The following is a 144,179-nucleotide window of genomic DNA, read 5'->3' on the forward strand; positions in this document are numbered from 1 at the left end:
TGATCCTGACCTGCTTGATTTCCTTGGCACCCTGACCTTTTGGCTTTTGGACATTGACTTCTGATTCCGGTTTGTGATTCTGCATTAGTGACTTGGCTTCTGCTTGACTTCCTGGATTTTGACCTTGGACTGGCTTTGGATTCCTGCCTGCCTGCACCCTGAGAACATGACATTGTAGCTGTAGGCCCGAATCTAGCAGTCTGAGTAGGGAGGTCTGCTAGATGATGTCAGCAGTAAGATAAGGACACCTGCCTGCCTCAGCCCAAGGCCTGGCAGAATAGCTCCATTTTGCAGGTCCCATGGAATGGCAGCAAATCTAGTAGGGCCCAAACCTCTATAGAGAGCTGATTTGACCAGGTTGCGGCCAGGGCCAAAAAGGCCCTGACCCTGGTCAAGACAAGCCGGATGTCCTTTGAGCCAGGGATGCTCAGAAGATGTTGATTTGCTGATCATAATGATCTCCAGGGCTCATATGGGGAGAAGTGGTTTCGCAGGTATGTCGGTCCCAGGCCACGCAAGGCTTTAAATGTTAATACTAGTACCTTGAAACGAATCTGGTACTCGATTGATAGCCAGTGAAAATTGTATAGCATTTGTCAACTGCCTGCCTGTACAGGCAATTCAGGCAACAATCGTGCTGCTGCATTCTGCATCAGCTGAAGTTTCCAGATCAGTCCCAGGGGCAAGCCTGCGTAGAGTGAAGTGCAATAGTCCAGCCTGGAAGTGACTGCTGCATGGATCACTGTAGCTAAGTCCTGGGGGGCCAGATAGGGTTCTAGCTGTTTGGCCTGCCGAAGATAGTAAAAGGCAGATTGTGCAACTGCTGTGATCTGGGCCTCCATGGAAAGGATGGGGTCCAGTATCACACCCAGACTCCTCACCTTCTGGGCTGGCATGAGAGGTGCCCCATCCAGGGTGGGGAGTCGGATGCCCAGTCATGCCCCCCCGACTCAGGTGCAGGACCTCCGTCTTAGCTGGATTGAGCTTCATCCAGCTTAGTTGTAACCAACCAGCCACAGCTTCAAGCACCCCGGTCAGATGGTCTGGGGTGGAGTCTGGATGGCCATCCAACAAGACTTTTTCTCTTAAGAACATAAGAGAAGCCATGTTGGATCAGGCCAATGGCCCATCCAGTCCAACACTCTGTGTCACACAGTGGCTATATATATATATATATATATATATACACACACACACACACACACACACACTGTGGCTAATAGCCACTGATGGACGTCTGCTCCATATTTTTATCTAAACCCCTCTTGAAGGTGGCCATGCTTGTGGCTGCCACAACCTCCTGTGGCAGTGAATTCCACATGTTAATCACCCTTTGGGTGAAGAAGTACTTCCTTTTATCCATTTTAACCTGTCTGTTCAGCAATTTCATCGAATGCCCATGAGTTCTTGTATTGTGAGAAAGGGAGAAAAGTACCTCTTTCTCTACTTTCTCCATCCCATGCATTATCTTGTAAACCTCTATCATGTCACCCCTCAGTCAACGTTTCTCCAAGCTAAAGAGTCCCAAGTGTTTCAACCTTTCTTCATAGGGAAAGTGTTCCAGCCCTTTAATCATTCTAGTTGCCCTTTTCTGGACTTTCTCCAATGCTATAATATCCTTTTTGAGGTGCGGCGACCAGAACTGCAGAGTACTCCAAATGAGACCGCACCATCGATTTATACAGGGGCATTATGATACTGGCTGATTTGTTTTCAGTTCCCTTCCTAATAATTCCCAGCATGGCGCTGGCCTTTTTTATTGCAATCGCACACTCTCCTGACATTTTCAGTGAGTTACCTACCACGACCCCAAGATCTTTCTCTTGGTCAGTCTCTGCCAGTTCACACCCCATCAACTTATATTTGTAGCTGGGATTCTTGGCCCCAATGTGCATTACTTTGCACTTGGCCACACTGAACTGCATCTGCCACATTGACGCCCACTCACCCAGCCTCAACAGGTCCCTTTGGAGTTCCTCACAATCCTCTCTGGTTCTCACTACCCTGAACAATTTAGTGTCATCCACAAACTTGGCCACTTCACTGCTCACTCCCAACTCTAAATCATTTATAAACAAGTTAAAGAGCATGGGACCCAGTACCGAGCCCTGCGGCACCCCACTGCTTACCATCCTCCACTGCGAAGACTGCCCATTTATACTCACTCTTTGCTTCCTATTACTCAGCCAGTTTTTGATCCACAAGAGGACCTGTCCTTTTACTCCATGACTCTCAAGCTTTCTAAGGAGCCTTTAATGAGGAACTTTTTCAAAAGCTTTCTGGAAGTCAAGGTAAACAACATCTATCGGGTCTCCTTTGTCCACATGTTTGTTCACCCCCTCAAAGAACTGTAACTGGTTAGTGAGGCAAGATCTTCCCTTACAGAACCCATATTGAGTCTTCCTCCATAACCCGTGGTCATCAATGTGCCTACTCATTCTGTCCTAGGCTTCCCAATCCCCAGGTCCCAGAGGGGGATCCCCCGGTTTTACAGGCTTCCCCCCTCCCCCAGCCAGCTGGCCGGCGGGGGAAGCCCCGCCCCCAGAGCCATCATGCACCTCCATGAACAATTCCCATAGGGAATGATGGGGAATTGAACCGCGGGTATCGGGGGCTCTGGGGGGCCTGTTTTTTGAGATAGAGGCACCAAATTTTCAGTATAGCATCCAGTGCCTCTCCCAAAAATACCTACCAAGTTTCAAAAAGGTTGGACCAGGGGGTCCAATTCTATGAGCCCCAAAAGAAGGTGCCCCTATCCTTCATTATTTCCTAAGGAAGGAATGCTTTTAAAAATTTGTGCAGTCCCTTTAAATGTGATGGGCAGAACTCCTTTGAAGTTCAATTATGCTTGTCACACCCTTGCTCTTGGCTCCGCCCCCAAAGTCTCCTGGCTCCACCCCCAAAGTCCCCAGATATTTCTTAAATTGGACTTGGCAACCCTATTCTGTCCTTGATAATGGTTTCTATCAGCTTTCCCAATATTGAAGTCAGACTGACTGGCCTGTAATTTCCTGGATCTCCTCTGGAACCCTTTTTAAAGATGGGGGTGACATTTGCTACTTTCCAGTCCTCAGGAACAGAGGCAGATTTCAATAAAAGATTACAGATTTTTGTCAAAAGATCCACAAGTTCAACTTTGAGTTCTTTCAGAACTCTCGGATGTATGCCATCCGGACCTGGTGACTTATTAGTTTTTAATTTGTCTATCTGTTGTAGGACCTCCTCTTTTGTCACCTCAATCTGACTCAGGTCTTTCAACACCCCTTCCAAAATTAGTGGTTCTGGGGCGGGCAAAAAGTTCTCATCTTCCACAGTGAAGACAGAGGCAAAAAATGCATTCAGCTTCTCAGCTATTTCCCTATCCTCCTTCAGTAATCCTTTTACCTCATGGTCATTCAAGGGCCCCACTGCCTCCCTGGCTGGTTTCCTACTTCTAATATATTTGAAGAAATTTTTATTGTTGGTCTTTATGTTTTTTTGCAATATGCTCCTCATAGTCCCTTTTTGCCTGCCTGATCACAGTCTTGCATTTGATTTGCCACAGCCTGTGTTCCCTTTTACTAATCTCACTTGGATGGGTTTTCCATCGCTTAAAGGAGTCCTTCTTACCTTTTACAGCTTCCATTACTTTGTTTGTTAACCATGCAGGCCTTTTCTTATGCCTGTTTGTGCCTTTCCTAACTTGTGCATGTGCTCTCTCTTTCCTTCCCCCTCCCTCCCTCCCTCCTACCTAAAGGAAGACAGGCTTGGCCATGCAGCAGCATCCCAGAAGAACAAAGCAGGAGAGAGAGTTGCTTGCAGGCTGGATACCAGACCTGTGCAGGGGCTGGTTACAACCTGTGGGCTGCATGTTTGACAGCCCTGTATTTCTTTATAATAACCATGTTCTTCCTAATATAGCCTTTTTTTCTCTGGGGCAGGAAATATTTGAATAGTTAGATCACCCAACAACACAACTGAGACAATGTGTGCATTTGTATCTCAGTATCTGAATGGTTAAACATTTGGGAATCTTCTCGTCACCATCTTGGAGTTTCATGATGGGGTAAATACAGAAAATAAACGTAATAAGTGCTAGTGATGATACGTAATGGCTGGAGTCATCAGGAACAAATTTAACACCCACTCTCATTTATTTCTGATACCTTTTATTTCCTCCCAAGTACATGCATGGCTGTCTGTTCTCCAAAGGAAATGTAAACATTTGCACTTGGGGGCAGTATTGTAGTAAGGCACAAAACCTGCTCCCCAGCTATCATAGATAGTGATACTGCAGAAGGGAGCTGTGTGTCACTTTTAGGAGTCTCCCCATCTTAGTGGCAGGATGCTTACTAGGTAAATATATTTTGTTGATACTGAACTGAGTGTTGAACAAATCCTTACCATAGTTCCCAAAGCTTATACCATTGTGAAGGGGAAACAAGTGATTTTGCTTTATTATCCACAGATCTTCGTAGCTATTTTTATTTTCCTAAAATGTAAACTTTTTCATGCCACAACAGACGACATTAAAAACTATCAATAATTTTTGCTTTAAGATTTTTGATCATCCACTCACATTCATTAACTTGCACTAATTAGCTGATCTTTATATTGCTTCCATGTCTATAGAAGGTATTTTAGTCAACACCATGTAAGACTTGTTGAAGACATTACTATAATTGCTCCCACCCTCATTTCAGCTTGTTGGACATTCTTTTTATGGCAATACAGATTTTCATTAACATAGTTATCCAGAAAACTGCATTTAAGATGTTATTTGCCCATCTGAAAGCCATTAGCTGCTCAACATAACAGCCATGTGCTTTCATAAGATAAAAGGATACCAGATTCATTAAAGGACAACAATGAGGGCACAAAGGCTTGACAGATGTTACGACATTCAAAATTCAACCCATAGACTGTGATGTGGCTCAATCCTATGTATGTTTATTCAGAAGCAAGTCCCATTATCTGCGGTGAGTCTTATTCTCATATTAGCATGAGCAGGATTTCATTCAGTAATGAACAGGAGTAAAAGAACACTATTTTATTTTGGTTCTACATAAATAAAAAAACCCATTCTTTTCACATTGCTGTGCTGAAGAGTAATTCTCACCAAGACACTTTTTCTAGTGCTTCAGATTTCTTCATCATATTCAGAAGCAGAGGAATAATAAAATACAAATACATCAAACTGGAGGCAAAATTAAACCTTGCACAAAATCAATTTTAAACTTGACGTTGCTGAACTCATATACCTTGACTTTTTGAACTGCAATCATTTCCACTTTTTGCTTTGTTTTTTTCCACACTTTAAATAGTTGGAAACATTACCTTCATGTTGCTTAAAAATACACTAAATGTGATGTCTGTAGAATTTTATTGAATCACAACTGTATATCCTGTTGCTTTGTTCATAATTCTGAAGTAGCTGAAACAGAGAGTAAAAAATATTCTAGATCTCTTTCATGATTAACATATTAGTGAAAATGAAGTTTATCTCCCTTGAGGCAGTTACGTGTGTGGGCTTTCAACATGCAAACTAGCAGAAAGTTGATCCTGTTGCAAACACGTGCTACATATTACCATATTTACATTTTCCTGTTTGGAAAGATGGGAAGCTTGTAGAGGTCCTAGGTTAGGTGAGCCGAGAGTTGAAACCTTAAACCGTTTCATGCTTATTTATTTTATGATCCTATTGAGCCCAGTGTTTATCCAGATTGTTCAACCATCTGGATTAGATAATTTGTTGGAAATTAACAGTGTTTGATGGTTATCAGACTCTGAGTGATTAAAACTGGTTGAAAATTTATGGAGGTAGGCAGACATCCTAGCACTGAGAAGTGGATTTCTATTAGCAAAACCCAGATACATGGATCACTGAATCTGCCTCTTATTATCCATTAGATGGATGCCAAGATCATGATGGAACATAAAATACTACTGAACGCTGCAATATTCTAGGTAATAAAAACTATTCAGAATTAAAAGCTGAAACCTTCGAATAGTCTTGATGGCACTGTGTGGTTTCTTTTTTTTTTTTCTTTTTATATGTGACACAGAAAAGCTTTATTGGTATAAAGTTCAAGGTACAAAGGTGGTAGTACATCAGCAGATGCATAGCATATACCAATATATAGTGAGGAAGTGGATACATACAATGTTAACCATTAAAAAACTAATTACAACAGTAGTTGGCATGACATTAATATAGCATGGTGTGAGTCATTAGGGTTTCTGCTGTCTTTTGAGACTTTATCAATAAAGGGACGCCATTTACACACGGGGGGCGTGGCGTCGATGCGAATGGCGGCAGACGCGTGAGGCTTCGGCTCCCGACCCGATCTCCCCGCCCTTCCTCACTGACACAGGTTACCACATCGTGATTTACCTCAGATTATGGGACAATTGTCCCACAAGAAAAGTAAGCCCGTTTCTGCCAGCGCTCGGCTCCTTGAATCCTTTTTTTGAATCAAGCTCCCGATTAAACTGCTCCCTGTCAGGATCGGTCGACTCACCCAAAATGGCCGACGAAGCAGTCAGCCAACCTCCCTCCTCAGATCTTCTCACTACTAAAGAGTTTCACAGCACCCTGAGCTCTGTGTGGTTTCTCATGAATCTCTGTTCTCCTAGTAAACCAGGCAAGAAATCCAAGTTGTACCCTGAAACAGAATAAAGGTGCAAAACCCATTAATCTGTCACTGAAATTATTTCAAGGAATATAAATGTTCAGTAAACATTTTAGTACTAGGAAACAAAACTGAGAGTGTAGGAATGAAGGCTGTCATTCTACACAGATTTACTGGAAAGTAAGCCCCACATGAGCTTCATGGTGCAGAGTGGTAAGCTGCAATACTGCAGTCCAAGTTCTGCTCATGACTGGAGTTCGATCTTGGTTCAAGCAGCTGGTTCAAGATTGACTCAGCCTACCATCCTTCTGAGGTTGGTAAAATGAGTACCCAGCTTGCTGGGGGTAAAGTGTAGATGACTGGGGAAGGCAATGGCAAACCACTCTGAAAAATCTGCCAAGAAAATGTCTTAATGTGACGTCACCCCATAGGTCGGTAATGACACGGTGCTTTCAGCAGGAACTACTTTTACATTTTCCTTTAAGCTCTACTCAGCTCATTTGGACCTGCTTGCAAATAGACATACACATAAAAATGTTCTTGCTACAAGTGAGATCCTTTTCTTTTTTACAGTTAAATATCCCTCCCAACGTTTTGCTACCCTGCTGCACCCTTATGCTTAGAAGTGATTCCCAGAATACCTGTGCAACATTACCTTTCTCACTTCCTTCGAATTCCTCAACAAAAATCTACTTTTTCAGTGAAGCCTTTGGCACAACTGCTCCATTTATCTACTGAAACACAGTCTAAGTATGCATAACTAGAATAAATGCATACACTTTCCGTGTTTCTCTACATCCTTAGTCTCCCTTTCATTTCTTCCTTGTTTCAATTTTTAAACTTTAAGCTAATTTGAATGGGGAACTTCTTCTTTTAAATATTGATAACACTATAAAATAACTGATAATGAAGCAATGCTCCTAATCACGACTTTTGCCACCAGTAAACTCTTCAAAAAACAGGGGGCTGTAATTTTGATTTATGAAAAGCAAGGATGTTAGTAAACACAAATAAACGTATCTTTTGAAAACCAAAACGAATTAGTTAATTCTGTCAGTAAATGCCAAATGCATAATCAGCACCAGCTCAAGGGGGGGGGGGGTGGCACCCCAGGCAGGTGCCCTCCTGCTGCGCCCTGCCACCCCCCACAGCGCTGCAATGCAACGGCGTGCTCCACTGCACCCCCCAGTGCGGCGAGGCGGCAGCACCCCCTTCTCTTCGCTCCTACCCCCCGTGCATTCACAGCCCACAGTACCTGGGCCCTTCTGGCCCGACGCAGCATGAATCTTCTCTTTAGAAGGACGTGGCTGAAGTGAAGGCTTCTCCCCCCTCCCTTTCCAGAACCGGAAGGGAGGGGAAGTCAAGCCTTCACTTCAGACCCATGATTCTAAAGAGAAGATTCATGCCACATTGAGCCAGTAGGGCCCAGGTGCCGCGGGCTGTGAAAGCACGGGGAAGGGAAGGGGGTGCTGCTGCCCTCACCGCAGTGAGCTGTGATCGCGGTGGCGGGGTAGGGAATGGAAGAGCAAGGAGGGGTGGGAGGCAGCAGCATTGGTGGCGGCCAGCGGAGGCAGGCAAACTAGGCACTTGTCTGGGGCACCAGGAGAGGGGGAGCCCAATTTGGCGCTCCCATCCTCCCAGTGCCCTAAGCAACTGCCCAAAGGCAAAGTTGCTATCTATCTGATATCATTTGAAAAAGAGATTAATAAACAGAATCACACCCTTCTAAGCACATTAACATCAATGGGCCGAGAAGGTTGTCTCTCTGTTTAGGATTGCACTGTATAGCTAAATCTGTTCACCATACAGTCCTGGGGTGCTGAGCTCATATGTTAGGAGGACCAGATCTGACACAAATAGGTCTTTGTGGGGTCAGGCCATGTATGTCATAAAATGTAATGTGAGGTTGCAGAGATATAAACTTTATAAAGGGCTAAGCCTCATTTTGGGCAACAGTGAAGCCCCAGAACCTCTGCATTTTATTGTGCTCTTTCTTTCTCTCCCCCCCACCCCAAATACTTGTTTCTGGGCGCCATTGTTCAACCCCCCTGTGAGAATTTTGCTGAAGTCTAAGATTTGACAACTTTCTAATATTTTCCCTACAAAAAAATGAGAAAATAACCAAAACAGATTAAGCAGACAGATAGAAATCTTCATTACGCCAAAGTGGCTACATGGCAGAAAGTAATTTTAAAAGTATGGTGGGAGAAAAGTTTTATTATGACAATTATAATTCAAGATGCATGTTTAGGTAGATGCTGAGATGATATAATTTTGTATACCTTCCAGTGATGTCAGGGGTATGTGGCATTTTGAACCTTGACTTAGATTTTATCACAGGGTCTACTATATAGTTCTCAATTTTTAGATTCCAGGTTCAAATTTTAAATATGGTTATTGTTATGTATGTGAATCCATGTGTTACCAAATGGTGTTCCTGTCCGGCTCATTGGAGCCTAAAGGTCTGAGCTTGGGGACTTAGGAACAATGAGCAGTAGGATCCAAATCCAAACTGCTCTGTCCAATCACAGGCCCTCTGTTGGTTTGAATGACCCAATAACGGGCTAGCATGAGAACCCAGTGTTGTATATAGTTGGCCCAGTGGGCCCCGTTCTCCAGTCTTGTTAGTGCAGCTATCTACCATGCTGTACTCAATAAAGCGCTTGTTATCACTACCACCTCGCCTCTTCAATGCCTAAGAACCCACTATATTATAGTGACGATGAAGGTGGGATCCTGGTAGGTGATCCAGCAACCAGCATAGACTGCGCCTCGCAGCAGCTGCTTCCCGCTCCGCGCATCACACTGCCATTGCTGAGGAAGGTCACCAAGCCAGGACCTAAAATGAGAGAAGATCAAGCATACAGTGATTCCATGCCTCCAACTGCTGCACCAACACCCAGCCCCAACATGGCTGGAGCACCAGGACTGCAGGGGTACCTCCAAGAGTTCAACCCTGAGCAACCGGAGCGGTGGGAGAGATGGGAGAAGAGGCCGAACTACTTCATCCTCTACCACAAAATCATGGATGAGGAACAGCAGAAGCATCTCTTCCTCAGCACCTGTGGTGAGGACACGTTAGAGCTGGCAGAGAGTTTCCTCTCGCCAACAACACTGAACGAGGCCACCTACAAGGCCATCATAGAGAAGCTGACTGACCACTTCTCCCTCTGGCCAACCCACACGTCCAGGTACATTGAGTTCCACAAGCGGAACCAGAGGGCTGGAGAAACAGTAGTGGACTTCCTTGCGGAGCTCCATCTTCTTGCCCATGAGTGCACCTTCGCCAGCCTCGAAGAGGCCCTGCTCAACCGTTTCATCGCAGGCCTCCAGGACAAATGCATGCAGGCGAAGTTGGTGGTAAAAAAAAAAAGACTCTCACCATGGAAGACGCCTTGAGTGAAGCTGCCACTTTTGAGAAGTCGCACAAGGAGCGGCACTCAACAGGAGCACACCAGGTCACCAGCGGCTCCAATCCAGGTGACTCCGGGGAGAACGATGTCCTCAAAATGCATCAGGCCAAATCGAAGCGTCAGCCACCACATGCAACTGAGATGGCATTGAACCGAGGCTGTGGCAGCTGTGGAGACGCCAATGACAGTTCTGCAAATAACGCGATGCTGTTTGCCACATGGGCAACAAGACCGGCCATCTAATGCAAGTTTACCGTTCGAAGCTGCCATGCCAGGGACAAGGAAGCACTGCATGGCAAAAAAATGGTCATCGCCACGAGGTCGCTTCCATAGAGGGATATTCAGGCTCTCACCACAGCGGGGGATCAGGTATGCCAACTTCCCATGCCTTCCCCTGATAAGTTTAAGGTGACGGTGTACATAGAGGGCAAGTACTGCAAAATGGAGGTAGACAGTCACCTCAGGCCAGACAGTCATCTCAGCACGCACCTTTTGGAAGCTGTGCCCTGAGGGGGAATCCCAGTTACTCCCATTCCTGTTCAAAGTCAGGGACTTCCAGAAACAAGAGGTAGCTGTACTGGGGGTAGGGCAGTCTACGTGAGCTACAGACAGTTTGCGGGCAAGCTTCCCTTAATAGTCGAAGAAGGGGACTTGTGTAGCTTGCTGAGCTGGTCATGGTTTGAGGCCCTGGGGATCCGGGTAACAGGAATCCATCAGATCCCCTCACAGAGAGACTTCCAGGAGGTCTGTGAAGAATTTCCTGCCATCTTCAATGGGATGCTAGGAATTTATACTGGACCACCTGTAGCATTGGAGCTGAGCCCCAGTGGACAGTCCATAAGGTATAAGGCAAGGCGAATACCTCTGACCCTTAAACCCAAAATCGAAGAGGAGCTTGTCTTGGCCATCCAGGAGGTACTAAAGCAGGTAGCAAATGAAAAATGGGAGACCCCTGTAGTCACCCCCGTTAAAACAAATGGCAGCATCCGCATTTGTGCAGACTACAAATGCACAATCAACAAGGCGGTGCAAGGCCACACATATCCAGTCCCAGTGGTTAGACATGTGCTAGCATCCCTCATGGGGGCTAAAAGTTTTGAAAAACTGGACCTGACACAGGCCTATCAGCAGCTCCCAGTAGACTCCACCACCTCAGATGCCCAAACCATTGTAACGCACAGGGGGGCTTTCCAGGTCAAGTGCCTTCAGTTTGACATCAGTGTGGCCCCAGAGATCTTCCAGAACTTAATGGACTCTCTCCTTAAAGGTTTCCCAGGGGTCCAGCCATTCTCTGATAATGTGCTGATAGCTGCAGCCTATGAAAAAGAATTCACTGTCGGTCTTCGGGTCGTGTTGCAGCGTTTTGATGGGACAGGGTTAAAGGTGAAATGTGAGAAATGTGAGCTGAGGGTTTCCACTGGAGAGCCAGTTTGGTGTAGTGGTTAAGTGTGTGGACTCTTATCTGGGAGAACCAAGTTTGATTCCCCTTGCACCTGCTAGTGAAGAAATCATCAGTCGACACGTGTAGGTTCAGGAAGAAGAGAGGTCTGACTTTTTCAGCCAACCCTTACTTTATTTATACATATTGTCTTGAAGCTACATATTTGCTTAGTACATAGTGTTTAAACAAACAACAGGATGCATCTGTTCAAGAGAGACAAACCATATCTGCTGTTTACAGGATTCAATACAGTCATCAATTTATCAATACTGCAAGGGTCAGCATAAAGAGTGAGAATGTGAGTGAACAGGATGTGAGATGCCTGTGCCCTTTTGACTCTTCAGACACAATGTGGAATATGGGAGCTCCCAGGCTGGTATGTCAGACACATGGTCTCACCCACGTTCCTGTTTGTGGTGTTTGTGAGACCTGAGAACCAAGCAGTTTCTCAGGGCATGAGAGTCCCACAGCTAGCATGTCCTTGGGTCAGCCATAGCCCTGGCAGAGGTTGTCCTTGAAAGGGCAGCTGCTGTGAGAGCCCTCTGCAGCCCCACCCACCTCACAGGGTGTCTGTTGTGGGGGAGGAAGGTAAAGGAAATTGTGAGCCACTCTGAGACTCTTGGTAGTGGAAGGCAGGATATAAACCCAATATCTTCTTCTTCTTCATTGACTTTCTGGGGTACACGGTGGATGCAAGTGGAACCCACCCAGCGAAGGACAAAATTAACGCTATCTGTGATGTGCTGCCCTCCACCAACAAGGCAGAGTTACAAGCATTCCTCAGCCTCCTAAATTTCTACCATGCCTTCCTCCCGACAAGGCAGTGGTAGCAGAGCCCTTACATAGACTCTTGGACAAGAGGGCATCATGGGTTTGGGGTAACTGGCAAGCCTCTGCCTTTCAGGCAGTAAAGAACAGATTGACTTCAAATAGCTTGCTAGCGCACTTGGATGAGCAGCTACCAGTTATTTTGGCCTGTGATGCTTCCCCCTACCGGGTGGGCGCTATCTTGGCCCATGTGCTACTGGATGGCCGCAAGGACCTGGTGGCCTACTATTCTAGGATGCTGCAAAAGCCAGAGCGCAATTATACACAAATTGACAAAAAGGCCTTGGTGATCATGGCAGGGTAAAAAAATTTCATGACTTTCTGTATGGCAGGCCCTTCACCATCTTGACGGACCACAAGCACCTTCTGGGTCTGTTTGTCCCTGACCACCAGACACCACAGATGCTGTCCTTGAGGGTTTTGCAGTTGTCTATCTTCTGTGTGGGGTACCAGTATGACCTCCAGTACCACCCGGCAAAGGCAATGGGCCATGCCAATGACCTGAGTCGCCTGCCGTTGCCCTTGATGGACCTTGATCATGCCCCGGCGTACCAGATCATGTCACTGGAGTTGCTTCCGGACCACTTGGTGCATGCAAAGGACATTGCTCATTGTTCCACAAGGGACAAATTCCTCTCCCGTGTTTTGGACTGGGTTGGAGGGGATGGCCAATGGGCCGGGGGGGTTGGAATTCTCAGCTTTTGCGTCCTGCTGGGACGAACTGTCTGTTCACAAAGATTGTCTGTTGTGGGGAAACAGGGTGGTGGTGCCCCCGGTGCTGTGGCAGCGAGTCCTCATAGCGCTGCATGAAACCCATCTGGGAATCATGCACATGAAGGCGCTAGCCTGCAGCTATATGGTGGCCAGGAATTTACAATGCTATTGAGTCCTGGGTTGCCTGATGCCAACTATGCTAGGAGACCCATCCAGATCTGCCCCAAGCCCCAGCCCAACAGTGGGAGTCCACATGCAACCCCTGGTTCCGCCTGCACCTCAACTTTGTAGGGCCCTTCCAGGGGCAAATATTTTTCCTTATTGTGGACTCCTACTTGAAGTGGCTTGAGTTCATACCAGTAACATCCACATCCTCCAGGGTAATGTTAGGGGCCCTCTGCAGGGTTTTTGCCACCTACGGCCTGCCCGACACACTAGTATTCGATAATGGGACGGCCTTCACATCGGCCGAGTACCAGAATTTCTGAGGCCGAAACTTAAATAAACACATGTGGTTGGTCCCTTTCCACCAAGCCACCAACAGCCAAGCAGAACGGATGGTGTGGGCGACTAAGGAAACGCTCCGCCGCTTCATCTATGGGGAACAGGAAGCCTGCCTTGCAGAGTGCCTACTAGCACAGCATTCTATTCCCAGTACAGTCACTGTGTCACGGGCTGAGGCCGGGTCAGGCAAAGTCCAGGGGCAGTCCAAGGTCTGTAGCTGGTGAGCAAAGAGGGTCCAAGGCGCCAAAACCGAATCACAGTCCAGGTATCGCAGGTCAGAGGTTCAGAAGCCGAAGTCAGGGGGTCCAGAAGTCAAAGCCAAAGTCAGGGAGTCCAGAAGCCAAAGTCAAAAGCCGAAGTGGATGCTAGAACGTCAGGTAAGTGACTAGTTGCTTCCACAAAGCCTCCTCCCAAAGCCCACAGCTATATAGCCCTCTGCTGGCTTTTGCCCATTTGGGCTAATTGCTGGCTCAGAGAGGCAGCCAGGATCCTGCTGAGACTCAAGCATCCTCACTCCAGAAGGGCCAGAATCCTTTCAAAACTCAGGGCTCAGGGAGCGTCTTGCTCATGAGCGTGCCGCCCTCCTCCGATCCCTGAGGTCCTGACGAAGGCGGTCACGCACACGAGCCACCCGAGAGGGTGAGGCAGGGGGGCTTGGGTCTTCTCCAGCAGGAGGCAAGGGCACTGGTGCAGGTGGCAGGGGCACAGTTTCTTCTGCAGGCTCAGCTTCTTCTGCGTGGTCCCCAGCACCCATGACACACTGGCTGTAACCTGGCGGTCACATGAGGTGCCAAGGGGCAGAAGCAACCCATCGGCCACACCAGTCCCAAGCGGCCTGGAACCTACTGAAGTCGAGGCCCCATTTCCCACTTCCCCATCAGCACCCGAGACCTCTGGGAAACCAGAGCTGCCATATATGTCCGAGACTTCTGAGGTCCCGGAACTGCCAGCCAAAGTGCCTGCACCACCAGACCCGCAGCCAGCAGCTCCGGAAGCCGTGCCTGACCCACCACCCACTCCAATGCTCTGGAGGTCGACACGAGAGTGTCGCAAGCCTGCCTATCTATAGGACTATGATTGCTAAGGCTTGCAAACTGGGGAGGGGAGGGATGTTATGCATGTGAAGCAATGTATTACCAAATGGTGTTCCTGCCTGGCTCATTGGAGCCTAAAGAACTGAGCTTGAGGACGTGGGAACAATGGGCACTAGGATCCAAATTCAAACTGCCCTGCTCCAATCACAGGCCCCCTGATGGTTTGAATGACCCAATAACAGGCTAGCACGGGAACCCAGTGTTGTATATAGTTGGCCCAGTGGGTCCCGTTCCCCAATCTTCTTAGTGCAGTCATCTACCATGCTGTACTCAATAAAGAGCTTGTTATCACTACCACCTTGCCTCTTCAGTGCCTAAGAACCCACTATATTATAGATAACTAAGATGTTACTTTATATATTATATATGTTATCATCTTTCTACAATGTAATTTTATATAGATTTCTTGCTAAATTGTCTATTTTAATTTTAACCGGAGCTTAACTTGAATATCTGTATATTAACTGGAGCTTAACTTGGATATCTGTATACTTGATAATGTTTTTGTCAACTGGATCTGGCCGCTGACTGTAATAATAAAACAGAACTGAACTGATCTGACTTCAGTTTTTCATTTCCTCCACCCCTGCAGCCGCTACCTAGGAAAGATACAGTCTTTGTCCACAATGTGGACCAAAGCACATTGTTAGCCTGCTTTGGCGGGGAGGGCGGGGTATAAATAAAAACTTATTATTATTATTATTAAAGCAGGAGAGAAGCAATCTTAGCAGGGAATAATGACACAGAGCAGTCATTTTCTCCAGGGAAAGTGATCTCTGCCATCTGGAGAGCAGTTGTAATTCTGAGTGATCTCTGGTACTCACCAGAAGATTGGCAGCAATGGTTCCCCAGAAGGAAATGGCTGGTTTGGAGGGTGGAATCTATGCCATTTTACGTGTCTGAGATACCACCCCTCCTCAAACACCACCCTCTCCAGGCTCCACTCCTCAAATCTCCAGGAATTTCCCTACCTGGAGTTGGCAAGTTTATCTCCTTCCCAGCCATCAACCTACCTTTATCTGCCCCTCTGACTTCAGCTTTCCATCTTCTCCTCCCTCCCTCCTTACAGCCTCTACCTAGGAAAAATACACTCCTTCTCCACAGTGGGGACCAAAGCAGTTTAAATCATTCTCCTCTCCCCTGTTTGATCTGCACAACAACCCTGTGAGGTAGGTTAGGCTGAAAGTCTGTAAATTGTCTGAAACCACCCAGTCAGCTTCTACAGCAAGAACTTGGATATGGCAGACTCTGTCTGAAGCACTAACTGGTAAGTCGCATGAGCTGTCATAGGAGGGCTGCTGCAGAACAGGAGCAAGCAGCCAAGCTTAGTCAAGTCATGCCAGTCAGGTGGCATCAAGTCACCCAGGGGGTGCTGCCAAGTCTAGGGTAGCCAAACTCCAAGTGGAGTGAGGAGAAAAAGCCCAAAGCTCCGTGTATAAACGGCCTGAAAAATAGCTATTTGCAAAAAAAAATTATATATTTCATCAATAATGTTGAGCTGAATATGAATCAAGTCCAATTTTATTTATATAGAGCAGTCAAACCTTCAGTAAAGTGTGCACTACACGGTAAACACATGGAGTTCATCCACTGTAATAAATTCTTTTCCTTGGCTGCATAGAAAATTTCACAGCAGCATACTAATCATAAACCCATAGTACATAGTTTGACAGGATTTACTGGTCTAACTTTCTGTTTCACTCAAAAGCTTTTTCCAGCAGCAGCTTACATCCTATAATAAATTATAAACCACAATATTAGTCATTTAGATTACTACAACCTGAATATACATCACTTAAAGTTAAAATGCCAATTAATTATTACAAATATAGTTTAGCAATTTTTCTTACACGTTTTCAAAAAGAAGAGACATATTATAAATGATATTCCATATTTTAAAATACTTACATCCAAAAACAACACATCAGTCTTACATCGCTTCACTCTCAAACTTCAATACAAATGACGTGTGAGATACGTTCCTGCAGCTCAGTCATATAGCAACTTCCAGGTGTACTCTATTCTACTCTCTAACCCACACTGTTTAAAGCTATAGCAGACTAAATATCCACTACATACGACCAAAATTCACAGCTTACAAAAAACACGATAGGTCCCAATTGTTATTGAGACCTACAGGTTCCAATGTTTTTAAATGAAAAATTCACTGCGTTTCTTTCTGCAAAACTAATTTTGCTGCATCTACCTGCTGGACATCAGTAAATGCTAACCTTTCTAAGACAAAAAAACTTAAAGAATCAGGAGGATGTTTTCAATATATTTTAATGGTCCACAAGAGGAGCTTCAGGAACCAAATTCTTCAATCTCAATTTGTGTTCTAACAAATTGTGTTCTCCTCTTGTGGACCATCTTGTGGGCTTATGATTAGTATGCTGCTGTGAAATTTTCTATGCAGCCAAGGAAAAGGGTTTATTACAGTGAATGAACTGCATGTGTTTACTGTGTAGTCCACACTTTACTGAAGGCTTGATTGCCATATATAAATAAAATTGGATTTGATTCATATTCAGCTCGACTTTATTGATGAAATATTTAAGTTTTTTTTGCAGGACTTTTATACACGGAGCCTTGGGCTTTTTCTCCTCACTCCACTTACTGTGTGACTCTTTTGGTTGTTTAACGTCCAGGTGGAGCCTGAAGATCTCCTGGGATCACAACTGAATGCCAGACAACAGATCACTCTCCTACCAGAGAAAATAACTGCTTTGGAGGGTGGACTCTATGGCATTATATTCAGCTGAGGCCTCTCCCCTCTCCAAATTTTGACTTCCTTAAATTCTACCACAAAATCTCCAGGAATTTCCCAACCTGCAGCTGGCAACCCTAATCAAGTCTGGCCCCAATGAATTCTCCCTTATAGGTCAAAATAGGCCTGGAAAGGGCCTCCCCCCTCTTTTTACTGACAGAACCAAGCTTGGCATACTATGGTAGCAACAGCCATAAAGGGAAAATGTAGAACCTGGTGGTACAGGCCAATAGGCAGCTTCCCCAGTGGTCCAACCATCTATCCTGGGGCTGAAGGGTGGAGTTGATCTCTATGGAGACTGAACAACACACAGCTCAGCCAATGGGATAGCAGGTGAGTTGTCACCAAGATGGCTTGCCTTTTGTATGTATAGGATAAAAGTGTGATATCTAAATTTCTTATGGCTGTCTCCATTCCTGGGAAATACTGTATCAAATTTGTCCATGTATGCACAGGCTTAATGGTTCCAAAAGGCATGGATTGTTCTATGGGTACATAAGAAGGCTATACTTGCATACTGGGAGCAGTTTTTTGCATCAGTTCAGACCATCTCTGCATCATGGATTGCAAAAACACTCTGGCTTCCTGAAGTGCTTGAACTTTGTTTCTGAGGCCATCATGCTTTTTTTAGGTTGGAAAAATCTAACTTTCCCAAGATCATGGTAGCCATAGAACTAACTGCTTGTTTGACCCATACAGTTGACTTCTGGTAAAGATCTCTGGATTTCACAAGCATTAAAAAAAATATTAAAGCAACTGAAATTCTTGATGAATTCAGAGTGATAATACAAAGTTATTCACATTTTGTCTTTCTCTTTTTTCTTTACAGATACCTACATGGTCTTCATTATTCTGATATATTTGGACAGCTCTCTCGGCTTGGCTTCGCGAACGAAGATTTAAGAAGGGTGCAATAGTCCACGTTTGCTGCAGGCTCGCTGGTGGCTGACAAGACCAATGTGGGACAGGCAGGTCCGGCCACAGCGGCTGCAGGGAAAAGTCTGATTTAGGGTTGGTCCTGTAGCAGTGCGATTCTTCCTCAATCTCCTTTTGTCCTCAAGACCAGCTATGCGTGCGTTCTCAAAGGAAGAGACAGCCTGGTGGATGGTGTGCCTCCATGCTTTGCGATCTGAGGCTAGGTCAGACCACTGGTGATGGTTGATGTGACAGGTGCTAAGGGATTTCTTCAAGGAGTCCTTGTACCTCTTCTTCGGTGCCCCTCTATTTCGATGACCGGTGGAGAGTTCGCCATACAGGGCAATCTTGGGAAGGCGGTGGTTTTCCATCCTAGAAATATGCCCAGCCCAGCGCAGCTGCGTCTTCAACAGCAGTGCCTCAATGCTGGTAACCTCCGCCCGCTTGAGGACTTCAGTGTTGGTCACAAAGTCACTCCAGTGGATGTTGAGGATGGTGCGAAGGCAGCGCTGATGAAAGCGCTCAAGGAGTCGCAGGTGATGACGGTATAAAACCCACGATTCGGAGCCGTAGATGAGGGTTGTCATCACAACCGCTTTGTAAACATTGATCTTTGTGCCTTTTTTCAGATGCTTGTTGCTCCACACTCTTTTGTGCAGTCGGCCAAATGCACGGTTTGCCTTTGCCAGCCTGTTGTCAATCTCCTTGTCGATCTTGGCATCTGAGGAGATGATGCACCCCAGGTAGCTGAACTGCTGGACTGTCTTCAGAACTGATTCACCCACAGTGATGCAGGGGGGGTGATAATCTTCCTGGGGTGCAGGCTGGTGGAGAACTTCTGTCTTCTTCAGACTAACTTCTAGGCCGAATAGCTTGGCAGCCTCTGCAAAGCAGGACGTCATATGCTGCAGAGCTGATACCGAGTGGGAGACGAGTGCAGCATCATCAGCAAACAGTAGCTCTCGGATGAGTTTTTCCATTGTCTTGGAGTGTGCCTTTAGTCGCCTCAGGTTGAACAGGCTGCCATCGGTGCGATAGCGGATGTATACACCATCGTCATCATCTAGATCTACTGCGGCTCTTTGAAGCATCATGCTAAAGAAGATCGTAAAGAGAGTTGGAGCAAGAACGCAGCCTTGCTTTACACCTGTGCCTATTGGGAAGGGCTCTGAGAGGTCGTTGCAGTGTCTGACTTGGCCTCGCTGGTCTTCGTGTAGCTGGATGATCATGCTGAGGAACCTTGGGGGACATCCTAAACGTTCCAAGATTTGCCACAGGCCTTTCCTGCTAACGGTATCGAAAGCTTTGGTAAGGTCGACAAAAGTCACATACAGAGCCTTGTTCTGTTCCCTGCATTTCTCTTGGAGCTGCCTGAGAACAAATACCATGTCGGTGGTGCTCCTGTTAGCTCTGAAGCCGCACTGGCTCTCTGGGAGGAGTTCTTCTGCAATGGCGGGCACCAGTCTGTTCAGGAGTATTCTGGCAAGGATTTTGCCTGCGATGGAGAGCAGGGTTATCCCCCGGTAGTTGGAGCAGTCTGACTTTTCCCCTTTGTTCTTGTATAGGGTGATGATGATTGCATCGCGAAAGTCCTGTGGTAATTTGCCTTGTTCCCAGCAGGTGACAAGTACTTTGTGAAGTGAGCTATGTAGTACTGTGCCCCCATGCTTCCAGATCTCTGGTGGAATTCCATCAACTCCCGCTGCCTTGCCACTTTTCAGTTGCTTGATGGCTTTAACAGTCTCTTCTAGGGTGGGGATCTCATCCAACTCTGTTTTCACCGGTTGAAGTGGGGTGAGGTGGATTGCTGAATCTTGAACTACACGGTTGGCACTGAAGAGAACCTGAAAATACTCCGACCACCGGTTCAGTATGGATGCCTTGTCTGTGAGGAGCACTTGGCCGTCTGCACTATGCAAGGGACTCTGAGCCTGATATGATGGACCATATACTGCCTTCAGGGCTTTGTAGAACCCTCTTAAATCACCAGTGTCTGCACACAGCTGGGTTCTCTCTGCAAGCTTGGTCCACCACTCGTTCTGAATGTCTCGAAACTTGCGCTGGAGGTTGCTACATGCAGCACGAAAGGTTGCTTTTTTCCCAGGACAGGAGGGCTGAGCAAGATGTGCTTGGTAGGCAGATCTCTTTTTTGCCAGTAATTCTTGGATCTCTTGATTGTTCTCATCAAACCAGTCCTTGTTCTTCCTTGTGGAGAACCCGAGGACTTCTTCAGAGATCTGCAGGACAGTAGTTTTTAGGTGTTCCCAGAGTGCTTCTGGAGAAGGGTCTGTGGGGCAACTGGGGTCCTCAGTTCTTGACTGGAGTTTTGCCTGGAAGGCAGCTTTAACTTCAGCTGACTGGAGGCTGCCAACCTGAAACTTCCTCCGAGGGATACCTCCTCTCCTGGGTGTGGGTTTAAAGTGAAGACGGAGATTGCAGCGTACAAGACGATGATCCGTATGACATTCTGCACTGGGCATTACTCGGGTGTGTAAGACATCTCGAAGGTCTCTCTGGCGCACCAGAATGTAGTCAATAAGGTGCCAATGCTTGGACCGTGGGTGCATCCAGGTTGTCTTCAGACTGTTCTTCTGCTGGAAGATAGTGTTGGTGATGGTGAGCTGGTGCTCCATGCAGAATTCTAGTAGGAGGCGCCCGTTGTCATTGCAGTTGCCAATGCCGTGTTTGCCAAGTACTCCTTTCCAGGCTTCCGAGTCTTTACCTACTCTGGCATTGAAGTCGCCAAGGATGATCACCTTGTCCTCTGTAGGGGTCTTCCGTACGAGGTTGCGTAGATCAGCATAGAACTTGTTCTTTTCTGCAGGATCTGCTTGAAGGGTTGGGGCATACACACTGAAGAGTGTTGCATGCTGCTTGTTTTGAAGTGGGAGGCGCATGGACATGATGCGATCTGAGTGACCTGTTGGCAGGTTTTCGAGTTTGGAGGCAATGGAGTTCCTGACCATGAAGCCAACGCCAGAAAGGCGGCTCTCAGCCTTTGACTTACCCGACCAGTAGAGGGTATAGCCAGCACCGTGTTCTTGAAGACTACCTTCCTCACGGAAACGGACCTCACTGAGAGCTGCTATGTCGATATTCAACCTGAGAAGTTCGTGGGCAACTAGAGCAGAGCGTTGTTCAGGGCGACCACTGCCTACTGTGTCAAGCATGGTTATGATGTTCCAACACGCAAGCTTTAGTCTTTGCACACTTTGTGAGGCAGGTGCATGCCTTTTCTTTGTTGTTATTTTTCGACCGCAAGTAAGGATGCCCGTTGACCGCAGCTAGCCAACTGGAGTGGGGGAGATGAGCTTTGTTTAGGCCACCTTTTCTAGGCCCCTCTCCGTGTGGAGCAAGCAGTGCTGTCCCTAGATAAGGCTGCTTGGTCGTTCAGGGTGCTGCTGAAAAATGCTTTCGTCTCCGGGTTAGCATTAGGCGACCAATACCCTGAACCGCCTACATGCAGGATCGGGACTGCGGCTTCCAGTGGCACCTTCCATCTGCCGTTTCGCCCCTTGCCCATCGCTGCAGGACTTGATGCGTTGTGTGTTGTGTGTGTGGATATGCCCTTCAGGCCTGCGCAGAGGAATTTTTTAGGTGAAGCGCAGTGTGCGCGGTACTGGCTCCACCCTTTCACCTGGGGGTCATCTGCCATGGCCCAGTAAGCCGGGACGCCGGCAGCGAGTCCTCCAGGTGGTAGGTGTTACATTAACGAGCTCTATCTGCCCGGGTTTGATGTTAGAGTTTTCCTTCTCTTAGGCTGGCGAGCTAATTTGGACAGCTAAATTATATCAATACCTCCTTTTCACTGTTTGTGTGCAAATTTCTCTACTACTGCCTAATTATGCCAAGATCTTTTTAAGACACACTTTTTGCCTTCATTGAAATGAATCCACATGGAAACAACATAACAAGGCATTTAAATAATACAGAAAGCTGGTATGGCACAATGACTAAGAGGAGGGAAAACTATGATCTAGATCAGGGGCATTGGATTTATTTGTTGTCAGGCTGGGCCATGTGTGCCATAAAATGTAATGCCAGGTAGCAAAGATATAAGCTTTATAAAGGGCACAAACAAAATTAAGATGTTTTTCACTTAAAATAAAACATCTTAAAACATTAGACTCTTGCAATATTTTTGTTATTTAACAGTCTTTGATAACTGCCACCTCTTGCTCTGAATTATTGCATCAAAATCTGGAGACAATATCTGTGCTGTAGCAATCTTAAGTATGCTGTTCAGGTGTTGTTCAGATGTTGTTAAGTTGCAAACATATTTTTGATTTATTGACATTCATTACAGAAATCTCATGGTCAATGCTTTGAGCTTGTGGCTGGGTACTGTGAGCTTTTGTACATAAGTTGCTTCATGTGCTAGTCAAGAACATGTAAAGGCACCATGACACAGACTGAGGGCTATATGTTTATCTACAAAACTATAATCTTCCCCAGAGAAATAACTGCAACTCCTATGAGACAATGCAAGAATAGATAGAAACACTAGATTAGGAGGGCATGAATACAGTGCAAAATAGTCCACATTGCTTTCCTACTTATAATATAGTGGGTTCTTAGGCACTGAAGAGGTGAGGTGATAGCTCTTTATTGAGTTCAGCATGGTAGGTGGCTGCACTAACAAGACTGAGGAATGGGGCCCACTGGGCCAACTATATACAACACTGGGTTCCTGCACTAGCCCGTTATTGGGTCATTCAAACCAGCAGAGGGCCTGTGATTGGAGCAAAGCAGTTTGGATTTGGATCCTACTGCTCATTGTTCCTAAGTCCCCAAGCTCAGTCATTCAGGCTCCAATGAGCCACACAGGAACACCATTTGATAACACATGGATTCACATACATAACACTACTGAAAAAGACTGGATCAGGGAGAGGGAACCTAGTTGCACCCTGGCAAAACCAGCTCAACAAAACACACAGGCTGTTTTCGCACTTACCTTTTACTGGTGCGACGATCCTCCTCACACCGGAGGATCTGCTTGGATTTCCCACAGGAAGCGCCGGCGCACCCAAAAGAGCTGGCTACTTCCATCGTGAAACCCGCTCAAACGTTTTCCTGCTTCTTGGCGGTTTCCGTTTGAGCGGGTTTCACGACGGAAGTAGCCGGCTCTTTTGGGTGCGCCGGCGCTTCCTGTGGGAAATCCAAGCAGATCCTCCGGTGTGAGGAGGATCGTCGCGCCAGTAAAAGGTAAGTGCGAAAACAGCCACAGAGAGAGAGCAAAAAGCTCTTATCTTGAGTAAAACTTTATTTAAAGGTGCTTTTTGTATTTCTCCAGTGCTATGCAGCCAAACAAAGGAAACTCCCACTAATTCCCTCGTCCTCTCCCTCTTCTCTAAGGGAGGGGGAGGGAGGAGGAGCCTCAGCCAATGGAAAAGCTTGGCTCTGTAGCTATGCAGTGTGATTGAGAGAGCCTAGCACAGCTCTAGCTTTGATTGACCAAAATGACAACAGAAGTAGGCAGGAGAGGGAGGCAGGCCTGATTGGAGCCCTCTGGGGGATGTATCGCCCACAGGCTGCACATTTGACACCTCTGCTCTAGATGGTACCTAGGTCAAACCTTGCCTTGTCTGCAAACTCAGTAGGTGGCTTTAGACAAGCCATTTTCTGTCTCAGCGTTCTCCCCTCAGTATATGGATAATGATATCATAAAGGGGTGTTGTTAATTTAATGGGTATGGAGTATTTTGAACACTTAATTCACTATATAAATGCTAGATACTTTCATGAAATTCTTGATTACTTTGGCAGCTTCAATGAATTTAAAACAACTGCTGTGATACCACCTCCACTCCACCCCTGGTTATGTTGGCCAGGGACAAGCTGCTACACTGAAATGACTTGCAATGTAGAGCAGCCAGCATGTGGCTTTACTTCAAAGTGCACTGACACCACAATCTGCACGCAACAACTGGCCCTAAGTTTAGCTACATCAGACTTAGGGTTGCCAGCCCCCAGGTGGGGCCTGGAGATCTCCCACTTTTACAACTGATCTCCAGCTAGCAGAGATCAGCTCCCCTGCAGAAAACGGTTGCTTTGAAGGGTGGACGCTATGGTATTGTACCATGCTGAGGCCCCTCCCCTTCCCAAGCCCCACCCTTTCCCAGATTCAAAGTCTCCAGGTATTTTCCAAAACAGACCTGGCAACAGTAAAATAATAGCTGGCTTCTATTGTGTTGAATGCTATCACTTACTAAAAATCATTTGAGGATTTCCTGCTAACTAGAAAGATAAAGAACCTGCAAAGAAATCTATTCCCACTTTTCAAAAAGAGTCTTCTGGCACCTTATATGCTAAATTATTATTCTAGCATAAATTTTCATGGACTTTGTCTCATGCATTTTATATTTTATTTATATCATTTATAGTCTGTCTTTTTCAGTGGAACTCAAGGTGAATTACACAGAGAAAGTCAGTACACTTCAGTAGGTTTGGATTGTAGAAATCTTGAACCCACAAGAAATCTGGAAATTACTGTGGTGTAGCAAAAGGGTGAGAGGTAGTCTTGCAGATGGACTAAGGTCATGATGGGCTGTGTAGTCAATAGTCAAATTAAGCTGGGTAACTAATAGGGGTGTGCATATGGGTCTACCTGAATTGAAAATATACCCCCACCAAAAACAATCTTACTGATATTTTTCAGATATATTTTGGTATCCCAAATGTATCTGAGATTTTTGGGGGGAGAACTGAAAAAAATCCCTCAAAATTCTTGGATATATTTGACAAACCTAGAATAGCGCCTGAGGAGCTGGAGCAGATTATGCTCACTGCTCATATATTTTGGGGCTTTCTTCTGCAGTCCCTTTAAACAGAAGAAGACAGCCTGTAAAACAGTCATAGGGGCACTCTTCCCACCAGTTCAGCTGGAACTCTTTGGGGCTGTTTGACCAAACTGCCAAAGAGAGCCCCAGCTGAGCCTGCAGGGAGAGTTCTCCCCACATGATCTGCTACTTTGTGACCTCTCTTGGAACGCCCAAAGGAGCCCCAACTGAGCTGCCTCTCAGCTGTCTGCGGCTTTGCCACTTTTTTCCTCTGTATCTTTTTTTTTGTTCAAGTCTATTGGAATCTGGTTTTTTGGGGGGAATCCCAACATTTTTGGGGGGTCCAACAGACCCAAACTGGAAAATACTGAGTTAAAAAAAAACTGCACGCCGATAATTGGAGGGCAGCCAATGGAATGATTGCTAATGGGAGAAACATGCATGCTCCATCTAGCTCCTAATAATAGCCAAGCTAGACATTCTGCACCAAATGAGGTCTCCAAGTAGGGTTGCTAGCTCCCTGGTCTGGCCATGGGATCCCCTGGTCTGCCAGGCTCCAATCCACTGGCCCGAAGCTGGCTGGTGGGGAAACCTCACCCCCCAACAGGGATGTCACTGTGCAACAGCCCTGACATGATGATGTCACTTGGAAGTGATATCATCATGCTGGGGACAGCACAAAATTATGCTCTGGTTTTTGGGCAAAATCTATGGTTTTGTGGCTTAAAAACCATAGAGTTTTTCCCCAACATCTAGAACATCAAATGCAACACTGGCAACACAATGATGTCACTTCTGGGAAGCTACCAGATCCCACCAAGAGAAGCTACCAGATCCCACCAAGAGAAAGGTAAGACCTGGCAACCCTATCTCCAAGATTACTTTCAGGGGAGACCTAGGTAGACTTCATTACAGTAGTCAAGTCTCAATGTTCCTGTGGCATTGATCCAGGTGGCTACATTGGCTATATCCAAGTAGAGGGCCATCTTCTGGTCTAGATTGAGTTGGAGGAAATCATTTGTTTGCAGTTGCATTAACTTGCTTTTCCAGCAATAATGTTAGATCTAGTATAACAGCAATGAAGATCCTGGGAATTTAGGGGGAGGTGTTTGTGAGTTTCCTGCATTGTGCAGGGGGTTGGACTAGATGACCCTGGAGGTCCCTTCCAACTCTATGATTCTATAACCTCAAGGGTCTTAACTGAAGATTTTTGAAGTTCCTTGAAGAGGGAAAAGGAACAAAAGAAGAATAATTCAAATCATAGCCATAAAACATAGCATAAGGACAAAATGTCTTTCTCCATCCTAGCATTAAAGTCTCCTGCAATAAGGAACTTCTGCCCAAAGATAATTGGCCTCAAGCTTCACTATATACTCACTCAGGATATTCCACTGAGCCAACAAATCATCACATCAGCTATAAGGAGGTAGAAGAAAAAGAAGACTGCAGATTTATACCCCACCCTTCTCTCTGAATCAGAGACTCAGAGCAGCTTACAATTTCCTATATCTTCTCTCCCCACAACAGACACCCTGTGAGGTGGATGGGGCTAAGAGGGCTCTCACAGCAGCTGCCCTTTCAAGGACAACCTCTGTGATAGCTATGGCTAACCCAAGGCCATTCCAGCAGGTGCATGTAGAGGAGTGGGGAATCAAACCCAGTTCTCCCAGATAAGAGTCCACACACTTAACCACTACACCAAACTGGCTAGATACACATGTATGATTAAAAGGTGAAAATAGTAAATGTAAACAGAATTCCTTGCACAAAAAGAGGACAATAGGGTGAGGGCATGTACTCAGACTATAATAACTCCAAGACTAAACAATATAAACCCGCCCTATGGCAACCAGGGCCAGGGTTGGGGCTTTTGTTGCCCCAGGGAAAACCTTGCCCCCTGCAAGGAAGCCTGATTGGGGTCAGGGGAGCACTACGGCACTTGTGTACCACACTCCCTGCAAGCTGCGTGCTGTGCAAGCATCGGCCCTGGCTCTGCTCAGGCTTTCCAGGTCACAGAAGCCTGAGCAGGGTCGGGAGCATCACAGGGGAGAGATGGGGAACCCAGCTGTGCCCCCCCCAGATGGGGTGGCACCCCAGGAGGATGCCTACCCCACTTACTCCCACGTGCCACCTCTGATGGCAACCATAGTGCCCAGTTATAGTTGTAGGAATAAAAGTAGAAACATAACCAAACAGTTATTTAAAAGAAATCAGTTTCTACCTATGTTCCTTGCACTAAAATAATGTCAAAGCTACACACATGTAAATAAATAAATCCAAACATTAGGGTCAGCTGAAACACTTCAGAAGTCCACTATCAAGATCAGACAAAGTGGGCTCTAGTCCATGAAGTTCATATTAGAATAAAAAACTCTCAGCATTTAAGGTGCCAGAAGGCACTTTCATTTTTATTGCAACCAACTCACATGGCTAATTCTAAACAATACTGCCATTTGAATTGTATAAATCTAATTACCATGTATATTTGCAAATGTTCTACCAGTCTATATATTGCATATGCATTAATTCCCATCACATTCTCTCTAGATATACTTTACTTTGAAATGACTACTAGTAAGCAAACGAACAGAAATTTTTGCTAAAAACGTGATTACATCACTCCTTTCCCTCAGTAAATATATATTCGACAACTACTTTGCAGTCATTGACATTTGACAACATACTTACATTTCTTCCCATTACCATATTTTTTCTTGAAGAGCATTTGACCTAGGCCAAAAATATCCCACAACTTTCATCTTTAGGGTAGTAGCACTAAGAAAAAAATCTGGATCTCACAGACTGTCACAGTTTAATGGAAATAAGATCCATTTCTATCACTTCTATCTTGTTGGCAAAAAAAAAAAAAATACAACATTGGAATTAATTAGGAGATGTAGTGTCGCTATTTATTCAGAGAATTCCATGACGACACAGATTTGAGAGTGCACTTTGTGCTGAAGCTCCTGCCACTTTTCTTCATATTAAGCAGTTGAAACATTTTTATACTCTAGCTTTGGAAAAAGCAAAACCGCATTTTGAAAAGCTGTACCTACCTAACACCTTTCTTTGCATTAAATGGACACAGCTTTGCTTTTCACTCTCCTTTTTCCTACCTCTAGATACCTTTTGTTCTCAATTTCCTCATCCATTGCAGCTTTTTGCCCTCTTTCTGTTTTTTGCCCCCTTTCCTACCTCTTTCACTGCCTTTTTGTCCACTTTTTACTACATTTCTCTTCCTTCTCTTCCCAGTTACTGCTTTCAGTGCTTTCCCAGGTCAACAGCCTTCCATTCTGGTTGGAGTACCAGTAAACTACTACTACAACATCATACTGTTTCTTAACTTACTAGTTTTATGTAGATTACTAAAATACAGAAAAAGTTAGAGCCCATTTGAAAGACTGCAAAAATCTATCACAGATGCATAAAACATCACAGCTGTCTGCTGTTATATTCTAATAAAAGAGGTAATATCTCCACATGATCTATATCAGGGATGGCCAAACTTGCTTAACATAAGAGCTACATAGAATAAACATCCTTCTGTGCTTTTCACTCTCCTTTTTCCTACCTCTAGATACGTTTTGTTCTCAATTTGAGAGCTGCAAGACTTGAATGTCAGATGTTTGAAAGCAGCAAGATGAAGGAAAGGAGGAAGGAAGAAGACTGATTCTCCACAAATGGTATCTGCCCCCTAGCAGGCTACACCAAATAGATCCTAAAATTACTTCTAAATGCTGGAAGAATTGTGGCCAATTCAGTGATTTCATGCAATGCTGGTGGTACTGTTTGCTTATCAGGAATTTTTGGAAACAAATTTTGTCTGATATCCATCTTATAACTGGAGTCCGACTCCCAGACCTAGCTGAATTGGTTCTTTTAGCTTACTTGCCTTCCTTTTCTGGTAACAAACTAATCTTTACTTTCATGTCATATTTATTGTCTACTGCTAGACAAAGAACCTCCTACAATGGCAAAATAAACTCTGGGAATCTTTTGTGTATGGCAAGATCTCAAATAATGCCTTAAGGCCAAACCTAGTAACTTATCAAGCTCTTTGGTACCCTGTAGCGGAGTACCTGACAAATCATAATGTCATTCCAAAAAATCCTTACTATCTTCTTTTAATGTTTTTTTCTAATAATTCTTCTAATGCTTTACTTCTAATGTTTTGACATGCACCTTTATATTTATTTTAGTAAACCAGACCTTTTCATTCATTCTTATGTATTACTGCAATGAAGATTCTTTGATGTATATGGTTGTGTGTTTGTTTTTCTTTTTTCATTGAAAGGACTTCTTTATTTTGCTATCTGCCCTGAGCCCGCTTCGGTGGGGTAGGGCAGGATATAAATCGAAATAAATAAATAAATAAATATCCCTTTTTATAATATAGTGAGTTCAATGCATGGCAGAGGCGAAGTGGTAGTAAATCATCAGCTCTTTATTGATTACGGCATCTTGAGGCATACACAAAAGACTGCTTACTGGGCCCATAGGGCCAACTATATACACACCTGTGTTCCCGCGCAAGCGTTTGATTGGTCCATTCAAACCAGCAGGGGGCCCGTAATTGGAGCTGGGCAGCAGGGTTTTGGATCTTGCTGCCCATTGTTCCCAAGTCCCCAAGCTCTGGCCGTCTGGCTCCAATGAGCCCGGCAGGAACACACTTTCAGTTCTCACTTGAGTCCGCATACATTACACTTTTGTTGTAACCCCTATTTTTTTCAATAAAGTTTGATTTATGTGTTAAAAAAAAAGAAGACTGCAGATTATACGCCGCCCTTCTCTTTGAATCAGAGTGGCTTACAATCTCCTTTATCTCCTTCCCCAACAGACACCCTGTGAGTGGGGCTGAGAGAGCTCTCCCTTTCAAAGACAACTCCTACGAGTTCAACCCAGACTGTTCCCTGGAAGGTCAGATGCTGAAGCTGAAGCTCAAATACTTTGGCCACCAAATGAGAAGGGAATACTCACTGGAGAAGATCCTGATGCTGGGAAAGACAGAAGGCAAAAGAAGAAGGGGATGGCAAAAGATGAGATGGCTGGACAGCGTTACTGATGTAACAAACACGAATTTGAGCAGACTTTGGAGGATGGTGGAAGACAGGAGGGCCTGGCGTGACTTTGTCCATGGGGTCGCAAAGAGTTGGACTCGACTGTACCACTGAGCAACGATCTATATTTTGGAACAAAGAAAGAATTAAAAGATTTATAGGTTCAGAAAAATTATTGCATTGAAAGTTCACAATACAGGGTGTCTACACTACTTGCACCACAGTCACATACTCAGAGTATGGTATCTTAAGATATGTCCTTTGTAAAACTCTAGTTGGTAGGGTATTAAGGCCAACATGAAGGCATGCCTATAGCGAGGAACAGTCAAATATGAGTCGTAATTGGGAACCTCACCAGATGGAATACTAACAAATTGAGTAGAACAAACATTTTCTACAGATTGTGTAGTTATAATCATACTAAAATAGACATTTCTTAATCATTCTTATGGTTTCCTCTCTGAATAAAGGGAATCCAAGGAAAGATTGAGGAACTGTAGTTGTTGCTCAACAAGATGATGATGATAAGCTGACCTTCCCCAAAGGCTCAGGGAATGTACAACATTATCAAAACATACAAAAATTAAGATAAATAGCAATCAATTACAAATAAAACAATAAACGCCAAGCAGATAATTGATTGTGTATACCAGGGGGTGGCCAAACTTGCTTAATGTAAGAGCCACATAGAATAAATGTCAGATATTTGAGAGCCTCAAGACTTGAACGTCAGATATTTGAGAGCCATGAGGGAGAAAGAAAGGCAGGCAAATAGATGGGGGGAGGGACAGGTGGAAAGAAATCAACTTTAAATACATTCTCCAAGCCAGCTGACTAGGTTGTGGGGGCTTCAAGAGCCACACAATGTTTGTGAAAGAGCCACATGTGGCTCCTGAGCCACAGTGTGGGTACCCCTGGTGTATACTATATTTATCTCCTTCCATAGGGCAGACTGTAGGCCAGATATGGTAAAGGCCATTGCTGTTCTCAACTGTAGGCCTGGTGAAACATCTGTCTTACACACCCTGCAGAACTCAGTTCTCATGGGGTGCAGATGTCACCTGGTAGAGAATTCTACCAGGTCAGTGCCAAGGCTGAAAAAGCTCTGGGTCTAGTTGAGGACAGCAGAACATCTTTTTAAACCAGGGATTACCAGTAGATTTTGGTCTTCCAAGCATAAAGTTCTTCAGGGGACAAACTGGAAGAGGTTGTCCCCCAAATACATTGGTTTTGGTTTTTGTTTTAACTGAAATATCTTTATTGAATTGTCCAACAATATACAAATAACACAGCAGTTCAAATACTACACAGGGGTGAGATAACACATTTCTTCCTGATACAACATATTCAATAACAGCTAGGTACTTTTACATTAGCCCTTTCTTTTACTTTGAATAATTGTGAGGTTAACCAGCTAGCTTGATATACAGATTAGTTTAACTATCCACTAGGCCTAAAAAAGAAAACAGTTAAAATACATTAAAAAAATTCCATGTACATAGTAACATAGTCTTTTGCCCCATCATTAATGTTTCTTAGTTAAGACATTAATAAAGAAAGGCAATCCTGAACCGAAAGAGAGGAAGAATTAGAAGTACATTTAAACTTCCATTTGAGGTATGGCTTCCATACAAGAGGGAAGGAAAAAGTACCATCCGGATTTTCATAATGGTGTTTAGATTCAGTAATTTTTTCTACGATGAAATACTCCCACATCTTACTATGCCACTTTTGCAAGGAAGGAGGGTCAAAGGACTTCCACTTACTAGCAATAGCTAATTTAGCTGCAGTAAAAATCAAAGAAATCAGAATACGGTGGCATTTGCTGACACGAATATCCTCCCAATGATTTAATAGGAAAAGCTTAGGAGAGAGTGGTAAATGCTTACCAGTAATATCAAATATTAAAGAAGAAATTGCAAGCCAAATTTTTTTAATTACAGGGCATAGCCACCAGTTTTGAAAATAAGTACCTTGAGCCCCACATCTTTTCATGCATAGGGGGGATACCTGAAGAAGAGATATATGATAAACATACTGAGGGAAGGTACCAACGGGAGAGTACCTTATACTCTTGAATGTGAACATTCAGAGATTTTGAGGTTAAAGGGGGAGATTTCCAGATATCATTCTATTGGTCCGCTGAGAGGTCTTCATTCAAATCTAAATGCCACGCCTTCTGGTACAAGAGTACGTCCGAGGAGCAGCTCTTACAGAGTAATGTGTACAGAACATATATAATGCCTTTAATTTAATCTGTGTTAAGCAACTTTTCAAAATAGGACGTTTTAACATGCAACAGCGGTGAGAGAGAATGCGTAGAAAGGAAGTGTTGAACTTGCAGGTATTCATACCAAGGTAAGTGAAATCCATATTTGCGCTCCAGATCCAGTTTAGGGCGCAGATTGCCATCAGTCAAGATATAAACAAAGTGAGTTGCAGAGGCCTTTCTTCAATTAGGGAAGCAATTAACACTTTATCTCAGAGGAAAGGCGGGATTTCTCATAAATTCTGAGAGGGAAAAGGTTTTAGGAGCTAAGTGATGACTCCATTTGTTCCAGACCTTATACGCAGCACATAAAAAGGGGTTGAAGTGAGACCATAGTTTCTTACGACAATTTCACAAGGACTCTCTAAAATAATATGCTGAAATACCCAGGTTCTCAATGGATTTCCATTCAGCTATATAGGCAGATCTATAATGCTTAATTATGCTAGTTAAAATAGTAGCAGCATGGTACATCTTAATATCAGGTACTGCCAACCCCCCATTCACAATTGGCCTACACATTGTGGTGAATCTCACTCTTGATTTCTTATTGTGCCATATGAAGAGGGTCAGAGTTCTCTGCCATTTATTTAAAAGGGACTGTGGTAGAAAGATTGGTAAAGCCCTGAAATAAAATATGATCTTAGGGAGCAGTAACATTTTTACTAAATGAATTCTGTCGGTAAGTGATAAGATTTTTGTTGACCAGTGAGAAGTGTGATCGCTAATAAGCTTGGTGATTTTTAAATGGTTCAGTTTCATTACATTATCTAAGTTAAGTGGGATTTGGACCCCTAGATATTTCCAGCTTGAAGAGACCCATCTATAAGTATATTTCTTTTTTATAGAAGCTTTGACCGCATGAGAGAGGCCAATGGGATATAGTAAGGACTTAGAATTAATTTTTAGGCCGGCTATCTTACTGAAAGTGTTTACATGCGAGTGAGTAAGTGGGAGGGAGCATAATGGATTAGAAATAAAAATAATAATGTCATCTGCAAATAAATTAATCCTAACTGTTTCTTTTCCAATAGGGATGCCAAGAATGTGAAGATCTTTGCACAAAATGTTGGCCAGGGGCTCCATAGCCAGAGCAAATAGTAGTGGGGATAGAGGACACCCTTGGCGAGTGCCTCTTGATAGTGAAATTGGTGAAGAATGCAATCCATTAACTTGTATAAGAGCCTGTGAGGAAGAATATAAAGCATAAATTATTTGCCTAAATTTTTGGCCAAAACCCAAAAAATTCAATGAAAAATTCAAGTATGTATGCTCAACAGAATCAAATGCTTTTTCGATATCTATTGCCAAGATGCATGCATCATTAATTTTAAAGTGTCTACAGTGGAATAAAGTGCTTACTAGCTTACGTACATTATCTGTCATGTCTCTTTGCGGTATAAACCCTGTTTGTTCTATAGAAATATAGTTTCCAATTATTTTGTTGAGCCTCTGGGTGAGAATATTTGGTCCTATATGGTCTAGGACCTGCCTACCTGAGGGACCGTCTCTCCCCGCATGTTCCCCAGAGAGCACTGAGATCGGGATCTCAAAATCTTTTGGTTGTCCCCGGGCCAAAGGAGGCCCGCTTGAAGATCACAAGAGACCGGGCCTTCTCTGTAATGGCTCCATTTTGGTGGAACCAGCTGCCGGAGGAGGTAAGGGCCCTGCGGGATCTCACCCAATTCCGCAGGGCCTGTAAGACAGTCCTCTTCCGGCTGGCCCACAACTAACGGCCCTGTATACCGACTACCGAATGCTGTATATTGTATACTGAATTTTTACCTGAAGCTGAATGGAGTGTAGCTTTACGACTGCTGGCTGTTTTAATTATGTATAGTTATAACAAATGTTTTATTTTAATTATATATTGTGAATTGTTAATTTAAAGTGTAATTTTATACTTTTATGTTAGTTTTATATATGTTGTAAGCCGCCCTGAGCCACTCGATGGGAAGGGCGGGATATAAATCCCAGATAAATAAAATAAATAAATAAATAAATAAATATTTGTGAATAGTTTGTAATCCTGGTTCATAAGGGATATAGGATGATAGGAACGGGGATCTGATAAATCTCTGTCAGGCTTGGGGATCAGAAGAAGAATTGCAGATTTATACCCCATCTTTCTCTCTGAATCAGAGACTCAGAGCGGCTTCCAATCTCCTAAAAAGTATTATTATTATTATTATTATTATTATTATTATTATTATTATTATTATTATTATTATTATTATTATTATTATCTTCTCCCCCCACAACAGACACCTTGTGAGGTGGATGGGGCTGAGAGGGCTCTCACAGCAGCTGCTCTTTCAAGAACAACTCCTATGAGAGCTATGGCTAATCCAAGGCCATTCCAGCAGGTGCATGTGGAGGAGTGGGGAATCAAACCCGGTTCTCCCAGATAAGAGTCCGCACACTTAACCACTACACCAAACTGGCTCTCAGAACAACTTTAGCGGAGGACCAAGATGATGGAATAGACCCAGATTGTAGTGCATAGTTAAAAACATCTAATAAATAGGGTACAATTAGGGTTTTCAATTTCTTGTAATATTCAGTCATGAATCCATCTAGGCCTGGTGCCTTATTACACTTAGGTCGTTTTCGCACTTAGCGTTTGCTCCCCTTATTCCTCATGCAATTATGTCCGGATCATTTTCCTCGTTTTCGCACATTGCCTCTTTAGTAGAGTCGCTTTCCATGAAGCCCCGGCTCAAATCGTTTTTGCACTAGCATCGACTTGAGTTCGATGCCCTGTCAATCATTTTTTTTTAAGCGCAAGTCTAATTGCGTAACAACGTAACAACGTAAACCGCATCACGTGTGCTGCTTCTGCTTCTGCTGCAGCTGTAGTATCCTCCACAGCCCTTTATGTATTAACAGAAGCATTCACAGTGGAGAATCCCAGCACTAGATTCCCCCCCCAACACAAATTCCAGAGTTGCGTGTGTGTGTGTGTGTGGCAGCTTCTTCCCTTCCCAGCCTCGATCCCTCTCGGGTGGGGAAGCTGGCATTTCCTCCGCGCTCTTCCCCCTCCCCGGCTGGCGCTTGCAGCTGCAACGGGGACCTGACTGACTCCTGCTGCCAGAGCTCCCCCCCCTCCCCATTCTCTCCTTCCCCTTCTGTGGCGCATGTGAAGAGCGAGCTCGCGTCTGTTTTCTAACCGAGCGGAATGTAGCCAGGGAGGAGAATGCAGGACTCCAACTTCCCATTTTATACATGGCGATTTTGTGCAGGTCCAGAAATGCTGGTGGCACAGCTGAGGGAGGCATTGCCTTTTTAAAACACACACACATGAACGCTTTGGCCCACACCGGCACTAGATTTCCCCCCCCCAACAATGTATAATGCAATTTCGAAGTTGCGAAATAACGCAACAGCGGAAAAGCAACCTCACATACCCGCCGCTTCAGGAGGGGTTTTTTTTTTCTATTTGTTAATTTCGAAATATCGCTATTACGCAAGAAAGATGAAGTTTAAAAAAAAATGGCCGTGCGGGCACTTTTGGGAAGCGCCGCGAATGGCTGATGATTGGCCAAGGGGGTGGATGGGGTGGGAGGACGGAAAGGGAGAGGGTGACGCCCACAAAGCAGTCGATCCGGCGTGGATGGATTTCCCACAGCAAACTCCGAGGAGTGGATCCGGTGTGGATCCGGAGGTTTTCAAAAACTCCAGAAGGAGGTGGATCTAGATACTCCGGCGTGAAACCTCTGCAGCACCGGAGCAAGACGCAGCGCTGGAGCAACAGGTGCGAAAACCAGGAAAAGATCCGGAGGTAAATGGGGTGCTACGCCGGAGTAAACGCTAGTGCGAAAACAGCCTTAGACAACTTAATAACCATTTCTAACTCAATTTCATCGATGGGCTGGTCTAACATTAATCTATGAGAATCAGAGAGAGAATGCATTGTAGATGAATGAAGAAAGTTTTTGATAGAATCAATTGATGGGTTGGTAGTTGTATAAAGGTCTGAATAAAAAGAATGGAAAACCTTCAAGATGTCCTTTGAGGAAGAGAATAAAATGCCTGATGCAGTCTGAATTGATTGAACATTGAAATTGGACTGACGTTTGTTGGCTCACCATGCAAGAAGTCTAGAAGAATGAGGGTTCTTATACCAAAAGGACTGTTTAGTGTACAATAAGTTTTTCTTAATTTTAGAAGTCTCAAGAGCTTCTAGTTTGTTTCTCTCAGATAGCAATTTCTTATATGTCTTTTTGGTACATGTACATTTGTGTTCAAGTTTTCAATGTTAGCTATAATTTCCCTGTGTAGTGCATTTAGTTTTTTTTACATGCTGAAGCAAGTGAAATGATCTGCCCCCGCATAAAAGTTTTATAGGAGTCCCAAACAATTGGCAACGGAACTTCTTTGTCCAAATTATGGTTAAAAAAATCATTAGTAAGTTGTGTCAGCTTATTAATGGTATCACTATCCCTGAGAAGGGAATTGTCTAGATGCCAAGAATAAGTCTTGCCTGATGGGTCATTTACCAACAGAGAGCAGGTGACTGCAGCATGCTCTGATAAGTGTGCTGGTTCAGTTTCAGCCTTCTTCATGAAATTTGCCAAACATTAGAGATAATGATATAATCTATTCTAGAAAATGACTGGAATTGATTAGAAAAAAAGTAAAATCTCTTTCATTTGGATGCGTAAACCACCATACATCAATCACATCAGAATCTTTAAATATACCACGAGACCCGCGTAATTATGGACCAAGGTGGAGCTAGGCCTTTGATGAGCACAATTTCTATCGAAACTGAGATCAGCTAGGTAATTAAAATCCACTCCCAGAATGAGAGAACCTTTCTGAAAGATTTTTAAGTTCTGAAAAAGTTCCTTTATGAAGGTTAACTGTACTGAATTAGGCGCGTATGCTGCAGCCAGTGTGACTTTCAAACCATTAAGGGCTCCTTTCAAAAATAAAAATCTGCCTAAGTGATCTTTTTTTCCCTCCTGTAGCACGAATTGTACCGATTTTGAGAGCAGGATTGCAACTCCTTGTGCATATGAGGAGAATCATAACTTAAAGGGAACCACTTAGATTTAAAAATATGATTCTCTCTGTTTTTATGTTGCATCTCTTGGAGAAACACAATGTCAGCCTTCTGTTGTTTTAGGTATGAGCAAGTTCTCTTTGCTTTTATGAGGCTGTTTACTCCATTACAGTTGAGTGACAAAACCTTGAGACCTGCCATATTAATATATTTGAAAAAAGAGCCATATCGTAAAAAAGTTTGGTCTAGTTAGAAGCCAAGTATTACCAGAAACTGCTCCTCTCGTATATGGAAGATAACATAGACAAAACCAGATGATAGCGTTATTGTAGAGCCAAGATAGACTTTGCATTAAAAGATCATAGTGAGCTGGATAGTCAAACCAGACAATAAACAAATTAAAATCAAGTTCAAACAGGAGCTGCAGAGTAATAAAAATTTTCCGCTCTAGCGTGGGATATTCCAAAAAAAGCCATATGACTAGCACTGTACTAATAGTTGCTGTCAACATTATTTTAGCCTGCCATACAGGAAAATAAAATGCATGCAATGCATTATTACCCAAGCTTTTTATATGTCCACACACAATGTGTAGTAGCCTATTGAAACAAGTGTAGCTGTATGAGAAAAAAACAAGCAATGCGAATCATGTAAGGACATCCAGAATAACTAAACTATAGAACCTCTTAACCCAACCCTCCCCTCCTCCCCCTCGTTCTGAAATACAAACTCTATAGGAAGAATACAACTCAGTACTGTTAGATCAATAGCAATCCAAGGCGCCCCAATAACGACTTGCTACCAAAAACCCCCAAAACCGCTAAGATGCCCAGTTACGACCCACCCCACCCTCCTCCCTCCCTCAACAGCATAACATATAGAAAAAGAAAACAAAACCAGATCCATAGGGCTCCAGAGGCACCCTGTTTCAGTTGGCATAAAAAAGAATAACAACAGAACAAAAATGTTGCCACCCTAGGGGCTAAATAGCTCCATCATGTGACCATCTTCCTTTCTTGGGGATCTGAAAACCAGTAACTGTCCCTCATGTCCCTTCCCCCCCCACCACCCTTACCATTCCCAGTTACGTCATGAGGAAACAAGAGAGGTTAAAAAGCAGTAAAATTATCTAAGCATATTACTCTAAGGCTCGAATTCAACTTAGCGGGCAGAGTCCAAAAAATAGGAAAAATCTATAAAAGGATTTATAATTATCTTATGGCATCAGACAGTTCCATCTTCTTGGGCTTGACTTGTTTTGGCATTTTTATGCAGAGGTAGGAGATCTCTTTTGAGCTTCAAAAATGACTTGTTTAACTCCATAGGGATTTCAAGATTTAAGACTTGAAGCAGATGAAGCCCTGCATCCACATTATCAATTGTCAGTTTTTCCTTCATGTTTCACAAACATAGAGCCAGTAAAGGTCCAGCAGTATCTCACATTTGCTTCTGCCAGTTGGCAAGCTACCAATTTCAGTTGGGAACGATTGTAAAGCGTTTCCACTGACAGTTCAGGGAAGATTGAAATAGTTTTGTCCTTTAATGGCAGCCCACCTTTTCCTCTGGCTATTTTCACAGCCTGTCTCTTGAAGCATCTGTCCGCGAATTCAATGATAACATCCCTGATTGCATTGTGGAGTGTGGAGGGACAGAAGCTGGAATGATAAGCACAAACAATGAAGGTATTCTCCTGTATCTCCAATATTAAGCATGGGTGCTAACCAAGCTGAGAGAAATCGAATCAATGGGTCAGGTCCTTCATCACAGTCGCCAAAACAGCAGCATTTAATATCCCTTTGCGCTGCTTGTTATCTAAAGTTAAGATACGGTCTCTTGTCCATTTTTCATGTGCATTAAGTTTTTTTATATCAGAAGCATTGTCTTCACTTGCCTCATACGCTGCATTGGCTGAAGCAGCAACCTCCGTGAGTGTGGACTGGATTGTTTGCAAACTGATCAGCAAGTGGATGTAAAGCTTCCTAAATATGATCAAAGATTTCTTTTTAAAAAAGAGTTGAGGGTAGTATGAAACTCGCTTACTGTGAGTGGGGCTGTATCAGGGTGCACGTTGGAAGATCCGGCAGCCATTTTGAGGTGTATCAGAGAAGTGGAAGGAGAGGACCCCATAAGTTTCTTTGAATAAATTTGTTCAGTGTCAATTTGGCTGGTCAAGGAGCTCTCTGCGATCACGTCTGCTCTACGGATAACTTTTAGGGTAAGTTTTATAATATCGAGCCTTAGTAGCTGGAAAAAGGGGGGGGGGGGTCGGGAGAAGAGCTTGGCAATCACGCATCTGTCACCATTTGAGCCAACACCACGCCCCCCAAGAACATTGGTTCCAGGCCATTAAAGGCTTTAAAGGTTAACAGAAAACCTATATGTGGATATAGTACTCAACTTGGAGGCAGTGCAGATGACAAAGCACTGGTTGAATGTGTGCTGTCATTGGGGTACCTGTAAGTACCATGCTGCTGCATTTTCGATGAGCTGCAATTTCCATATCAGCTTCAAGGGCAGCTGTCAAGGGGGCTGATTTTGAAATTTCAACTGCTGCTGCCAATTATGCAATGGGTGTGACTGATTCAACCAGCATTAAGAGTAATTTCCTCTTAAGAACATGACATTTATCAGACAGCATCAAGGTTCTACACTCTGGCTGTGATCACACACACTAAATAATGCATGTTCAATCCACTTTCAAGCTGGATTTTGCCAGTTCATACAGTAAAATCCAGTTTGAAATACGTTGAAAGTGGATTGAAAGTGCATTATTTAGTGTATGTGATCACAGCCAAAGTACAGTTTTCAGAACTCAATTTTACTGCTCTCAGTTAGTCTTGACAAATGAGTATCAGATGACTATTGAGGGCACCAAAATCATTAGGCAAACTTAGTAATACAAGGACATATGATCGCTAGCAATAGGTTTCCTTCACTTCACGATAGTTTACCAGATGGATCAAATCAGTAGAGATTTAAAAAATAGTCTACAACACTTGCACCAAAATGGTTCAAACAGGTAAACTCCTCTCTTAAGACCACTTAAAATAATTTTCTGCTGTCTATAAATGGGGCCATTTATTTACCAGATAAATTGATCTTGTTATTTTTAGAGGATCTATAAGGGTGGTTAAAACAACTTGTTTCCTTCATTTAATATTCCTAGAGACACAAAATAAAAAACTTCCAGGGCAGTGTCAGTGTTTGCATTAAGATCACCCACAAAAATAAAAGGTGCTCTAGGATATCTGCAAGTCAAATAGTGTCTGGAGTTCTCAAACTGGTCCCATAGAGTAATAGTTGACTTCTCTGCTGTGAAGGCAAATAAATATTTATTAATGCCAACGTTAAGGAGCCTATCTCAACAAGAATGTGTAAAGGAGGGAAATTAGGAAGTGAGAAGTTTTAAAACATATTGACAGTGATATCAAACTAAGGAGACCTCCTGAGGGTCTTTCTTTATCACCAGATTGAAGAGCGTCAAGAGAATAAAGCCTGAAACCCAGAGAGCAAGGTTTGGTCTAGGGTCCAGGTCTCCTGAAGAAACACAAAAAGTCATTCTGTGCCAATAGTTCTTTAATTTCTGGGGAGGAGTTTTTAAGTTTCCATTCAACAATATTCCAGGAGAGCAGTTTCAGACACATTTGACACATTTTCCAGTCATTGGCTGGCATGGATTTGTAAGAAAAAAATAATTACAGGATCTAGTTTGTCCACATTGTTTAACAGTTATTTTAGGTTCAAGTGGAAAAGCAGAATTCAGTTTAGACCTGAAATGGTCACATGATCCTGTTTAGCAACCATTCCAGAACCCCCAGATCCATTTGTAGTAGCCTGGCATCTCTGCATTTTGTCAAGAGGAGCTAGAAACTCCTGCTTTGTCAGCAGCTCAGTAGGGGTCTCCAGCACTATCACTGGCTGAGTACTAGGACATTGGGCTAATTCAGATTAGTTAACTCCAGCTCCAGAAAAAGATATTCTTTCCAAGGTTTTCTGGAGCAGGGTTTCTCAAACTTTTCTTTCCTGTGGCCCGATTATTTTTATACTTCTCCTTCGTGGCCCACTAAAATTTGGGGGTGGAGCCAGGAGACCTTGGAGCTGGGAGATAGGAATTATGTCATTTCCTGTGGTGTTACTTCCAGGTCAAGGTTAAGTGATGTCACTTCCAGGGCACACTGAACCAAAACTCCACCTCTTCCTGTGATGTCAATTCCAGGGCACTCCCCCAAACCTGCCTTTTTTCTGAAGTAACTTTGTTTTCAGAAAAATCTCTCTGAAACTCATGCTGAGCCAAAATGGGGGAGTGGGCAGTCTGCAACTTTTTCATACATTCCCAGGCTTCTCTATTCCACCCCCACACCTGCATGCACCTATCTGTTTCTGTGTTCTTCTCCAGCTTGCAAGCACTCCTAATACCCATGTTCAATTACCTGCATAACCTACACACCCCTTCCTCAACAGCACTGGCCAGTGTATGCAGTTGGGAGTGCTGTTGCCATTGCCATCAGGAATGCCAGCACTGTGTACCACTCACACTGGGCCCTGGCAGCTGCTCTACCTCAAAATATGTTGACACATTTAGTAGGCCCTTCTTTCAGTTGCTACTACTGGAACCCTGCCTCAAGCTGCAACCAAGCTTCCTTGGTTTCAAGAAAATCTTTTGACAGCTATTTTTCATACCTTTCCTTGGCTGAAACATTGGGAAATTGCTGTGAAAATTAGCAGAGAATTGTACTACAATTAATGAATTAATGAATTTCAAGTTCATATAAGCTTTTCTACAGTTATCCCAAAAAGGATATTGATGAGGGGCTTGCAGCTTTTTACTGGCTGTGTTTCCCATGCCTTTAAAAGCAACCTGTTGTGTAGATATTTATCCAGTGAACTTCTTTCATCCCTTTTTTATATCTACAGAAGGAGTTTAATTGTGGTGTCAGACAGCTGTTAAAAGCAGGACAAGTAAAATGGTGCCAAGTTCATAGTACCATCACTTCCAGTGCTGGTGAGATATACAGCAGTAATCTCCAATAATCTCTTTCTGCCCCACACCTCTCACTCTCACTCACACAGAAATCTCATAGAAAGGCCAGCTGGCTACAACTAGGGTGCCAACTTTTCATTGGCAGAGCTCCTATGTCTGCAACAACAGTATGATGAACAGAAAAGTTTCATCAAGTAAAAATGGACAGAAAGAAAGAAAGAAAGAAAGAAAGAAAGAAAGAAAGAAAGAAAGAAAGAAAGAAAGAAAGAAGAAAGAAAGAAAGAAAGAAAGAAAGAAAGAAAGAAAGAAAGAAAGAAAGAAAGAAAGAAAGAAAGAAAGAAAGAAAGAAAGAAAGAAATAGAAAGAAAGGAAAAGAAAAGAAAGACATGGAAAGAAAGAACATAAGAAATAAGAGAAGCCATATTGGATCAGACCAGTGGACCATCCAGTCCAAAATTCTCTCACACAATGCCCCAAAACACCAGAATGTTCACCAGTGGGACCAGGGCACTAGAAGCCCTCCAACTGTTGCTTCTGCCCCCCCCCCCCACAGCATCACTTGCAGGGAAAGAAGGAAGGGAAGACAAAGAAAGAAAAAGCCTTACTCACCATCAGATGACTCCAGCCAGCAACAATTCTGCCGAGGGGTCGTTTGGGAAAAAAAAAAGCTACTGGAATGCCCACTTCCCACCCCTCTTGGCTGAAAAAAACATCCTCCCCCTTCTTTGCCACCCAGGCCTCCCTGGGAAATCTCCTCAAAAGAACATACTGCAAGACACATGAAAGCTCATACCTTGAAGATCACTTAATGGGTCTAAAGTGCCAGTGGACTCCAGCTTTTCTCTCAAACACTGGGGGAGGGGAGAGAAGGAAGGAGAGGCAGCCCAGCTTCTCTCTGCACAACACAGAGACAGGGGAGGAAGGAAGCCAAATCAAGCTCAGGCTTTGCAGCCTGTGTCAATCTTCAAGCCTAGATTTTCTCTGCACAACAGAGAGATGGGGGAAGGAAGGAAACCAAATGGAGCGCAGGCTTTGCAAACTGTGTCAGTCTTCAAGGCTAGCTTTTCTCTGCACAACATAGAGAGGAAGGAAGGAAGGAAGGAAGGAAGGAAGGAAGGAAGGAAGGAAGGAAGGAAGGAAGGAAGGAAGGAAGGAAGGAAGGAAGGAAGGAAGGAAGGAAGGAAGGAAGGCAAATGGAATTCAGGCTTTGCAGCCTGTGTCAGTCTTCGAACCTAGCTTTTCTCTGCACAACACAGACACGGGGGAAGGAGAGAAGCCAAACGGAGCTCAGGCTTTGCAGCCTGTGTCAGTCTTCAAGCCTAGTTCTTCTCTGCACAAAACAGAGACGGGGGAAGGAAGGAAGCAGAGCAGAGTTCATACTTTGCTGGGGGCGGGGCTAGCTTTGGTTTTTCTTGCTACACGGTATTGAGGCTTCTGTGGCCCGGTAGCGGGTTGCGACCCTGCAAATGGGAAACACCACTCTGGAGTGTTTTCAATCAATTATCTGGGTTTGCTCACTATAAGGTAAAACTCCAAATGATTCAACTGGATTTGTTTCCATTGGTTTGAAGTGGAATCCTGTAACTGCCTCAGTTGTCTCATTCTTTGATGCCTTTATCTGATGATTAATAGAGAATGAGGTAAGATCAATGAGCATAGGATCTTCACTAGATTTTTTTCTTCTATTCTTTGCTCAAATACAGGAGACTGACTAGGAGATAAAGGGACTAACCCAGAGGTGTCAAACATTTGACCTGAAGACCAGATCAGGCCTCCAGAGGGGGTCTTATCAGGCCTGCAAGCAAATAAAAAGTTGGTTTGCAACTTACAGATACACATGAACAACATAGCATACTTAAGATTGCTACAGCACAGCATTGTCTCCAGTTTTTGATGCAGTAATTCAGAAGAAGAGGTGTCAGTTATCAGAAACTGTTAAATAAACAAAATATTGAATAGAGATTTTACCAAAAATTGGTGCTGATCATAACCCAATAATGTGGATTACAAAATTGTCTAAGAAGATGAGAAGATGGAAATTGAATGAAGATTTGCTACAGAATAAAGAAACAGTGACATACCTAGAAAATGAAACTAAAGCTTTTTTCCAAGTGAATGACAAAGAGGATATTGACTTTCAGACGGTCTGGGATGCCTATAAAGCAGTAATGAGAGGAATGTTGATTACTTTGAATAATAAAGATAAGAGAGTAAAAGAAAAACAGTTGTTGGACATTCAAAATGAATTAAAGAAAAAGGAAGGGGGGAGACTTCTGGGGATCGGAAATGGCGAGCTGAAGTGCCTTCCTTAACGAGGGCAGAAAGACTTAAACAATATTTGATCAACTTTATAAAAGAAGACCAAACAGGATTTATAAAGGAAAATCAAGCAAGGTTTCTTCCCAAAAGACAAATAAGAGACGTTAGAACTGTTGTAAATATTGTAGAATATTATGAAAGACATCCAGAAAAAGAAGTAGCATTATTCTTTGCAGAGAAAGCATTTGATAATTTAAATTGGGACTTTATGTTTGCAGTAATGGAAAAAAATGGAGCTGGGTGAAAACTTTATAAGAATGATAAAATCAATATATTCTGAACAAAGTGCAAGGTTGGGTATAAATACAGATCTTACAGAAGATATGAAAATTAGCAAAGGTACTAGACAAGGCTGTCTGCTTTCACCATTGTTGTTTATAATGACTCTTGAAATATTATTGATGCAGATCCAAGAAGACAAAGAAATAGAAGGATTAAGAATAAAAGGATTTACTTACAAATATATAGCTTTTGCTGATGATATAATGTTTATAAATGAAAACCCCGTACAATTTACACCTGCTAGCTAAAATACAAGAGTATGGGGAGTTGGCGGGACTTTGTATTCATAGAGAAAAATCAAAAATTCTGTGTAAAAATATGTGGATGAACAAGCAACAAGAATTACAGAGACTAACGGGTTGTGAAGTCACCTCTAAGGTAAAATACCTAGGGGTGGAGATAACAATGAAGAATATTGATCTGTTTAAAAATAATTATGAGAAGTTATGGCGTAAAATGGATGAAGACATGTTAAAATGGAATAAGCTTAATTTGTCATTGTTGGCTAGAATAGCTGCAATCAAAATGAATATCTTACCAAGAATAATGTATTTGTTTCAAACTATTACGATTGTGAAGGATGGCAAACAATTTGATAAATGGTGAAGGAAAATCTCAGAATTTGTGTGGGCTGGGAAGAAACCAAGGATTAAAATGAAAATTTTGACAGATGCAAAAGAAAGAGGTGGGTTTCAACAGCCAAATTTAAAATTATATCAGGAAGCAGTTTGTTTAGTGTGGATGAAAGAATGGATAACATTGTTAAAAAACTTTTAGTGTTGGAAGGTCACGGAAATAAATTTGGCTGGCATGCGTATTTGTATTACGGAAAAAAGAAGATGGATTTTTTTTTTCTCTCACCATTATATAAGAAATAATTTGCTAAATACATGGATTAAATACAAGAAATATGGAGATGAGAGAAGACCGTTATGGATAGTGCCAGCTGAAGTAATAAAAATAACAGCTGAGATAGGTGAAGAAAAGTGGTGGTCATAAAATCAACTATTAAAAATACAAAGTGGCAAAATAGAACAAAACTGCTGAAGAGTTGAATTATAAATATGATTGGTTTCAAATGCAACAAATAAAGAGCTTGGTGGAGAATGATATTAAAACTGAAGGAATAAGGAAAGAGCAAACAAAATTGGAAAAAGTTCTGCTTGGAGACAATGATAAATTAATTTCAAAAGTATATAAATTATTGTTAAAATCGTCTACAGAAGATGAAGTAGTGAAATCGCAAATGATTAAATGGGCAATTAATGTAAATAAAGAAATACAAATGGAAACTTGAGAATATTTGTGGAAGAACTCTATGAAACTTTCAACATGTCAAAGTATTAAAGAAAACTGTTTTAAGATGATGTATAGATGGTATATGACTCCTAAAAAATTGGCAAAGATGAATAACAAGATGCCAGACAGATGTTGGAAATGCAAAAAGCATGAAGGTTCTTTCTACCATATGTGGTGGATTTGTGAAAGAGCTAAAATGTTTTGGCAGATGATTCAGCAAGAGATTTCTAAGATCTTGGGATATGAGTTTAACAAAGCTGCAGAGACTTTTCTGTTGGGACTACAAATGGAAAAATTTCCAAAAGAAGATAGAACTTTAATCTGGTACTTGCTCTCAGCCGCTAGGACATTGTATGCGCAGTTGTGGAAGCAAGAAAAAATACCAGAGAAATGGGATTGGATTATAAAAGTTATGACATGAAGTAAAATGGACAAATTAGCAAGAATATTAAGAGACTATGATTTAGACATTTTTAAGATGGAATGGAAAAAGTTTAGAAGATATGTAGAAAAAGAGTGGAAAATAAAAGGACATTGGACAATCTTTGATAATGATTAAGTTTTAAAAAGAAGAAGAATATAAATTTTTGTTTTAATAGTTAAGGGTACCTTTAAATATTTGCATTTTGAGTAAATAAAACCGGAGGGGGTCAAGTAACAGGGGGAGAGGTGGGTAGAAAGTAATATATGGGGTAGATAAAAGAAGCTTTTTTAAAAAGATGTAAGATATAGATTTATTACCATATGTTACCAATAAAATTATTTTTTAAAAATAAAATATTGTGAGAGTGCTAATCTTTTAAGCACATTTTATTTTTTAAAAAATCTGTGTCTGTGTCTGCTACCTGGAATTACATTTTATGACACGCATGGCCTGGCCCAACAAGATCTCATTTATGTCAGATCCAGTCTAGGGGTGTGCATTCGGTTTGGCTGAACCGAATAAACCTCCAAATCTTCCCTGATTCGGAAGTATACGGCACCATATACTTTCAAATCCAATTGGAAGCCATTATACGGGAACCGTATACGGCTCCACGTATACTTCCGAATCAATATTCGGAAGTATACGGAAGTCCATAGAGAAGGCGGGAAAGGAACTTCTGCAGCCTCAGGGGAGTTGCTTGCCTCCTTTCCTGCCTTTAGAAGGCTTTTCCCGCCTCTCCCATAGTCTCCCTGAGATCAGGGAGGTAGGGGAAGAGGAGCCCCAGCAGCCAATTCAAAGCAAGCATTTGCAAAATGCATTGCAAATGCATGCTTTGCAGGGCTGTTGTGTAGCTGATGGCTGGGCTAATCCCCCAGCCATCAGCAACATCGTTGTTCTTTTGTTTACTTGGGTATCTGAGTGAACAGTGTTCTCTGGCCAATCACAGAGCAGTGGTATTTTTTGAAACTGCTCTGTGTAGGGCCAGAGAACCTTTTTACGGAGTCTGCCTGGCTGGACTCCATTCCATTGCTGCTGTGTTGGTGTTTGTGTGTGAGAGAGATTGTGTTGTGCTGGCCCTTGGCCTCAGGTGCTGCTGCTCTCTCTCAGCCTTGCCTGACGTGTCTGGAGAAGAGAAGACATCTAAGGTAAGACAGTCTTGGTGTTCTTGTTTTTATTTTAGTTAGTAAAAGGACTTTTTAAGGCGCTGAGTCCCTTTACTTATCGAGATTTGGGTGGGTGGGTACTGGGTAGCTTATTTGGGGTTAAGGGGTTCTGCTAGGGGTGGGGGCCTGGGGTGGGGGGTTGCCAATTTGCCTGTATCTTATTTTAATGAGAGGACTTTTAAAAGTGCAGTGTCCTTTTAGTTTTCCCGATTTGGGTGACTTGGATTTCTTGGGGTTAGGGTGAAGGTTTTTTGGAGGGGAGGGGTTGGTAAAGGTCCTGTATTGTTAAAAGTCAAGTTTTTTACTGTTTTAAAAGGATTCTGTGTTTGATTTGTTGCTGCTGTGTTGTGCTGCTGTTCCTTTTCTCTTCTGGTTCTGGTTCTTGTGGGGGGGGGGCTGTTTGGCCTAATTTTCTTTGTTGAAAGGTCACTTTTTTAACAGTTGATATTCTTGGCCTTTTCTCAGTGATTTGTTTGGATCTGTTGTTGTTGGTTTTGCATCCTGTCCTGTTGTGCCTTTGTCACACCCTGGGCGCCCCTCCTGGTCCCGGTGCAGCCGTCGTCCCTCTATTCTGGACGGCCCCCCTCGGGTACTTTGTGGGTGTTCCCCAGAAGTCTCAGAAACAGGGGTGGGAGCCCGGTTACTTCAGCACAGGTCCCCGTTCCACTTCTGGCTGTGCAGCGGGTCCTGTCCCTCTCTCTCTGGAGGCAGCCTCAATAAGCACCGGCAAGCTTCCTCCCTGACCTCCTGCCTCCCTCCCTTTTATCCTCCTGTCCCAGTCCTTCCCTTCTCCTGGGTTCCACCTCTCCCTGGCTCCACCCACCTTCAAAGCCCCAGACGCCCGGGAGAGGCCTGCCGGGGCAGGGCTGCCTGGGCGTGCCTCAGGCGTCCTGGGCCCCTGCAGCGTGCTAGGGTGTGGCGTCTCTCACCCGGCACTGGGCTTGGCTTCTCCCTCCTGCTCCCCGACGTCTCGCTCTGGCCACGCTCCTCGGACCCGGAGACGAGCACGTCGGCTGTGGAGCGTCGCTCGGTCCGCCGTCAAGGCTCCGTCGGCCCAGGTGAGCAGCGGGGCTGCCGCGAGGGCTTAGGGAGGTGTGGGAAGCCCTCGGGGTGGTGACGGGAGGGGGAGAATGGCTGGCGAGCATAGGGGGGTCCCCCTCACCCAGTCCCCATCCCGTGTCCTTTGCTTCTCAGCCTCATCTTCGAAGATCCTGACGAGGTAGTCGGCCACGCGGTGGTCCACCCCAGCTTGATGGTGCATAGCGTCTCAAACACTGTGTCCTGGGCCGGTCCCCACTGGAGGATGTTCGGGCACGTCTTCCGCAGGCTGTCCGTTAATGGGTGGCCACCACCGCGAATTTGGGGATGAATTTACTGTAGTAGCCCGCGAACCCCAAGAAGCGCTGTAACTGCTTCTTGGTACGCGGGTGGGGCTGTTGTTCCAAGGTGACGATCTTCTCCGGCAGGGGTCGGAGCTGGCCCTTCCCCAGTAGGAATCCCAAATATTTTAACTCCTGGAAGCCGAGGCGGCTCTTCCGTGGGTTGGCATGGAGTCCGGCAGCATGCAGGGCTTGGAACACGCGGCGTAGGTGGAGCAGGTGGGTCTCCCAGGTGGGGCTACATACCACGATGTCATCAATGTACGCCTGAGCAAAACCCTCACACTGGGCCAGGGCCTTGTCCACCAGCCACTGGAATGTGGCCGCAGCCCCATTCAAGCTAAAGGGCATGCATTTGAATTGGAATAAACGTTGGGGGGTGGCAAAGGCGGTCTTTTCCCTGTCAGCCAGGTGCATGGGTACCTGCCAATAGCCCTTGGTAAGGTCCAAGGCAGAGAGGTACCGGGCCTCCTCCAGCTGGTCAATCAGGATATCTGCCCGGGGCATAGGGTAGGCATCGAATTTGGCCAGTTTTTTCACCTCCCGATAGTCCACACAGAAGCGCACGCTGCCATCGGGCTTCGGCACCAGGACCAGCGGACTGCGCCACTCGCTCTGCGATGGTTTGATGATGTCGAGGCGCAACATCTCCTTCTCCTCCCGGGCGATGACGTCCCAGCGCTTCTGTGGTACTGGTCTCCAACAGTCTCGTGCCACCTGGCCTGGGAGGGTTACTACCTGATGCTTGAGCAGGGTGGTTAAGCCTGGCTGATCGAAGAACACTGTCGGGCACTCGGCCAGGACCTGCTGCAGGGCCTGCCGTTAGCTGGGTGTGAGTGCGGCGTCCAACACCGGCCCCCCCCGGCGCCTTCCGCAATCGTCCAGGGCAGGGTTCCATCCTGGAGCTCCCTCAGGTCTTCGGCCAAGAGCCCCTGCTCAGTCCCCGCCTCCTGCTGCACCGATGCCTTTAGGTTGTTCACATGGATGTTCTTTTTTTGGCGGGCATGGGGCCTATATTGTACTTCGTACGTCAGGGGACCTAGGACTCGGGTGACTTGGAAGGGTCCCCGCCACAGGTCCCCTTGGTTACGGCCCATCACTCCCCTGTGTACCAGGACGTCGTCTCCCACCTGGAACCCATGGGCCTTAGCGCCCTTGTCGTAATGTCTCTTCTGGGCTTCCTGGGCCTGTGCGAGGTTCCCCCGGGCCTCCCACCTCACGTCTTCCAGGCGCTCCTGCAGCTGCCTGACATACTCCTCCGGGGTCTCCTCTGACCCTCCCCTGCCTTGTACCCACTGTTCTCTGAGGAGGCCTAGGATCCCCCGGGGTTGCCTCCCATACAGCAGCTCGAACAGGGAATACCCCAGGGACGCTTGGGGCGTCTCTCGGATGGCGAAGACCAGTGGGTCCACATAGAGATCCCAGGCTGTGGGGTGGTCATACGCTGTTTTCCTTAGCATGGCTTTCAAGGCCTGGTTCATCCGCTCCACCAGCCCAACATTTGGGGGGTGGTGGACGGAGGTGAAGAGATGCTTAATGTGCAGCGTCCGGCACACCTGTCGCATGAGGCTCGCTGTGAAGGGCGTGCCCCGGTCTGTGAGTATCTCTCGGGGCAGCCCTACATGCGCGAAGTAGTGCATCAGAGCCCTGGCCACACCAGCACTCTTCATGGTGGGCAGGGGGATAGCCTCCGGATAACGGGTGGTGTAGTCCATCAGGACCGGAATGTAGCGGGCCCCCCGGGGGGTGCAGGGTAGGGCCCCCACAAAGTCCATGGCCACCCGCTCGAACGGGACCCTCACTACCGGCAAGGGGGCTTGTGGGGCTTGCAGCTCTGCTCTAGACGTTAGGCGTTGGCAGATGTCGCAGGAACGACAGTAGGCCTGGACCTCCCAAGCCACGGAAGGCCAGAAGAAGTTGGCTAACACCCAGGTCAGAGTACTCTTCACCCCCTGGTGGCCCACCCATTGTTGATCGTGGGCGCCCTTCAGGACTTCTGGCCTGTACCGGTGGGAGACCCAACAGCTGTTTCCTGGGGCCCAACCGCCCTTTTACCTCTCTGAACCAAACGCCTTCTTCTTCTACGACCACCCCGTCCCGGACTGCTTCGTGCCGCCGCAACGCCTCCAACTCCTCATCCTCGGCCCGAGCTTTCACGAACTGCGGGTCCACCGGCCATGTCTCTCGGCCGCCCATCGTGGGACGTTCTGCGGTAGACAGGCCCTCCCCTGGGTCGGCATCCTCCGTCATTACGGCGGGAGCTGCAGCGTCATAGCCAGCCATGGTGGGTTAGCCCGGCTGGCCGAAGCTCGCTGCCTCTATGACATCCCCAAAACACGGGTCATCCTGCCCGAGTAGTACTGGGTAGGGCAGACGGGTCACCTTGGTGACCGGTACACTCCAGTAGCGGCCCAAGTATTTCAGCAGGATGGACACGACTGGGCTCCTTTCTACACGCCCATGGACGCACTTGATGCCGGCGGTGCGGATGATGGGCAGCGGGGCGGTCACCAGGTGGGCCCATACCATGGACAGCGAGCTGCCATTGTTGACCATGGCCTACAGCTGCCGCCCTCCCAAGGACACCAGAATCATCCGGGGGGGGGTGAGTTCCCACCTCGGCTGTTTGCTTGAGATGTCCACACTGGCTGCAGGTAAAGCAGGGCCCTATGTGCCCCACCGGGTGGCAGGCCTCTGGTGGCGGGCATCCCTCCTTCTCCCCTTCGCGGCCTCCAGGGCATAGACTCAGTCCTGGTAACGCCGGGCGTCCTCTGGGTCCCCACCATCCAGGCGTGGCCTCCACGATCCCCCATCCCAGGCGCCTTTCCCGGTGTCACTCCCGGGGTGGCCCGTCCGCCGGGCTGGGGAATGCCCTTCCCTGGCTTACCGCCCTCCGTGCGGGGGGGGGCAGGCCCTGGTGGTCGGCGGCCTAGAGGTTTTCCCACAGCTCCTAGACCTCACTGAGGCGGGTCGGCTTCCAGCAGGCCACCCAATGGCGGGTACAGGGCAGCAACACTGGTAGGAGCTGTTCCACTACCACCAGCTCCACGATGCGCCACCCGTCGTCGGTGGTGGGATTAAGCCAGCGGGTGGCGGCATCCTTGAGGGTCGCTATCGCCAAGCGCGGTCTGACTTCCTCCGTCGGTAGCCAGGAACGAAGCTTCTGGTGATGGGCCTTGGCCGTGATCTCCAGGCAGTCTAAGATGGCTGCCTTGAGTGCTGTATAGTCCACGGCCTGGGCCCGTTCCAGGGCTTTCATGGCAGCTTGGGCCTCTCCAGTCAAGTAGGGTCCCAGAATAAAGGCCCACTGTTCTCTGGGCCAATGAGCAGCCTCGGCCACCCGCTCGAATGCCTCCAGGTAGGCCTCGACATCGTCTTCCGCTCCCAGCTTCGTCAGAGGGGGCCAGGGGCTCCGTCTGGCGCCAAATGGTGTTGGTCCCGCCGGCTCCAGGCGGGCCAGGATTGCTTGGTGGAGGTCCCACGCGAGGGTGGCTTGAGCCGCCGTCTGCTGTTGGGTGACCTCCCGTAGAAGCTGCGCCTGGTGGTCTGCGAGCCACTGCCCAAATTGGGCCAAATCCATGGTGGCGGGGTTGGTGTCCATACTGGACGTCAGCTCTACTTCTATCACGGAGTCCTCACTTGCTTCGTCAGTCGACGAGTCGCTGGACTCTGGCTCGATGGGTGAAGTTGCCGTTCGACCCGAGTGCCACCTGGGCGGGGCTGGAATGTGGGGGCATGGCTGTCCTAGGCTTGTGGTGGTGCCCACATCCTCCACCACATTGTCGCACCCTGGGCGCCCCTCCCGGTCTCTCAGTGCAGCCGTCGTCCCTGTATCCCGGGCGGCCCCCCTCGGGTACTTTGTTGGTGTTCCCCAGAAATCTCAGAAACAGGTGGGAGCCAGGTTACTTCACCACAGGCCCCCATTCCTCTTCTGGCTGTGCAGTGGCTCCTGTCCTTCTCTCTCTGGAGGCAGCCTCAATAAGCACCGGCCAGCTTCCTCCCCGACCTCCTGCCTCCCTCCCTTTTATCCTCCCTTCCCAGTCCTTCCCTCCTCCTGCATTCCATCCCTCCCTGGCTCCACCCCCTTCAAAGCCCTGGATGCCCAGGAGAGGCGTGCCGGGGCTGGGCTGCCTGGGCGTGCCTTGGGGTCCTGGGCCTCTGCAGCATGCTGGGGTGTGGCATCTCTCGCCGCCACGGGTCAGGTGGCTCTCCTCCTCTTTGCTCGGCACTGGGCTTGGCTTCTCCCTCCTGCTCCCTGACGTCTCGTTCTGGCCACGCTCCTCGAACCCGGAGACGAGCGCATCAGCTGTGGGGCATTGCTCGGGCTGCCATCGGGTCTCCGTCAGCCCAGGTGAGCAGCGGGGCCACCGCAGGGGCTTGGGGAGGTGTGGGAAGCTCTCAAGGCGGCTACGGGGGGGAATGGCTGGCGAGCGTAGGGGGGTCCCCCTTGCGCAGTCCTTGCCTGGGCCGTGCTGGAGAGCCTTTTTCATGGTTCTGGGGGGTTTTTTTGGTGGGGGGTGTGTTGTTGACTGATTTGGCTTGAGGTTTTTTATTGTTAAAAAGGTCATTTTTTAACAGTTGAGTTTCTTGGCCTTTTCTCAGTGATCTGTTTGGATCTGTTGTTGTTGGTTTTGCATCCTGTCCTATTGTCCCTTTTCCTGGTTCTGGTTTTGGGGTGTGTGGGTGTGTTTGTTAAAAGTTAAGTTTCTTTCTGTCACATTTTGGTTGGGTCACGTGGGGTTGGTCATTTTCATGTTTTTATAGAGTTATTTTTGGAGTCTGAAGGTGCTTTCAGTTTGGCTAGGGCCACTAAAAAGGCTGCCGGACTAATAAGGGTGCTTTTAGGAATTGTATTTTTTCAAATTTAAAAAAAAAATCCAGTTTAGGACTTTATCTTTTTTCAAAATTCAACTAGGCCAGATAGGGTCGATTTAAAAAGATTTTAGGTTTCTAATAAAAGGCAGCGTGACTACTATGTCACATCAGGCTCCCTTTTAAAGAGACTAGGGTTGCAGTGCATCTTGCTTTCAGCCACTGAAAGTTGATGCATCCTTAGATTTCCATAGGGTAAACCACAGCTTCTCTCTAGTTATGGGGGACACCTGATTTCTCATTTGCAAGGAAATTCGGTTTGTTCCAGGATGTAGTTAGGAGAAGTTTAACTAGGAGGATATAACAAGGATTGCCTTCATCTCAAGGTAGCCTTTTAAAAACTGTAGCCAGGTAGAGGCAGGATCACCTAGTCTCCTAAACTTTACCAGACTACTACTACTACCCCAACCCAAAGAAGGACAGGTTAGGGACCAAAAAAACAAACAAGTTTGGGTGGGAGGGTTTTTAAAAAGAGTCAGGGCACCTGTTGGTTCAACATTTGTGGTAGGGTATGAGCTCTCATGAGGAGCCCCATGGCGCAGAGTGATAAAGTGGTAAAGCTGCAGTACTGCAGTCAAACTCTCTGCTCACAACCTGAGTTTAATCCCAGTGGAAGCTGGGTTCAGGTAGCTGGCTCAAGGTTTATTCAGCCTTCCATTCTCCCAAGGTCAGGAAAATGAGTACCCAGCTTGCTGGGGGGAAAGTGTAGATGACTGGGGAAGGCAATGGCAAACCACTCCATAAAAAGTCTGCCGTGAAACCGTTGTGATGCGATGTCACCCCAGAGCCGGAAACAACTGATGCTTGCAAAGGGGACTCTCCAAAATTTACAGATATTCCACGAAGCTTGGCCTTTCTTTCTCTCAATTTTAACTCCTGAAGTATGATCTTATTTTTGGCCCAGGACTCAAAATCCTTAAAGTCTTTCAAATCCTCTGCTGTCTTTTTTGCCATCTGATATGCAGCTTCAGCTTTCTTGTTTTCAACGCTGCAGTGAGTTCATCCAATTTCTTGTTAATTGGTTCGACTGACTGTTTAAGAAGTCCAAGTTCCCTTTTTAATTGTCCAATCTCTCCACTAAGAGACCTTATATCATTCTTTATCTCCGTTAGGGCATGCAGTATTTCAGTCTGTTCACTTTGGGGAGGGTTACTCCTTCCTCTAACAGAGAAGTATCCAAGTCAGAATCTCCAGATTCTTCTAGGAGGTCTATAGGGAGGGTTATCAATGCCTACTACCCGTATGTAGATCACACCTAATCCAAAGAAGCCCGCTATTGCCATTCAGCATCTGAAATCATTTTTATAAAGTTATATCTCCAGTAACATTTTATGGCACATATGGTCCAGCATGACATAGTGACATCTATTTAAGATCTGGCTGTTGAGTTTGACACCTCTGCTTTAGAGCATATTAAAGTTGGTAATTTTTAAGAATAAAAATAAAGGGCTATATGGTTGCCAGAAATCAAACTTGGGTCCTGTTCCACATATCACAAGCTGATTAAACCTAAAGCCTGCTTCAAAAGAAAAGTTAAATGCTATTTGGTTCCTATTTGTCGTTCCAGGAGATAAGCGTACTACAGTAGAGGAGTACATTTAAAACTATTTTATTATTTTTTTTCAAAAAGAGGCCCTAAATTCACATAAAATTCACATAGGACAAAAGGCCTTTTTTGACTTTGGATTTTGTGGTATCCGAAGTTAATTTTTGCCTGTGTTATATATATTCATGTTGGCAATAAACCTTTTGATTTCTCATTTAACTTTTTAGGGACTGGAAGTTTACTCACGTGTTTCAGAGCATCACCCTCCCTTTAAAACTTAGAATGAAAACAAGGATGAAATTTTATGCCTGGTTAGACAGTCAAGACCAGTGGTGGGATTCAGCCGGTTCGCACCGGTTCTGCAGAACCGATACCTAATGTGCTATCGGTTTGGCAGAACCGGTTGTTGGCCGGGCGCCTGCTGTTCATTTTTATTACTTTGTCCACGAAGGAGCCTGGTACTATAAGCCTGTAGATACACATTCAGAGGCTCATTTCTCATTGAAGGGCTCCATGCGAGGCTTGTAGATTCGTGTTCATAATATGGGCTGAAGCTAAATCCTACGAAGACAGAGGTCCTTTGCTTGGGTCGCCGCGGCCCGGGGGGGGGGGGGATCCCCCTGCCAGCTTTTGACGGTGCGCCGCTGACAGCGGCGGACAGAGTCAGGAGCTTGGGGGTGCTGTTGAAGCCTTCCTTAAAGATGGAGGTTCAGATGCAGCCGCTGCCAAGTCCGCATTTTTTCATCTTAGGCGGGCAAGGCAGCTGGCACCCTTCCTGGAGCGTGACGACCTAGCAACAGTGATCCATGCTACGGTCACCTCGAGGTTGGACTACTGCAATGCCCTCTACATGGGGCTGCCCCTGTCCCGGACTCGGAAATTGCAGCTGGTGCAGAATGCCGCGGGCCGGCTGTTATTAGGTCTCCCAAAGTGGGGACACATTCGGCCGGGTCTTCGGACTCTGCACTGGCTTCCAGTGATGTACCGAGTCCGGTACAAGGTGCTGGTTGTTACCTTTAAAACCCTATATGGCCTGGGACCTGCCTACCTGAAGGACCGTCTCTCCCCACATGTTCCCCAGAGAGCCCTGAGGTCAGGAACACAAAATCTCCTCTCTATCCCCGGGCCAAAAGAAGCCTGCTTGAAAGTCACCAGAGAAAGGGCTTTCTCCGTTATGGCCCCCACATGGTGGAATCAGCTGCCGGAAGAGGTGAGGGCCCTGCGGGACCTGGTTCAGTTCCGCAGGGCCTGTAAGATGACCCTCTTCCGGCTAGCTTACACCTAGCTGGGATGAAAACTTGATGTAACTGGCCAGCCATCTGTTTATATGAAATGTAATGTTACTGGTTTTTAAGGTTTAATTGTTTTTATCAAATTGCAATGTTACTGGTTTTTAAGGTTTTAAATGTTTAAGTATCTAATTGTTTTATACTTAAAATTGTTTAAATTTTATGCTTGATTAATTGTTGGAAGCCGCCCTGAGCCACTTGTGGGAAGGGCGGGATATAAATCCCGAATAAATAAATAAATAAATAAATAAATATATTGGCACTTCCCAGGGTGATATAGAAAATAGTATTTTGGCTTCCCCAGCTCTCTCCTCACCCCCCAATCCTGACAATTTGTTAGCTGTTGTTGGTGCTGTCGAGAAAAGATGATGCCCTCTCAATTCGCAGTCATGGCCCCAAACTGAATTGCAATTTTCTCCTATGGCTCAGAAAGTTTTAAGTTGTCTTTTCTTTCAGTTTGATTAATTTTATGGCAGGTTAGGTTATAATGCAAAACGTAGGGCTGGGTGACCTAGATAGATCATGCCCCCCCCTCAACCCTGAGTCTGTGTGTGTGTGTGTGTGTGTGTGTGTGTGTGTGTGTATCTCTGGAGGATATTCAGAGAGGTGGCTGAATCCAGCTTGTCTTCCCACCTGCTGGTATTCCAAGGGAATCTCCCATCCAGGTACTAATTGCAGTTGATCCTGCTTATCTTTTGATATCTGATGAGATCAGGCTTGCCTGAGCTGCCCATGTCAGGGTGTAATGTATGATATTTCTTGATACAGAGTCAGAACTTTGGCCCATCTAATGCAGTACATCTGTGACTACTGAGAGGGTGCCAGCTAGAAAGACGTCTTTCCCAGCTGTCCTTTGAACTGGAGATAGCGGGGACTGAACCTGGGGCCTTCTGCATGTGAAGCGGATGCTCTAACACTGAGCCAGGATCTCAGGTCAATGTCCTTCTCAGCCCATTTCATTGGAAATGCCAGGGATTGAACCTGGGACCTTTTGCAAGCCAATCTGAGGCTCTACTGCTGAGCCACAGTCCTCCTCTGGCAACAGGTTCCACACTTTTGTCTTTGCCCCATGCCCTGTTTGATTCCACACTCTTCCGTTTGTTCTACAACACTTCTGTTTTGTTTACATCCCCGAGTCATTCTTGAACTCACATATGGGGAAAGAGTGTAAGTATCAAAGATTTCAGGTTTTTATGGCTGGCATCATCATTAGGGTTTGTAGCATCTTTCGGGCTCAAGTGCCATGTTCTACTGGAGAAAGTTTTTCTGGAAGAAATACTTTCTCCAGTAGAACACGGCACTTGAGCCCGAAAGATTCTACAAACCCTAGTGTAATTATCATTGGATTAGCACAGTAAACTCCATAATTTAATGCATGAATTATTAAACTACCTTTCGGTATATCTTTTGGTATAGTTAAAATGGTCATTAGGACATAGAACCTGTCCCACCACTGGTCAAGACTCTTAAGATTCTCTGGTGTGAACTTATTTCTTTTTTTTTTCTCCTGTATTTTATATTACAAAATTGCCTTTACTAGAATTGTCAAAACTAATAGATAATTGTAATAATAGATTTATGCTATAAAATTTTAAAATGTGGATGATGTTTAGTTTAGACATAATAATATGGGACAATTTATGTAAAGAAAGTATTGTAAAACTAAGCTTGTACTTTTTGAAAATATTTTATACAGAACAAGGTATTGTGTTTTCTACTCCCTCTATTCCCTACCCTCAATCTTTCTGAAATCAATAAAACTTTTGAAAACTGATGAAAACAAGGAAGTTTTTTCAGTTGATCTGTCAGGTCATTAAGTTTTGCATGGATTTTTTTTCAAGTCTCGGCTATTTATAAGGTTTGGGTAGCAAGGATATTATGATTTTTTAAAAACTCCTTAATCCTCACAAGGAATACAATCAATAGGTGAATTAGAACCCCTTCTCCTTGTTCTCTGTGGAGAAAAAGGAGATAGTTCTTCCATAATATCACCAGAAGAGGTTGGCACATCATTGCTGTGACATATTTATGTTACAGATAAAGAAGAAGCTACTGTGCAAAAATAATTGTCTATTTCAGGGGTGGCCAACGGTAGCTCTCCAGATGTTTTTTGCCTACAACTCCCATCAGCTCCAGCCAGCATGGCCAATGGCTGGAGCTGATGGGAGTTGTAGGCAAAAAAATTTTTGGAGAGCTACTGTTGGCCACCCCTGGTCTATTTTATTTCACTTGGGAAGTTAAGTCATTAAGAGGTAAGACTTTCTTAGTCCCCACAGTCCCCACTACCAAATACTTAATTGTGAAATACATCCTTAAAATTATAATATTCTTTAACTATCAGCTACCTTGAAACCGAACAAAACACAATCCAAACCAGCAAATCTGAAATAGATAGCAGATAATAAAAGGTAATAAAACTGAAAAAAGACAACTGAGCTCTTCACAAAACACTACTGCCCAGCCAGCCAGAACCAGAAGCACTGCAGGCAACCCTGTCAGGAAGTATTATCAACAGACAGGTGCAGAGCACCTCCCCCCCTGAGTGTATTATTCTACTCAGCAGTGAATTATGTAGACTGGTGGCTTGAAGCTGAGACCACCTGAAACCGCCTGAGAGCCAGTTTGGTGTAGTGGTTAAGTGTGCGGACTCTTATCTGGGAGAACCGGGTTTGATTCCCCACTCCTCCACTTGCACCTACTAGCATGGCCTTGGGTCAGCCATAGCTCTGGCAAAGGTTGTCCTTGAAAGGGCAACTGCTGTGAGAGCCCTTTCCAGCCCCACCCACCTCACAGGGTGTTTGTTGTGGGGGAGGAAGGTAAAGGAGATTGTGAGCCGCTCTGAGACTCTTCAGAGTGGAGGGCAGGATATAAATCCAATATCATCATCATCATCAAACCTAAACATGCGAAACCTCACTCAGCCAGAACACAGAAAGGACTGACAGCTTGATAGCTCTTTTTCTATTCTATAGGTGGGGGTACATAGATGTTCAGCCAACCAAATTGAGCATAACAGGTCTGTGATGGCCACAGATGTCTAGAGCTGCATGCACACTACACTGACTTGCTCAGTGTGTCAAAATGCTCACAGTCCCTTCCCCCCTGACTGAAACACACAGTCAGTATTTGAAGGACAGATGGAAATCCCCAGACTTTTAATAGGAGCTCCCCAAAGTATCCCTATGGCAGCTTGGTGACACTCCAATCAGACAAGGAAGGCAAGAGTGCCCACAATGCTTACAGGCCCTCTCAGGCCTATACACATAGGCCCACTCCTAGGTGAAATTTCTTGTTTTTCACTATTAGCAGAACACATGGTACAGACAAGAGATCACCTGTTGTGATTGTGAATTGTACAAATGCAATAAAAGGGATCATAAAACAGGGTCTTGCTTGGTTCATGGAAATGTTGGCTGAGGTAGATGTTTGCTGAGATGGATCCTGTTCTATAAGGTAGATGTGCTATGAGGTAGATGTTGGTTCATGAGAATCATAGAATCATAAGAGTTGGAAGGGACCTCCAGGGTCATCTAGTCTAACCCCCTGTACAATGCAGGAAATTCATACAATGCAGGAAATTCTCCCCACACACATACCCTGTGACACCTGCTCCATGACCAGAAGTTGGCAAAATATATTTTATTTTATTTTTTAAAAAAAAACCCTCCAGGATCCCTGGCAAAACTGACCTGAAGAAAAATTGCTGCTTGACCCCAAAGTGGTGAATAGCAATTCCCTTGGCATGTAAGAAAGGGCCACGAGAACTAAGCTCTGATGCAATCCTTCCTTCCCTTGTTCTCATGATCTGCCTAAGTTCAAAGAATCAACATTGAAGTCAGATGGCCATCTAGCCTCTGTTTAGAAATATCCAAAGGAGAGGTACATGTTGTCTTATGAGGTAGTTGTTCATTCATGAGGTAGGTATTTTGTTATGAGGTAGATGTTGTCCGGGTTGGGTGTGGGGACAGCCCACCCCCACTCAGCAGCCCTCCTCCCAGAAAGCACTATGGGTGCAACCCAGAGGCTGCATGCTGGACCACACAGAAAGGAGGGGAAATGGTGGGACACATGGGGGGTACAACAGAAGGCCTGGATCTTATTCTTCCAGGTCCAGAGCAGAGTGGCCTAGAAGGGGAAGGCTGACCTTCAGGAAAGACAACTCATCCACCCTGGCTGGGTCCAAGTGGAAGTGGTGGGGGCTGAGAATGCTTCCCCAGTAGGAGAACACCAGTTTGCTCTAGACACTGGTGAGAGGGCAGGAGAGGAGATTTGTGGCCATTCACGAGAGGTCAGCCCAGATGACAGTCTTGCATGACCAGTATTTGAGAGGATCAGTGATGGCATGCTCAGAGGACTCAGTTAGTTACTCCCTCACCATCACCTCTGCTGAATCCTCCACCAGTGCACACCTGGCCTTCTTGCCACTGCTGCTGACCTCCCACTTCACAACTGACAACAAGTAGTGTGGCTTCTGTCTGGTTGGGCTCTTTGAGGCAGAGATGTTGGGCTGCAGCTTCTCCTTCCCCTCCCCCCCCCCTTCCCAAGTTGCTTCTACCTGCTATTTCTTCTGGCCACATCCGCTGGCCTGAAGCCTCCACACTTATATTTGCTCACATTTCCACTCTATGAGCTCTGCATTAAGAGCAATACTGCCTTTAATCTGTCAGTTGCAGATACCAGCCAGCTTGTACTCCTGTTCTTTGCAGAAAGGATGCAAACTGGTAGAGATGCCCATCCACAATCTCTCTGCCAAGTCTGGGCCTGTGGAAGTACAACAATCCCTATGGGGTCTGGCTGCAGTGCAGAGGCCAGTGCATGGTCCAGCCCTTGTATAAGGGGGATGACTGGTCTCAGGCTACTTGAATGGGTGGAGAGCACATTGGTGGTGTCCTGGGAGGGCTTCAGGACATGTACCATTTGGGATAGGATCAGTCAGGCATTAGAACTGATGCTGGGTTCCTCTTCCCCATGCAGGATGGTCACAGAAGAGATGATATCCTGCACCATGCTTTTCTGCTCCATCAAGCTGGTATTCAGGCTTATCCCCCTCCCCCTTTCTCTTGTGCAGCAGGCGCATCAACTTGATGCTGTGTGAGAAGTGGGCAGCCAGATCCTGACAGGTCTTGAGCAGGGACCACAGCTCAAGGGCAGGAGCATCCCAGGTGGCCCTCACAGTGCTCCCCAGTCCCAAAGCATCTTTCACCACTAGGTGAAGCATGTACACCAGGTAGATGAAGTCCTTGAGGCATGCAGCTTTCACTGCTGCCAGCATGTTGGAGTCAGTGTCCATGACCATGAAGCCACAGTTGTACACCCATTCCCTTGGGTTACTCTGTATCATGTTTGCTTCTGTGTGGTCTGTATCCATCCCCTGTGCATGTAGTAGAACCACTTTGTAGCCAGGTAGCAGGACAGTCCCCTCCTAGGGCCTGGGCCCAACACTCCAGACAGAGAGGTCCTCTGGTTGCCATCAGTGGGTGGTGAGGAAGAGGTAGCCATCTTGCCTGCTGCTCCAGAAGTCTGTGGTGAAGTGGGTAGTTTGGCCTTGCACTTTGGAGAGTTCAGCCTTGACCATTGCCACTGCAGATCAATGCATGGCAAGCAAAATTCTCCATCTCATTGTCCATTGTGAGGTAATGGAGTACCATTGTGAGGTAATGGAGCCAGATTTTCCGGCAGCCAGCAAAAGCCTACATCCTCCATGAGAGAGAAGGACTGGCCATCCACAGCAATCATTTCACTGATGACATGAGTGCTTCCTGAGCCCTCCCCCTTGCCCTTTTGTATGGCACTGTTGCTGGCTCTGACCTGCTGGATGGTGGGCATGACCTGCTGGATGGTGGCTTGATTTGGGGTCCAAATCACAGCATTCTGCATGTGAGAAGCCTTTCTTGGAGGGGCCTCCTGCTCTCCCTCTGCTTGTCTCTGTTGAAAAGAAATGGGTTTCTTCCTCTTCCCACTGCCTGGGGTGCACCCATTTCAGGTACCTGTGGAGAATGCAGGAAGACAGTTGTTGCTTGTTTGTGCACATAGGCATGACATACTTGGTACTCCACTGCATGGGGGTCACTGGGCAGGGTGTGGTAATGTTTCCACATAGTAGCCTGGAAATGGAGCCCCATGACTGGAGCAGATGGGAGGAACATCTACTTTCTGGTGCTGGGCTGGAAGGCACCAGAAGAAAGTGTACTTAACACAGTAGGATCAGAAGGGAGTTGGGATGTGGAAGGAGCAGATGCTTTCCCTCCACTTTCTGAACCACTGATATCAGAGTTCTCTCTAAGGACTTTTAGCAACTGCTGGTGTCCAAGCAGTGCTGCTAAAAGTTCTTTTTCCTTTTGGGAGAGCCCCATGGACAGAGGCTCTAAGATCCCTATTGGAGCAGGGCTCTAAGGGGGCAAGGATGGGTTTGGTGCCTGGGGGGGCTCTAATACACAAGGGGGAGGGCTTTTCCCACCATGATGAGCACCCCTTCCACCCACTATCACCCTCACAATCAGGGGTGTTTGCAATCAGGAGGTGTGGGTATAAATGTGGTCCCTCATCTGAGGAACCCACCAGCTAAGCCCCTGTATTCGGCAGGAGTAGAGACTGGGTGGCTCAGTGCTCTGAGATCACCCTGACACCCAAACCTAAGAATGTATATAAATGTGGGCCCTCATCCAAGGAACCCAGAAGCTAAGACCCAGTGCTTGGTGTGAGCAGAGAGACTGGGTAGTTCAGAGCCCAGAGTGTACCTAACACCCAAACTCCAGCAGCAGAGAGCAGATCACAAGCAGAAAGCAATGAATCTGTTCTGCTTTTAACAAGCTACTTGCCCCTCTCTTTTTCTGTCACCAACCAACAGAGGAAAGGATAGAAGGGGAGCTTACTGAACATATAGCTTTCTGAACCCATAGAGATAAATGGGAACTATTTGATTGGCAGCCAGAAGTGCCTGATAAGCGGGGGGGGGGGGGGGGACACTTCTATTGAGGATTCCCAGGTTGGAGAATTCCATCCCCCCATTGGCTTATAAACAGTTTAATAGGTCAGTGCCAGACAGTTTGGAAAATGTACCCATGCTACAAACAATGCTAAAAGTTCATGGCAGCAGAGCTGCTACATATTTCAGTTTGCAAATCATGAACTGGCCAATATTTATTATGAACTTTAGCTTGTGAGCCAGTCCGTGCCCACCCCTTGTTAGGAGAGGTAGCAAAAACTATATTTGCTCATCACACATCTAATGGTTGTTGCAAGAAGGCCTTGGCTCACAGAATAGCTTGTGTGAAATGTGGTTGCTTATAGTACTTTTTTTGAGGGGGGGGTTAACTTTCCTGAATATGTTTACCTTTTTGGATTCTTTTCACCTGAAAGCTAATATTTTGCCAGAGAGGCAATCTTTAAGCAAATCTTTCACTGTAAAAATTGTGGTATCCCTTGGAAAAGAAGTGCCAGAATTAATGGAACATGTTAAAATCTGGAGGTCAGCATATTCAAACACATTTGAAGGTATTCTGACATGGACTCAAGTCCAATTACTGTCATGCAGATAATATTAACATAGACAAATCACTACAAAGGCATGTGGAGATTGATGTGTGTGTTTCTGCAGCCTCATATGTGAGCCTTAGATAAATGCAGCCTAGCATGCTCTAGGCACTCATCTTTCAGTTCATGAATTAGAACCAGCCTTCCCAAAATGAAATCTAAATTTCATTAATGAGTCATTTGGGAATCACTGTTTTAACAATACCCTTGAATGTTAACAAATACTATATTGTTCTTTAAAGCCACCTACCTGAAACTGAGTGATGCTGAGTGATTTGTACTCAAGAAGCTATTCAAGAAACAGAAAAAATAGAGTTCTAGAATTCTGGAAATCCAGTTCATGATTTTGTTGGAGTTGCTTTGATATTTTTGGGTGCAGCATTTCCAGTTTTAGAAATCTAACATTTTGAAATATGTTATTTCACATACAAATCCAACTGATATATCCAATATTTTAAATTTGAAATTACAGATTTCAAAAAGATTAAGTGTGAAAACAGTTAAGTGTTTGCATCTAAAAAAACTGTAAAGTGTTTTCTAATGGAGACTATGGTACATCAGCCACACAAGACATGATCTATCCACTGGCTTAGTGCTCAAATGAAAATGATTCTCATAGGCTCAATTCAGTTTTGAATACTGCCCCCCCCCCCCGATCACCGGTGTCCAGTGCAGCCAGAATAAGGGGAGATTAAAGTGAATGGGAGATCCGTGTGCACCTCCCTCATGTGGATTCATCCCTTCACCTCCTCAATGTGAAACCTATTCATGCTCCAGAATATGAAAACAATTATATTACAGTTAGAAGGACTGTTGGATAGGGATACAGAAGGTGTGTACAGACTTTCCATTCAATCCAAAGTTGCCTTGTGCTGACCAAATAGGTTCCTTTAGATAGAGAAGAGCCACTGGAATCCTGGTCTGGAGGTGTCCATCAAAAGTCTGGAGGTTCCCACCTTTCCATTTGTCTTTCAGATACTGGCCACATGTTTCAGCCATGGGGGAGGGTTGTAAGTGGATGGGTGTGCTCTGGACCCAGGTGCAGAGTTGAAAAAATACTCCCATTGGTGGGTGTGCTCTTCACTTGTCTGTTTTCACCCCAGCTAGTGGGTTCCTCAATTGAGTACTCACATTCATTATATCCTCCCAGCTGTCATGGGGGTACTTTGGGAAACCCCTGTCAAAACTCTGGGGATGCCTGGTCTGCCTTTCTGTCCATCATAACCTGCCTTTTTAAATGTGAGGGGTGTCCCTGCCAGATTCAGATATGTTTCCACTTATTTGTGGAGTAGAAGTATTCGCCATGATAGATAGGTATGCTCTGGACCCAGGTGCAGAGGAGTAAAATACCTCCATTTGTGGGAGTGCTCTGCAGCTGTCTAGTTAGTGGGTGCCTCAGATGAGTACCCACATTCACTACACCATCTCTGCAGCTGTGGGGATACTTTGGGAAGCCCCTTAGGGATGCCCACCTTTTTGTCTCTCTTTTGGGTCTATGATTCTGTTTCTGTTCTGCTGGACTTCTGCCCCCCACCCCCTTTGGCTGTTTTTCTCCCTCCATTGGAAACAATGCAGTATGGAGCACCTTCTTTGTGGGAGATGTAACTCAGATCCCATAAATCCAACCCTCACCAAACTTGGAAGGCAGGTAGAGAAGCCAGAAAGCCACTGTGAGTCTGGTGTATCTGCCATGGCAGGGGGGCATTCTACTGCATAATGAACTTCTTGCACCAGTTTGGTTTGTATAAACAGGTTTTTGTCTCTGACAGTCTGCAGTTTGGTTTGTGAGTGTGCCACAAACTGTGAACCAAACTGAACCACATTTTCCCAGTTCATGCCCATCCCTAGATATCAGTTCACCTGAACAAAAGAGTCACTTTGGAATGTGGACTCTATGGCATTATACCCCATTGAAGCATTATACCACTCCTCAAACATTGCATTCCTTAGATTCCACCCACAAAATTTCCAAGTACTTCTCAACCCAGACCTAGCAACCCTACCATTACCTCCAATCAACAAACACCCCCTCCCATCCCACAATACTTCCAGAGGATACTCAAGCCGGTTACCAGGATCAGGGAATCCCTTCACTGAATGTGCCTTGTGTTATCACATAGCAGCTTTAGAACATTTATGATATTACAAAAAGTCACCATTAACTGATGTGAGAAGTTACAATGGAATAGAATACAGGAGATAATTTTTCAGTCTTAGGGTCGCCAGGTTACCCACTATGGCAAGACCTCCTGATGGCAGCCCTGCAACCACCACTGACACTCAGTAGGCCAGTGGGGGTGGGGGGAATAAGTGAAAATCTCCTTCCTGTTGGGAGTGTTACATCATTTCTAAGATAAACCATGGAGTTTCCACAAAATCCTAGAGTGGTGTGACATCACTTCCAGTTTCCTTCTGAAAATGACTTCATACTGAATGTCAGATGCTGGCTGCCATCTCTACTGAGTATGCTAGATAGAAGCCCTTTATTGGTTCAAATTAGTACCTTCAGTTGTTCCTCAAAGGCCACAGGAGACCACTGTAAAAGTGGTCTGGAGATTCTTGAATACTGGTGTGTCACATGATTTCCTTGATAGATCACAGGAGGAGGCAAGCCATCATGCTCTGATCAACTCTCTTCTAAAGTAACAGGAAAAATTACGTCACTATCTCTTCAGATACAAACTTTAACTTTATTAGATTTAATCAGGTTGTTACTTGAGAAGTAAAAAGAAGAGTAGTAGGACCCTCATATTTAGCATTCTCTTTCTTAGTCAGAACGTACAGAATGTACTGGAGAGCCAGTCTGGTGTAGTGGGTTACGTGTGCAGACTCTTATCTGGGAGAACTGGGTTTGATTCCCCACTCCTCCACTTGCACCTGCTAGCATGGCCTTGGGTCAGCCATAGCTCTGGCAGAGGTTGTCCTTGAAAGGGCAGCTGCTGTGAGAGCCCTCTCCAGCCCCACCCACCTCACAGGGTATCTGTTGTGGGGGAGGAAGATAAAGGAGATTGTGAGCTGCTCTGAGACTCTTTGGAGTGGAGGGCAGGATATAAAGCCAATATCTTCTTCTTCTACTTTTTCTTACTACTTCTTTTTCTTACTTCTTTTATTACTGTCTTCTTTTTCTTACTTCCACATATACACTGAGATGTTTATCTGACCCCACAGAAATGCATCTTTTGATGTGGCTGTGAATCCAGTGCCACTCTTTGTTGCATCCACCTTGTTGAGCATGACTACAATTGGACCAGAAGGTATTTTCTGGTAGGTTTTCTCATACTGTATAGTTGTATAAACCTTCCTAGGCTCAGATACATAATCCAATATTCTTCTATCATGGCTTAAGAGTCATGCTTGCTCCTTCTGCTTCCTCCATGTTTACTGCATGACCTTTAATGTCTTGAGCAGTCTGGGACTGACGTATCTACGGGACCACCTCCTCCACTATGTCCCTGGAAGAGCACTACGCTCTACTAGTCAAAAATCTACTGGTGATCTCCAGCCCTAAAGAGATCCATCTGGCCCCAACCTCATGGAACTCTCTGCTGGAAGAGACCAGGGCCCTGTGGGATCTTTTACAATTTCGCATGGCCTGTAAAGCAGAGATGTTCCACCAGGCTTTTGTTTGATGACAGCAATGGTTGCCGGGCTGGCACCCCCTCCCCTCTCACTTAAGGGGGGGACTGATCCCAATGCCTAGAAAGCAGAATTACAGCACATTATAAAGTATGTTAATTGGGTTGCAACTCTTTTAAATCACTGTTTTTATTGATTTTATGTGTATTTCTTGTTGTACATTGCCTAGAGGCTGGCACTGGCCGGGATGAGGCAATTCACAAATTTAATTTCTTCTTCTTCCTCATCATCTTTCTCTTCCTTCATCCTCTTTATTGTGTATCCATTTTTTGGCTGATACACAAAAAATCTGGGATGCTGCCCACTTATGTGTGGTCTCAAGGGGTGCTGGAGCAATAGCAAATTGATTTTTGACTGTGGAGATTGCAGTTCTGGAACAGCAAACAAGTTCAGTTAGCAGTTCAGAGCTGAGACCCCACACACTGGGCCTGGGGGAGGAAGGGGAAACTGCCATTCTTCCATCCCCACTTCCCCAGGGTGAATGCACTGACCCCTGGCACAAGGGTCATGCCATACCACAGACAGAGTTGTAGCTCAGGAAAATCCGCATATAAAAGATGCAATCTGTAGCCCCATTCAATCCCCCTCCCTTGTACAACTCAGGGGGGTGAAGCTGGATCATTTGGAAAGCATTTGCCAACATATGGATTGCCTTTAAACGGCGACATTTTAATTCACTGCATTTCCCAGCTTCATTTCTTAATTGTGGGTTGAGTTTTTCTTACTCTTGCTTCCTGTACTGCAGAAAACATCACTGCAAATAGAAGGTGAGTTCTACATCCTAATCCAAATAGACCATGACAAACTCTTCTCCTCTCATGTCATTTCACAAAAGCAGACCGTAAGGAGGCAGATATCTTGAACCTCCCATGGAGAAACCTCCTCACCAACAGCCAATTATAGCAAAAGAGTCAGTATTTATTACACTAAACATACTGTCAAATAAAATCTTTAATTGAAAAAACAATGTCTTTTTGTCTCTCCAAAGAGCAGTTATAAAGCAGCTTCTTTCACACCCTTTGATAATTCAGTAAAAAGAGGACACAAATGTACACAGAGATGCATACAAATAAAAAGCCACACTCAGGCAGGTTGTGGCTCTGCCTTTATAGTCCTCTGTCATGAGAAGATGGTAAAGGATTGCCTGGATTTACGTTTGGGCTTATGCTGCTTTTTCATATTGGAAATGCAAAAATGTGCATCTTATTTCCCCTCCCCTCTGTGCAAGTACATGCTTACTGTATGAAATGCATTATGAATGTGGAAGTTAGGGACTGGAGGGTGGGGTGGATAAATTTGTGCTTATTTGAGGAAGGAAATGAATAGCCACACTAAAATAAGTTATTTCATGAGGAAAAAACTGCAAAGGACTTCATAAAAATCTACTCAGGATGACAAATTATTATGATCTTATTATGATCACAAAAATACCCCCACTGATCCAGCACTCAGTGAAATAATTTCCTGTCTAAAATATTTACATATACATCTCTTCTTGGCCTTTTGGCTAAGATCAAATGTAGTATCAAAACATTTACATATACAGAAAGTACCTGGATGAATTATCTATACTAGTTGCATGTGTCCTACAAACTATAGTGTCTATTCTGTCAACATGGGGAAAATGTCCCTTTCCTCATTAGGTTCACTCCTAATGTTTTGATTGAAACTTGATCACATCCCTTGTGAATATACAGTGGAGGTGAAGAACAGATTTAAGGAACTAGAGTTGATAGACAGAGTGCCTGAAGAACTATGGATGGAGGTTCGTGACATTGTATAGAAGGCAGCAATCAGCACCATCCCAAAGAAAAAGAAATGCAAGAAAGCAAAGTGGCTATGTGATGAGACTTTACAAATAGCTGAGGAAGGAAAGCGAAATGCAAAGGTGAAAAGAAAAGATTCACCCAACTGAATGCAGATTTCCAGCAAGGAGAGATAAGGAGGCCTTCCTGAAGGAACAATGCAAAGCAATAGAGGAATAATAGAATGGGAAAGACAAGAGATCTCTTCAAGAAAATTGGAGAAACCAAGGAACGTTTTGTGCAAAGATGGCCATGATAAAGGACAAAAATGGTAGGGACCTAACAGAAGCAGAAGAGATCAGGAAGAGGTGGCAAGAATACACAGAATTATACAAAAAGGATCTCAATGTCCCGGACAACCATGACAGTGAAATCGATGACCTTGAGCCAGACATCCTGGAGTGGGAAGTCAAATGGGCCCTAGAAAGCATTACTAACAATGAAGCGAGCGGAGATGACGGTATCCCAGTTGAGCTATTCAAAGTCCTAAATGATTATGCTGTTAAAGTGAACACATTATGTGAACAAATTTGGAAAACACAACAGTGGCCACAGGATTGGAAAAGATCAGTTTATATTCCAATCCCAAAGAAGGGTAATGCCAAGGAATGTTCTAACTATCGCACCATTGCACTCATTTCACATGCCAGCAAGGTCATGTTAAAGATCCTACAAGCCAGGCTTCAGCAGTACGTAGATCGGGAACTACCAGAAGTTCAAGCTGGGTTTCGGAGAGGTAGAGGAACTAGAGATCAAATTGCCAACATTCAATGGATTATAGAGAAAGCACGGGAGTATCACAAAAATGTCTATTTCTGTTTCATTGACTACGCTATAGCCTTTAATTGTGTGGATCACAACAAACTGTGGCAAGTCCTTAAAGAGATGGGAGTACCAGACCATCTCACATGTCTCCTGAGAAACCTGTATAAGGGTCAAGAAGCAACTGTCAGAACAGGATATGGAACAACTGATTGGTTTAGAATAGGAAAAGGAGTTCGACAAGGATGTATATTGTCACCCTGCTTATTTAATTTATATGCAGAGTACATCATGCGGAATGATGGCCTGGATGAAGCACAAGCTGGAATTAAGATTGCCGGGAAAAACATCAACAACCTCAGATATGCAGATGACACTACTCTAATGGCAGAAAGTGAGGAGGACCTAAAGAACCTCTTGTTGAGGTTGAAAGAGGAGAACACAAAAGTAGGCTTGAAACTCAACATCAAAAAAACTAAGATCATGGCATCTGGCCCCATCACACCATGGCAAATAGAAGCGAAAGATGTGGAAGTAGTGACACACTTCACATTTCTGGGATCCAAGATCATTGCAGATGGTGACTGTAGCCATGAAATTAAAATACGTTTGCTCCTTGGGAGGACAGCTATGGCGAACCTGGGCAATATAATAAAAAGTAGAGACATCACCCTGCCAACAAAACTCCATATAGTCAAAGCGATGGTATTCCCAGTAGTAATGTATGGCTGTGAGAGCTGGACCATAAGGAAGGCTGAGCACAGAAGAATAGATGCTTTTGAGATGTGGTGCTAGAGAAGACTCTTGAGAGTCCCTTGGACTGCAAGAAGATCAAATCAGTCAGTCCTAAGGGAAATCAACCCAGACTGTTCACTGAAAGGTCAGATGCTGAAGCTGAAGCTCAAATACGTTGGCCACCAAATGAGAAGGGAGCATTCCCTGGAGAAGATCCTGATACTAGGAAAGACAGAAGGCAAAAGAAGAAGGGGACGGCAAAAGATGAGATGGCTGGACAGTTTTACTGATGTAACAAACACTAATTTGAGCAGACTTCAGAGGATGGTGGAAGACAGGAGGGCCTGGTGTGGCTTTGTCCATGGGGTCATAAAGAGTCGGACTCGACTGTGCGACTGAACAACAAAAAGAACTGGACTCGCTGGTCCAATCTTTTTTAAATTTGGGGGGTGTTTTGAAAAGAGGCACAGATGATATGCAGAAAATTTGGTGCCTCTACCTGAAAAAAATCACCCCAGAGCCCCATATACCCACAGATAAATTCTCCATTATATTCTATGGGAATAATTCTCCACAGAGTATAATGGAGAGCCCAGCAGACATTTCACTCCCTCCTCCTGCTTTCTGATGATCCTGAAGTGGGGGGAAGGCCTCCAAACTGGGAGATCCCCTGCCCCCAACTGGAGATTGGCAACCCTAGCTTGAGTCTAGTGGCACCTTTAAGACCAGCAAAGTTTTATTGAATGAGCTTTCATATGCACACACATAGGCTCAGATTGTGTTCTACTGCCTCAAACCAACATGACTACCCACCTGAATCCAGGCCTGTAGCTATGAGGAGGCCTGTGGGGGCACAGCCCCCTGACGACTAGGCAGGGTCCCCTGACTTGGGGCCCCTAAACAGCCTCCAGTGCCTCGGCTGCATCCTTCTCCATTCTGCCATCATCATACACCGTTGCTTCTGCTTCCTTAGGGGATGTGATCATGCACAGTTGCTTCTGCTTGCTTAGGGGCCGGAAGAATTCTCTGATCCCTCAGCAAGCAGAAACAACAGGGCACTTTCGGAGCCCAGGACTGAAACTTAAGCTCCCTGTGGCTTCTGCTTGCTTAGGGGCTGGAAGAAATCTCTGACCCCTCAGCAAGCCGAAACAACAGAGCACTTTCAGTGCCCAGGACTGAAAGTTAAGCTCCCTGTTGCTTCTGCTTGCTTAGGGGCTGGAAGAAATCTCTGACACGCCCCCCCCCCCCCCAGCAAGCAGAAACAACTGAGCAGTTTCAGCACCCAGGACTGAAAGTTAAGCTTCACGTTGGGCTGACGTTGGGCTAGAGGGCGCTTGCAAGAAGAGGTCGTTCTGGCCCTCAAGTGGGACAGTGGGGGTAGGGGGTGGATGGCTTCATTGCAGACAGGGCAGGGTAGGTTAGGCTGGTGCACACAAATGGAGGTCCTGGCTGGAGTTATATATTGTTATAGCCAGTGGGATTGAAATCAATTTAAATGCAGGCACAGATTTGCAGATTGGACTCTGTGAAGTAATGTGTAAGTAATGTCAGCAAGTATGTTTATATACACACATTTGTGCATACATTCATTTTTGTATAAGTCAACACTTCTGCATTAATGCACATGTATCAGTGCTGTTAGTGAGTGATCTCCAGAAGAAAAAAACCTTACCACAAATATAACCTATATGTGGTTGTTGAGCTTCAATCTATTATATAAAATAACTTGTATGTGTGTGTGCATGTGTGTATTCAGTTCCTTGGACACTTTAACTATGACTTTCCCTACTTCCATTAAGTGCATTTAAATGTGTGATTTATGAGTGGTAGAAAAAAATCAATTTCAAACTTTCCCCCCTGCTTCTCCATTTTCTTCTGAGCCAAAAACCATTTCACCTCCCCTTAGAGACATTCAGCAGCTATGTTCTCTCCCATCTGCACCTTATTTGTAGAAATGTTCCTGTGTCTTTAGAAATAATTTTCAAATAATAATTTAAAAAATCCAGCCCGAACCAGCCCAACCCATATTGTGCCTCAGACATTTGTGAAGATTATGTCTTCCTCAATATGGAAAGAGCAAGGGAGAGAAACATTAGAAAAGAAGGGGATGGAGGGAGAGAGTTGCCTACAGAAGTACATTATTCACTCTCCTGAGCCCTCTCTTTAAAGCTTCTTTCAGGACTCTTTAATGTTGGGCAAACTGAAAAGAAAAACAATAATTAGAGATAATTGCTTGTGTCCAAACACAGGCATCAAAGCCTTTAGGACTCATTTGTTGTGGGCCTTGGTGTGTGATCCAGAAAAGTGACCCTTATTTTATTTAGAGTGGGGGGACACATAGAAAGTGGCAGATGGAGGGACCCCTTTGCACTCTCCATTGGCTCAGCTGTGTCTGCCAAGGAGAATAGGCACAGAGGCCAGGATAAAAGGGAAAGAAAGAAGGGTCACAAGAGGTTGAATAATTACCAGGGTAAAAGGTAAGGGAGTAGGATCAGTGAAGGGTACTTCACCACCACCTTAGAGTTAGCTCTATGCATGTGGCGGGCTGTCTGGGGGCTGATGGGATGGGTATTCACTCTCATTAACTCCATGTTTGGCAGAATCATACACATTTAAAGAAAGAGGAACCTCATTAAAAACTCAACCAAAGCTCCCAGTTCTGACTTCAATAGAGGTGGTGAATCACCACCCCAGCTGAATGCAGGGCAACCTGAGAGCAAATGAATACATTTGATTTTAAGAGATTTTTTAGTTAAATTGCCCCATGTTTAAAGAAGAAAGGATGCCTGCAAATATTATCTCTCCACTTCCACACCCCTACTGCTAAAATCCAAGGGCCTGAAAATGACTCACAACAAGATTCAGCAAATTCTAATTAATTTTTAAAGCTGCAAGAATCATGTTTGTTCTTGGACAACTGAGGGATAAGAATTAAATGGCATATGAGAAGAAAGAATGAACTACTTTCAGTCTTGATTTTAACCTAAGGAAAAAGATAAAAGACAGATAGTGGAGAAGAGAACACAAGAGAACTGCCGAATCACTCAGTTGCTTAAAAGGTCTGCTGATGGTGCAAAAGCTGTAAGTACATTTCCCCTAAAGCTCAGTATTTAGGGAAGAGATTCCCCAGTTCGTTATCAGCCTACTTCCCACTATGACTGTTTTTTTAAACAGTCAAAGGAAACTTTCTAAGAGACACTGAGGTTTTTTTTAAAGCTGCTTCTAAGTGGAAAATTAATGCAAAGGAAATGAAAAGATAAGCATTTCCTCCAGATTTTGTGGGGTTAATGTAAAGAGAGAAAGAACTGTCTGGCAAACCAGACAATTCTGTTCAGCAAATGAATAGAGCAAGTTAGAGAATGGCCCAGCTTCAAAGAACCCTATAGGCTGCCTTTGCAATACTTTGGTTCATATGATCAACCTGAGCAAAGGTTCCTTGCTGCCCAGCCAGCCTCTCTGTAATGAGATTGTAATGACCTAAATGATCTGTTGATTAGAGACAATAAATCTGTCTTTTGCATCCTGTCATTTCATAGAATCATGAGGAAGGTTATTGCCTTAAAATAAACTCAAATCAATTTAGCTTTGAGTTCACCACGTTAACCAGGAGATGAGTGGGTGTGAATCCAAGTTCCTGAGTGACAACAATGCTTCAGTCAGAGGAAAGTGTGGAAAAACAATAATGACTAGAATGTGTTCTTCCTGTAATTCACATGATGTATCTTCTAACTATGTATCAGTCTGATTCTACTGACTTTTTGGTGAAAAGGTGAACTCAATAGCAATTCCAGCATACAACAGAAATCTCATATTCCAGCATACTATGGCAGCAGTCTATAAACCAAAAGAGCCCAGTGTTGAGATCACTGTTCACTAAGATTACTTCCTAGGTTGAAGATCAAAGTACATGTAGTATACATTAAGCTTAAAACTGGGAAGACTGATTGATATTATTTTATTTGTACTAAAAACTCACAACTATATCACTGCAGAAAAAGCCATGCTAATATTTGGAAGCCAGAAGAAAGAATATTTAAAACATCATAGCCTTTAAGTACAAATAAGCATTTGTAAGGTAACATTAAAATCCAGTGTCCATTAAAAAAAAATACTAGGAAGAACTGTACATATTCCTGTGCATGTAATACATGGGGTTTACTTCAGGGTTGTGAGGGACAAAAATAAATTGAACTAATTGCCTCCTCAGTGCCAGAGGTTTGTGTGTGTGTGTGTGCAATATAATTAAATATCGATATCTAAATAAAAATATGGACCACTTAATTGTACGAAACAATTAAGCCTACAGTCCTGAACAATGGCATAAATGAAATCCTGAGAACTGCTCCAAACTAGTTGAGTATATTCAAGCCATTGCAAATCAGTTCAAATGCTGACTTGCATGTATGAAACCAACATTATAGATAATAAACAATGTTTTCATATTATGTTGCCTTAGCCCAAGAGAACAATCAGACACAAAGTGATGAAGCCCTGAAAGGAGCAATTAATGAACTCCTTAATTAACTGCAATTTTAAAATGTGGTTTTTGGTCAGGTTTTAATCACAGGTCTGTTCCCTGTGAAAAGATTTTTAGATTGAATTTCAAAATGACTCATAGTAAGTGATCTATGTATATTTTACGATTAAGGGAGAGAAGGAAAATAGATTGTTCTTTTATTAATTAATTAATTAGGGAATTTATATGCCACCTCTCCAGAGACTAGATCAAGGTGTCTCTGAAATAACAATACAATAAAACTAACAACAGCATATACTATTAATATTAAAAACAAGGCGTTTTTAAAAAGCCATTTTTATTTAAAACAGACAGCCCATTGAGTCATTAAAATTATCCCATTATCAGCATTATTGCAATATTTGTTTCAATCAGTCATTGTTTATTTTAGATGTTAATTTAATATACTAAACATGAAACATTCACAGAAATAATCATTTACAACTTAAGCTTATTAGGAGACATATGGAAAAGGCACATGCAATGTACTAGTCTCCTAATTCTACACCTATCAGCAATATAATGAAGTCATCTGAAAAGTTAGTCTTCCCAAACAGCACAGCAGTTTTCTTCACCCAATACGTGTTGCAATTTATACAATATTAATTTGCCAGGAAGCGTATTAATACATTTCTAAGATAGCAAGTTGAATTTTTACCGAAGCATATAAACTTTAACCTAGGTTAAAGCCTGAGTGTGTGAATGTATGGCCTGCGGATGTGTGTTGGTATGAAGCAAACGTACATGGTGTGGTTGCAATAAGAGGTTTTTTTTATCCCTAAGGTTTTTCATTAGGCTGTTTGGCCGAACATCAGATCAACGCGTAAATAAAACTGAAGGGACTTTCCGGCAATACCATTCAATAGAAAATCCGACCGGCGATCACTAAACCAAACCGAGAGGGAACTCGGGCTCTACCAGCAAAGCTACTGAGAATGGGGAAGAAACACGGTACTTTTACCTCTTTCCAAAGGAGGGTTGCTCCATGAAATCTCATTGCTCGCCACCAATCATTTGACCTCTCCATATGTTCCTTTTTTAATCCCCCTACTTCGAAATCTCCACGCTTTCCTCCGAAATCTCAAAACATTTACAAAAAGGCGAAACTCTCTGCTTTAGGCAGTTGCCATAATCCCACTGCGCCCCCTAGGCGAGAAAGTGGGGAAGTGACTGCTAATGTTGTTCCTAACAATGAGCAAAACTACGTACGTTTCCGATGCAAGCCGGGGCGTTTTTTGTGATCGGAGGAATATTATTTCCTGCCCCTCTTCGAACAATAATGTTGGTTTCTCAGGATGCACTGATTTTACGGGCAATAAATGATGCGTGCGCGCTCCTCTAATACTGGGCAAAAGGAATTGCGTTTACTGAAAGAGATGAATGAAACGTGCTTCCAGAACAAGTCAGTGTGTTTTGTTTTTTTCTTCCGACAGGAGACTAAGTACAATGACAGACACGCTCGTCTTGATTTATATAGTTGATCCGTGCAAACTGCCAGTGCTTTGCAGTACATTTCTCAAACTGGGGAAGGGGCATGAACACTCAGGCACATTCTAACTGCAGAAAAAAAAATATTCAGTCGTTTACTGTATTTTGCCACACTTTTAAATAAAAAATGCTGACTGTCAACCCAACTTGTAGAAATTTTAAAATGCTACATATAACGTTGAAGGGTTGTTGGATAGGAGGTGTTGAACCCCTGGGGAGTTAAGGAGTCCCTCTGGCTACCTCTTCTTCTTGAGTAGGCATTGGTGGTTGGTAGGTGAAAGGAAGGGGCTCTCAACTAAAATGGGATCCAGGTGTGATGCAGAGATGTGGATGAGTACAACATATGACTAGGAAGCACAGAATAAGAATGAATTATCCACTCAGTTTTACTTAAGGGTATCTATTATAGCATTTTATTCCACACAATGTTTTCTTTTGAAAAGTTTTTGTAGAAGCTGCCTCAAAACAGCATCCATGTTGCAACTGTTGCTGTTATGCTCTGCAGGGATTCCCTGCACTATGGAGAGAATTTCCATGCTGTCATTGGCCAATTCTGATAGTGACATGGACACTTTTCACATGTTTCAGGAATCTTGAAACTTTATACAATACATAAAATGGGAATGTTTAACTTGTAGAAGCTCTTTCAGCCAGTCTTCATGTGACAGGGCTTGGGCAAGCTGAAATTTACAGAGTTCTAGATGACAGAAGTTAGTCCAGGGAGAAAATCTATTTTTTTACACTGGATTCTGGAATAGGTGAGGCCTATAATGTACTCTAATTATGCATATCCTGGAATCAGATATAATGATGTGACCAGAGATGCAAGGACCCCCTAAACTTGGGGAGGACTCAGCAGCAGTGTACTAATTTGAATGCAGTGTGGGACACAGTTGGGAAGTCCCATGTTCTGTCCTTAGCATCTCCAGTTAAAAGGTTCAGATAACAAGTGATGTGAAACATAAGAACATAAGAGAAGCCATGTTGAATCAACCAATGGCTCATCCAGTCCAACACCCTGTGTCATGCAGTGGTCAAAAAACCAGGCGCCATCAGGAGGTCCAATAGTGACCATCAGGAGATCCATCAGGAGGTCCACCACCACCACCACCTCTATCCATGACCCTGGAGAGCTGCTTTCAGTCAGAGGAGACAGTAATAACTCTGATAAACCAATGGTCTGACCAAGCATAAGGCAGTTCATATATGTGTATTCAAAGGTATATGAAACCTTGCATTAACTAATGATGCCAATCTACATAACATGCTTCACATTTGTACAGTGAGGAGTAACATAATTCAAGGACATTTGGAACCTGTTTAATATTTTGTTTTTAATATTTTATGTTGTTTTTATTTGTTCTTAGCCACCCTGAGCCCAGGGCGGGATATAAATCTGATTAAATAAAATAAATAAATGAATGAAATGCCATTCCAGGAAATGCCATTACAAAATCCTGTTTCCACTGTTGAAATTTGGTTGAAATGCTGATTTTTTTTTTCACGAACAGCAGCTCACTGTATAAATTGCACAATTTTCACCAAGCCATTGTAAACCATCCAAAAGTTTGCAAGTTGAAAATCATATGGGGTGGGTGGGGGGACTAAAAGCAAATCTCCCTTCTTCTCTTCCTTTTTTAAAAAACCATTTGAGATAGATACCCTTTTGTCCAATTATTTTTAAATGCATTTGCATGATTTAAAAGCTATCTTTTGCTACTGGAAGCAGGCATTTGTGCTTCTGTTGTCAGTACCTCAATAGCCAGATGAAGACTGCAGTTTTATGACATTACACAAAAAACACAGCTGACACTTGTACCCTTTAACCATTTGTTCTCTCTTTAGAAAGTGTAGGCAAAGTTGTCCCCTCTCTCTGTCCTTCATTATCTGGGCAACACAGGAAAGCAGCTTTGTCAAGCAGTTCTGACAAAAAAAAAAGATTATTTTTAAGAGCAGAGAGTTGTTTGCAAACATATGAACTTCCTATGGCAGGAACCAATGGCACAATTACTAGTGTCAATATGGGTTTATGATCCCAGCATCATTTCCTTGACTGGTGTTTTTAATGATGGGGGTTGACCTTGAAGTTACTTATTAGATACACTTGAACCAGGCAATAAACAGAAACTGACTTGCTTCATTCGTTTGTGCTCTCTGCCCTAACAGGCGACTGCCATCCCTGCTGTAAAACCTTCAAGGGATATGAGGGAGTAGGAGACACTGAAGTGTTGATGTTTCTGTCAGACCTGTGTTTTTCTCTCATCAAGGTCTCTGATCTGGGTGCAACTTGTTATTCTAAACTACAGGGAACAGAGTAACAGAGAACTCTGTGCTTCAAGTAACAGACAAATTGCCACCATTTTGGCAGGAGTAAGTGAAAATGATGAGACATTTGCTCCAGTTAACATCTTGTTCATACAGACTCATTAACCTACTTTGTTTTCTGAAGGCCAGCAGATTTTTTTTAAGGTTTCATACACCTTAAGGATAAAATGTAACAACAGCAAAAAAATGGATCAAAATGGGTTTTGCAAAACCCAGATTAAGGTTTCATGAATGATGGGCGAACAGTGTTCCATCTTTAGATGTATGAAACATTTTTAAAATCTATTTGCCTCCAGATGCCAAAGCCGATTAAAAAGCCCATATGAAATGGAGTTAAAAACTAAATTTGCTTCTTTTAGGCTGGGTCCAGATGGCCAATTTGAGGTGACACAGAGATGGCCCCCAGATGGATTAAAAAAGAGGGTTCAGACATGCACATCTGGCAGCCATCCTGCTCCATCATATCCCGGCCTCCGGCATTGTTGAAGCAGCTTAAAAAGCTACCACTTCCTAAGTGGTAGCGAATCTCCACAACATTTCCCTGCCACCTTCCCCGACCGCCTGAACGGCCAGGAAGTGCTTGGGAAGCATTGCTCAAGTGCTTGCGTGGTCTGACTGCTCCTCCAGTGCACATGCAGCGCATCCCTGCCCCGGTAGCAGGCCATGCGCCATCTGACCGCCCCAGGGGTGCTTTCTCCTCTGCCAGATTTCTTCCAGGACAGGAGGCTGCCGCCACAAGCCACCAGTCTGTACTCAGCCTTAGTATAAATATTTAATTTGATTATATGGTTCATCTTTTCCCCTCACCTCCATTGAAAGCTTGTACAGATAACTGTGCCCCCTGGGCAACAGAACAAAACTCCTCAGACCACCCCATTATTTTGGTCTTTGGTTTCCTAACTCTGGAATAGCACAGTCTGATTATTGTACAACTGTAATAGATTTGGGAGAGAGGGCCTTGATGCAGGGACAATAGATTTGCAGCATATGTGCTAGTTTTAGGGTTGCCAACTAGTGGTATTTGGAGATCTCCTGGGATTACAATTGATCTCCAGGTGATACAGATCAGTTCACCTGGAGAAAATGGCTGCTTTGGAAAGTGGATTCTATGGCATTAGATTCCATTGAAGTCCCTCCCCTCCACCAACCCCACCTTCCTCATGTCCCCCCCCCCCCATATCTTCAGGTATTTCCAAGCCCAAAGCTTGCAACCCTGGCTAGGTTGCTGTGAATGTATGAGAATGCATGCTCTAGTGCTTGGTAGGGAGAAAAATGCATCATATCCACCTCTTATATTTTCAGGTAACATTAAATTACAATAATACCCCAAGATAAAACAACAGAATTAACATTATATCATTATAACCTATTGCACTGCAATATTTCTACAATTTATAAAAATGTATTCAGTATATATTTATAAATTATTTAGTATGATTTAGGAGATAGGTGATAATTAATAGGATATAGGCATACATTGTGATACTGGGAAGCATTCTAGTTATGTTCAATGTTGGCAACTGTCCCTATGTACTTCCTTCAAAGTAAATAATAATAGTAAGAAAAATACTGAGGCGTAGGACATCACATCTAAAGACAAGTATTTATTTATTTATTTATTTATTTATTTATTTATTTATTTATTTATTTAATGGACTTATATCCCGCCCTTCTCACCGAAGTGTCTCAGGGTGGCTCACAACATAATAATTCACACAATTCAATTTAAAACATTTACAAGTACAATTAAAACCATAATTAATAAAACAAGATAAAATAAAACCAGCGGTCTATAAGAGCATTTTGTTCCATCCAGAGATGTTCTCATTATCAGTTAGGTGTTATAGGCCTGCCGGAAGAGGGCTGTCTTACAGGCCCTGCAGAACTGCCCTAGGTCCCACAGGGCCCGCACCTCCTCTGGCAGCTGGTTCCACCAATAAGGTGCCGCTATTGAGAAGGCCCGATCCCTGGTGGATTTTAGACGGGCCTCCTTTGGCCCGGGGACTACCAGCAGGTTTTGTGAACCCGAGTGTAGTACTCTCTGGGGAACGTGTGGGGAGAGACGGTCCCTAAGGTAGGCAGGTCCTAGGCCATATAGGGCTTTAAAGGTAATGACCAACACCTTGTACTGGACTCGGAATATTACTGGCAGCCAGTGCAGATCCCGGAGCCCCAGCCGAATGTGCTCCCATCTTGGGAGCCCTAGTAGCAGCCGGGCAGCAGCGTTCTGCACTAACTGCAGTTTCCGGGTCCGGCACAAGGGTAGCCCCATGTAGAGGGCATTACAGTAGTCCAACCTCGAGGTGACCGTAGCATGAATCACTGTTGCTAGGTCGTCGCGTTCCAGGAAGGGGGCCAACTGCCTCGCCCGCCTAAGGTGAAAAAAAGCGGACTTGGCAGTGGCTGCTATCTGAGCCTCCATCATCAGAGAAGGCTCCAATAGCACCCCCAGGCTCTTGACCCTGCCCGACGCTGTCAGCGGCGCGCCGTCAAAAACTGGCAGGGGGATTTCCCTTCCCGGGTCGCAGCGACCCAAGCAAAGGACCTCTGTCTTCGCCGGATTCAGCTTCAGCCCGCTCAGCCTAAGCCACCTAGCCACTGCCTGTAACGCCCGGTCCAGATTTTCTGGGGCGCAGGCGGGCCGGCCATCCATAAGCAGATAGAGCTGGGTGTCGTCAGCATATTGATGACAACCCAGCCCATACCTTCGGGCAATCTGGGCAAGGGGGCGCATATAGATGTTGAATAACATCGGGGAAAGTACCGCCCCTTGAGGCACCCCGCAATCAAGCGTGTGTCTCTGGGACAGTTCCTCCCCAATCGCCACCCTTTGTCCCCGACCGTCAAGGAAAGAGGAAAGCCATTGCAAGGCCAGCCCCTGGATCCCTGCGTCGGCAAGGCGGCACGCCAGAAGCCGATGGTCGACCGTATCGAACGCTGCCGATAGGTCCAACAACATCAGCACCGTCGAGCCGCCTTGATCCAGATGCCGCTGAAGGTCATCCACCAGGGCGACCAGCACCGTCTCCGTCCCATGGCCCGGGCGGAAACCAGACTGGTAGGGGTCAAGGACAGAAGCATCCTCCAGGAAACTCTGTAGCTGCAACGCCACTGCCCTCTCAATAAGTTTGCCCCAAAAGGGCAAATTCGAGACGGGCCGATAGTGTGCCAATTCGGCCGGATCTAACGTTGTTTTCTTCAAGAGGGGACGGACCACCGCCTCCTTGAGCGCTGATGGAAAATGCCCCTCCAGTAATATTGTAGTATGTTTGTTTCTACATTAAAGGCTTCCCAATTTTTGGATATATATATGGAGAGTGTGTTAGGTCCAATGACATTGTAAAGGCTATCCAGTTGAGGTCATTGTCAGTCCTAGAGAGATTTTCACACATTGAGGACAGGAGTGCTGGCTGAATTTCAGGGGAAATGATTTTGCATTTTAGCAAGTGGCTCCCAAAGTGCTGCTAATCTCTGGGGGAAAAGTTTACCAGTGATTGAAGAGCAAAAGCAAAAATAAATTTGTACATTCTGCGCACTGAGAAAAGTTGGTGAAAATGTTTGGAAATAATTGTAAATCTATCATCTGAGCAAAACAAGAGATTTTCACTGGGAACAATGGTTGTTAAAATACCCTGTAATCAATTGATTAATTTTTTTATTGTTAAAAAGGCCATATTATTATTATTATTATTATTAAAAGGTTGATCCTAAAAAAGGCTTTAAAAGGATATTCTCTTCACCCATTTAATTTTTTTAAATTATTATTATCCGATTAAAATTCAGCCAGAAATTACACATTCCTGGGTGGCAAAAGTTTTTGAAAAACAGGCAGCCTTGAATTGTTGGAAAGAAAAAAATGAAACGTCTCTAAACTCCCTTTGACTTTGAAGTTGTCAGCAAAACCCCAGGAAGCTCAGGGTAAACCCATGTTAGTTATTTAATAGAGCTGTTAGATGCAAACAGTGCAGAAATGTGTTGATATGGACTTCCGGGTTTCGGTGACGCAGCGTTGAGAGCGGATCAAACCGTCGCGTCCTGAGCCGCCCTTAAATCGGCACTTCGGAGGGGTCGCCCACAAAGAACAGCCCGATTCTGGGGTCAGGAAGACTTCCAGAAGGTGTGAGAATCGAGCGGTAGATCAGGGAGACCAGCGGAGGCGGCTACTCCCATGATCCCGCTTTCCTCAGCCTCTCTGTGCCGATCGCTGTTTTTAAATGGTACAAGAGTCAGCCACCTGTTTCTTCTTCTACTTTCTCCCACTCTGCATTCCAGATTTTCAAGGACAGAAATTTCTTATTGATGTAAGTGTGTGTTTTTTTAACCTCACTTTAATACTACTTAGGACTGGTATTGGCAGGGAAAAAGAAAACCATAAGCAGATTTTAAGTAAAGCAAGAGACTGAGGGGGGGGGAACCCTCCCTCTTTCTCTTGCAAGGCTTGAAAAAGTTTGCACAACCTGATATTTGGAGAGTACCTGCATGTAAGAGATCTCATCAATTTATAATAGATGTTTGAACTTGAATGGTTTCCTTTAAACACTTGTGGGTGAGGAAAGTTCTTGGCTTCTGGGGAAAAGATCTAAGCTGACAGATCTGACAGCTGGTTGATTTAGATGTGCTTTGAAGAATTAGTGCAAGTGTTCTGATGCAACTTAGAAGCATGTAAAGAAATATCAAAAAACTGTTGGGGATCTGATACTGACTATAAGATAAAACAAGATCTCTGGTGACAACAAGAGTACTTGGAATTTTTTTTAAAAAAACCCCCCAATAATTGGTTATTTGATCTTTTCTGTGGATACAAACCATCTTATTTGGTATTTTATCCTTTTTTCTTTTTTGGTACTTTGTATACTTGTGGCTGGATTATTTTTTTGGATATAGTTGCAAAGATTCTTGGTTTGAGTTTTTATTTTTTGAGCACCTGTGTGCTTTTATTGTTGGATTTGTGGGCTTTTCTTTTTTATCTTTGTATTACCTTTTGGGCATTTGTTTGGATTACAAATAGGGCACTCAGCCCTGGATTACAGTTTTAGGATTTTTTAATCCAGTTTATAGAATTTTTATTGGATATATCCATTTTGCTTTTGTCTTTTTTTCCTGGGTCTTGGTGTATCTCTGATGTGGTTTGGCTTATTATAATTCAATTTGGGTCCCACCCTTGGATTACAAATAGGGTATTCAGCCCTTGGATTACAGATTTATGTTTTGCATCTTCTTATACATGAATCCTAGTTGAAAGATTGGTCGGTGTCTTGGATTACAATTGAACAAATCTAGTTTCTTAAAGTAGGCAAAGCCTACATATGCAGAGAGCTGAGTGGAATTGTTTTTCTTACTGACTATCTGTTGTGCTGAACTGAAAAGAGGCTTTTTAAAGTATTGTTTTGACTGGCACAAACTGTGGTATTGTTTTTTTTTTCTGTTGGTGTGTGTTTCCATTTTCAACAAAAATGGACTCTGTAAGAAAAAAAGATAACAAAGAAGGAAAACAAATATTTCCTTCACCTAATCCACCAGCTGGGCCAGGTAAATTTACACCTACACAAGGAGACATGAAAGAAGTGCCAGCTGCTTTAATGACTGCTATAGCACAGCTAACTAGCAAAGTAGACAACACAGGAGAGCAGATGATAGAGATTAAAAAAGAGCTTGTAGAAATTACCAGACAGACAACTGAGACTAATAAGGCCTTAAAAACATTGGAGGGCCAAGTAACAGAGAATACCCAGAAGGCAGAGTACATGGAAAAAGTACAGAGTATAAAAGACTCTAGACTTTTACAACTGGAAGTAGACAGAGCTGCTTATATGTTGAGGTTCCAAAACATACCAGAGGAAAAAAATGAAGATCTACAGAAAATTTTTAAGTGAGGCTTTGGCTGAAATTTTACAGGTGACTCCTGAGAGGATGGAAGAAGAATTTGATCAAGTTACACGGATATCCTCGAGCTACACAAGGCGAAATAAATTGCCCAGCGAAGTACATTTGAAATTCACAAGGAAGAGGATTAAATATGAAATTCTAAAACAAGTAAGAGATAGACCAATGATGATAGCCAGAAATATGGTAAAAATTTTGAGAGAGGTTCCATGGCCTGTGAGGCAAAAGAGGAGAGGGTATCAAGAGTTAACAGATTTTTTGAGAAGAAGAGAAATACCCTATATGTGGTTAATGCCAGAGAGCCTACTTTTTACATATCAGGAGACCAGATACAGGATTAACTCTATTTTTAAAGTGCAATATTTTTTGGAAAGAATGAATGGAAAAGAAGGCAAGGAAAAGAAAGATGAAGAAGAGGAAGAGGGTGAATTTTCTGGGGAAGAAATCCAAATGAACCACGGAGATACCATACAAGGCAACACCCCAAAAAGGATAAAAAAGATAAGGATAATGTAAATCCATAATGGCCTCAATAGTCTCAATTAACGTAAATGTACTTAATTCTCCTGCAAAAAGAAGGAAGACATTTAGATATTTGGCAAAATTGGAAATGGATATAATTTGTTTGCAAGAAACACATATTTTAACAAAAGATCAACATTTCTTGAAAAACAAAAAATTAGGTAACGTATTTGCAGCAACAGACAACAACAAGGAGAAAAGGGGAGTGGCAACATATATCTAAGACAAATTTAATCCACAATTGAAATTTGCTTCTGAAGATGGAAGAATCTTGTTAGTAGAAATTACTGTGGATAATAAAAGAATTTTATTGGCAAATGTCTATGCTCCAAATGATAACCAAGAGAATTTTTTCCAAAATTTGCGTTCCAAACTAGTAAACGTGGATTATACAGAATATTGTTTAATAGCAGTTCCAGATAGACAGTTGGATAAAAAAATGTCCAAACAGATGAAATGTAAAGGTTCTCAGTTGTCAGTAAGTTTTTGGAAATTAGCAGTAGAAATGGATCTGGTAGACGTATGGAGAACAAGGTACCCTAACTCTAAAGACTATACCTATTATTCAGCCAAACACCAAACCTGGTCAAGAATTGACATGTGTTGGTTTTCAGCAAGCCTGATTAAAGATTTAGTTGACACAGAAATTCAAACAAGTTATTTCAGATCATAGTCCTGTAATGATAAAGTTAAAAGGCCCATGGAAGAGAAAAGTATGGAATTTAAACATTTCTATTTTGAAAGATGAAAAATTTCTTAAAGAATCCAAGGTTGAAATGGAGTACTTTATTTTTCAGATCATAAGACGCACTTCCCCCCCAAAAAAAAGTGTGTGGGGGGGAGTGCGTGTGTCTTATGGAGCGAATACTTTAAAAAAGGAGACGAGGCAGGGGAGAGGGGGCCTGCAGCCCCTGGGAGACAAGCGCCAAGATCGCTCCCTCCGCCCCCACCGCAAACCCAGCACTTCACAGGCACTGGCGGGACACGTGGCCCTTGAGCAGCGGAGGGGGCGGTGTGCTTCCCCTGCGCCTGCATGCCTAGCTCCGGCTATGCGGCCCCCGGCTGAGGTGGCCCGAAGGCTGCAATGGCGCCCGCATCCCCACGGCTGTGCTGGGAGGCGCGGGCAGCGGAAGATGGCTGTTTTCGCACATAGACGAAGGTGCATCTTATGGTCCGGTGCGTTTAATGGTCCGAAAAATACGGCGCTTTAAACAAAATATAACACTGCTAAGGCTTCTTATAGGGGTCTTGCAATTAGATATAGTAGGAAGAAAAGAAGAGAGAGATCTGAAAATTTTAAAAACTTAATATCACAGGCTGGAGAAGCGGAAAGGAATCTTAAAAAACCAACTAAAGGTGAATTTCAAAAGAAAGTGAAAGAAATGCAACATAAATTGAATCTAGTCTTTATGGAAGAGATGGAGATTAAACTGAGATACGCTAGACAAAATTTTTTCGAATATGCTAACAAACTGGGAAAGTGGTTCGCTTATAAGAGTAGAAAAGAGAAGGTCAAAAGAATAATTACGTCATTGAAAGATGAGAATGATGAAAAGTCAAAAACAAAAAATATCTCAAATTGTGGATCAGTTTTATAAATTATATGAAGAGAAGCAAGTTCAGAAAATAAATTTAGAAGAATACATCAAACAAAATAATCTTAAATTTACAGAGGAACAACAAACAATTTTAAATGAGCCAATAACAATAAGAGAAATTGGAGAGGCAATGACATCTCAAAAGAAAGGCAAAGCTCCGGGTCCAGATAGTCCACCTGCAGAATTTTATAAAGTTTATGAAGACTCTCTATTTTTACCATTTAAACATCTCATAGAAAAGATTCAAGAAGAAGGTCAAATACCAGTATCATGGCAAGAAGCTACAATATGCTTGATTCCAAAAGAAAACAATGATCTGAAAGATATTAAGAATTATCATCCAATCTCGCTTTTAAATGTGGATTATAAAATTTTTGCTGCAATATTGGCACAATGTTTGAAGAAAGTCTTACAATCTATAATACACTATGATCAAGCAGGATTTCTCCCTAAAAGATATTTAAAAGACAATGTAAGAACAGTTTGTAACATTTTGGAATATTATGAGACATCCAGAGAAACAATTGGCACTAATTTGCTTGTATGCTGAGAAAGCTTTGACAATGTTTCCTGGCATTTTATGTTACAACAATTGAAAGGTATGGAGTGTGGTGAAAATTTTTTGAGAGCAGTAAAAGCAATATATTCTTCACAAAATGCAAGGGTGACAGTGAATGGCGAACTAACAGATGTTATCAAAATTCAAAAAGGTACAAGACAAGGCTGAACAATATGAACAATATAAATTTAGACCTTTTGCAGATGATTTAGTCTTTATATTAGAACCAATGGATTCAATTGACTATCTTATCTGCACTGTTATGGTTAAGAGACTGGATGACAGGAGACAATTGTTATTAGAAGGACATATTTTCACTATGGAATGGCATGCATATTTGTGGTACCAAAGACTTGAAGGACATTCCTATTTTAAAAATCATTGGTTTAGAAAATCTTTGTATCATACTTGGTCATGGTTGAAGACAAGAATTTATCAAAAAATTCCAAGATGGGTCTCACCAGTAGAAGCATTTACTCACCCAAACCTTTTAAAAATAAACCAGAATTAGAAGTATGATGATTTGTTGGGAAAAGACAATCAATTGAAAACTTAAGAAGAACTGGAAAATATGGATATTAAAATGAACTGGTGGTTGAGAATGCAAGTCAAATCGAGATATGCCAAAGACAAGATGATAGGTTTTAATACAGAACAATATGTATTCGATAAAATTTTGTTGGGCCCACAAGAAAAGCTAATTTCCAAACTATATCCATTTCTACTTCAAATGAAGAAACAAGATGAAGTTATAAAGGATTGTATGATCCAATGGGCAAAAATCTTTGGATATAATATTGCATTAGAAGATTGGGAGAAACTTTGGAAACTGAATGTGAAGTTAACTAGGTCAATGACTTTTAAAGAAAATTTATACAAGATGTTTTAGGGTGGCCATAATGGATATAATGAGTGTTTTGAGCCCGTCCCTGTGGCATCGGTCCCATCGTTGTGGGACCCAGGGGGCCGGCGCAGCAGCACGCCGAAGCAGCCTGTCACTAATAACACAGGTCGAGATGCAGGACAGGAACCCGGAAGTGACCGACAGGCTGCTTCAGCGTGCCACTGTGCTGGCCCCCTGGGCCCCACAATGATGGGACCGATGCCACAGGGACGGGCTCGAAACACTCTATAACCCCTCAAAAGAACAGCAGTCTAGCTCGCTTCCCCCGAGCCCTGCCGCCATAAGCCTCAAGGGGGCTCATTTTGCGGCATCTCCCGGCGGGAGGGTGGCACCCACACGGGACACATATCAAATGAAAGAGGGGGCGCAGGGCTATCAGAAACAGCCGGCGGAGGGAGTCGGGAGACCACCCCACTGGGGGATCCACACCCCGAAAGTGATGAAGGTGGCGCAGATAGAGCCAACAGAGCAAACAGGACAAGATAAATAGGCTGCATTGTGCAGAGGCCATCAATACGCAGATGACACCCAGCTCTATCTGCTAATGGACAGCCGGCCCGACTCCGCCCTAGGGAACCTGGATCGGGCTCTACAGGCGGTTGCGACGTGGCTCAAGTTGAGTGGGCTGAAGCTGAACCCAGCGAAGACAGAGGTCCTTTGTGTGGGCCGCGGCGCTCTAGGAGGGGAAATAGCTCTCCCAGCTCTCGATGGTGCGCCATTGAAACCAGTGCGCCAGGTAAAGAGCCTGGGTGTTTTGCTGGAGCCTTCATTATCAATGGAGGCCCAGATAGCAGCCACTGCCAAGTCAGCCTTCTTCCATCTGAGGCGGGGAAGGCAGTTGGCCCCCTACTTGGAGCGTGGCGACCTCGCAACAGTGATCCACGCAACAGTCACCTCAAGATTGGACTACTGTAATGCCCTCTACTTGGGGCTACCTTTGTGCCGGACCCGGAAACTGCAGCTGGTGCAGAACGCGGCAGCCAGGCTACTGTTAGGGCTCCCGAAATGGGAGCACATACGGCCAGGGTGCGCGAACTGCACTGGTTACCAATTGCATACCGAGTCCAGTACAAAGTGTTGGTTATTACCTTTAAAGCCTTATATGGCCGAGGACCAGCCTACCTGAGGGACCGTCTCTCCCCATATGAACGCCAGAGGGCACTGAGATCAGTTGGGAAAAACAAAATGATTATCCCTGGACCGAGAGAAGTCAAGCTGCAAAACACCAGAGTGCGGGCCTTTTCAGCTGCGGCCCCGGTCCTATGGAATCAGCTCCCAGAGGAGGTGCGGGCCCTGCGGAATCTCGACCAATTCCGCAGGACCTGCAAAACGGTCCTCTTTAAACAAGCATATGCCGGCTACTGAATTAGGACCTAGAGTAGCCGTGTCTCAAGACTCTCGTCAGTATAGATACTTAAACTGGCAGGCACCAGCGTCAGAATATTATTATGCTGCCAGATTAATTTAACTCAAACTGTGAATTTTAAATTTTTTTAATTATTAACGGGTTTTTATAATGTTTAGATGTTTTTATTGTTAACTAAGTTTTATCTATTACCTATTGTTGTACATGTATAGATGCTGTTAGCCGCCCTGAGCTGCCTTGGCGGGGAGGGCGGGATACAAATAAAATTTATTATTATTATATTATTATTATAAAACAGCCAAAGAAAAATGGCTATCATACAACCAGTTACTAAAAATACAAAGTGGAAAAATAGAACTGAAAACTGCAGAAGAACTGAGTTACAAATATGATTGGTTTCAAATGCAACAAATAAAAAGTTTGGTGGAGAATGATATTAAAACCAAAGGAATAAGGAAGGAGCAAACAGAAATGGAAAGAGTTCTGCTTGGAGATAGTGAGAAATTAATTTCAAAAGTATACAAATTACTTTTACAATGGTCTACAGAAGATGAAGTAGTGAAATCTCAAATGATAAAATGGGCAATTAATGTAAACAAAGAAATAAAGATGGAATCTTAGGAATATCTGTGGAAGAATTCTATGAAACTCGCAACATGTCATAGTATTAAAGAAAACTGTTTTAAGATGATGTATAGATGGTATATGACTCCAAAAAAATTTGCAAAGATGAACAATAAGATGCCAGATAGGTGTTGGAAATGTAAAAAGCACGAAGGTTCTTTCTACGATATGTGGTGGACTTGTGAAAGGGCTAAAATGTTATGGCAGATGATTCAGCAAGAGATTTCTAAGATTTTGGGATATGAATTCAATAAAGTGGCAGAGACTTTTCTGCTGGGATTACAAATGGAAAAATTTCCAAAAGAAGATAGAACTTTAATATGGTACTTGCTCTCAGCTGCTAGGACATTGTATGCGCAGCTGTGGAAGCAAGAAAAAATACCAGAGAAATGGGATTGGATTACAAAAGTTATGCCATGGAGTGAAATGGACAAATTAACAAGAAAACTAAGAGACTATGATTTGGAACTTTTTAAGTTGGAGTGGAAGAAATTCAGAAGATACGTAGAAAAAGAGTGGAAAATAAAAGGACATTGGACAATCTTGTTGGTGTAATGAATCTATGTAAACCCAGTCTGACAGCTATGTTTTGACAGCTGGTGATCTAGCAGGCATGCTAGGTCACAATGACCTTATCAGCAGGCCGGTTTGAGCCGGCAGAAGCCAAGAGAAGAAACCTGCTGAGTCAGCATGACAGTGCACAGCCAGGATTGGCTAGTAGAACTACAAGAAGACTGTGTGTGGACCACACAGGTCTCTCTCTGAGAGTTGGTGTGTAGGTGGAGCATTTTGTCTGTTAGAGTAAGATATTGGACTGCACTAGTGAGCACTTATTGTATATATCTGTAAATACACTATTTTGGCACTAGTTGCAGGTGTCTGGCTGATTTCTTTCCTGGAGCCCTGTGTCGGGCAGGTCACCAAGCTCACTCTGCTAACTCCCGCACCGACAGGGTTATGGGCCCAGCACGCTTCCGCTGCGTGGAGGAGCACCGTGAGAGTTGAGCTGACCGAGAGTTTGGAAAGAGCCGGAGGTGAGGAACGCCGGTTGAAAGACAAAGCAGCACCAGCTATCTTGTTTTGAGAGCCAGAGGGACGACGGCAGCCAGCTGTGTGGAGGAGTCGGCATCATGGCTCAGCAGCAGCTTGCAGTGGCCGTTGAGAAGCTTAATTCAGCCAACTACGCGGTGTGGAGCCTGAGAATGGAACACTACCTCAAGCGTGAAGGGCAATGGCTGGTTGTGAGTAATCCCCCTGCTGCCTTATCTCCTGCCCAGACTGTGTTAGCCGATAAGGCACTGGCAAACATCGTGCTGGCTATAGGAGATGACCAGCTAGTATATGTGCGTGGGAAGGACACTCCCAAGGCTGCCTGGGACGCGCTCAGTGGGGTTCATGTTAGTACCACTGCTGGCTCCCTCATGGCCTTGACTAGGAAAATGTTTTGCACCGTTATGCCAGCTGGAGGGTGTGTGAAAGACCACATCAAGAAGCTAACGGACTGTTTCGTTGAGCTTGAGGCCAGAGGCAAGACTGTAGCTCCCGATGACAGAGTTTACATTTTACTGTCATCGTTGCCACCTGAGTTTACTCCCTTGATAACTTCCCTGGAGACAGTGGACGTAGCGACCCTGACAATGGAGTACGTCTGTGCCCACCTGCTTGATTTCCAAGAGAGGATTGCGGCAGTGAGCTGTCCGGGGGTGTCGGCCCAGGAGCGTGCGGCTATCGGCTCGTCCGGGAAGACAGCCAAGAGTGAGCCAGCTTTTGCTGCTGGCAGACGGCCAAAGGCTGAGAAAGAGGAGCCGACTGCAATGGCAGTCCGACGCTGCTATGGGTGTGGGTCGCCACAGCACCTGCTTCGAGCTTGCCCAGAGAGGGGGAAGAAGTGGCGTGGATGGAGGCAGCGAGAGCGGAGGACCACCAGCCCGTGTGAGGAAGGAGCCTGGCTGGTCACGTCTGCAGTAGAGAGCACAGGGTCTGCCTGGATTTTAGACTCTGGGGCAACGAGCCATCTCTGCTGCAAGAAGGAACTGTTGAACAATATTGACATTCCTGAACACAGGCATGTTAGATTAGCTAACGGGACCACTGCCAATGCTACTTGCTCAGGCAATGTGAGATTTCCTGTGTTAAATTGCACTTTGCAAAATGTGTTATGTGTACCCTCACTGCAGTCAAACCTGCTAAGTGTTAGCACGCTAATTGACCAGGGATACCAGGTGAGGTTTGAAAGGACCTGTTGTAAAATCCTGGGAGGTGGGGGAAAGGTGCTTGTAACTGGAAAAAGAGAAGGTAAAATATATGTGGTCCAGAATGAATGTGCCCAGGTGGCACAGGTGTCAAATGAGCCTGTGCACAATAAGTGTATACATTTACTTCACCGGAGGCTGGGGCACTGCGGGTTTAGAGCGTTGAAAAAAACCCTGGAGTTGGTGCCAAGTCTAAAAGTGAAACCTTGCAAATGTTACTTGGATTGTCAGGTCTGCAAGAAGACCAAAAGCAGGGCATGTGCTGTTTCTAAGAAAAGCACGAGAGAAAGTAAGCGTGCCCTAGAACTAGTTCACTTAGACGTGATTGGCCCATTGCCAAAAAGTCTGTTGGGGAGGAGGTACTGCTTAGTGGCCACAGACGACCATACGAGGTACTCATGGGTCTTTGCTATGGTGCATAAATCTGAAGTGTACAAGACATTCATAAAATGGGTCAAAGCAGTTGAGAGACAATTAGGTGTAAACCTCCAGGCTATTCAGACCGACAGAGGGGGGGAATTCTTATCAAATGAATTGAAATGTTGGCTGGAGAACAAGGGCATTGCCCACCATTTAGTGAACCCAGCCACGCCCCAGGAAAATGGGAAAGAAAATGGGCTAGCAGAGCGCACAGGAGCTGTGTTGCAAACAATAATGTACAGAATGCTTGAGGATGCAAGGTTGCCAATTTGCTATTGGGCGGAAGCTATGTACTGTGCTGTGTTTATACATAATAGAATTTGGTGTAAGCCTGTAAATAATTTGCCCTATAGGTTGCTGTATAACAGGTATCCAGATTTGAAATTCTTGAGAGTCTTTGGGACACAGGCTCGGGTTGGCATCCCCTCCGAGAGCAGCAGGGAGGGGATGTCCGGGCAGAGAGCCTGACTTTTCTGGGCTACAAGCCAGAGGCCAGGTGTTATCGCTTCTGCGATAAGAGAAAGAAAATAATCCTCAGTGAAACTGCCCAGTTTAATGAGGAGTCCAGCTGGGCAAGATTACACTCCCCGCAGAAACAATTTGTACTGCTGCCAACAGCTGATAACGGTGCTGGAGTCCTGCCAGAGGTAATTAAGCAGGAACATTCTCCCGACCGGGTACTGGCAAGCAGAGGCTCAGAGAAACGTGAGCTCCAAGGTGGTTCAGAGCCTGAGACGGAGGGTCAGGAGGTGGAGTGCGAAAGTCAGGAGGTGCAACCTCTAACCACAGGGGCAGAGCAACCAGCCCAGGAGGTGGGAACAGATCAGCCTGAAGAAGACAAGGCCGGTCCTAGCACAGAGCCACGGGTGTCTGCTAGAACCACAAAAGGCAAGCCTCCTGCCAGGTATAAGGTGCCCTATGTCACTCTGACAGTTAAACCAGACCCACCTGGGTTTGAAGAAATGCTAAAGGAAAAGGCCAAGAAGTGGAGGGCCTGGGTGGCAGAGTGCGAGGCAAAGAATAGGGAGGCTGAAGCCAAACGCCAGAAGGAGCTGGCTGACCAGGACAGTGATGATATTTTTTATCACCAGGATAACGAGTTCCTGGACTGGTAATTACAAATATGTAAATATGAAATGTATGTTACTGTCTGTATGTGAACATAAAAACTGTGTACAGTGGTTGGGTGTACTGGGTTCAATAGATTAGGAGGTGTGTTGGTGTAATGAATCTATGTAAACCCAGTCTGACAGCTATGTTTTGACAGCTGGTGATCTAGGTCACAATGACCTTATCAGCAGGCCGGTTTGAGCCGGCAAAAGCCAAGAGAAGAAACCTGCTGAGTCAGCATGACAGTGCACAGCCAGGATTGGCTAGTAGAACTACAAGAAGACTGTGTGTGGACCACACAGGTCTCTCTCTGAGAGTTGGTGTGTAGGCGGAGCATTTTGTCTGTTAGAGTAAGATATTGGACTGCACTAGTGAGCACTTATTGTATATATCTGTAAATACACTATTTTGGCACTAGTTGCAGGTGTCTGGCTGATTTCTTTCCTGGAGCCCTGTGTCGGGCAGGTCACCAAGCTCACTCTGCTAACTCCCGCACCGACAAATCTTTGATAATGATTAAGGTTTTTAAAATAAGAATATAACTTTTGGGGGGGGGTTTTGTTTTTTTTAATAGTTAAGGGTACCTTTAATATTTGCTTTCTTTAAGTAAATAACACTAGCGGGGGTCAAGTAACGGGGGGAGGGGTGGGGGAAAAGTAAGATATGGGGTAGAAAGGTTTCTTTTTTATTTTAAGCTTTTATAAGTTGTAGATATAGTTCTGCTACCATATGTTACTAATAAAAATTGTTTATACTGAATGAAACTTGGAGGGTATTTTGGGGAGAGACACTGGATGCTATGCTGCAAATTCGGTGTCTCTACCTCAAAACATAGCCCCCACAAGAGCCCCAGTTACCCACGGATCAATTCTCCATTATACGCTATGAGAATTGGTCTCCATATGGAATAATGGAATGCCCAGCAGACCAGGGCCAGCTCACCCACTAGGCAAACTAGGCAGTTCCCTAGGGCACTGGGAGGAGGGGGCACCGAATTGGGCTCCCCCCTCCTGGTGCCCACAACAACCACCTAGTTTGCCTGCCTCCCCTGCTGCTGCCACCACCGCCCCCCACCACCGCCGTCCTCCTTCCACAGCACTGCAATGCAGCACCATGCTCTGTTGCCCCCCCATCAGAGTGAGTTGTGCCACACCACAGCTGGGCCCTATCGGCTTCAATGTGGGCAGCGCGCCATCTAATCTTTGAAGCACACGCAGAAGAAAGCTTCACTCCCCCTCACTTCTGGTTCCAGGCCTTCTCCCACACGTGCTTCAAAGGATTACATGGCGTGCCACCCACATTGAAGCCGGTAGGGCCCAGCTGCAGCTTGGCACACTCTGATGGGGGGGGCAACGGAGTGCAGTGCTGCGGAGGGAGGGCGGTGGCAGCGGGGGACAGCGGGGTGGGGGGGGCGGCAGGCAGAGAGCCTGCCTGGGGTGCCATGTGCCCTAGAGCCAGCTCTGCAGCAGTTATTTCCCTCCTCCCCATTTTATGACGACCCTGTAGCGGGGGGAGGGCCTCCAAACCAGGGGATCACCTGCACCCAACTGGAGACTGGAAACCCTACCATACAAATTATGGTTATACCCAGCAATGTATTTTTGGGTAAAACTTTGTTGGGGGAAAGGATCTTACATTCAAGGTGGTCTTTTTTCCAGTAAGTATTTCTTATTCACAAGCATTCATATCCTTTGCATTTGCTTTTTAAAAATACCCATAGGAAAGCATTTAAAAAATTAAAGTATTGAAATGCATCTCGCACTGCTAAATTTCAAATTTGAACAGTGAATTTATATTTCTCTTTCTGGTTTTGTTGGTTACAATTTCAATTGACTGATTACTTAACTCTTGAAAAAAAAATTGCCAGACCCACTTCAAGCATTACAAATTCCTGAATTTAAAAGTACTGCTCTGTAGGACAATTGCTGAGAGACAAATCTGTTTTGCAGGATGCTTACATAATATACATTCATGAGGTTATATATAATTGTCTAAACTTTATTGAGATGCTTTTTAAAAAAGATTTGGGATTATGTACTTCTCTTCAGTTGTCTAACTTAAAAGACTTTTTGGACATTAAAAGTTTTTGCACAGCATTTAGTATGTTTTGCTAGTCCCAAGCCACCTTGGAAACACTGTTATATCACATTATTATTGTTGATGGAAACTTAATGTTTATCTTATGTTCATGGTTGCTTATTCATGTTTTGTTTGTATCCACATTCTAGTGCTTGAGGGTCCTATCAAAGACTCAGTTTTTATTCATGAGTTTCTCTATATATATTTAAAACAATGCAGTGTAATAGTGTGCAAATAAAAAGATTTATTTATTTATTTTTGTGTGTGTGTGTGTGTATTATATAGTGCATGTAGAGACTATCTTAAGTCTGCTTTACTCTGTGTTCATCCATTTGTTCTAGAACCTTTATCCATGGCATCTTGTTTTCTGTGTGTAGGGATATTCCTTTTTTTTTCTTGGAGAAGCATCCAACTGCACACAAGCCTACTTGTAGTTTCCATCTCATTTAGTCTAAAGACTCAAATAGAATCAGTACGGGTTTGCACTGCTGGATTCTTATCACAATGAACGTGGGTTTAAGGATCAGAACACCTGCCCTTTCTGGGATATTCTTCTGCATTCCCAGATGTGCAATACATAGCCCTGCCAAGAACATGGAAAGCTTCCCTCTGAATTATCCAACTTCACCCTTTCACCGGAGCCCCTAACCTATTAAAGAACTATCACTGATTTATAACAGATGAGGATATTTCCCCCTGTGTCACAGTAGTGCTACTGTACTGAGTATGTTTGTGTATGAGATAGTACATAAACATAATACAAAGATAAAAGGAATATGAGGGGAAAATGCTTATATTTCAGGGAAATTCTATAATCCCTGCAGCTCAGAGATATGCCCCAGTCAAATAAACATACAGAACCAGCCTGCCACTGATGCATGGATAACCAAGGAGGAGTGAAATTTTAGCTTTCACCTTCTCTTGATGGTGAGTTAGTGATTGCTCTTTCTATTTGTTGCTGTTGTTGTTCAGAGGGAAATTATATTTGAAATGGAAGGTTAAAGAGCAAGACCAGCTCAGGCCTGCACCACGGGAAATGTGATCAACCTATTCTAGAGATGCTAATGATTGCAAAAAGCACTATTTCCTTTTGATAAGATTTTAGGAGTCTAATTTAGAGACTGGATCCTTCAGGTTTCAGCCGTTGCTGATAAAAAGTCAGATCAAAGGTTGACCTATTTTCCCAAGCATAATAGTTACCTTGTGCAATTTACAGTCTGGTGTTAATCTCAATGCTATCATCTGCCTCTTCTGGCTGTTAAAGCACACTCAGATTCTCCTCATACTAATCTTGGAATTGGACAAACACAAATAAATACCCTTGCTTAGCAAGAGTGGTAGCAAACCTAAAAGGCAACCTGTGTTTAAACAATGTTTTAATTCACACTGCATACAGACCTTTATCTGAACCATGGGTAAATCTTATTAGCAATTATTTACACAGCAGTCCTAATTATCTCATTCCTATAATATACCAACAACATCCTTTTATACCAGTGATAATATACAGCTTCAGGTTCTGAACCAAAACCTCATTAATTGTTGAAACTGTCAAAGAAATACAGCAAGGAGCTAAATTGCATATTTCTGTTATATTAGTACAACTCTATCCATATTGTCCATCCAAAATCATGCAAAACAATTAAACAATCCTTTCAAATCCATAGTCAGACATTAAAGTAAATAATGTGATACTATGATGCCATGGTTGAAAAGAAGCACACTAACAATATATGTCCAAGAAATGTGAAATTCTTGTATTCCATTGCACATTCCTCAATGGATGTCTTTTTTCCTAGTTACTGCAATACAAAATGTGTACACAAAGTTCTTCAATACATTTTTCAAATGAAAGTTATCAATATTCCCTGAAATATAAAAATGAACCAAAAGCAAATTTCAGCATTTTAAAAAATGGCGAATAATCAATTATAGTTAGATGTGACACTGGGATAGGCAGTAACCATTCTAATTACAAGATGGATGGGAAAACATATCTAACCTATTCCATGCTGAGCCAACGGGGATGGTAGCAGCTATGTATCTGCATCTAATCTGCATGTTTGTTCTAGGAAGCGTGGAAACCAGCTTCAGCATGTGCATATAATGGAACTCCCCTTTTGTTTAGATAATTCCTTAAAACAATAGTTACAACACTTATTGCTCATTTTTAGTTAAATTTTCTTTCTTTCTTTCAAAAAACAGGGAGAGAAACGGGGGGGGGGGGAGAGATTTAAATCCAGCAACCAATAAAATTTTTAAAAGAATATATATTATCTTTTTAACTTTATTGGTTGCTATAAGGTAGTCGGCTCAGGTTGACTCAGTCTTCCATTCTTCCGAGGTCAGTAAAATGAGTACCCAGCTTGCTGGGGGGGAAAGTGTAGATGACTGGGGAAGGCAATGGCAAACCACCCTGTAAAAAGTCTGCTGTGAAAACAACATCACCCCAGAGTCAAAAGTGACTGGTGCTTGCACAGGGGACTACCTTTACCTTTTTATATATATATATATATATATATATATATAGGAATAAAGCCCGTTGTGGGGGGGAAATACAACAGGCTCTAGAAAGAGGCTCTGGCCGAGTGCCTCCCCTTGCTGTCTTCCCACCCACCCTAGGCAGCTGTTTTCTGTAGGGGAATCAGTCTGACTTCATATTTTCACCTCCTCCTCCCTCCCTGCAGCCTCTGTCTAGGAAAGTACAATCTTTGTCTGCAGTGAGGAAAAAAGCAGTTTACATCATTCTCCTCTCTTCCTTTGATCTGCACAATAGCTCTATGAGGTAGCTTAGGCTGAAAGTCTGTGAGTAGTCTGAAATCACAGTGTAGACCAAAGCAGGAGGGACGTGAACTCAGTAGGGTAATGACACAGAGTCCACTCTGCAAAGCAGCCATTATCTCCAGGGGAAGTGATCTCTGCCATTTGGAGAGCAGTTGTAATTCTGAGTGATCTTCAGCCCTCAACTGGAGATTGGCAACAATGGTTCCCCAGGAGGAAGTGGCTGGTTTGCAGGATGGATTGTATGACATTGTACCTGTCTGAAGTCCTACCCTTCCTCAAACCCCACCCTCTCCAGGCTCTACCCTCAAATCTCCAGGAATGAAGCTCCACATTTGTTCTACCACCATAAAGGACACGCCTTGCACTGTATTCTTGCATATTTTACACTTGTGGCATTTAAAGTGACCTCTTGGCAAAGTACTTTGTGGCAATGGCTCCCTAATGTCTGATCTGATGACAATGTCCTTAATAGAATGTGTTTTCCTAAGGCCAACGTAAGGAACAGATTCACAGCCAGGAATATCATTTATCAAAAGCCAATATTTGGCAATTATTTTTTTAATAGCAAAAGTAAGAGGTGTACAATATATTCCATGGCCCAGGAAAAAAATATTCTGTAATCTAGGTTCTTTCTTGGTCAATATGCAAGATGTCTCCTTTATGGTGGGTAAAACAAGTGTGGAGCTTCATTCTTTCAGTACCTGTGATTCTATTAATATCATTTATTATATTCAATGTGAGTGTCTCCTGGTCTATGTGGGAAGCACAACTCATCCCTTGAAAGTAAGAATTATGGAACATTCCTCTAGAGTTAAAAATAAAATGATAGAGGCTCCTCTCACAAACCATTTTCTTCTCAAATCACATAAGGAGGATGAATTTAAATGTGGAGTACTGTTTGCAGCCAATAGGTCCATTACTCAGAAAGAGCTGTTATGTTTGGAAAAGAAATGGATTTTTAATTTAAATACTTTACATCCCCATGGCTTAAATACTGAATTTGACTTAAACTGTTTTGCCCCCCCAGTCGGAATGAAGAGACTGACACAGTGTGTTGGATAAAAACCCGGGCCGCTTTATTGAAACATAACTTGAATGATAAGGATGGCAAGAGGTATAGGCCTATGAGAACAAGCCCTGGGGTCAAAACACAGGACCCCGCCTTGTCCTAGAAGGGCGAGCCACCCTGCCCCCAGCACACGGCAACTACCATCTGACTGGTGCTGAGCGGCCAGGCCCAAACTCCACCTCCACCTCTGTCGGCATCAATCACTCAGGAAAGATCCACCCAGGTGAGGCTTTGTCATGATCTGCACTCCCAGCATTGAGCCGTGAAGCCCATCTACCATTCATACAGACCACCTGCACCCACTGGTGCAGAGCCATAGGTGCTCCCCTGAAAAGGCTGTAGCCAATACCTCATCCTGCCACCGCCACCGCCACCGCCAATGCCAAGCCTCTGCTTAGGCATTAGCGCCCCAACGGACGGCCCAGAGCCGACCGCAACCCCAGCCATAGCTCGTTCAACAAAGGCCCGGGTACCCAGTTCAGATGACCAAAAAGAAATCCCCGCCGAACAATCAGGTCAGCGTTCTCGACCCGTGGGAAGAAATATGTCCAACACCCTTTTCCACTTTATTGAAAGAAAGTATCAAACCTATAACTGTCATGAATGAGGCCTAGAAGGACAAGCCCTGGGGTCACCCCCTGACCCCGCCTTGTCCTGAGGGCGAGCAACCCTGCCCCCAGCACAAGCCTGCCGTATTCGGGTTGTTGCTGAGCGGCCAGGCCCCAAGCCATTCTCCACCTGGGCTAGCATCAATCCCCCATGGAAAGATCCGCCAAGGTGAGGCTCTTCCGTGATCTGCATTCCCCGCTCTGAGCCGTGTAGCCCATCTTCAGTTCATACAGAGCACCCGCACCCCTGGTGCTAGGCCATAGGTGCTCCCCTGAAAACCCTGTGGCTACCCAGGTCATTACCCCACAACGGAGGACCCGGACGTGCTGAGGAGGCACCCTCCTCCCATGAAACAACTGAGTCTTGATCCCCGGCCTGTATATGCCATGGCGATCCAGCCACTCAACCGTCGTCTACTCGCTGGGACCCGGCTGAATGCCAACTGGTATCTCCTGGCCCGGTGGGCTGCACAAAACCATGCTGAGCCCCAGCACCTGAAAAACAGAAAAAAGTCAAAACCAGACAAAATCATGCCCGTGGGCCCCCACGCACTCAATGAAAGACCAATGTGCAAACAACCTATAGGCTGCTGACCTCCACCGTCTAGTTCGACGTTTGGCGGGGAGGTGGGGTGTCCCCAGTGGTGCCACCAGAGATGCGGCTCTAATTCAAAATGAATTTGTTAGAATTTAACACACTCCCACTCCCCGCTCCGCCAGTGCCTTACCTGACACTGCCCAAAATTGATATTTCATAAGGAGGGGGGGCATTGCCGTAATGACACAACGGGCCAACATCTTCCCCCCTGAGAAGTAAATACTGCTCCAAGCCTTGCTTGGGTGCCACTCCACCACTCCACCTTAACCGGTCTTAGTGCCGAGCCCCTCTGCTGCAGCACTGGTTTTAACCCCTGCACAGTCGGCCGCACCTACCAGTTCTTCTGATAGATGCAAAATTGGACAATGCATACCGCTGAGGCCAACCAGGTGTCCTGGAGCCTTGCAGCCCTCTTAACCCGGAACTGCAACTCCGCCCCATACTTTGCTTTTCACTACTTGGTGCCAATACTAGTCAGATTCCGCCTCCTGAACTGCCAAAAGTTCCGGAGGCATTCGCGCTGGCAGCGGTGGCATTCGCGCTGGGTGCAGTCAGCAACCAGAGCAAGCAGGCCAGATGCTAAATCTTTTGAAGAGATAGAGTGTCCGCCGCCCCACTGCATGCCCCCGGAACGTGCCTTACAAGCAACAAAAGGAGGCGTCACAAAATAAATGACTACACCAAGTCCGTCACCCCTGTTGACCTGGATTACCAGTAGTTGATAATACCAGTAGTTGATAACATGCACCATGGGCATGCTATAACACCAAAAGTGGATTGAATGGACGGTCGGCTGCTCACCCAAAAGCCAAACCGCTACTACCATAGGGGGGAAAAAAAACTCAAAAAAAGTAAAATCACGGCACACCCAGGCACAAACCAAGCTGAGCTATTGCTCCGCGCATAATGCCCCTAAATATACTCCGCCTCTTCCAAAGATATCTGGGGCTCAGCTTCCAACTTCAGTCATTCCTCCAAGAGGAGGTCCATTGAAGGATTCAACAAATTCCCCCAATAACTCTAGATCCATCCGCATGCCTGCAGTCCTTCGTACTCTAGCTGAGGGAACCTCAGTGGCCCCATGGCGTCACATAGGTGCTGCAAGAAGGCCCCCCCCCAGGAGCCACAGCTTTGCCCGCACTCTGTCTTTTCGTAGACCCATGTAACCCGAAGCCCCTGCACCGGTCCTCCATGTAATACTTCCTTCAAAGGCAAGACCCGGAAGATCGAACTCTTCCGGGTGCGCGGGCAAAAGGCGAAACACTGACTTAATTGTCCCCCTTTGTCATTGCAGCCCGCCACGAAACCCAGAACCACTATGACTGATTGGCCAACAAAGTGTACCTGACCGAACAGGGACCTCCAAAATGGTATCATCCTCTGCTCCACCCCTGGGGTGAGCCAAATGGTGTATCAGGCACCGTTCCCCTGACACTTCATTATATCTGCCCCACGGGGATGCCCCTAATGTGGGTACTGGCGGAGGACCCTGCCCTCAGCATGCTCAGTTATTTTAGCCCTAACCGCGGGCTCAATCCCCCCTTACAGAACAAGGGTTAGGAGGCATACAAGGGACCCAAAGTCCCAGATACGGGATCCTAGACCCAAGGGTAAAACCGTCATCAAATAGCCCCTATCCAGAATCGGGGGGGGGGTAATTGCACTACTACCGCCTAATTACCCTCCGCCTCATTAGGCTGGTTCCCCTTTTCCAATCGGCTACAGGTTGCTTACACCCCTGAGGTGTCCGGACCCGGCCATTGTTTGGATTTTTCCACATTGTGCAGTTTCAATAAAGAAGGGGGAAAGCTTAGCCCTCCTTCCCCCAAGCTGTTATAAGCATTCCAAATGCATAGTTTGTCATTGAACTTGACTTTTTGGCTGCCCATATGATGACTTGCAAACCACACTTTGGTTTAATTTTTAAAGTCAGCTTTGCCTAGATCCTATTTAGCTAGTACAAACAGTTTGTGGTTAGAGGTTGCAGCCTTATTTTAGTACTTAATAATTCCTCATCAAGATTTACACATCTTTGGGGGCTGTTGGGCTCCTCCCTTTTCATTTCCTCTGTGAAACGCTGCAGAAAGCACCCATCTTTCTCTTTTTTTCCTGTTTAGCAACGTCCTAATACTACTAGTCAGTTCAGCACTACTACATATTTATTTGGCACTCACAGCTTTCTGGGTGCTGTACACAACTCAGAGCCAAGTTTAATGGGGCACTGGCAGGACAAAAAGTCTCCCCTCGTAACTTTGCATAGGCTCAGCCCTCTGTATCGTGCTGCAAACCATTATTTAACACCTCATCACAATACCTGCAAGGGCTACAGATCTCCGGCATACAAGTGGATTTTGTGTGGCTTCAGGGACAGACCAAGGTTTTTTGGTGCCCTAAACAAACTGGCACCCTAGACAAACTACAGGCTTGGTGCCCATCTAATTCTGCATTCTATGACTTAACCAGCATGTGCAGCCCCTCTCTTCCTTCTCCCTCTTCTCCTCCCCCCACCCCTCAGCAAGTCCTTGGCCTCACACAGGCAGGCAGGCAATAACAGGGGACCCAATCTGGTGTGTGTTGCACCACCAAAGGCCAGGGAGGGAGACGGTTCTTTCCAGCATCAACTGTGGGGGCTCTGTCCAGACCCAGTGCTGCTTGGGCCACTGTGTGCATGTGCCCACTTAATAATATGTCTCTGTGTTGCTTTAAAATACAAAACTATCATTGTGCAGTAACATATGACCCAATGAAGCTATTTGGGAGGTGAAGCCAGCAGATGTGCACTGGCCCACCGACTTAGCTTTGCCTTCCTTCTGGTTGAAGACAACCACCGATTTATACCCCACCCTTGTCTCTGAATCAGAGGCTCCGAATGGCTCACAAACCCCTCCATCCTCTCCCCCCACAACAGACACCCTGCGACGTGGGTGGGCTGAGAGAGCTCACTGAAGCTACCCTTTCAAAAGGATGAAGAAGATATTGGATTTATATCCGTCCTCCATTCTGAAAAGTCTCAGAGCGGCTCACAATCTCCTTTACCTTCCTCCCCCACAACAGGCACCCTGTGAGGTGGGTGGGGCTGGAGAGGGCTCTCACGGCAGCTGCCCTATCAAGGCCAACTCCCACCAGAGCTATGGCTGACCCAAGGCCATGCCAGCAGGTGCAAGTGGAGGAGTAGGGAATCAAACCCGGCTCTCCCAGATAAGAGTCCGCACCTTAACCACTACACCAAACTGGCTCCAAAGGAGACTTTGAACATATAAACATATGAAGCTGCCTTATACTGAATCAGGCCCCCGGGTCCACCAAGGTCATCACTATCCACCCTGACTGGCGGCAGCACCCATGGACTCAAGCTGAGGTCGGGAGCTGAACCTAGGGCCTTCCACTTACCAAGCAGATGCCCTGTAGCCGGGCCACCGCCTCTTTCCGAGGCTGCGAGCGGAGGGGGGGGCCTACCTCTGCCAGAGCTATGGCTGACCCAAGGCCATGCTAGCAGGTGCAAGTGGAGGAGTGGGGAATCAAACCCGGTTCTCCCAGATAAGAGTCCGCACGCTTAACCACTACACCAAACTGGCTCTCCACACCAAACTGGAAGGGGGCGGGGGGGGCACCTGGCCTCACCGTGTGCACCCCCGCTCAGGTTCCCCTCAGCCCCGAGCAAAATTACTTCGCTACTCATGTGCTAATGAAAAGCTGATTCAGTGCCATCCCGAGCCACCCCCGAACTGCTCCTCGCAGCCCCGACCATGCTACATTGAGAAGGGGCCTGCGCTGCGCCGGCTTGCAGCTTGCGCACACAAGCCTCGGCCCAGGCGACGCCAGAAGACGTGGCTAATTAATAGCCGTTCAGCGCCGTCCCGAGCCGCTCCTCGCAGCCCTGACCAGGTAATGTTGGGAAGGGGCCTGCGCTGCACCGGCTTGCAGCTCGCGCACACAAGCCTCGGCTCAGACAACACCAGAAGACGTGGCTCTCCCTACCGAGAGCCACAAGAGGACTGCGCTACACAGGCGGGAGCCCGGGCTTTATAGCCCCGACTCCACGCCCACTCCTTGAACTCCTGGATGGCCGGGAAGCCGACGTCAGCCTCCCTCCTTCCGGGAGGGCAAAGCACAGCCCCCAGCCTATGACTGGCATTGCCAGTGCGGCTGGGAAGGGACCGATTTCTTGGATGAATTTGTAAATATATGCCTCTAGTCTGTCATTCTGATGTATTCAAGTGTTAAGTTTGGTCTGGAACTTCCTGTAAAAGTGGTTGTTATTGCTGAAAGTTCTAAGTTGTTTCAGGATTTTTGTATAATAGAAGTCTTATTCCAGTATACTCCTAATGGAATTGGAAACATCGGGTAAGCTTCTTATATTTTGGCTCCTGTGGATTTCTTGTCCGACCCTTTCAAGGGAAGTTAAGGACAAATAGAAGTGTGGAGCCGTGCTTGATCCTTGGAGATAAGCAGAGCAGTGCTAAAATTGAAACTGTAGTGAGTATATATGGGAGTACCTTGAATAAGACTCTAGAAAAAAATGCAATTTAATATATTAACTGGAAAAATTATTTTGTGACATGTCAGTCCCTTGGTGAGCTGCCTGAAGAAGGATTCTCTGAAAGTGGACAGACGCAGCAGTCCAGTTGCAGCCACATCAGTCTGGGAACTGCAATCATACCTGCATTGGACTTCAGGAAGTCCTACTAACAAAGAAAAACATTGTATATTGTAAAATGGACTGTAAAATAATTCCAAATTAATATGTGAAAAATACTGTGGTTTAAAGTTTTGTTTTCAATATTTGTATTAAAGTTCTCACAGAGTGTTCTAAGTTACTTTTACCTGTGAGATCTCTGGTTTCTCAACTGGAGATTGGCAACAATGGTTCCCCAGGAGGAAATGGCTCATTTCAGGCCTGCAGTGTATGGCATTGTGCCTGTTTGAGGTACCACCTCTCCTCAAACCCCACTCTCTCCAGGCTCCATCCCTTAAATATCCAGGATTTCTTAACCTGGAGTTGGCAACCTAATCTCCTTCCCTTTATCTGCCCCTCTGACTCCAGCTTTCCATCGCCTCCCCCCCCCCCCACTCCCTGCAGCCTCTATGTAGGGAAAGGACAGTCTTTCTCCACAGTGGGGGGGAGCAAAAGCAGCTTATATTATGCTCCTCTCCACCACTACCCTTTGATCTGAACAACAACCCTGTGAGTCAGGTTAGGCTGAAAGTCTGTGAGGGGTCCAAAATCACCCAGTCAGCTTTCACAGCAAGAACCTGGGTCTGGCAGACCCCACTCTGAAGCCCTAACTCCTATGCCCTTCTCAAACTCTACCATGGTATCTGCAGGAATTTCTCACCAACCTGGAACTGGCATCCCTCATCAGGACTGGCCCCAATGAGCTCTCCTTCAGAGGCCTTTTGTGATAACCTTTCAAACCAACACTCCCTCTCTGATAATGTTGTTGGTCTTAAGCACAGGACTTCAATCTGTCTCTGTCTCTTGCTTTCCCTCCCTATCTGTTTCTCTGTATCTGGCCTGGTACTACAGGACACCATTTCCAAAGGAGGATAGGGAGAAGTCCTTGTGGCAACGGGCCAAAACAGTAAAATCCATATCTATATCCATTAATATATACATGGCTTAAGCATAAGAGAAACGTAGGATCAATAAGGCAAACAGAAATGCTTTTGGAATGCTTTGTGTGTGGTTCTGCCTGAGCAAGAAGAGGAACCAGCTAGCAGCTAGGCAAGCAGCTAGGTAAACAGTAAAATTTGTAATATCTTAAGCAAACCGCAAGCTATATGCCTGTTTAAAAGGAACTTCCTCTTTTGCAAAGAAGAAAGACTAATATGTGCCTATGCTAGCATAATATATAGAGTAAAGGAGAAAATGTTATAATAGGTGAATAGTATGGCTAGGAAAGTATTAAGGGAGTTTAAAGTCTCTAGGTATGAAGAATTTATAGGAAATAAGGATTGTATTTTATCAATGCAAGTAACTGTAGTACTGTGCAGAAAAGCAGAAGTTACAGCAGGCGCCGACAGGAAGCCCACACGAGTTAGAAGTAGCCAGGCTGATAGACAAGCAGGCCGGAGTCTAACCGCAAACAGGTCAGGTGCAGAAATGTGCACGGGTATGTTTGTGGTCTTGTGTAGTTTCGTGTTTGCGGATTTGTGTCAGTGAACCGGGAACTTAGGAAACCAACAGAAATGTAATAAGGTGGGCATATGTGTTGAGAAATGGTATAAAAGGCAGCGGGCAACTGTAGTCAGGGCTCAGACTTTCTCTGACGCCCGTGTACAGGGCCCATGTGCACGTTAAATAAAGAAAAGCTCTTTTTCCTGATTTCGTCTCCGCTGCCTCTGTGATTGATCCAACTGAAATTGGTAATGTATAAATGGGGTTTTCCCACTACATCCTCAGCCAATCAAAGGAGTCCTCAGCCTTCCCTTTTCCTCCCTCCCTCAGCCAATCTTGAGAAGGCTTTCTCTATGGCTCTTTTCCTCCTCCCCTGTCCCTCAGCCAGTTGAGGGAAGGCTTTTTTTCTCTCCTCTGCAAAGCAGACAGACAGGCAGCTAAGTCAATGGGAGAGTAGGAAGAGTCAGAAAATGCCAGAACCAAAGTTGGTTGCCTTTGACTGAGAGAAGCAGCTTGACTGGTTAGCAACAGCCACCCAGGCAGGAGAGAGGAGCAGAGTCAACCAATGAGTTCTCCATCAAAGGTCAAAATAGGACTTGAAAGGTTCCCCCCCCCCACCCGCTTTTACTGAGAGAACCAAACTTGGTTACTTTTACTGAGATAAGCAAGTATCTCAGTAAGCAAGATTAGTTGCCTAGCAGTTTCCCCAGAGGGCAATCCTCATTTGTCCTGGGGCCAGCAGTGTGTGTGGGGAGAGCAGAGTCAGCCAATGCAGTACAAGAGCAGTTGATTGATGGTTTGATGGGCCAAAGGTTGGTGCACCACAGTCCCACCCAGTCCCAACCTACCAGGCTGCTCAGTTTTGCCAAGTCAAAATGGCTTTTATTATATTACTAGGAATAAGGCCCGTTGTGGAGAAAAAATACAACAGAAAGAGGCTCTGGATGAGTGCCCCTCACCCTTGTTGTCTTCCCACCCTCCCGACTGAAGACATTCACTCCCTCCCCACCTCAAGGGGAGTTGATTTCTGCCATCTGTAGAATACTGAGTGATTTCCAGCCCTCACCTGGAGATTGGCAACAGTAGTTCCCCAGGAGGAGATGGCATTGTACTTGTCTGAGGTCCCACCCCCTCAAACCTCATCCTCTCCAGGTCCCACCCCTTAAATCTCCAGGGAATTTTCTAACCTGGAGTTGGCAACTCTATCTCCTTCCCTTTATCTGCCTCTGACTTCAGGTTCCCATTGCCTTCCTCCTCTTTTCAGCCTCTACATAGGAAAATGACAGTCTTTCTTCACAGTGTGGGGGGGAAACAATGCAGTTTACATCATTCTCCTTTCCCTCCATATGATCTGAACAACAACCTTGTGAGGCAGGCTAGGCTGGGAGTCTGTGTCTGGTCCAAAATCATCCCGTCAGCTTCCATAGCAAGAAGCTGGGTCTGGCAGATCCTGCTCTGAAGCCTTAACTTCCATGCCACAGTGGCTGTCATGGAGGGGGGGGGGGCTGCTGCTGAACAATATCAAGCAGCTAGGTGTAAGATAGTCAACCCCAGGTGGAGCCATCCCTTTACTTGCCCCTCTGACTTCAGGTTTCCATTGCCTTCCCCCTCCCTGCGGCCTCTACATAGGAAAAGAACAGTCGTTCTTCACAGTGTGTGTGTGTGGGGCCAAAGTAGCTTACATCATTGTCCTCTCCCCCTTTGATCTGAACAACAACCCTATGAGGCAGGTTAGGCTGGAAGTCCGTGACTGATCCAAAGTCATATGGACATATGAAGCTGCCTTATACTGAATCAGACCCTTGGTCCATCAACGTCAGTATTGCCTATTCTGACTGGCAGCAGCTCTCCAGGGTCTCAAGCTGAGGTTTTTCACACCTATTTGCCTGGATCCTTTTTTGGAGATGCCAGGGATTGAACCTGGGACCTTTTGCTTACCAAGCAGATGCTCTACCACTGAGCCACCGTCCCTCCCCAGTCAGCTTCCACAGCAAGAACCTGTATCTGGCAGATCCCACTCTGAAGCCCTAAATCGTATGCCTTCCTCACACTCCACCACAGAATCTCTAGGAATTTCCCACCAACCTGGAAAGTATCATTAAAGGTCTCTGAGTTAGTGCCTCCTCACCCTTGCTGTCTTCCCACCCACCCAAGTGAAGGCATTCATTCCCCGCCACCTCCACCTCAAGGGGAGCTAATCTTTTCCATCTGGAGAACAGTTGTAATTCTGAGTGATCTCCAGCCCTTACCTGGAGATTGGCAGCAGTTGTTCCTGGGGAGGAAATTGCTGACAGCATCATGGCACTCTGAGGTGCCTTGAACTACAGACAACACATCTCTCTCCCCATCCTGGAGAAAATCACTGCTTTGGGATGGTGGACTGTATGCCATTCTATTTGTTTGAGGCCTTTGCTGAGAAAAGTAGCCTGGGTTGCCTAGCAACAAATTCTGGCTAACACTTCACAGGGGGCAGGAAACACTCCCAGCAGGGCCAGGCCTTGGGTAAGCTTGGGGCAGAGGGCCGTTGCTGATAGCCAAGTCAAGTTAGGTTGCAGGAGCTGAAGGCCTCAAACTTGGACTTCAGAGAGGCTTTGCACCTTTTTTGCTGTGAAGTAGAAGGGGCCAAATTTTTGCCACAGATGATCGCAGGAAATGTTGGAGAAGCAGTTGAGATGTGTCTCTGTCTGAGGCAAGTTCATTTTGGCGACTGAGGGAGCATTTGGCATTCTATAGTGGGCAGGTGACACTGAGTAGAGCCAATAGGAATGCCAAAAGTTGCAGAAGATACTGGAGAAGCAGCAGAGATGTGTTTCTGTCTGAGGCAAGTTCATTTTGGCAGTTGGGGGAGCATCTCACAGTCTGCAGTGGGTGGGTGACACTGAGTAGAGCCAATAGGAAAGCCAAACTGGTGACGGAGACTTCATTATCCAATTGCTGATGCAGTGCAGTCTCACCCTGTCCCAATGAATGAGGGAGCTGGGATTTCCCAACATAAAACCAGTTTTATGTCTATAGATAGATATATAAATCCCCCTATCTCAACTGAGACAATGGGCGTTTTCGCACTTACCTTTTACTGGCGCGACCATCCTCCTCACGCCGGCGGATCTGCAGGGATTTCGCACCAGAAGCGCCGGCGCAGCCAAAAGAGCCGGCAACTTCCGTCGCGGAGCCAGCTCAAACGTTTTCCTGCTTCTTGGCGGTTTCCGTTTGAGCTGGCTCCGCGACGGAAGTTGCCGGCTCTTTTGGCTGCGCCGGCGCTTCTGGTGCGAAATCCCTGCAGATCCGCCGGCGTGAGGAGGATGGTCGCGCCAGTAAAAGGTAAGTGCGAAAACGCCCAATGAGAAATACTTCTCCTGATTGGCCCATAATGTTAATCTAGCACGTGAAAATATACCATATACTATTGTTCTCTATCTGCAGAAACTGCAGGAGAAATGGGATCCACTCTTACATAAGTAGACCTTAATGTATTCCATTTAGAGAACGGCACTAGACAAGAAGCCTCCAACTTAGCCCAAGATGAATAATCCAACTGCAAGGAGAGATCTCAAGTACCAAGTACCAGAGTACTGTGTTCGGGTTTAGGCACCATAATTTAAGAATATAGACAAGCTGGAATGTGTCCAGGGCAACGAAGATGATGAGGGGTCTGGAAGCCAAGTCCTATGAGGAAAGGTTGAAGGAGCTGGGTACATTTAGCCTGGAGAGAAGATGTCTGAGAGGTAATATGATAGCCATCTTCAAGTACTTGAAAGGCTTTCATATTATAGAGAATGGCGTGGAGTTGTCCCAGAAGGTTGGACCAGAACCAGTGGGTTGAAATCAAGAGTTTTGGGTGAAAAATTAGGAAGAACTTCCTGACAGAGTGGTTCCTCAGTGGAACAGGCTTCCTCAGGAGATGGTGGGCTCCCCTTCTTTGGAGGCTGTCAGACAGAGGCTAGATGGCCATCTGACAGCAATGCTGATTCAATGAACTTAGGTAGATCATGAGAGGGAGGGCAGGAAGTGTTGCATCTGTGCTTAGTTCATGTGCCCCGTTCTTACACACACCACTTTGGGGCCAGGCAGCAATTTTCTCCTGGCCAGTTGACCAGGAATCCTGGAGGTTTGGGTTTTTTTTGCCATCTTCTAGGCATGGAGCAGGGGTAACTGGGGGTGTGGGGAAAGGTATTTGTGGATTTCCTGCATTGTGCAGGGGACTGGACTAGACTGGAGATCCCTTCCAACTCTATGATTCTATTAGTCTAAGTATGTGTAATGATATACACTTAAAAATCAGGGAAACCAAATTCTCCTTCATTGAATGGGAGTTGCATTATCTTTAAAGAAATTCAAGGTGGTGAGGAACTCCACATAAATTTACAAAACAAAATATTCATTTTATTAATATACCTGCAAGATATATAGAAAGGAATTGCATGTATAATATAAATAATTGTAGGTCTAGTATTCATTTTGGGTATATTTATCCCATAAAGAAAAGTTTAAAGTTGCCCACCCAGAGTTGGAAACAACTGGTGCTTGCACAGGGGACTACCTTTTTTTTTTTTTAACCTGTCTAAATCCAAAGATAAATTCAGGAATTAGCTTGTTAACGTTTAGCATAATCGTATGTGTAATATCTCTAGGAATCAGTATTCCAAGATAAATAGTAACATATGAGCACTACAAAAATGTCTATAGGCAAATGTATTCTGTAACATATCGTTTCACAGTGACATCAACTTAGATTTTGTCCAATTAATTGAATAGCCAGGCAAGACTTTAAAGGTATTAATCATATTCATTGATTTAGGAATGGAAGATTGAGAAATAAATAATAAAAGCACATCTGCATAAAGAATAATGTTAAATTTCAAGTAGCTACATACTAAGCCATGAATATTATTTTGTTCCAATGGCACAAGCCAGTAGTTCCAGACACAAATCAAACATAAGAGCAGAAAGAGGGCAACCCTGTTTAGTATCCTTCTGAAGAGGGTAAGGAGTGGGAAATATGCCACTAGTCAGCACCCTGGATTTCAGAGATGAATAATGAATTATAATCCACTTCAAAAATTTGTGAGGTGTCGGAGAACCAGCTCTGACACCGCAGATGCAGAAAGAAAGATTTATAAGGCAATAAAAACTCAGGGAGATGTCTGGATAAAGAAAAAGTGTGCATGAAGGTTGAGCGAGGAATCAATAGTAGATCACCTCTTAGAAGACTCCTCCTGCCATTGTCCGCACAGCTTTTATTAACAACATGACATCACAACATTCCACCTGCATTAGCCAATTAATCACCATACTTATTCTACCTAGCAACATGCCTGCGTAGATTAATCAACTAGCATGCTTCCTTATCATAACACTAACAAGCTTGCATGCAGAATACTTTGTTCATGGTCTCAGCTCTCAGCTCTTAACTTACACTCCTACATCTCCTCTCTTTTTATTTATTTTTTCTTCAGTGGCAATGCTTGATATTTTTATTGGAATAATTGTCATCTTGCAACTATCAGGGCTGAAGGAGAACGTTGACTACATAATCTAAATACATTGATTAATAAAAGAATACATTGAATAAAACAATAACATGTTATTAGTAATATGAGTATCATAATCACTACCATTACAAAATCTAGCAACCACCACCAATTTGGAAGCCAGGACCATAACCAATTCCATCCCCCTATAATAGCGTAAAAAAGTTACAGCATCTTGCATTTTATCCATGGCTTCCTCTATAACCCCTGATTCATTTATATAAAAACAACAGGATTGATTTAAAAAAGATACAAACCCCCATTCTTTAAAATTAGAAAATCTAAACCAAGACTATTCTGAAAAACAGTATTCATTAAAAAAATTCATTTCAATATGCAAAGCAGCAATAGCTATTTTTGAAGCATTAGTGAATAATCCTATAACTTTAGAAATGGCTAACAATTTCAAATCATCACTAACAGATGTCATAGCAGGAATAAAAAACTTGCAATATCCAATAACACTATCTGCAGCTTACTCAATGTTTGCTTATATATATGTGTGAGGATTATATAATACCATAACATCAGAATGCTTAACAATATACATATTATAAGGACCAAGAATGGTTAGGGTACATTGGCCCCTCCAGGAAGAAGGCAAAACCTTATAAGCACTATGTTCACAGACAAAAAACACACCATCTTTTAAACCATAACTATAATTTTCAGCAATTTCCACGTTTGTCTTTTGTTTCAGAGCTATTTCTCCCACCCCAACTGTCACTCCCAACACTAAGATTACAAAGACAATCCAGATTCTCCACGCCATGGTCTGACACATCGAGCAGGGATCCACAGAGGTCCTTTCTCTAATGCTACTGCAGCGTATCCTCTTCCCCAGGTGATCAGGGGGACAGGTCCTTTCCACTCGGGATCAGGAAGCTTTTGATAGGTGACAAGCGGTCAAGGCAGTTGTTCCTCTGACCTAAAATGAAGCTCAAAAGGGGTGTGAGACCTGTTATGGGGAGTAAACAAAAAATTTAAAGTATAAAGCACTTTAGCCACGATGGTAGGGATATCTGCTGTTGGAACCCCTTTCCCCTCCGTCTGGCGATGCAATAGCGATTTGAAGGTCAAATGAGCTCTTTCCACAATAGCTTGACCTGTTGAATTGAAAGGAATACCATGAGTTAGTTTTATTCCCCACAATTGGCAAAATTCTGCAAATGCTACAGAAACATAGACTGGTCCATTGTCCGTTTTCAAACATTCTGGCTTTCCCATAACTGCGAAGGCTCGAATACAATGTTGAATAACATGACATGATGTTTCCCCTTTCATGGGTGTAGCCCAGATAAAACCTGAAGATGTGTCTATTGTAAGATGTAACTTGTTGAGAGGGGCTAGTGCTGGCACATGAGTCACATCCATTTGCCAAACCTGGTTGGCCTGAGTTCCTCGAGGATTCACTGCATCATAAGGAAAGTTAATGGGAGTCTTACAACAAGAAGGACACGCAGACACAATGTCCCTTGCTTGTGACATCGGGATAGAGAACATTCTATTCAAGGTCTTTGCAGATTGATGGAATGCAGCATGTGACTGAATGGGATCGTCAAACAAGGAAAAAACATTATTCCAAAGAGCTGCATCTGCACGTGCATATTTCCTTCCACCAACATCCCTGGTAGGCCAGAATGCAAACGAATGTGTGTAACAAAACAGAAAGATCTTCTTTCCTGCAATAAAGACTGCAGCTGACAAAACATGTCATACAATTCTTTGTCAATAGATGGAGACACATAAGACAAAGGTAAATGCATCATCAGTCTAAACACATACTGAGTGTCCACTACAAGATTAAAATCATCATTTTCAAACAACTGAAATGCTAAAATCACAGCAGCTAATTCTGACCGCTGGGCCGATGACTGTGAGTTGGTAAATCTCACTTCCCACACCCCATCCGGCTTCTGCCAGGTGACCACTCCTCGGGTTGGAGATCCATCTGTGAAAAGAGTTAAAGCATCCTGCAAAGGGTGTGGAGAGAAACAAGTTGTTAGTTCGTAAGGCATTTGGGAAAGCAACAACAAGCGTTTATCTTTGGGGGGTTTACAAAGGATTGTTCCCAAAAAAACCCGCAAAAGCTATCTGGAACTCTGGCGTCGTCTGCAACAAACGATATATCTCATCCTGTGAAAAGGGAAAATAAACAGCGTTAATATATTTTCGTGTCAGCTGGATTGTACGACTTCTGGCCTTAGAAAATAGGTCAGAGACTGCTGTGACCCATGGGTACAAATTTTTTGAAGGAGTATGTGGCAGATGAATCTATTCCACAATAGCAATTTTTTCTTTTGTTTCAGGGGCATACAGAACTGCTGTAGGCAATTGAAAAGTAGACAAAATAACACAAGATAATTGTAAATCCCTGCCTGGCAGTCGATCTACTGCCAGCAAGCGAAATCTTTGTGAGACCAACTCAAAGGTAGTCTTCATTTCTTGGGTCACCTCAATCTTTTCTGTGGGAGATGAATGTCCAGCAAGTGCCAAAAACAAAGGTGACAGTTCCATGGTTGTTAAAGCTAGGAATGGCCTAGCCCAATTAATGTTTCCCAATATACTTTGTAATTGCACCAATGTCAAAGTCTTTGGGAGCTGTAATTGTGGAAGCACTGGAATTGATGAAGTTGTGGAAAGCTTGTGCCCTAAATACATATAAGGACTTTGACGTTGAATCTTTTCTGGGGCAATTATCAGGCCATATTCTTGTAACACTTTTACTAAAAAATCCACATGGTGACTTGCAATTTCACTTCCCGCCAGTAGGACATCATCCATATAATGACAAATAATCAGGTCTGGGAATGCAGCTCGAAATGACTGAAGAGCTGCAACCACAAACATTTGACACAGTGTTGGTGAGTTAGCTATGCCTTGAGGCAGCACACACCACTCATATCGTTGAGTGGGTCTATCATTATTTAAGACTGGTACAGTAAAAGCAAATTTTTCACCGTCTGAAGGCGCTAGGGGAATGTTAAAGAAGGAATCCTTCAAATCAATGACCATAATGTCATGGTCCTTTGGGATCATATTCGGGTTTGGCATCCCACATTGTAACGGTCCCATAATTTGCATACACTCATTGATTTTTCTTAAGTCCTGTAACAATCTCCATTTTCCTTATTTCTTTTTGACAACAAAAATAGGGGTGTTCCAAGGGCTGGTACTAGGGCGGATGTGCCCAAGTTGAATCTGCTCCTGTATGAGGGCCTCCGCCACACGGAGCTTTTCTAATGGAAGTGGCCACTGATCTACCCATACTGGGGTTACTGACTTCCACTGTATAGGCAGGGCGTGTAATGGCACTGCTGGGGAGGCCCTTAGGATAAATTTGTCGTGATTTTTGCTCCTAGTTCTGCCATTAAATCCCTCCCCCACAATGTCACTGGTGTTTTCATGATTAGCGGTCTCAGAACAACAGTCTTTCCTTCAGATTGAAATATTATGGGGTGGATACTCCTTTCAGCAGCCGTGAAGCCACCTATTCCATACACGCTTGCAGTAGGGCCCTTTGGCAGGTTCTTAGGCCAATCTTTTCCCGCAATAACAGTAACATCTGCCCCTGAATCTAACATGCCTTTTATAGTCTTCCCTGCCATGTTGACTGAGAGGTAGGGATGGTCAGCATACATCTGAATTGTTGCCATGGCTGAAGTAAATGGCAGCACTGCTAACTCAGTCGCGTCTAAAGTTGGCATTAATAGGACAGATGCCACCCTCAGGCCCTCTGGTATTACTGCATCTGCAGAAGCCCATACATGTAAGGTGACATATGGTGAACACGAAGAGGCAAACACTCCTGGGATCACTCTCCAATTAGGAGAAAGCAAAATTGGCAGCACAAGTCCCAGAAATCCTGATGGGATGGCAGTAGGTAGAACTGCTTGGACCGGGATGGTGGCCCCTGCTTGCAGAGTAACTGCTTCATTAATAACAACAGGTATGGCAGAGACCTCCCCTGATATTGGTGGGGAGGGTTCATTGACCTGAGGGACGACACCCTTTTGGCCACTCCCATAGTTTTCATCCCCATTTATTTGCCCCGGGCCTGGGGATGGCCCGTCATCTCGTTTCCCTGCTGCTGTTCCATAACAGGGCCATCCTGAACAGGGCAGGATCTGCATTGATTGGCCCAATGAAAACCTTTGTGGCAGTGGGGACACTTTTTTGAGGGCCTATTCTGCCCCCTAGGGGTGGACCGGCACTGAGCTCGAAAATGGCCTTCCTTGCCACACCCATAACAGAGCTTTCCGCTTGCTAGATTTGATGATCCTTGGGCAGTTTGAACTGCAGCCGCCAGGAGGCGTGCTGCATGTGATTGAGATCCCACATTTTGGCACACTCTGAGCATAGACTGAATATCAGTGTTTGGATTGTTATAGACAGGTGTCAGGGCTGCCTTGCAATCCTCATTAGCATTTTCAAAAGCCAGCTGCTTAAGCAAGAATTTTCTGGCCCTGGCACTGTCAATTTGGCGCTCAACTGCTCTCATTAGTCGATTGACAAATTCAGTATATTGTTCCGTGGCTCCCTGGAGGATATTGGCAAAACTGGACAAGGTATTGTCTCCAGCTTCTGGGATCTTTTTCCACGCTTTGATGACCAGCATGGCTATTTGGGAGAGTGCTCTGTCTGTTAACATCACCTGTTTTACAGCTGTGGTATAATTTCCTTCTCCAATCAACATATCTTGGGTAATGTTAACTACAGGATTTGCAGCAGCATTTAAGGCTGCCTGTTCATTGGCCAATTGCCTCCATTCTTCCAAACATAGCAAACCTTGTGCTGGGGGCAATAGAGAGCGCAAAAGCATTTTCCAATCAGTTGGAGGGAGATGTTGGAGTGACAGGCTTTCCAATATAGCCCTAGTGTAAGGCGCCTGAATCCCATTGTCCTGGACTGACCGCTGTAACTCATTCAGGGTCTGGAGTGGTAGTGGATCATATCTATCAGGAGCAGCTGAGGCTCCTCCCCCACCTGGAGCTCCTCGAATAATCGGGAAAACAGCCTGAGTTTGGCCCATGTCCTCGTCCTCCAGCACCGCAGTTTGGAGGGCTGCAGCTAGCTGTGCGGACCTCTGCATCATTGGGGCAAGAACTATGTTGTTAGGTTTTTCATTATCTGTATCTGGGCCATCTGGTGGTTTAGGAGGTGGATGGCGAGTTTGATCATACCCAGGAGCTGACACAGGTGGGCCTGGGGGCACTGGTGGGAGGTTTTGTGGTAAGGGGGCGGAAGGCATTACTCCAGCCTCTGTCTGCTGATTGAATAGAATGTTGGTGGGTTTAACCCCTTTTAAACAAGCCCTCACTTTACACCAGGTGAACAGAACTTTGGCAGTGACTCTAGGATGATCTTGGAAAGCATTGCCTATTTTAAACCATTCTTGTAATTTGAAGGTTCCACTTTCAGGGACCCATGGGCAGATGTCCGCTATAGCTTTGCAAGGTCAAAAACTTCTGGCTTCTTAACAGCAAATCCTTCTTTAGAAAGCAAATAAAAGTCTTGACAAAAGTCTGTTTGTGCTGCTGATAAGCCAGAACCCATTTTCTCTACAGTGTCTGTGTTCTTATTCTGACAATTCAACTCACCCTGGGATCCCGGAGATGATTTAAGGCACCTTTCTGCCCTTGCCAGGCGAGGATGAGATGATGACCAAGCAGTAAATCAGCTTATCTTATCTTTTTTTGCCTCACACGCGGAACCAAATGTCGGAGAACCAGCTCTGACACCGTAGATGCAGAAAGAAAGATTTATAAGGCAATAAAAACTCAGAGAGACATCTGGATAAAGAAAAAGTGCGCACGAAGGTTGAGCGAGGAATCAATAGTAGATCACCTCTTAGAAGACTCCTCCTGCCTTTGTCCGCACAGCTTTTATTAACAACATGACATCACAACATTCTACCTGCATTAGCCAATTAATCACCATACTTATTCTACCTAGCAATGCGCCTGCGTAGATTAATCAACTAGCATGCTTCCTTATCATTTATTTATTTATTTATTTATTTTATATTTAGACTTATATCCCGCCCTTCTCACCGAAGTGTCTCAGGGCGGCTTACAACATAATAATTTACACAGATTCAATTTAAAAGCATTTACAGATACAATTTAAACCATAATTAATAAAACAATTAAAATAAAACCAGCGGTCTGTATGTGCATTTTATTCCATTCAGAAGGTATCCTCATTGTCAGTTAGATGTTATAGGCCTGCCGGAAGAGGGCTGTCTTACAGGCCCTGCGGAACTGCCCTAGGTCCCGCAGGGCCCGCACCTCCTCCGGCAGCTGGTTCCACCAGTAAGGTGCCGTTATTGAGAAGGCCCGGTCCCTGGTGGATTTTAGACGGGCCTCCTTTGGCCCGGGGATTACCAGCAGGTTTTGTGAACCCGAGCGTAGTACTCTCTGGGAAACGTGTGGGGAGAGACAGTCCCTAAGGTAGGCAGGTCCTAGGCCATATAGGGCTTTAAAGGTAATGACCAACACCTTGTACTGGACTCGGAATGTTACTGGCAGCCAGTGCAGGTCCCGGAGCCCCGACCGTATGTGCTCCCATCTTGGGAGCCCTAATAGCAGCCGGGCAGCGGCGTTCTGCACTAGCTGCAGTTTCCAGGTCCGGCACAAGGGTAGCCCCATGTAAAGGGCATTACAGTAGTCCAGCCTCAAGGTGACCGTAGCATGAATCACTGTTGCTAGGTCGTCGCGCTCCAGGAAGGGGGCCAACTGCCTCGCCCGCCTAAGATGAAAGAAAGCGGACTTGGCAGTGGCTGCTATCTGAGCCTCCATCGTCAGTGAAGGCTCCAATAGTACCCCCAAGCTCTTGACCCTGCTCGACGCTATCAACGGCGCGCCGTCAAAAGCTGGCAGGGGGATTTCCCTTCCCGGGCCGCAGCGACCCTTCGCCGGATTCAGCTTCAGCCCGCTCAGCCTAAGCCACCTAGCCACTGCCTGTAACGCCCGGTCCAGATTATCTGGGGCGCAGGCGGGCCGACCGTCCATAAGCAGATAGAGCTGGGTGTCGTCAGCATATTGATGGCAACCCAGCCCATACCTTCGGGCAATCTGGGCAAGGGGGCGCATATAGATGTTGAATAACATTGGGGAAAGTACCGCCCCTTGAGGCACTCCGCAATCAAGCGTGTGTCTCCGGGACAGTTCCTCCCCAATCGCCACCCTTTGTCCCCGACCATCAAGGAAAGAGGAAAGCCATTGCAAGGCCAGCCCCTGAATCCCTGCGTCGGCAAGGCGGCATGCTAGAAGCCGATGGTCGACCGTATCGAACGCTGCCAATAGGTCTAACAACATCAGCACCGCCGAGCCACCAGATGCCGCTGAAGGTCATCCACCAGGGCGACCAGCACCGTCTCCGTCCCGTGGCCCGGGCGAAAGCCAGACTGGTAGGGGTCAAGGATAGAAGCATCCTCCAGGAAACTCTGTAGCTGCAACGCCACTGCCCTCTCAATAAGTTTGCCCAAGAAGGGCAAATTCGAGACCGGCCGGTAGTGTGCCAATTCGGCCGGGTCTAACGTTGTTTTCTTCAAGAGGGGATATTTATGATATCCCGTATAGGATATCTTAGCTCCCTCTGGCAGGTCTTAATAAGCCAGGAGGGGCATGGGTCCAATTTACAGGTTGTTGGGCGTGCAGATAGGAGGATCCTGTCAACTTCTTCCAGGCTGAGCGCACCGAAGCCATCCAGGACACAATCCGAAGACAGGCACGGAGCCTCAGGTTCGCTAACTGTATCTAATATGGCAGGGAAGTCAGAACGGAGCGATGCGATTTTATCCGCAAAGAAATTCGCAAAAGCCTCACAGCCAATTTCCAATTCATTAGAATTTGGTCTGCCCTGTGGCAGTGTTGTAAGGGTCCGAATTGTATTGAACAGTTGTGCCGGGCGCGAAGTTGCGGACGCAATCTCCGCCGCAAAGTATGTTTTCTTTGCAGCCTTGACTGCCATCTCATAGGACTTCATAAACTCTCTATAAGATGTTTAAGTCGCTTCGTCTCGAGTACGCCGCCATTGCCTCTCTAGTCGTCTGAGTCCCCTTTTCAAATGCCGCAGCTCCTGGTTATATCAGGGTGTCAGCCTTGAACGAGGGCGCAGAGGACGCCTAGGTGCGATCTCATCGATGGCCCCGGCGAGCCTATCATTCCAAGCCTCCACCAGGTCATCGAGGGAGTCGCCAGGGGGCCAGGGATCCCGCAGAGCCATCAGGAACCATTCCGGGTCCATCTGGCTCCGCGGGCGAGCTAAAATAAGCTCGCCGCCCAAACGGGCTTGGGGTGGGACGTCCACACGAGCCTTGAGGGCATAGTGATCCGACCATGGCACTGCTATAGAAGCAAGATCGTTCACTGAAACTCCCGACGTGAAGATCAAGTCTAACATGTGACCCGCCTGGTGAGTGGGTGTCGTAACTACTTGGGAGAGTCCTAGTGTCGCCATGGAAGACACTAGGTCCATCGCCTGACTGGAGGTCACGTCATCGGCATGAACATTGAAGTCACCCAGGATCAGAAGCCTCGGGTGCTCCAATGCCCATCCTGCTGCGGCCTCCGTCAGGGATAGTAAGGCGCTGGCCAGTGCGTTAGGCGGTCGGTACACCAGCCAGATCGCCAACCCCTCCCCAACATCCCATGCCAGGCCGGCACATTCAATACCCTTGATCTCCGGAGCCGGGAGGGCCCGGAAGGAGTAAGCCTCTCGAATGAACAGGGCCACCCCTCCCCCCGCCCGCTAGTCCGCTAGTCCGTGACTGGTGAAAGACCGAGTATCCCGGGGGCGCCATCTGGGAGAGAGGTCTCCCCATCGCGCACCCAGGTCTCGGTCACACATGCCAGGTCCATATCCTGCTCAAGCAGGAATTCCCGAAGGGTAGAGGTCTTATTATTGATGGAGCTGGCATTACATAACATCAGTGACGGAGGCGAGTAATTTTGCCTTGCCCCACTACCTGTCACCATCGGGATGGGACACAGGCTGGAAGGTGGTCAAGCACTATCTTGTCTCGATCCCCTTCCCTTCCATTTCCGCCTGTTCCCACCGTCATACCTCCCCCTCCTTAGGAGTACCGGAATCCCCAGACCAATCATCTCTCACTGGTACCACCAGCCCTTCCACTGACATAAGTTTATCTCTTCTCAACCCTCCCACCTCCAATTGGCCTATCAATAAATTACCCACTAATATTCTAATAGTTATTTAATATACACTCATCCCAACCCATCCAATTCACTAGCTAACAATAATAAGTTATAAATCCAATTGGCTCCTTAATTAAAAATCTTCAATCAATTATCCCCCTTTTCCATTAATTTGCCATAAATAATTCCATTAAATTAGCTAGTCAGTAAAAACAGTTTAAATAACCAGTAATTAATCCAATCTTAGTAATCCAATCTTAATAATTTGGGAGATAGGGTCCAGTGGTAGGAGGGTACAGTTTAAACCAACTAAAATGCCGAAGACAATAAGGTGCAAATGATCTTAGTAGTCTTAATTGGCTAAAGTGCTGCTGTTTTGAGTAACAGTTATTTTAAAGTGCTGATGGCAGTAAAGTGCAAATGGTCTTTGTTTAAAGTGCGGCAGTGTCCATAAGGTGTGGGTGTCTTGGTCTGAGTCTTGGGCGCTGATCTTACATGAGGGTGGCGCGTGCCAACACGCTATCCAAGAGGCCCGGAGACCTTCGGTTCTAACGATGGAAGGAGGGGAGGGAGGGGAAAAAGACAGGGCCGTCGTCTCGCCGGCAGACCAGCTGCCTCGGTGCCTCGCCCCGTCCCGCAGCTCTTTAGCGCCGTCGTCGCTCCCTCCAACCTCTCGTCGGCGTCCTCTCATTCCACTCCCCAACCTTCCAGTCCACAGGCCTCCAATCCCCGTAATGGAAGGGGGGGGGGGAGATAGGGCCGTCGTCCCACCGGCAACTAAGCCACGTTGGTACCTCGCCCCGTCCTGTAACTCACAGACGCCGCTGTCTCCAGCCTCCAGCCTCTCACCGGCGTCCTCCAGCTCCCCAGTTTCACCCGGCAGACGCTTCACCCCTCCAGTTCCACCCTCCGTCGTCTACTTTCAGACCTCAGCACTTCACGCTCCACACTCCACAGAGCTCCGATTACACTTAGCACTTCCCCGCCGCGGCCCTCCGCTCACGCCCGGCGTTTCCTGGCCGCGGCCCTCGCCGTCTTTAATGTTGTCCCGGCTGGTGTGCTGGTGAGCACTTTTGCTTTATTTTCGCTGTTTTTTTTCCAGAGGAGGCTGTTCTAAAATTCACCTTTGCCTTCCCCAGCAGCTGTTTAGTTGGCACAATGTCCTTGGTAGTATCTGAAGAGGTTGTTTAGATGGAATAGGCAACTAAAAATGCTGATGTGCCGGGAGCCTCAGCGTCTCGCTCCTCACCTCGCCGCCGCCATCACATAACACTAAGAAGCTTGCATGCAGAATATTTTGTTCATGGTCTCATCTCTCAGCTCTTAACTTACACTCCTACAGTGAGGAAAACCTAATTTAGTCAAAGACTAATTTCCAAAATATTTTATTCATTTTTTTGTTTAAAAAAAACCCTTTACCAACTTCTTTTTTAAAGTTCGATTAAACCCATTTGCTGGTAGGAAATCTTTGAAGTTGAAAATTTTGCTATGGCCTACAATGGTTTTTGATTTAATTTCTTTTACCTGTTTTCAAGTACAAGATTCTTACTGAACTGAATTGCCCATTCTTCTGTTCACCAGTTATGCTCAAATACCCACTAAGGCTGTATAACAGGATCTACCAGAACCAAATATATACTTAAAAATACCTTATCAGTATTTTGGGGGATATATTTTGGCTTCCTACATGTATCTGGGTTTTTTTCAGAAAAAACAAGGAAATCCTGAAAAAATCCCGGATATATTTGGAAATTACTGGGTAGATCTTAAAACAGTTGAGAGGCTATCTCTCAGCTGTTTGTCAGGCTTCTACTGCAATCCCTTTAAATTTTAAAGGGACTGCAGAAGACAGCATTCCGGCTGTCTAAGCCAGCTTTCCAGCTCAGTCCAGGCAGCTTCCTAGCTGGCTGGCAGAGCTCAGGAGGCTGCGCTGCATTTGTCTGGTGGGCTCCCAATGTCCCTCTGGCTGGCGGGGCTCAGGAGGCCCAGTCACGCTTGCACGGAGCCTTCCAACGTCCCGCTGGCCAGCGAAGGCCAGGGAGCCCTGGGCCTCCCAATGTCCTGCTGGCTGGCAGAGGTCAAGGAGCCCAGCTGTGCTTGTATGGGGGCCTCCCAATGTCCCTCTGGAGGTTCAATTTGACTGTCTCTCAAAATTCGCTACAACCTGGAGTTGGGGTCCTTGCCACCCCAGGCAAGGACCCCTGCCCCCTGTGCTGCAGTGTGCACATTGCTGCCACACAACACCTCTTTCTCCTTGCAAAGGAAGCTGAGCTCAGAGGAGAAGAAGGCACCCCACTCGGCTGCTCTCACATCAGGGCAGGTCAGGCACACTCCTCCTCCGAGCTTGGAGGAGAAGAAGGTGAGAGCAGCTAGGCAGAGTGTGTTCTCCTCTGAGCCCAGCTTCCCTTGCAAGAAACAATTGCTCATATTTTGCTTCAATGTGAATTGTATGTCCAAATATGGGATATTCTAATTAGCCCTATTCTGGATATACTTAGCCCTATTCTGCATAACAAGCATAGCTTCCCAGAAGTATTTTCCTTCTTTTATCCACTCAGTGATCCCATATCATCCACTCAGTTGTGAGGTTTCTTTTGATTGCTATGAGAATCAGGGAATATAAAATTAAAGTTTTGGAGAGATAGCTGTTTTTTTATTGTATTCTGTAAATTTAAATATTGGCTTAGTTTGATTTTAATTTATGCCAACAAAGGTATTGACTGACTGGCTGGCTGGCTCGTGTGGCAACAACTTCCATCACCCTTCTGATACTCTTGTATCTCTTAAGGCTGCAAGTGGATGACCACCATTTTAATGTAAGAATGTGAATTGCATTTTCTTTGAGAACATAAGAACATAAGATAAGCCATGTTGGATCAGGCCAATGGCCCATCCAGTCCAACACTCTGTCACACAGTGGCCAAAAAACCCAGGTGCCATCAGGAGGTCCACCAGTGGGGCCAGGACACTAGAAGTCCTCACACTGGTCCCCTCCCAAGCACCAAGGATACAGAGCGTCACTTGCCCCAGACAGAGTTCCAGCAATATGCTGTGGCTAATAGCCACTGATGGATCTTTGCTTCATATGTTTATTCAATCCCCTCTTGAAGCTGACTATGCCTGTAGCTGACACCACCTCCTGTGGCAGTGAATTCCACATGTTAATCACCATTTGGGTGAAGTATTTCCCTTTATCCATTCTAATCTGACTGCTCAGCAATTTCATTGAGTGCCCACAAGTTCTTGCATTGTGAGAAAGGGAGAAAAGTACTTCTTTCTGAGCAGCTCTGTTGTATTGTGTTGCAGCTTTAGTGCCTGCTAATTTGGACTCTAGAGCAATGCCAGATTTATGTATAGGCTAAGTAGGCTGAAGCCTAGGGCCTCTAAATCTAGGGGGCCTCCACAGCCCTGCTCCCCCCCACCACAGCGGGCAGTTTCCCCTCTCCCAAAATTGCAAACTCAAGACTTCATGCTAGGGCAGGGCAACTTGGGCCCAGCAACTATGACACTCAGGGCCAGCCAGTGGGACCCATTTTGAAACTCTAGGGCCCAACTGGAAACATTTTTGTGGGGCCCCAGTTCACAGCCAAAGTCTGCAGAATCTTAGAGATAAAAATCTATCTAGATTGCCCTAGTGCAGGGGACGCCTTAGGAGCTGCCTGTGGGGCCCAATTTGGCCAAATTGCTCCAACTGCCTTAAGGCCAGCCCTGATGAGACTGTGCAGAGGTTGGACTGACAAGCCCTGCCCCTTCTAGGTCCCTGGTGCCACTATTCAGAGTACAGACTCCAGGACCCCAGAGTCAGCAGCCCAGAGTCAACAACCAGCTGCACAGCCTTCCCCAGCTCAAGGGTCAGGTCAATACTTTAATCAGTGGGAGAGTGCAAGTGGGGGGGGGGGGTTCAGCTGGGGCAGATAGACCAGGCAAGCAAGCTCTCCCAAGTCCCTTCCATTCCTTCCCTCCTCCTTGGCATGAACAGAGTAAGCACATGTGACTGGCACTGGCCTCACCCCTCCCAGGCAGGGAAGTCTATCTTTCACACTTCACAGAGCTCTTTCGGTGCCTGCAGCATGCACTTGCAACCCCTTTCTCAGAACTTCTTGGATATGAAAAGAAGTATTGATGGTGTCAATTGTCATGCTAATAAATCCAAACAATACTGCTTCATACATTAATAGCAGATTAATTGTTCTAAAGCCATTGCAGAACCAAATCAAAGTTTTACGTATGTATTTTATATAACATTTCTTGGCAGTTGGCTCTTTTAAATGGCTACTATTGATTGCTGAGTGGGAGCCTGGTGTTTGCTGCTGCTGGAATTATTAGATGAGAAATTATAGTTATTTATTAACCTATATTTTTGCATCATTTTCAAGCCTCCTAATTGCATGTGTCTTGGAGGAAATTATTTTGAATCCTTTTGGGAGTTTATAAACTTTTAAAAATGTTTAGATTGGAAAATAACATTGTGCTATAGGGTTGGCTTGTTGGATGTGCCAGAATAGACCCCATCTTGTGTTTGCTTTAGTTTAGGTTGTTTAGTTTAGTTAAAAATGGCTACCCACACAGGGAAGTAGCGCAAAACTCCAGGGTAGGTCTACAAATTCTAGATGCCTCTATGGCCAAAAAGTGTGGGAAAGTCAGGGGGCGAAGTCAGAAGATATAAATGCTCCAGCCAGCTTGGGAGGGGGAAGTCATCCTGCAACCCTCAGAGAAGCCAGGAGGCTCTTGCTGCAGATTGCCCACAGGCAGAGAGAAGCCTTGGGGATCAGGGAAGAGAACAGTGGGAAGGGATCCTCAAAGGGATCCAGAATTACGTGTATAAGGCAGGAGGTGAGGCTGCAGGTTGATAACTGAACCTCATCCCGAGGGGAAAAAAGTATAGGGATCAGTTCAGGGACAGAGGAACTGAGTTTTGTCTCATTTTATTTGTACCCAGTGGTGTTTTCCTTTCTGTGTTTGATTTAAAGTGCCTTTTTGTGTTTAAAATCCTGTTACTTGTAAATAGCCAATAAAATCTTTGTTCTTTGTTTAAAACCCCAGTCTGGTACTCTGGCCATGGTGTCTCCCCTGCTCTGTCTACTACCAGTGCCTTAAGAAGTGTCCTGGGAAGGAAAAAGCCCAAAAATGAGCAGGTGCCAACCCTCCAGGAGAAACCCAAAGTTAGGGATTTTTATCTCCAAACCTGAGGCATCAGCCAGAGGGATCTCACTGCCCCTAAAGAAAGGCATAGGGAAGTCAGTGAGTGGTGGCAGCTGCTGAAGCATGACAGAAGCCCACCAAGGAGATGGGAAGGCAAAGTGCGGCTCACAAGCCACAAACTGGCTACTCAATCCCCCGGGGCTGAGGGTGGGAGCCCATTTCGCTGCAGTGGAAAACTGAATTCTGTAACCCTTCAGCAGCAACTATCTATACCTTGTGCCAATAGCCACTGATGGACCTCTGATCCATGTGTTTATCCAGTTGAAGATTAATTTTACTTTTTCAGTGTTAATTTTAACATTTATGCATTTTTTTCCAATCACTATGGTATTTAACAATAACATCTTATGTCCTTTAGAAGAGAAACTGTGAATTGCAGAATTTCAAATACCCGTCATCATCCTTGGCTTCACTCAGTTTTGTTTATAACACTCTTCCATTTTCTTCTAGTCATGAGGGTGGGGGATTGAGATGGTCCTCACAAGTGGAGTAGCCTAGGGCCTCTCTTCATCTAAATCCAACCCTGCTCTAGAGCTGGCATCATTTAACCTTGGAGTCTTTAAATTAACAACCTGCATCTGAGTCCACTTGCGGAGAGGGTGGGATAGAAATTTAAAGTAATAAATAAATAAATAAATAAATAAATAAATAAATACCTTCTCTATCCCGTGCATAATCTTGTAAACCTCTATCATGTCATCCCTCAGTTGACATTTCTCCATGCTAAAACACCCAAACATTTTAACCTTTCTTCATAGGGTGTCTGTTCTTCCAACTCCCTGCAAGGCCTTTTGTAAACAACTTCTTCTGCAGTCATATAATGTGAGTGTGAATTGTGTGGAGTTTAACTTGTGCTTTCCTCAGGGAACTACAGCTGTTTGACTAATACATTCAGGGCCATGTGGGACAGGATTAGGAGTCCAAATTCTAAGAGACCTGGTTACCCTAGAGGTCCATAGAACTAGACAGCTTGTATGTGATACTTAGGTTGGGTCTAGTGAAGGGAGACCCCTGAATAATTAATGAATACCCCTATAATAATAAATGAAAATATGCTTTTGCCTTCAAAAGCAAAAAGGGTGTCTGATGCAATGTGTTAGAAGCAGACAGCCTTCAGTGGGTGTGGATTCACAGATGTGTATTGGATAACAAAGAGGCCTCTCTGAGAAGCTTCTTGTTAAAGCTGATAATGCAGGGGGACAAGAGGAATGGAAAAATACTAGAAGGAAAGCAAGGGGATGGGGGAATGTTGAATCAGATAATTTGTAGGGCCTGCCTGCTAAGCTTGCTTTGTGCTTAAAAAGACGGTCTGAGGATCGGGGAGGAGGTTCAGTATTTTTGGAGCAATGATGCTCAACTGGACCCTGCTAATGGTACCAGTAGTAAAATACCTCGTTTCATACCAGTAAGTGTGCGGCTCCGTTATTTTCCTGCTACACAGGATTAGGAGTCCAAATTCTAAGAGACCTGGTTACCCTAGAGGTCCATAGAACTAGACAACTTGTATGTGATACTTAGGTTGGGTCTAGGTGGTGCACGATGGTCCAACAAGAATCTTGGAAACTCATGGAGACCCTCATCAGCCTTGAATGTTGTGGCTCTTTGCCTCCTATAAGAACTTTGACAAACTGCTTATTTTGACTTTCCTCTCATTTAAAATCAAACAGGAGCAAAACCCCCCATCATCGCAGACTAGGATATTCAGGAAAAGATTTAATGAAGCTCTAAAATTATATTTTCCATCTGCAGCTGAAATGTGATAGTCCAGAATTGTACAATCACATCTCATTTTATGTAATGCATAGAATGACTGAGTCTCCTTTATGAGAAAAAGGTATTACAGAATCCAACGGTAACCGGAAAAAAGCCCATGGAGGAAAAAAACCCACATGGAAAAATATGTAGATTTTTATAATTGTGGGTAACCATTAATAATATTCTGTTATTTTAGGATTCACATGCAACAAAAAGTGACCATTTTATTTTCATATTGTTATTTCAGAATTAAAATAGGATTTTTTTCCTGTGGCCTTTTTTCCTAGAACTGAATCCCAGACTAACATTTGGGCTTTTGCAAACACTGCTATCTTAACTCCAAACTTGTGTCAATCTGCTGTATTTTCTGAGCAGCTCTGTTATATTGTGTTGCAGCTTCAGTGCCTGCTAACAGGGAAACTAACTTGGACTCTAGAGCTGGCATCATTTAACCTTGGAGTCTTTAAGTCAACAACCTGTATCTAGAGAGGCACTCAAAAGCATACACATTTTATGCTTTAACATGACTGGTAAATCCTGGGTGGTTAAGTCAACTTAACCTTCATTTATGAAACTTGTGAACCAAATGCTGCTTGTGCAAGTAATTATGAAAGAATCTTTGCGAAAGGAGTTATCACTTACAGAGACAGAACACAGCTAATGAGTTGACTGAGAATTGATCCTTTGTAATTTTGCTATTTATATGCAGCTCCTCTTTTCTGTGCTCAGCCATAGGTCAAGCCTACTTTGAACTGCTCAGAGACCCCCAAGTTTGTCAAGCAAGGTCCCAAAGCCATGGCAAAATGATATTTTAGAAAAGCAAATATTGTCCTGAGGGGGCTTTAAAAGGGAAGGAAAGCTGTTTATTTTAGAGCTTGTACTTTAAACTGGACAACTGTTTTCTGTTACTAAGGAGTCTCTCAACAACTGAGCTTTGCTCCAGTTAAATCAGAAAGATCTCCAAGAAAAAAAATTCATCAGGCATTTTGCAGTGTACTAGGAGAGATAGCAAAAATTACTAAGGCCAAGGTTTCCTATACAAAAAGGTTATCTTGACCCTGCAGGAACTTTCTAAAACAAGAAATGGTTACTAATGGTAACCAGTGATTCAGTAACACATCGTTTCACAGTCTTTAATGTTATAAGGGAGAGGAAGCTGATGCTGTGCATTCATGGAAGTCCTACATAATGTAGAGTTTGAATGTGGTTTCCTAAGGCTGTAACAGAACTTGAATGCATTAGTATGTTAGCTGAGCATCAGGGTTGCAGGTCTATGATTAATTTCTTATTCTTAAATTCCATTGGTATGTGTAACTTTGAAAGGTCTTCTGGACTTTAAAAAAGCACAGAAGGGAATATTCTGCCAAGTACAATGATTCCAGGCACTGCAGTGTTGTGATGAAAAAAAGTCACACTTAGTGATGGGGAGGTACACTTAACTATTGCCTACCAGATTACAAGAAGAGCAAAGTTGCAGTATATTCTCCTCCAAGTACTATACATATCTTAGTGCCACAGATTCCAATGACTATATATGACAAATGACACAAACCCATGATAAAAATCTGTCAAAAGGGTCTACTATTACTAGCTATTGGACACTATTGCCTAGTGAAGAAAAAAACTGAACTGATTTTCTATAACTCAAAGCGAACTAAAATATATAGCTAGTGTAGTTCTAACTGGATTTACACCCTTCTAAGCAGACTGATTTCAGTGCACTCAGAAGAGTGTAACTGAGAGTGACTTAGGAAGTTAACCTTTCAGCCAAGCAATGCACTTCTGAACTTAGCTGAGGTGTAATCGTAAGCACAATTAGGACTTTTTTTGAGCAGGAACGCACAGGAACACAGTTCTGGCTGGCTTGGCATCAGAGGGTGTGGCCTAATATGCAAATGAGTTCTTGCTGGGCTTTTTCTACACAAAAGCCCTGTGTGAAACAATGGTGATGTCAGGGTGTGTGGTCTAATATGCAGATGAGTTCCTGCTGGGCTTTTTCTACCAAAAAAGTCCCAAGCACAATGAAACACTTCTGAAAAGATGGCTCATTAAAGGTCATAGCAACTAAAACTAGGAGAAACTGACCCCTTAAGAATAAAACACCACCACCACCACAACAACAGAAAGCAGTCATCTGAAGAAAACTGAAAGAGCAAATCCACCTGTATCCCCCACTAAAACTGAAATAGTAATTTGTCTCCTATTTTGGCCTTCAGTAAACAGGGCAGCACTAGGAGATCTGCTGCTAGGGCAGACCCCCGCACCGTGCCCCTCCTCCAGCCCTCTTTTGGGTTTTTTTCCACACATGCATAAAAGTGACTAAAAGTGGCATCATCGTAAGGGGGACTAGAGAGTGGTGGATGGTGCACAAGAGTGCTGCCGCGCTGCTTTCTCCCTGCACTTCTTTGGAAGCCTCCAAAGAGTGTAGTTTTTAAAAGGCAACAGGCCACTTTCGGGTTGAAAGTGGCCGAGTGGCGCCTTCATGGAAATAATAATAATAATAGATTTTATTTATATCCTGCCCTCCCCGCCTAGGCGGCTCAGGGCGGCTAACAACATTTCACACAATTAACATAAATAGATAAAACTTTAAATTTAACAATTAAAAAGAAATTAAACATAAAAACCAGTTAATTAAGTTAAAATACATAATTCAAATTACATTAAATATATCTGGCAGCAATAAAATTGTTTGGCGCTGGTTCTGCCAGTTTAGATAGTTCCGTGATCGTATTATAGATGGCGGTTCTTTATTCTTAGCAACTCAGCAGTCGATATCAGCATAGGCTTGTCTGAAAAGGGCGGTCTTGCAGGCCCTGCGGAACTGGTCAAGGTTCCGCAGGGCCCGCACTTCCTCCGGAAGTTGGTTCCACAGTGCCGGAGCCGCGGCTGAAAAGGCCCGTGTTCTGGTGTTTTGAAGTTTGACCTCTCTCGGCCCAGGGATGGTCACTTTATTTTTACCCATTGACCTCAGTGCCCTCTGGGGTTCATATGGGGAGAGACGGTCCCTTAGGTAGGCTGGTCCTCGGCCATATAGGGCTTTAAAGGTAATAACCAACACTTTGTACTGGACTCGGTAGGTAATTGGCAGCCAGTGCAGTTCGCGCAGCCCCGGCCGTATGTGCTCCCATTTCGAGAGCCCCAATAGTAGCCTGGCCGACGCGTTCTGCACCAGCTGCAACTTCCGGGTCCGGCACAGAGGTAGCCCCAAGTAGAGGGCATTACAGTAGTCCAATCTTGAGGTGACCGTTGCATGGATCACTGTTGCGAGGTCGCGGCGTTCCAGAAAGGGGGCCAACTGCCTCGCCCGCTTCAGGTGGAAGAATGCTGACTTGGCAGTGGCTGCTATCTGGGCCTCCATGGATAATGAAGGCTCCAGTAAAACGCCCAAACTCTTTACCTGGCGCACTGGTTTCAATGGTGCGCCATCGAAGGTTGGAAGAGCTATTTCCCCTCCTAGCGCGCCGCGACCCACACAAAGGACCTCTGTCTTTGCTGGGTTCAATTTCAGCCCACTCAATCTGAGCCACGTCGCTACAGCCTGCAGCGCCCGATCTAGATTCCCTGGGGCGAAGTCGGGCCGGCCGTCCATTAGCAGATAGAGCTGGGTGTCATCTGCATATTGATGGCAACCCAGCCCAAACCTCCGGACAATCTGGGCAAGGGGGCGCATATAAATGTTAAATAACATTGGGGAGAGAACTGCCCCCTGAGGCACCCCACAATCAAGTGTGTGCCTCTGGGATCGCTCACCCCCAATAGCCACCCTTTGTCCCCGACCAGAGAGGAAGGAGGAAAGCCATTGCAAGGCCAGCCCCCCAACCCCTATGTCGGCGAGGCGGCGCTTTAGCAACTGATGGTCGACTGTGTCAAATGCCGCCAACAGGTCTAATAACATCAGTACCACAGCGCCGCCCCGATCCAGATGTCGCTGAAGGTCATCTACCAAGGCGACCAGCACCATCTCCGTCCCATGGCCCGGTCGGAACCCAGACTGCAACGCCACTGCCCTCTCAATGATTTTACCTAAAAATGGTAAATTAGACACCGGACGGTAATTCGCCAATTCGGCCGGGTCTACTGTGCATTTTTTTTAAGAGAGGGCGAACCAACGCCTCTTTCAAGGGCGTTGGAAAATGCCCCTCAGTGAGGGATCTATTTATGATGTCCTGTAAAGGACATCTAAGCTCCCTCTGGCAAGATTTAATCAGCCAAGAGGGGCAAGGATCCAAATTGCATGTTGTTGGGCGAGCAGCGGAGAGGATCCCATCGACTTCCTCCAGGTTGAGTGGGTCGAAGTGATCCAGTACCAGATCCGAAGACAGGCACAGAGCCTCAATTTCGCTCACTGCATCCAAGGTGGTAGGCAGGTCTTGGCGGAGCAATGAGATTTTATCTGCAAAGTGTTTCGCAAATGCCTCGCAGCCAATCTCCAATTCTCTAATGTTTGGTTTGCCTTGTGGCAATGTTATCAGGTCCCCGATTATTCTAAACAATTGTGCTGGGCGCGGGTTTGCAGATGCAATCTTGGTTGCAAAGTAGTCTTTCTTTGCAGCCTTGACTGCCATCTCATAAGACTTCATAAACGTTCTGTAGGGTGTTCTCATTGCTTCGTCCCGAGTATGTCTCCACTGCCTCTCTAGTCGTCTGAGCCCTTGTTTCAGCTGGCGCAATTCTAAGGTGTACCATGGAGCCAGCCTCATACGAGGGCGCAGAGGGCGCTGGGGTGCTATTTCGTCGATGGCCCTGGTTAGCCGGTCTTGCCAGGTCTCCACAAGGCCATCGAGGGAATTGCTAGTGGGCCAAGGATCCCTCAGGGCCGTTTGGAACCGTTCCGGGTCCATCAGGCTCTGAGGGCGAGCCAAAATAGGCTCTCCGCCCATACAGGGTTGGGGAAGCGTCCCCACACGGGCCTTAAGGGCTAGGTGATCCGACCATGGTACCGCTTCTACCGCGATATCATTCACCAAAATCCCGGACGCAAAGATCAGGTCTAGTGTGTGCCCGGCCTGATGCGTGGAAGTCGTAACAAATTGAGAGAGTCCCAGTGTCGCCATGGAAGACACTAGGTCCATCGCCTGAGTGGAGGCCGTGTCGTCAGCATGGACGTTGAAGTCACCCAGGACCATAAGCCCCGGGAACCTCAATGCCCAGCCCGCCACTGCCTCCAATAGTGATGGTAAGGCGCTGGTTGGTGCATTAGGCGGACGGTACACCAACCAGACTGCCAACCCCTCTCCGACATCCCACGCCAGACCAGCACATTCAATGCCATCAATCTTTGGGTCCGGGAGGGCCCGAAAGGAGTAACCCTCCCGTATGAGTAGCGCCACTCCTCCCCCCTGCCCGCTAATCCGTGATTGGTGAAAGACCGAGTATCCCGGGGGGGGGCATTTGGGAGACAGCTACTGGCTCCCCGTCCCTCACCCAGGTCTCGGTCATACAAGCCAGGTCCACGTCCTGCTGGAGCAAAAACTTCCTCAGGGTCGCGGTCTTGTTGTTTATGGACCTGGCATTGCATAACACCAATGACAGAGGCGAGCAATTCCTCTTGGTCCCACTACCTGCCACCGTTGGGATGGGAAGTAGACTGGAAGGTGACCGAGCCCTTTTTTGTCTCTGTCTCCTTCCTTTATATAACTGTCTACTCCCACCGTCATACCTTCCCCTCCCCAGGAGCACTGGAAAGGCGCCACTTGGCCGCTTTCAACCCGGCCACCTTTAAAACACTGTGCTCTAGGGTGGCCATAATATCTGCAGGCCAGCCAGGGACACCTTGAGGGGGGGATGAATGAGTGTGTGCACGCGCCACCGCAAACAGGAAGTGACGTCACTTCCGGTGACGGCACTTCCGGTGGCGTCACTTCCGGTGACGTCATGCCACCGCCGGAAACAGGAAGTGATATCACTTCCTGTGACATCGTTTCCCCGCGCCACATATCAAAAAGCCACACTGTCCAGTCACTGCAAACACCCTTCGAGGAACAGTGAATGGTGTAGCACACTAAGCTCATTCATTTACACCCACAACCCATCTTTCTTGCCAATCAGGTCAAAGTAGCATACATCATTCTGCTCTCCTCCATTTTATCTTCACAACAACTATGCGAGGTAGGTTATGCCAGGAGCATATGACCAGCCCAACGTCAACTAGGGAGCTTTTATGGCAATGTGGGGATTTGAACCTGTGTCTCCCAACACATGCTACTCTAACACAGTAACAAGTAAATACGCTGGCTCTCACTGCACTGTAGCACATGATCACATTTAAGTCTCCAGGTAAAAGTTCCCAAAAATAACAAAAACTGCAATTGTATTTGTAATGTGAGAAAATATATCAAGAATGTAATTCTATTCCACTGTCTGCATGGTAAAATTTTCTGAATCATCATCATCATCTAGCTTGCAGGCTGCAGAGGACACCATTTCTGGCTCCCGAAACGGTGGTAATTTTTTTATATACCCCACCCAGAAAATTCTAAAACTTGGGATTATTTTTTAAAAACAGGATTGCTAAACCCCTGTGGATAGGCCCTCGGTAGTGACACAGCCAAAGCCTAGGGTGGTGGCCGTCTTTGCCGCCTGCTGGCTGCCCTTCTACCTCCTCAAGAGCCTCTATGTCCTGCACTGGGTGGGCCTCCTGCCCCTGCCCTGCGCCCTGCAGGAGCTCATCCCCCGCCTGCACCCCTACGCCACCTGCCTGGCCTACGTCAACAGCTGCCTCAACCCCTTCCTCTACGCCTTCTTCGACAGCCGCTTCCGCGCCCAGTGCCTCCTCCTGCTCGGCCTGCGCAAGGCCCGGCACGCCCAGGCCGGCTCCGTCTCCTCCACCCGTGGTTCCTCCGTGGAACAGGCTTCCTCAGGAGGTGGTGGGCTCTCCTTCTTTGGAGGTTTTCAGGCCAAGACTAGATGGCCATCTGATAGCAATGCTGATTCTGTGAACTTAGGCAAATCATGAGAAGGAGGGCAAGGGGGAGGTACTTGTGATTTTCCAGCACTGTTCAGGGTGATGGACTAGATGACCTTGTAAGTCCCTTCCAATTCTGTGATTCTATGACTCTAAGTCTATTTATTTATTTTGCTTAATATGCAAGGCAATTCCAGACAGAGTTATGCCCTTCTAAATTCACTAATGGACTTAAAAGGGTGTAACTCACTTTAGAATTGCACTGTGTATGTTATGGGAAAAGGAAGGATTTGGCTTAGTACTTGATCTTGATAAGTGGAAATCCCTCTGATCTCCCCTCTCCTCAGGTTTAAGAGCTATCCTACAGGTCATGGTGTCAACATTTTCACCACTAAGAATACCGAGATTTCAACTTACACTGTTAACCTTTTCTCAGCCATCTGTTTTTAAATAAAAGCCTAAAATGCTGAATGCTGTGCATTATTGTGAATTACACTATAGGTGGAGTTACACTGAAAAGCCTCAATGGCACATGCTACTGTGTAGATGTGTCCTTAGGGGAAAAAATGACAAACATCAGCATCACCATAAAGTCCTAAATTCTGAATCCCTCCCTGATAGATTTTATTTCTCTTTTCTGCCTTTCACCAAAGCATCCTGCCTTTCACTGGAACAGAAGATATACGCAGCGGTGGCTGGCCAGGTAGTCCAGATGGGGCAATGACCACGTTGGGCAAAATGTTTCTCTCTCTTCATGGGGGCTACAGTGACAATCACAGGTCTAGCCTGTCCCGGGAAGGCAGCTGAGACGAGAAAGACAGTGGCAGCAAGGAGCCTGAGAGCATCCTTGTCTCCCCAGCTCCAAATGGGGAGGTGAAACCTGGGCATTTGAACCCCACCCCAGCTAGAGAGCATGGATGCAGATGGCTCCACTCTCCCCAAATCGCCTAGTGGCAGCAGACTGAGAGCATCACTCCCCCACCCCGCCCCATTCCCAAATAAGAGATGAAAGCCAGGGCATTTAACCCCCCCACCCTCTCTTTCCTAGAGAGCATGGATGAAGATGGCTCCTCCACTCTCCCCCAAGAAAGCTGGCAGCAGCCTGAGAGCATTCTTTCCCCCTTCCCCAGCTCCAAACAGCAGGGAGGTGACGCTGAAGCCAGGGCTTTTAAACCCCCCCTCCCCTGCCTGATGGGGGAAGGGTAGATGACTGGGAAGGCAATGTCAAGCCACCCGGAAAAAGTCTGTCGTTGAAAACATCATGATGCGACGTCACCCCAGAGTCAGAAACAACTGGTGCTTGCACAGGGGACCTTTCCTTTTCCTTTTCCCCCTGCCTGAAGAGCATGAATGTAAAATGGCTCCACTTCTCCCCAAAGTAAACTGACCACCAGCAGCAGCCTGAAGAGCATCCTTCCTCCCCCAACCTCAAACGGAGCTGAAGCCAGACAGTTAATCCCTCACCCCTCCCCAGAGCACGAATGCAGACGGCTCCACTCTCCCCCAAGTAAGGTGGGTAGCTGCAGCAGCCTGAGAGCATCCCTTTACCTCCCCCCCCACACCATGATCGGGAGGCAAAGCCAGTTTTAAAAGTAAAACACACAAAAAACGGGGGGAGGAAGGAAGGAGGGAGGGAGGAAGAAAGGAGGGGAGGGAGGGAGGAAGGAGGGAAGGGAAGGGAGGAAAGAAGGAAGGCCGGCCGCCCCCCTCCGCCAGCCACCCCCCCCACTTTCGGCCCCCCTCCCTCCCTGCCTGCCTGCCTCAGGGGGGGCTTACCGGTCTCGCAGGACACTTGGACCCCCTCCCCCCTCGGCGGGGCAGCCGCAGCCAGGCCGCCGGGCCTGCAGGGAGGGCGGGGCGGGGCGCATTGGCCTCCGAGCTTGAGCCAGCGGCCTGGCTGCGGCTGCCCCGCTGAGGGGGGAGGGGGTCCGAGGAAAGAGGGAGGAAGGAAGAAGGAAGGAGGGAGAGAGAGAGGGAGGGAAGGGGAGGGAGGGAGGGAGGGAGGGAAGGAGGAGGAGGGAGGGAGGGAGGAAGGAAGAGGAAGGAAGGAAGGAAGGAAGGAAGGAAGGAAGGAAGGAAGGAAGGAAGGAAGGAAGGAAGGAAGAAAGGAAGGAAGGAAGGCCGCCCCCTCCCGCCATCCACCCCCCCGCTTTCGGCCCCCTCCCTCCCTGCCTGCCTGCCTCGGGGGGGGGCTTACCATCTCGCAGGCCGCTCGGACCCCTCCCCCCTCGGCAGGGCAGCCGCAGCCAGGCCGCCAAGCCTGCAGGGAGGGCAGGGTGGGGCGCCTTGGCCTCCAAGCTTGAGCCGGCGGCCTGCCTGCGGCTGCCCCGCCAAGGGGGGAGGGGGTCCGAGGAAGGAGGGAGAAAGGAAGAAAGGAGGGAGGGAGGGAGGGAGGGAGGGAAGGAAGGGAGGGAGGGAGGAGGGAGGAAGGAAGAGAAGGAAGGAAGGAAGGAAGGAAGGAAGGAAGGAGGGGAGGGAGGGAGGGGAGGGGAGGGAGGGAAGGAAGGAAGGAAGAGGCCACCTCCTCCCGCCAGCCGCCCCCCCCCCGCTTTCGGCCCCCTCCCTCCCTGCCTGCCTGACTCGGGGGGGGCTTACCGTCTTGCAGGCCGCTCAGACCCCCTCCCCCCTCGGCGGGGCAGCCGCAGCCCAGGGCCGCCAGGCCTGCAGGGAGGGCGGGGCGGGGCACCCTCAGCCTCTGAGCTTGAGCCAGCGGCCTGGCTGCGGCTGCCCCACCGAGGGGGGAGGGGGTCTGAGGAAGGAGGGAGGAAGGAAGAAAGGAAGGAGGGAGGGAGGGAGGGAAGGAAGGAAGGAAGGAAGGAAGGAAGGAAGGAAGGAAGGAAGGAAGGAAGGAAGGAAGGAAGGAAGGAGGGAGGGAGGGAGGGAAGGAAGGAAGGCTGGCCGCCCCCTCCCGCCAGCCGCCCCCCCGCTTTTGGCCCCCTCCCTCCCTGCTTGCCTGCCTGCCTGCCTCGGGGGGAGCTTACCATCTCGCAGGGCGTGGGTGGCGGCCTCCCCTCCGGGCGGGCTGGCCAGGAGGCGCAGCAGCAGCATGAGGAGGAGCAGGAGGCGGCGGCAGGTGGCCCCTTCCCGGGCGGCGATGCGGCGGCTGGTGGCGGCGCTGCTGGCCGGAGCGCCCTGGCGGCCAGGTAAGAGGGAGCCACTCAGACCCCCTCCCCCCTTAGCGGGGCAGCCGCAGCCAGGCCGCCAGGCCTGCAGGGAGTGGGGCACCTCGGCCTCCGAGCTTGAGCCGTCCGGGCAGGGCTGGCTGCAAGGCTGAGCGCGTGCGGCGTCTCCCCGACTGCTGCTGGGAGCGGCTGGGCATCCAGCCGGGTCCCAGGGCACCCAGTGGGCGAGCAGGGAGGGGCGCCCGGGCTTGGCCTCCCTCTCCAGGCCCCTCCGCGCAGGCTGCCAGCCTCCAGGCGCACGAGCGCCACCACCGGCTCCAGCGGGAAGCCCTGCAGCCAAAGAGCCCCACCAGAGCTTCCTCCTCCTCCAACTCCTCCTCAGGATTTTGGCGAGCCCGGGATTTCAGTGGTCCCGGGTGAGCCAACCCGAGAGGCGGGAATTTGGGGGCAGGGGCGGGATTTTCCCGGGTGGCCGGGACGATCTGGCCACCCTAGCTCTCGAGCACCTGGCACATTGTTTTTGCTTGCTGAGGGGCTGGAAGATTTCTCCAACCCTTCAGCAAGCAGAAATGAGGCAGTACTTTCAGTCCTGGGCGCCCGGGACTGAAAGTTAAGCCCCGTGTTGTTTCTGCTTGCTGAGGGGCTGGAAGATTTCTCCAACCCCCCAGGAAGCAGAAACAATGCGCCCCCCAAACAACCGGTGCCCTAGGCAGCTGCTGAATGTTGCCTAATGGACGTGCTGGCTTTGATCATTGGATCCCAGATCTAGTCATATCCAAAGAGAAACTGTCACTATGGGATAATTCTTTACCTGAGAACAACAGTTAATGATCATATGGTTGCGTCTCAGCTTCAACAGGTATCCAATAAGCACAAACAGGAGTATTAACAAATTCTCTATAGGAGACACTGCCTTAAATTAACATTTGACTTTCATCCTTCCTCGAACATGAAGTCTATAGGAACTTTAGGAAACATTATTTTTCTTTCTCCATCATCATTATATCTGTCTAGATCCAAAGAATCTTGATCAGTATGACCCATCAGACCACTTGCCTTTTTCTGTCTGATGTGCTTAGTTTATAATTCTGCAGGTTATAATGAGCACCTTCTGAATTTATTTAGATTGCTTGGTAATGAATAGCATATGCTATATAGCTGAAAACCCAAATACTTAAACACTGAAATAATAAATAATGTCTTGCAAAGGAAGTCACAAATTGGGAATTAAGTGGGAAAAAATAGCAATCACTTCACAAGTACTGGAAAAGGACTTGATTTTGTAGTTACTATTCTGATAATGATAAAATTTGCTGAACATAAAAGGGCTATCCTTAAAAGTGATACAGTCCAAATGTCCTCAGACTTTATTATAGTGAGCTTCTTAATTAAGAAAAAAATACATGATGAGTGTCCATAATGGGCTTAGAGTCAAACTAGAAGTGATATCAAGCAAATCAATCATTGCTTTTTTCATTTACAATCTCCCTTGTTCAGATATGAACTGTATCTTTGTAGGTAGGTGTGGATTGGCCATTTAGGCCATCAGAAAAAGTCCCAGTGGGCCAATGATCTTTCCTCCTTCAGAGACATCTCAGCTCAAAGTGGGAGGTGGCTGCATTTCACCACTGTCACAAGCCTGCAGTCCTTGCCCTGCAAGGCATGGGGAAGGAAATGTCTGTAATGGTTCTAACTGTCAAGAAATTGGACTTTAAGTTCAGTTTCTTCTTCTTTCATTAAAAGCAGGCCACAAGTGGATTGACCAAATCGAAAATAACTGGCTGTTAGTATTGAAGTGTTGGCGAGTCGATCTTATGACCTTTGGATATTAATTCAGGTACAGCAACAAACCATTTGTTTACCAGGTTAGGACTTGGCATCCTAGCCCACTCAGACCTTAACAAGTTTAGTTTTTCTGTTCTTTGTTCATAGCTAGCCCAACTATCATGAGTAGGGCTGTCAATTCGGTAAAGGGTTTACCGAATATTTACCAAATACCAGCCTTTTTGGTAATATTCGGAAATACAGAATTCCTGATAAGCATCTGAGTCTATTTTGGAATTCCAAATAGCTTATTTCTGAGTAATTACGCTACTATTAGAAATATTTGGTAAAACTATTGTTTCAATAGAAGGCAATGGTGAAAAGCAAAAGGCAATCTGTGATTGCCTTTCCCTTGGCTTTTCCTGCCTCTGGCTAGGGTGAGGGGGGATGAGGCCCCTGACTGGAGATGTGAAGGCCTGGAAAAAAACCAGAAAAAATCGGGGAAAAACCAGTTTCTTTCTGTTTTTTTTCTGAAGCCTTTTTAATTTTTTTCCCAAAAAATTGGAAAAATTGAAAAAAGGAAAGGAAAGGAAAAAAATTGATTATGGAATGTTTTATTTTAACATGATGAATAAAATATTTTAAGACAAGGTGTTCAAATATTTTCCAAATCATTTCTAAAAAATATGTATGATATCAGATTATTCTGATTTCTGTGCACTGAGGACAAGCAAGTCCTAGGTCATGCCCATTCACTGAAACTTAGTCCTACACTCCCTTCTATACACTTCCCCCCTCTTCAATTCTTTTTATGAGGATGAGTTTTTTATTTTTATTCAATATTGTGGAGAGGAAATATGAATAATTGTTACTTCTGGATTTTTAAAAAAATGTTTTGTGGAGGTTTTTTAGTCTGTTCCACACAAACTAGTAAACAGATCAGGAGATTGTTGCTCCATTTGTTACAATTACAAATAAATATTATTTAGAAAGTAAATTCTGTTTGTAATAATGGTTTGGATACACTATATTTTTAATAAGCTAGTTGTGATAATTTCATGCCAAGTACAATTGTCCATAGTCATATTTTATGTAACAGAATGACTTTCAGTCTGAAAAAGAAAAAAGAAATGCTAATGTATTTTTTTTTAATTTTTCCAAAAATTTCCGTTTTTTTCCAGGAAAAAAAACTGGGTTTTTTTCCAAGCTTCAAAATTTCCAGAAATTTTACATCTCTACCCCTGACCAATCAGAGGTGTGCATTCCCCTGGGGAGGGGAAGATATGACGGTGGGAATAGACAGAAATATAAGGGAAGGAGACAGAGACAAAATGGCGCTCGGCCACCTTCCAGTCTACTTCCCATCCCAATGGTAGCAGGTAGTGGGACCAAGAGGAAATGCTCGCCTCTGTCATTGGTGTTATGTAATGCCAGGTCCATAAATAATAAGACCGCAACCCTTAGGGAGTTCCTGCTACGGCAGAACATGGACCTGGCTTGCGTGACCGAGACCTGGGTGAGGGACGGGGAGACAGTAGCTCTCTCCCAGATGTCCCCCCCAGGATACTCGGTCTTTCACCAATCACGGATGAGCGGGCGGGGGGGAGGGGTAGCATTACTCATACGGGAGGATTACTCCTTTCGGGCTCTCCCGGACCCAAAGATTGACGGGATTGAATGCACCGGTCTGGCATGGGATGTCGGAGAGGGGTTGGCAGTTTGGCTGGTGTACCGTCCGCCCAACGCGCCAGCTAACGCCTTACCATCACTATTGGAGGCAGTGGCGGGCTGGGCGTTGGAGTACCCGAGGCTTATGGTCCTGGGTGACTTCAACGTCCATGCCGACGACACGGCCTCCATTCAGGCGATGGACCTAGTGTCGTCCATGGCGACACTGGGACTCTCTCAATTTGTTACGACTCCCACGCATCAGGCCGGGCACACATTAGACCTGATCTTTGCAGCCGGGATTTTGGTGAACGATATCGCCGTAGAAGCGGTACCATGGTCGGATCACCTAGCCCTTAAGGCCCGTGTGGGGATGCCGCCCCAACCCTATATGGGCGGAGAGCCTATTTTGGCTCGCCCTCGGGGCCTGATGGACCCGGAACGGTTCCAAACGGCCCTGAGGGATCCCTGGCCCACTGGCAATTCCCTCGATGACCTGGTGGAAATATGGCAGGGCCAGCTGTCCAGGGCTATCGACGAAATTGCACCCCGGCGCCCTCTGCGCCCTCGTATGAAGCTGGCTCCATGGTACACCTTGGAGTTGCGCCAGCTGAAACAAGGGCTCAGACGACTAGAGAGGCAATGGAGGCATACTCGGGACGAAGCAACGAGAACATCCTATAGAACGTTTATGAAGTCTTATGAGATGGCAGTCAAGGCTGCAAAGAAAGATTACTTTGCAACCAAGATTGCATCTGCAAATTCGCGCCCAGCACAATTATTTAGAATAATTGGGGATCTTACAACGTTGCCACA

The 144,179-nt window shown here is 45.5% G+C and overlaps 1 long non-coding RNA gene across 1 annotated transcript; it reads right to left on the reverse strand.

Moving 5' to 3' along the window:
- Window positions 1-5,346: 5,346 nt before the first annotated feature.
- On the reverse strand, window positions 5,347-77,064 carry LOC132567631 (uncharacterized). The gene is made up of 2 exons (XR_009555102.1): window positions 76,908-77,064; window positions 5,347-5,413 (listed from the first exon to the last, which is right to left on the reverse strand). It is a non-coding gene; the product is annotated as an uncharacterized LOC132567631 (long non-coding RNA).
- Window positions 77,065-144,179: the final 67,115 nt, after the last annotated feature.

Source organism: Heteronotia binoei, chromosome 2 (assembly GCF_032191835.1).
Source record: "Heteronotia binoei isolate CCM8104 ecotype False Entrance Well chromosome 2, APGP_CSIRO_Hbin_v1, whole genome shotgun sequence".
Classification (NCBI taxonomy): domain Eukaryota; kingdom Metazoa; phylum Chordata; class Lepidosauria; order Squamata; family Gekkonidae; genus Heteronotia; species Heteronotia binoei.